Source organism: Zeus faber (assembly GCF_960531495.2).
Source record: "Zeus faber genome assembly, chromosome: 14".
NCBI lineage: Eukaryota > Metazoa > Chordata > Actinopteri > Zeiformes > Zeidae > Zeus > Zeus faber.
The window spans coordinates 4,131,615-4,275,793 of NC_137200.1; the positions used below are offsets into that span (position 1 = coordinate 4,131,615).

The 144,179-nt window shown below is 42.5% G+C and overlaps 4 protein-coding genes and 1 long non-coding RNA gene across 6 annotated transcripts; 3 read left to right on the plus strand and 2 right to left on the minus strand.

Annotated features, from left to right (window-relative positions):
- Positions 1-39,782: 39,782 nt before the first annotated feature.
- On the plus strand, positions 39,783-49,245 carry shroom1 (shroom family member 1; the record flags this gene model as incomplete). The annotated part of the gene is made up of 8 exons (XM_080014196.1): positions 39,783-42,481; positions 42,597-42,777; positions 43,209-43,261; positions 43,739-44,401; positions 44,600-45,199; positions 45,821-45,929; positions 46,895-47,167; positions 48,988-49,245. 8 exons carry the CDS (start codon positions 39,783-39,785, stop codon positions 49,243-49,245), a joined length of 4,836 nt encoding a protein of 1,611 aa, XP_079870322.1.
- A 6,195-nt stretch (positions 49,246-55,440) lies between these two features.
- On the minus strand, positions 55,441-57,204 carry sowahaa (sosondowah ankyrin repeat domain family member Aa). Its single transcript, XM_080014197.1, has one exon. The coding sequence runs from the start codon at positions 57,165-57,167 to the stop codon at positions 55,791-55,793; it is 1,377 nt and encodes a 458-aa protein (XP_079870323.1). The 5' UTR covers positions 57,168-57,204; the 3' UTR covers positions 55,441-55,790.
- A 2,530-nt stretch (positions 57,205-59,734) lies between these two features.
- Positions 59,735-100,642, plus strand: septin8a (septin 8a). Its single transcript, XM_080013831.1, has 10 exons — positions 59,735-59,839; positions 76,388-76,502; positions 76,813-77,008; positions 80,355-80,541; positions 89,976-90,137; positions 93,509-93,605; positions 97,019-97,187; positions 98,004-98,136; positions 98,809-98,978; positions 99,660-100,642. Exons 1-10 carry the CDS (start codon positions 59,810-59,812, stop codon positions 99,661-99,663), a joined length of 1,263 nt encoding a protein of 420 aa, XP_079869957.1. The 5' UTR covers positions 59,735-59,809; the 3' UTR covers positions 99,664-100,642.
- A 2,619-nt stretch (positions 100,643-103,261) lies between these two features.
- Positions 103,262-113,653, minus strand: ccni2 (cyclin I family, member 2; the record flags this gene model as incomplete). Its single annotated transcript, XM_080014198.1, has 8 exons — positions 113,437-113,653; positions 112,630-112,676; positions 111,952-112,052; positions 108,368-108,502; positions 107,623-107,697; positions 107,301-107,441; positions 103,833-104,135; positions 103,262-103,597 (listed from the first exon to the last, which is right to left on the minus strand). The coding sequence occupies exons 2-8, from the start codon at positions 112,640-112,642 to the stop codon at positions 103,262-103,264; spliced, it is 1,104 nt and encodes a 367-aa protein (XP_079870324.1). The 5' UTR covers positions 112,643-112,676; positions 113,437-113,653.
- Positions 113,654-113,945: 292 nt separating this feature from the next.
- On the plus strand, positions 113,946-115,683 carry LOC307240309. Of its 2 annotated transcripts, none has more exons than XR_013844505.1 (3): positions 113,946-114,135; positions 115,022-115,099; positions 115,497-115,683. It is a non-coding gene; the product is annotated as an uncharacterized lncRNA (long non-coding RNA). The 2 variants fall into 2 exon arrangements; XR_013844506.1 differs by lacking the exon at positions 113,946-114,135 and adding an exon at positions 114,199-114,324.
- The last annotated feature ends 28,496 nt before the right edge of the window (positions 115,684-144,179 follow it).

A 144,179-nucleotide genomic window follows, 5' to 3' on the forward strand; every position in this document is an offset into this window, starting at 1 on the left:
AGACGCTGGGAGCGTGTCCCCTGAAAAGGCTGAAACCACGCCCAATCGCTTTTACCGTGTAATAATATATAAACGTTTACATTGGAGTAACTTCCATGTTTATATGTTCTGCTGAACCCAGTCCTGTGTCTAGTTGTTCACCTCAAAGCGCCGCTGTCTGGCTGTGGGACTCCCCGCTCTCCGCTGCCCCGTGCTGGCTCCTCCGCAGGCCAGGTCGGTGCTCCACGGCCTGCTAGCATGCAGCTAACGCAACCAAACCCTGGCCGGTCAAACCAACGGGAGGGTTCATTTTTGTACCGGCCGTCCGTGGCATGAGTTCAGTCTCCCCGAAGACACCTTTTACTCCAGGTGTTTATTCCCAAAACAGCCTTTTATCCCACACTCCGGGCTGATAACTTTGCTTATGACCACTGATGCTTTGTTTCAGACCTGGTGTTTATATCGTGTTAGGGGCGGGGCCATGCAAAGTATGACCGCTCCACATCATCAAGTCATGATTTAGCCCCGCCCAAAAAATCCAGACCACAAAAATGGTGATAAACCGTTCAAGGGTCTAACTCCACAATTAAGTACTACATCGTTCAGTCTTTTCACATGTTTTCAGCAGTTCCTTCCTAACATGTTTAATGTGTTCAGAAACAAATCACTGAATTCACTTTCCAGGGACTTTACTGGCTTCTCTGTGATAGCAGCTCGTAGCAGTGGGATGGGATTGCACTTTATCCTCCCCCTCGGGATGTAAAGGCGGCAGGGCAGAGCGGGAAGGCGCAAAAGGAAAGGTCCAAGCATCGTCTGTGTGAACCACGTCTTTATTGCTTTCAAATTTTAAAACTCACCCCGTGGCACTCGAAGTGAGTTCAAGCGTACTTTAACAGATATTTGCAAATATTTGACCCGGGCCTGAGTATTTTCTTTTTCTTTATTTCCCATCATTGGCTCCCTGGCCTTTTTTGCAGTGGGGGATACTGTTATTTCCTCTTGCACTTGAAATAGTTGAAGTCAGAGGATGTATTATTTTAATCTATGCAGGATTTGTACAAAAAATGGATCTGTTTCTATCCTCCGTATTTAATTTTTACGCTTGGGATTCTTCCCTTTACATTTTTTTCCCTTCTCAGAAAGAAGCCTTTTCCACTCAAGTGTATAATGCCTTTAGCTTTTGCAATTTGTGTGTGTGTGTGTGTGTGTGTGTGTGTGTGTGTGTGTGTGTGTGTGTGTGTGTGTGTGTGTGTGTGTGTGTGTGTGTGTGTGTGTGTGTGTGTGTGTGTGTGTGTGTGTGTGTGTGTGTGTGTGAGATTTTTCTAAGTAAATGCAGATGGCTTTGGCCATTTTATACTTTAAAACTGGAGGCCACTTTTCTCATAGGAATTTCTCTGGGTTTTGCCAGCCCACCCACTTAACGTCTCCATACACTGGTACACTTTGGAAGTAAAGGTCGCCAGATGATGTTGTATACACTATCAAATAGTCAAAAGTACAAGGTAATTTCACTATTCATATTTTTAATTTATTGATCTGCCCCTCTGCTATTTTTTCCTCTTTCCTTTAGGCTTTTTACAGAATACCTTTTTGCGTGGGATGGGGGGGGGGGGGGGGGGTTTAGATGTTTTGGGGTTGTTCATCATGAGATTTCAGTGCAAGTGGTAATTATGAATTTTAACTTGAAAGAATCCAGGGTAAGATGAATTCTTTTTTCTGACATTCAGTAGAAAGATGATGACACTTGCATGTTTCTATTTAAACAAAATGTATAAATTGTAAATAGAACATTTCTTTAAGGGTGAATTTCTAATACGGTTTGACATTTTTATTGAAATTTAAAAATGTTGTAAATTTGTGAAATACTATATGCACATTTTTTTCCCCTCCTCTCGCGCAGTTTAGATGACGTTCTCATCTCTTAACATTGTATATTTAATTGTATCTGTGCTTGTACGCTGTCTTCTGTTTCTCTGTCAATATCAGTTGCCACATTATCAGCAATGTCGCTCTAGATCCAAGTTGTACGATTTCTCCTGCTCTGTATTTAATACAGAGGTGTGTAAATCCATAAAATGTATTTTTGTTGATCTCATGGGATGGATGCGTGGATGCCTTGAGCGAGGTGTGTATTATCAGCGAGTCTGTAACCCAACACTTTTCTTCCTGGTGAGAAAGACGGATTTTACTCTGCGTCCATTTTAAACAATTGAATTGAGATGTCTTTTCAAACGGAGGAATTTCTCTAAACGTCAACAAAAAGAAGAGTTGCCGGAGTTTATACAGTATACTGTACGGTCTTTTTTCTAAAGATTGTCTCAGGTGAGACAAACAAAGTACAGTTGTCTGAATTGGCTTAGTTTTAAGAGAATGGAAAATAGAGATACTATATATTATGGATGCAATATGATCAAGTAAAGGTACTCAGTGAGTTTGGTCTTCAAACTTGGATTATGTAATTTAAAAACATTCTTGTGAAGTGAGTATTAATTGTTACTAATGGGAGTTTGTCCTAAATATTCTTTGTATTTTGCTGTATTGAGAATAAAATATATATGGTTATGTTTAGTCAAGCAATGCTGTCTTTTATTTAGAGCTTTGATAATTCTCCTGGGTAAACACAATTGTCAAATATACAGTACGCTGAAAATAGTCATTGTAACTTTTAGATTTGATTATATTGAAATATCAAGTTTTGCGGCAAAAACACTCAATCAATGAAGCTGGCAAGTAATAGATATTACAACCAGTATCAACCATAAATCAAAAATATGTTTTAAAACAAGTTAAATTCATAGTAGTGTATTAATATAATTCAACTGTTTTGAGAGGAAACAAGACATCAAATTGTAAATCAAATAGCTTTTCCTTTTAACTATTTAAGTGAAACCTTTAAGTGTTTTGCATGTTTGTTTAACCAGGGTGCATCAGGATTGAGGATTCAACCTAATATAATAAAATATGCACGTTCTCTGAGGTCCCTGAACTGTGACGGTAAATCTTGTCCGAGCTGAACTGCCACCCTGTGGTGATTGAGTAGTACTGCTGAAGTAATGATCGTTGATCATCATAAATATATTTAAGACATTATTGAAATATATAATTGGACCAATAATTGCAAAATCATCAGATTTGACAAAAAAACCCCAGTATTTGACAGTGCTACGTTTGAAGATTGTGGGAATTCCTGCACAATGTTTAGTCCGTGTGACTGACCATTAAGAAACGGTAACAATTCATTATTTCCCTTGTTTGATAAGCAACACGCGAAGTAACTCCCTTTATCTGCACGCAAGGAGTTCAAATAATAGTATTGATTAATTTAGTCGACTAATTAAAATTATTAGGACAGAACTGCTGTCATGTTTTATTACCCTGTGATTTTTTTTTTTAATACAAATTTGTTCTCATTATTGCCAGCGTGTATCGCAAAGGATTAAGTAAAACTTCATTTTGTTTTTAATGCGTTGTTATTATTATTATCATTACTTTTTGTCCGTGTGTTTGTTTGTGACTTGTCGGTATGAGGGCTTAAATCTAGTTGCGGGGTGTTGTCAAACTACAATTTGAATGCGAGTCTACAAAGAGGGACAAAAAACGTGTTAATAATGAATACAATTAAGTTCATGCACCTTAAACGACAACGACTAGAGTCGGTAGTTGGAACCCTGTCGGATTATTCGGAGTTTCGAGAAAATGACCAGACGATTTACCGACTCGGATGTTGACTCGCGGTCTCCCAAGCGTCAAGTCGTGAACGCACCATTAGTTAGTAAACTCACTGGCTAATGTAGTTCATTAAAGTATAACATCAGCGTTGCAAGTTTATACTGTCATGGTTCAAAACTCACAAAAAAAACCCCCAATAATCTATGATCTAAGATTTTTGCTTTACATTCAATAAGAACAAATAATAAATAAAAAAAAATACAAATCAATGCGGTGAAATAGATGGAAGGCACAGCTAATGCTGCTACCTTCCTTTGACAATCGGTCATTCCGCGTCGATAGTTTGTGTCCCCAGTGTAGCTCTGACGTCAGGTCTGATCATCTCTGCAAACTATCGATCCCGTAGGTTCGACTTGGAATTCGTAAATCGATAACTCGCCTGTTCCTTTGCGCCTTTCCAAGTCGGCGAGGAGTTGCACTTCTTCCGAGTCCCGCCGTGCGTTGGAACGCAGCACGGACGTCCCGGCGTTAGCCTACAAAGTGACGTCGCCGCCCCCCCCCCCCCCCCCCCCCCCAGCCCGTTTATAAAGGGCCGCTCCGCCGCAGCTCTCCGTGGTTCTCCGCCTCCTCCCACCTTCACCCCGGGGAGAGCCGCGCTGCTCGCCCAGAGCCCTCGTACCTGCTGCCGCCCGTGACATTACCAGGACCGGCAGAGCCGCGGGATGGGACTAGAATCCACCCGCTGATGTCCGGGAAGACGGCCGGGTGGAGGAGCGGGCGTGAGGAAGCAGGTGAGTCCCGGGAGGTGTGGGGGCTGCAGGTGGATTGTTGTGGCCGCGTGTGATTGGCAGCAGTTACTTTACTGGACCCACTGTTATTATGGCGACTAAAACAAAAAAACACAGAACTGGATGAATGTATTAGGGTACAGTAGGTATAATGGGTATCTAACTGAAATTATTGGTAAACCAAAGATGAGTTTGTTTTGTTGTGTTTATTTTAGACATTTTTTTTTTTACTTAGAATAAGTTTTATTTAACCGGGGTTCATTACATTGAGCTGTATGCACACTGTTGTGTAACTGTTAGTGTTAAACTAAAACTTTCCTCAAATATCACCGACATCTATATTGCGAGAAAAAAAGTCATTTCTTCTTCCAAAAATAATAAATTTACACCGTGACATCACGATACTTTTTTGTTTTTTTTAACTTTTCTTTTATTTTTAACTGTTTTTTTTTATTTTTTATAAACAACTCGGCTGATGAATTTGGAATAAGAGTTCAATATCATTTCCTGAAATTTACCAAAGGTAACAGGTGTTTTTTTGGGAGGGGGGCTGATCAAATCCCTCTCACTGTCTGGTCTTGATTTCCACCCTGTTTGTTTACCTAATATGGATTAATTGTGCCCCGAAATGTTTTCCTCCGTCTAATTAAATGCAGCCCCAACTACCCCCAATTGGCACCTCCACGCCATAGCAATATCTGCCGTAATAACTTCATGTAAAACTTGTGGTGCTGTTTGATGTGGACTGTTACCAGGATGTGAGTAGCTGGTTTCTCTAAAGTTGACAATTGTACTGTTTACACTATGAACTGGCGTTCCAGTGAGAACAACCTTGCTGAAGCTCATTTCCTTTCTTTAAAAAAAAAAAAAAAAAGACACGCACTTGTTCCTAAATAATGCAGGAGGGGCCTTTCTGCCTAATGACCAAAGTATGTTTTATTTAAAGGGGGAACAAAAGGTGCTAGCGTTTCAGAAAGGGGGTGTTGCAGGGGGGAAACCAGACACTAGTTGTTTTGTGCTTTGGCCAAAACTGAAGCACTCATGCGGTACACTGGTCAGATGCGGTGGGAGCAGGCAGGAATACACTACCGGCTCTGTTTGCCGCGTGCTGGCGAGCAGACCCAACGGACGGACGCCCGGGGGCCTGCAGAGCCCCAGACGGCTCCCCAACACCCACTAGAAATCTGACCCTGCTCCCCATCGCCCACTAGAGGTCTGACCCTGTTCCCCCTCTCCCAGTAGAGATCTGATCCTGTTCCCCATCACCCACTAGAGGTCTGGCCCTGCTCCCCAACACAGGTCTGACCGTGCTCCCCATCGCCCACTAGAGGTCTGACCCTGCTCCCCCTCTCCCAGTAGAGGTGTGATCCTGTTCCTCTTCGCCCACTAGAGGTCTGAACCCGGGCTAGTGACTGACTTCGTACAGAGGCCCCTACATAGATGCAAGTCTTATGACACACACATTTTTGGACACAAACAGAACATTGATGCACAAACATTTTGACCCCTTCACCCCTTCTGATTGTTTTGATTGTAAGCTGCGCGTTATGTAGTGAAGCATTGAATGGATGGACGGTTTGACCTGACTAATTGCATACAAATCCATTGAAGTTTTGAAACACAACTGTAGTGCTCTGCTTATAATGCAAAACATTCAAACTAGGGATCTTAACAATTAATCGACTATCGATTAATTGTTAATAAGAATTTAATCGAGTTAACATTTTGTCTTATTGATAAGAACTGAACAGTCTGCGGTCTTCTTGTTTTTGTATCAACGGGAGTCTCTGTGGTGCAGGGCCCAGCCAGGAAGTAGTAGTACTCACCGGAACGACAGGGGGCAGTCCAGAAAAAAATATGCAAGCGGAGCAAGACGTAGAAGTAGATGGAGGCTTCTGGAAGAACGATGAATGACGAACAACAAACATGGCTGTGCATGCGTCGATGGCGAAGATGAAACTATGTTTATTGCTCCTCAACAACCGATGCTGCATTCAGATGGAACACGGTCGACAGGAACGGGATAACGGCTCTAGGATAATGACATGAGGAGAAACGTCATTAGCTTTTATGTTATCAATTAATCGATAATTGTTTGTTAAGGTTAACGACTATCGATTAAGGAAACTGTGTCCGTGTGTGTCCGTGTCCAAATAAGGTAAACTTATCTTAGGAGGTGAAACTTGAAGGTAACAGTCTTCCTTTCTCTCTGTCTGTGTCAGTTCAGTATTCACCATGCATTCACAAATGGAATCTTGTCATTCTGACTTCACAATATCACACATGAATTTTGACACACGCCCGCTTAGCGGGGGGCGTGTCTACTGGTGGGGTGGGCGTTGCCCAGCCAGAGGAATCATCTGCACATCCAATGAAAACTCACTATTACATGCCTGTCATGCCAACCCTCCTGTTTTTCCCGGGATTCTCCCACATTTTACCCTTCTCTCCCGTTGTCCCTTAAATATTTTCCCATAAATCTCAGTTTTTAACCTTTCTACAAAATAAAAATAAAAAGGTTGGCGATCAGAACGCTCCGCGAAAACAGTTTCTCCAAACAAAAGAAATAAATACAATGTTTTTTTTTATTGAAATGTTACAGAACAGATGAATTGAAAGAAACAAAAAAAATTCCCAGTCACTCTCTGCGGCAAGTAGGTCTAAATAAATAATAACGTTTGTGGTGTTGTCTATCTTCGTTGGGACGTCCTGTCGATATATCTTCCACCATGAATATTTACCGTCTGCTTTGGGTCGGAACTTAAATATGTGTGTGTGTGTGTGTGTGTGTGTGTGTGTGTGTGTGTGTGTGTGTGTGTGTGTGTGTGTGTGTGTGTGTGTGTGTGTGTGTGTGTGTGTGTGTGTGTGTGTGTGTGTGTGTGTGTGTGTGTGTGTGTGTGTGTGTGTGTGTGCCAGCAAGCTGTCCACGAGGGAGGGGGCGGGGCTTAGTTATATATCGACAAATGTGATTGGTCAGAGGGGAAGCTTTCAGATCAGCTTTAGATCTGAAAGCTGATTGGCTTCCCGTTGCAACTTGCCGAGCGCGAAAATGAACAGATCTGCGGATCTTTTTTATCAAAATGATCCACCCAGCACTAATTCAATTGTTTGGAGGGAATTATTTTCACCGGACATTATGACCGGAGAGATTTAAATATGTCACACTTCAACAGATTTTCCCCGTCAAAAACCAGCAATTACTGGATAACGGAAACGCTGGTTTACATACCCTATTTAGGAAAAGCAACATTTCTGTTGTTGCCTACCCAAATAATCCAAATGACCACCCAAAGACGACATCCTAGTAATACCTCTGTTAGATACCCATACCCAGTAAGTTACCCACAACAAGGCAGCAGGGCTGAACTAGACGTGGTGTGTTGTACTGTGACATTGTAGGAAAAGTCATGTTTTAAAGATCAAATCACATTTTTACAGTGTTTGATTAAAATATATCTATATATATGCTTGTTACACTAGCCAAAAGCCCTACAACCACCTACATATAGAAATTAAGCATTGTGGCTCATTGCGCAACTTGCTGAGATGCCAATTGATTTAAATGGGCTGAAATCTGAGATATCTTGAGTTAATGTCATTGAAATGTTGTTTAATTGAAAGAGGGGAAAAAAACAAGCAATTAGTAAGTCATAGCCAGGCGTCGTATTACACATCAGTAAACAACACGATGTTTCCTGCTCTTTCTACGAGGTGCATTGTTTACATCCCACAATGCTCCCAGTTATCTTGTTGTTGTTATTGTTGTTATTCCACCTCCTTCTCTGTTTCCACTGAGCGGTGAAACTTTAAACGGTATCGTTGGTCTAAAGTGGCAAGTCCAGGAAATCTGGCTGTGTAATGTGTCACTTATTTCAAGAAAAGGGGGAATTCAAGGGTTTGGTTTTACAACAATAGTCTTTTTTATCTGAGACCGGTCATTGTAATAAAGGCACAGATAAGGAAAGGAGTTTTTGCTGACTGAAGTCCACTACGCAAGCATTAGGCATTATCAGGCTTCAATAGGTCACAGATTTAAGTAATCTGCATCGGGTTGCTCTGACATGGTGATAAAAACGATGGGACTGTTGGATCATGCCAAAAGTTTTTGGATTTCTGAAATTGTTATTGGTGGTGGAAACGTACAGCTTCAGATCGCAAAGATGCAAAGTAACTGGCAGCATTGACCATCAGGAACTACTGATAAGGTCAATGAATACACTTGGCGTGTGCACATAAGTGTTAAGTCAAGGTATTGCGTAAGTTGCATAATATCGTCATAAAAACCCCCATAAGTGGCTTTAAGATGATTGAGGTGATCTAAGTTTCTGTGTGAGATAGACATGTGAAGCCTAGCCAGTACCTCAGGGTGGTACTGATTAATGCAATGAGAGCTTTTTTTTTTTCTACAAGACTACTCCCAGGAATGTGGGCAATCCTCATAACTGAAACACGAGACACAGAAAACACACATTGTGCCATGTCCAGGTTTAGGGAAGTGAATTATCGGCCATTCTGGTTCTCCCTGTTCATAAGATTTCATAAGGGTCCTGTGAAAATTCCATAACTAGGAAGGTGCAAACTACCGACAACTTAGTTGAATGGAAATGCAGCCCTGGTAAACATTCAGCTTGATAGCCACAATGCAAATGGTGGTTAATAAGTAATACCGTCCTCAGGTGTGGTGATACTGCGCAAGTGGAAACCATTAATACTGATGTCAGTAGAGCAGAATTAGCATTTTATGTTTATTATTGACCAGTTGAGTTGCTGTGTGACAAGCTGTCAGGTTGCCCAGTCAGTTTGCTGCAAAGCTAAAGATGTATCCATCTGAAATTATGGATTGGTATTATACTGATTGTGTCCTAAAATGTTGGTGTTGTTGGCATGACCTGATCTGAACCAGAGCAAAACGTTTAAATGAGCAGGAGTTGTAGATAAAGGCAAACGGTGCCATTCAAGTTTAGTATGATGCAATTTATTTTTTGTTTTACTGTTTTTAGGTGGCCATTCATGGCCCAAAGCAGTGTAGATTGGCTTTCACTATCGACACTCAAGATTCTGTACTTTTTTGAATTGGAAGCTGTGCCAGTGCATCTCCACTCACAGTGCCACACTGAGAGACAGGTTTGATTCCCAGCTCGGTTGACCTTGACTGTCTAGAGTAGAGGATATTCTTCATTCCCTTCTCACCTTGAATAGAAATACATTGGAAAATAGATAAATAATTAAACCCAACTTGCAGTGTATCACATCACTGGCATTCTTCTGGCTGCACTCTCTTGGTTACTGCACTGTTTTGTTAGCTAATCATTATAAAAGCATTGTAGCAGGTTTTTTTTTTTTTTTTTAAGAGTATGGTACACATATGACACCAGATGTGGTTTATTGTTATGATCCGCACAGTGGAGACCTCAACAATTTATGGAGATATTTTCATCCACTTGCTTGTGTATATGCACTTTTTTTTCTTTGACATGGAATTTCAACTTAAAAATATTCTACTCAAAATGTGAGACTTTCTAAGAGATTTCAATAGGCACAGTTGAACAAAATGTCAATAGTTTAGTCCTGTGTTCCACAATGGAAGATGAAACGGTGTGTGAAAGTCACACACTGGAGGAAGACACTCTTTGTGACTCTGTCGCGGAGCCCTGAAGCCCCGCCCCCTGGCTCGCTGTTTATTGAAACTTTTTTAATATTACGCACATCCAAATTGCACCAAATTCAACACTGCCTGTGCTTGGGTCCCCAGCAATACACTCGCTAAGTCTGAAGTAGATTGGATGAACGGTTGTCGAGATAATCAAAGGGCACAGACTGACAGACAGATATTCCTTAATTTATAGTTAGATTAGATATGAAGGGAAATGTGGCTGAATGACAATTTTATCCGTCAGTTTATACAAAAAGCAAAAACTGTTAGAACATGTTAACCAGAAACAATAAGCAAGTGTATATCTTAGCTTCATACATTGTGGTGCAATTACTTTTTCAAGTGTCAATTTTGATTAAAACTAAATGGATGACACTTGTAGAAACAAATGTTCTATTTTAGAACTTTGCCATTGTAACTGGTGGAGGTTGTCAGTAGTTGAGCTATTCAGAGCTGCTTCTTTTGTAAGGCGAAACAGAAAGGCCTGTTGAGCCACTGTGGAACAGGTGGACACCGGGAAGACAAATAGTTGACAGAGGTTATCAGTGTATAATATGAGACGTGGGTGTGGAGCTGTGTGTGTGAGTGCCTGTCTGTCTTTAAATGATTATCTGTCACAACCACACCCACCCTATTGAAGGGCCCCGAAAGGAAGGTAGGTAGGTAGGTAGGTAGGTAGGTGTGTGTGTGTGTGTGTGTGTGTGTGTGTGTGTGTGTGTGTGTGTGTGTGTGTGTGTGTGTGTGTGTGTGTGTGTGTGTGTGTGTGTGTGTGTGTGTGTGTGTGTGTGTGTGTGTGTGTGTGTGTGTGTGATGTTTAAAAATGCATCCTGCGTTCTTCTTTCCTTTCAGATAAAAAGGTGTTATTTAGGTGCTATTTTCCTTCCATACTACCGTTTTATTGTTAATCTAATCAATTCACACGCTGCTCCAGTCGTCCGGTTAGGCCGACAAAGTTTGCATGAAAATCTGAACAAGAAGTGTTAATCCTGTAACTGTGAGAGGGGAAATAAAGGTGGGGTGGACATTGCTGTTTTTTCACCAGAACTGGGACTACAAAGAGCATCAATCCCTGCCTTTGTTTGTGTGCATGAAAGTGAAAGAGCGAGGTAGAGATGTAGTGTGCGTCTTTGTAAGAGATATATACTGTACACTCACTGAGCACTCTTATTAGGAACACTATACTGATATTGGGTAGGGGCTCCTTTGCACTCAAAACGGCCACAGTTCTTCTCCCCTGGCATGGATTCCACAAGATGCTGGAAACATTCCTTTGAGATTCTGGTCCATGTTGACATGATTGCATCATGTAATTCCTACAGATTTGTCAGCTGTACATTCATGCTGCGAATCTCCCATTCTGTCACATCCCAAAGGTGTTCTATTGGATTCAGATCCGGTGACTGGGAAGGTCACTGAAGAACTTGAACTCATTGTCATGGTCATTAAACCAGTTTGAGACGACTTTTGCTTTGTGACACGGGGCATTATCATACTGGAAGTAAAAAGTCCCCACACCATTATACCACTGCCACCAGCCTGGACTGTTGACACTAGCCTTGGGCGACAATTATGATTAACTTGTCTATCAGCAATTGACTCCGTCGATTGGCATTGATGAGAGAGGTTGTTTTTCTTTTTGTTTTGTTTTTTAACAAAAAGTGAATAAAATGAAATCTGAGCAGTGAAATGGTGTAAGTGCAGTTTACCGTGTTCTGAGACTTGAGTGGAGAGGGAGAGAGGGGGGCGGAGGCTCTCGCCCTCTGCTCAGAGCTGTCGAGTAACTACTGGTGATGAAATCTCACTTACCCGCTCTACAGGCCTGTGCAGAAGCGTTAAAATGGGCAGGTGCTCAATGGGCAGGTGCTCCGTTCGCCCGCCCTAGGCGAGTGGAGCAGCATGGTGGAGCGCGGATCACGGGCGCATCATAGGATAGTGCGCATCCAGATGCCCATCTGTGACAGGCAGGTGCGCCAAGGACACGTTCTTATAAATCTATCTTGCCCAGACAATCCCCTAGATGCCCATTTTTGCTGAAGGGAGAAAAAAAACAAAAAAAACCTGCCCCTGATAAAAAGAGCAACCCTAACCCTAACCCTAACCCCCGCATGTGCCTGCCGCTCAATATGCAAATCTTGTGATTATAATCTAATCTCACAGAGAAAGATTTATCTTATTTTATTAGTTTCTTACTTGCATGGAAAATGTAAACCTAACTCAGAGAACTGAAGTGGAGTTGTTTTTTTTGGGGGTTTTTTCCCCTTCTGTCAGCGGAACACAACGGCTCCCGTACCTGTCTTTTTATTTTACATCTATTTATTTTTGTTTGTTTACTCCATGTATGAAACTTTTTTTTTTACAACACAACGGAGGTAAGGGACTGTCCCGTTTTGTCCCCTTCAACGAAAAAAACGGTGAATTTCCACGGTCAGGACACATCTCCCTGTTGCTTTTGGTTGCTATGAGAATTAATTTAGTAAAAACTTAATGTTTTTGAGAGAGAGAGAATCCAATGCACCTGTCCAAGCAAGTGAACAGTCAGTTCTTGAAGTTGATGTCATGTCTTGGTCAGAGCATCTCCAAAACAACAGGTCTTGTCGGGTGTAGGGGATGGTAGCTCAGGCGGTAGAGCAGGTGGTCTAGTGATCACCGGTTGGTCCAAGGAAGGACAACCGGTGAACCGGCGTTCACCGTTCACGGGTCATTGGCGCCCGAGGCTCATTGATGTGTGTGGGAGCTGAAGTCTAGTCCGTCTGGTCTATACGCAGCTTACTTGGTCTATACGCAGCCCCATACACAGCTTGCTGCGGTCAGAGTAGCCATGCTGACTCCTGTCCACCGTCGAAAGCGCCTACAATGGGCACGTGAGTGTCAGAGCTGGACCACGGAGCAATGGAAGAAGGTGGCCTGGTCTGATGAATAGGGATAGGCCGGTTATTTCATAATTTGGCGGTTGACGGTCATTGACAAACACGCAAAAAAACGTCATAATCGCAAGTTGTTAATGTTTTTCTAAATGTATAAAATAGTTGAAAAATCTGAAAAATATACATAAATAATTTCATGTACGCTTAAACACCCCACGATCCCTATAAAACAAAGCTGACATTACATCTCTCTGCGCTGTCTCTGAAGTGCGCTTTGGAGTTCACTGTGGCAATAGCAATGTTTTGAATCTCCATTTTGCAGTAGACTTAATAATAATAATAATAATAATAATAATAACAAAAAAGAACACTAATTTGGACTCAACCGATAAGGACGTGTTCAGAGCGTGATCATGAATATTCATAACTTGCCAAGAAAATAAATTTGCTCCATGCTCATCGTCGGGACTTTCTCTTCAACTTTTTCCTAATGGCTAAATTAAGTCATTTATTCTGGAATATGACGCATTAGAACACGATAGTTGCCACGTTATTGTCCTGCTCTGATTATTAAACACTTATGTCCGGAAAGAAGTTATTGTCTTCTTTCTCCTACCAAAACATGGGTATTATTTGGGCTGATATTATTGAATTTTATCTAAAGTTGACAATTGATATTCGGGTTTTGGGAAAAAAACGAATAAAAACAAAAATAAATACCTGCTCCGCTCTCAACTGAACAGGGGTCTGTCGGCTTGGTGACCCCTCTTTAAGTCGATATACAGTAGGCTTGGGCGATCGTGCAAAATTCCCATTGCCAATCGCTGGAGGGCAGCGATCGGTGCTGTACGAGTTTATCAGGACCGGCGCACGCGCACGGGGAGTACACTCACATAGATCGTAACGTAACATAATGTGGCAAATGCGGTCTCCCGTTCCAGAAGTGCAGGATTTATTATTTACAAGTAAATTATTTACACAAAAACATCCAGTTTTTACTAAAGTAAGTCCCAAAGCAACAGGGAGACGTGTGTCCCCACTAACCCGACAGTGGGGAAACACGGGATTTTCGTAATAGTATGGAGTGGGACAGTTCCTTAACTCAGTTGTGTTTTTAAAAATTGTATTTCATACATGTAGGAAACAAACAAAAATGAATAGATGTAAAATAAAAAGACAGGTATGGCAGCCGGCACGCACCGCTGTTAGGAGCAGAGACAAAAAAACTCCCAATTCTCTGGCTTATGTTCACGTTTTTCATTTTCCATATAAGTAAGAAATTAAGGAAATAAAATAAATCAAAATCTATAGATCTAATCTATGAGATTATATCTTATTGCTGTATTATAATCACACTATTTCCATATTGAGCGGCAGGTATGTGCAGGGGTGCGGGGCGCCTGAGCACCTGCCCCGTGGACCCCATGGTGCCCTGCTTATGAGACACGCATTTTTTTTTTTTTTAAGTGTGAATGGGGATTGAGGTAGCAGATTGTTCGGGCAACATATATTCAGACCCGAGACCCGATCACCAGTGGTTACTCGACAGCTCTGAGAGGAGAGGGGGAGAGCCTCCGCCCCCTCTCTCCCTCTCGCCTCTCCTCCGATCTCTCTCTCTCCGCTCCAATCGCAAAACACAATAAACTGTACTGACACCAATTCAATGCTCTGAGTTTTCCTGGTGGATAAAAAACATAAGAAAAACATGTCATCAATGTCAACCACGATCGATGGAGTCGATTGCCCATAGATGGAGTTGATGGCCGATAGACGATTTAATCGTAAATCTGCCTAAGCCTAATATACAGTATAATACAGTTGTTCTGTTTCCAATTAAAGCTCAATGCACATTCATGAACATCAACCATCCCTGCCAGATGAGACAATAAAACCAATCGATTTGATTATTGGGTGATGATCGATCGGCAGAAAAGATTTCATGACTGGCCCAGCCCTACTCATGAATCACGTTTTCTTCTACATCATGTGGATGGCTGGGGTTAGGGTCCGATGGACCATCTGTGGGATGTACTGGAACAACAAATTCGATCCATGGGGCTCCACCTCAAAACTTACAGGACTTAAAGGATCTGCTGCTAATGTCTTGGTGCCAGACACCACAGGACACCTTCAGAGGTCTTGTGGAGTCCATGCCTCGATGGGTCAGAGCTGTTTTGGCGGCACGAGGGGGAGGTACACAATATTAGTGGTTATTGTGTGTGTGTGTGTGTATGTGTGTCATACCACCATGCACACTGTGCCAACAGGTCTGCCAGAAGGCGGTCTAAGGTTTCATAGCAGCTGATGAAAAGGTGAGGCCCAAATGGTTGTCACTGAGGCGGGCCGGGGATGCACCAATATGGGTGTCACATAAGCTCATAAAAAGAGTAATTTACAGTTGTCTGACATTGAAAGAGAGCTGGAGGCGCTGGAGTTTGGTGTGTCTGTGTATGCATGCACTTGTGTGATGGTGGCACAAGAAGGATTGGTGACTTGGTAAAGCACTCAAATGTTTAAAAAGTTTGAGATGCCTTGTATCGTGGGTTTAATGGTTTTAATTGTATTATTGGCTACATTATGGGTGACACATATTTCCATGGTATTAAAGTTACTTGTTTTTGTATGAAAAAGCCAGACCTCTTCACCCCTTCTACGTAGTCCACAAAGTCCCGCAAGGGCTGGAAGCACTGAGCTCTGGGTGTAGTGTAATATCTCTTAACCTTGGCAACAGTTAAACAGTGGTGGCCATTATGACGGCAGGCTCCCCGAAATCAACCGCTGTGGCAGACCTGGCACAAGGGAGCTAACTTGGCTGGAGATCACTTGAGGGTAGAATCCTGATCAGCACAACCATTACCACAGTGGCAAACAAGCTATTCTGTGAAATTGAAAAGCAAGACCATTTAGAGCAACTTACCTCACAGTGTGGCAGTGACTTTCGAAGCAATGATCCAATGGGAGACTGCAAAGTAATTCTTCTTGGCAAGTTAGTCTACAGCCTGAGGTGTAGCTGGAGCTGGAGGTGTAATTATCGAGGCATTTACCCCACATTTGCTCTTTCTATAGTCCCCATCACATCCCAATCTTTTTAATTTAAAGAGCTGCTGGAACTGGAAGAGCAAACAGATAAAAAAATGTGTGTTAAACTGAACTACTCCTTTTATAATGAATGACCCGACGGTGCGGAAACTGTCTCATTCCTCCCTCTTACAGAGACCTGCATACGACCCATATCCACCTTTCTGACATGGTTTGCATTTAAGTCCAGTGAAGGTAAAAGTCTCCATAGAACTACCTGGTTCGAAATTCTGGCGTTTCCTTGACTGATAGGTGGTTTAAGTCAATTGTCTTGTAATCAATTGGAGAGCATGTAAAATGGCTTCATAACTAAAACATTGGGCGGAAGAGCACGGTACCACTAACTTTGAAGCCAAATGGGACACAGACCATGTTCCCAGTTCTGAGGGCCATGCAGTAGCTATGTGGTAACCCTGTCAACAGGTCAGAGGTAACTCAGTTTAATTGGGGATTCTAGAGTTCTTGGTGTGCTTTCCCTCTGAGCTTTTGGCAAGCATTCACAAATGTATCAGAGGTGAGGGGGGGGGATCATTTTTATATATTTACTCCCAAAGATGAACCAACATTTGAATAAAGTATGTTGTAGGACAGTGGTTCTCCAACTTTTTTTGAAGTAGTGTACTAAGATCTTTTTTCAACTGAGAACCCCCGTCAAAAAAAAAGAAAATTAACATAAATAATGTACAGTCGGTAGAGCATTAGACTGTTAATCTCAGGGTCGTGGGTTTGTGCCCCACATTGGGCGTCCATCTCCTTTATATGGGGATGGTAGCTCAGGAGGCTCCTCCTGCTAGCATGCTGTAGTGTCCTTGAGCAAGACATATAACCCCTAATTGCTTCTGATGGCTGCATCCGTCGGTGTTTGAATAATTGTAAGTCGCTTTGGATAAAAGCGTCTGCTAAATGTAATGTAAAATTTTCAGAGTACCCCTAAGGGTATGAGTACCCTCCTTTTGAGAAACACTGTTGTATGATATAAGCATGCACTCTTTCTGTCCTATGAAGATATACTGTACTTCATAATGCGATCGATAATTTTGTCATTTATCGTCAATCTTTACGATTTTTAAATTATGATACACTTTTTAAAAAATCCCTTATATATATATATCCTATCTTTACTGAGCTGGCACTTCATAAGAAACAAAAAAGGAATAGCTATTCCTTTTTTGTCTTTTTATTTAAACAAATACATTAAATGAATCAAAACCTGCTTATTGTATCCATTGGCGAAGAAGATGTCTAAACTGGTTGATTTGTCTCTATGCTTCTTTAACAATACCTGTTGTTTGAGAAGTACTTCATTTAGAATAGATTTCATCAATCCTAAAGACACTAAGCAAGACCGCTAATGCTGTGAAAACAGTCGTTTAACCAACACTTTAGAGCTTGGCTTCTGAAAAAACTAGGCTAACTGACAGAGGAATTCTCAGGAAATTCCCCTAGAATATATTTCATCTAGATTGCAGAAAGGGAGTCTGACAGGGAGTCCAACGATAGGTTTAAAAAATAAAGAATTTTATTTCCTCAGGAAAACAGCCTTGGCTCCATTAAACTCTTTAAAAAAAAAAAAAAAAAAAAAAAAAAAAAAAAATCAGTGTCTGGTAAGAATGAGTGGGAGGTAGAGGAGAGGAGATAAGGGAGAATGGGATTGAGTAGGATTTGATCCTTGGATTTCACGATTGGGAAAAAAAATCTTTCACGTACTTGTCAACTTTGGTTCGATGTATGAATACAATAAGGCTCTATAGTCTATTTTCTCGATCAAATCCATGAAGACTCTTCCAACTACCTTAATTGAAAATAGTTTATTAAAACTGCCTTCACTCATCCTGGGGTTAAAGGGGGAGGTGGATGTGAACAACTCTCCCTCACACAGCCTCTCTGTCTGGCTGGCAGATTCTTTTGCAATTCAAATCTCTTTTGCCGCACAAAGCAAATGATTCCCTGTTGCTCTTTGCAGGCCATCGTGTCAGGTGTCTGACTGTCCTTTTCATGGTTGCAAAGCATGATATGGAGTATACTGTAAAGGGAGAGATTATCCACATTCTGTTCTCTTCCTCTGGCATCTTTCATCATTCCATATTAAGGAGTGGAAAGTGACCTAGATTTTCTCACTTTTCTCTTATTTTTTCTCCTACAAATCCCCTTTCCTTCTGCTTCACCTTACTTTGACCAGACATGATGTCATCGTGTGTGTGTGTGTGTGTGTGTGGGTGTGTGTGTGTGTACTATGAAGTCATGCGCACAGGTATTCATATTAACCGGGACATAAGAGAGATCTGTTAGTCTTCAAATTATTACTGATAAGGATCACAGGGACACGCTGACCAACAGCCAGACATGCACAATGATAAATTAAACCCTTGTATGTTTTAACATAAGCATTATTTTTCTGACAATATCGCCCCCAAAGAACGTGACTACGATTTCCCCATTGTGTGTCAGTTGGCTGAAGCCATTCACTCGACTTAATCAAGAAATTATCGAAAGCTTAAGGTTTTGGTTAAATACCAGAGTTTTCCTTTAATTTGCCTACTTCTTAGCTTTTTGTAGCAGGAAGTCTGAAAGCTCACTTTAAAAGGTACAATGTTATACAATATTCAAATCCTTAAAACAAAATATTTTTGTATTTTTATATGAAGCATTGAATTGTAATTTATGACTGTAACCTGATGTTTTTTTTCCACTGTTAAGACTTGCAGCATGCTTTTGTCGAAAGGCGTTCATCCATCGCTGGGCCAGGGAAATGTAAAATGAGTGTAGGAGTTGACGGAATGGGGGGAACACCCAGTTTTAATTATCCTGGTTCGAATGTCACAAAGTGAATGAAGGAGAGACATTGTGAGGATTTGCGGATAGATGAAGGTGAGGTTTTTTTTGTGTGTGTCCTGTGAAGGGGTCATTTTGTAATCACTGAGTAGCCAGAGGCCACAGACATAGTCCTTCCAGGACAGGCATTTGTTAGTGGGTAACTTGAGAAATAATGGTCCGATGGAGGCCTTCCCAAGTCGGAACAAGGACCGTTAAAGCCACAGGTTATTCTGTGTCACTGAGAGCTATGGAAAAATGTTTTTAGCAATGTGTTTGTGCTGGGTAGTAAATCATCTCAGCAAAGTCGCCTGTTGGCAACTCATTAAGTTGACACCTCTTCTCTCGCATATTGCACGTAGCAAAACGCTATCTAAATGATATCTAATGTTTTCATGAAGTGGTATTGGAAAATAAAATAAATTCTTGAAGTAGAAAATGACAATATTGTGTTATGGAACATGGTGTACCAGGTGGAGTAATGGCATTGGCATATATGCATCTCTTTGCTATGGACTATTAAAAAAAATCAAAAATCAAAGCAGATTCCCGGAATTGGACAGACATGGTTTCATTTTAAAATATGACACAAGTATCCATACTCGTAACACAGAAGAAAAACTTAAACAACAAGGGGCAAGACCCTTGTTTATAACCAATGACATAGAAATTAATTATAATATGCATATAATATACACAAACTTTGTGAAACTAACTTTGTATGAAACAGGGAAATGAATGCTGATGTCAGATATTGATGAACATCCTGATCAGTGGATAGGAACAATGTTTTTTTTGTATTCAGATAGCCTCTTTTATTATGTGTGAAAGTCCTGTGAGGTCACATGGCTGTAATTGCTGTGCCAATACCGGAGTGGATCTTGGCAGCCCCATCATCAAAGATTTTAACACTTCTTACATAACCGTCTTAGAAACATGCAGATTGGGGAGAAATTTGAATAATCCTTTAATTACCACCATGTGAATGCGCATCAGGGTTATGACTTTATTTATTCGCCGGTCTGAATACTGCGTGCACGAGGACCTGTTTGCTTTACCTGCACTCCATGTGCTTTCTGCATATCATGCACATTCCTCTCAATAAGTCCCTGCCAGGCACATGATCCACCTAACTCTCACTGATAAGGCATTGGGAATGAGAGTGCCCTGCTGGCACAAAGCACCATTTAATATACTGCTGGGTGTATGACCTGATATCAGATATGGCCACTGGGCCAAGCAGATCGAGATGGCTCAGCTATAGCTTTTTTTAATAGCATTGTTATAACTGTTTATCTCTTACGCATAGGGCTTCCATGATCATTCAATTCGAGTTGACTATTTATTGTCACACAATAATCGCGATTAACAATTAATTGCATAATACTGTAATAATACACATACTGAGAGCCATTTATTTTTATTGACACAATGTAAAAATGGAACGTAAAAAATCTGGTCATTTTACTCAACTCAGCTGAAGCCGCCAAATGTTCATTCTATTCATTGCAATATTTCTCACATTGGCTTAAAAGTCCCCTTAAATTAGGATGGAAACTTATAATTGAACAATTTTACAAAATTATTGCGATTAGCTCAAATTACTGATCAGGCAACTATGTAACAATTGTGACTGCTCCACTTGGCGTTGTCTTGCTCTCTGGAAGATCACTTTGTCTGCTTTCCCGTTCCGATTGAATGGAGGGAGATGTAATCCTGAACTTGACAGGATGGCAAAATGAGTGCACTATGGCCGAACACGTACAGTATACAGGATTTTCATTCAGGTGCATTTTGTCAGACGTTATCAGATTTTGATTAATGCGTCACTCTGGCTCAAGTGGTCTCCGTCCTTGCGGTCTTAATGGCAAAGAATCAGTGCCACCGTTCTGCCAATGGCTGCGGCACTGATGGTAAGTTCCAACTTACAAAACTTAACAAAAACTATACATTTACATTATAGGATGTGGAAATCATTGGAAACAATGTCTTTCTTTTAAATAATGAATAGTAGAATTTGTATACAAACAATCTCAAGGAGTGGGGACAGGCAGAAACAATAATATCATGAAAAGTCTTTCTCTTATGTTATCACCTTTGCTTGTACGAAGTGTGATAAATATTTAACAATGACACACACTGCTGGACTTAACCTTATATCCCATGAATAGCCCAATTCACTGAATACTTGTGGACAGATGTATAGAAACTTGCTGTGGTACAAAGCCTCCATTGTTCTCTGGCCCATTAATTTGCTGTGGTCTTTTTTAATGAGCTTTTATCCCCTTGGACTAACATTTCATGAAAGGCACGTTGATGCTCACATTGTAATGTAATCAGTATTAGAAAGATCTGTTGTTAATTAATATGAATATCACTCTAACTAGTTTGCCATTCTTGCATATGTTGCAGTCACTAGTTTAGCTGGTTTTACCACTTGTTGTGGTACAAGCTTGTCAATATTGTGCCTCGGCATGAGAGGTTACCACAGGATTTAGGTAATGATTGAACATGTCACAGAAACAATACAAATGCAACATCATACCCTGTCAGGAAGGCCTTTGGGAGCTTGTTTGTTACAGAGAAACAAACCAGAAACCCTCTTGCTTTCCTGGTGAAGTCAATGTGTCGGAGCCAATACAATACTCGCTCTGGGGGCTGACGTGGGTCAACTTCTCGGAGTTTTCGTTTATATACAGTCAGATGTGCACTGTGGATTATGTAATTGGACGGGGGTGTAGGGTTGTCTACTACAACCGGGCAGAACAGGGGGACCTGCAGGCGAAAGATGACTCACTCAGCTGAGAAAACGCTGCTTGCCGTCTTATACAAAGTAGAGATGGTTACCTCGACTGGGTACGTGGTGGGATACCGTATGAGCTCAACATGAGAATAGATTTTAAAATTTCAAAATGGGAGCAACACGATGCGTACATTGGGCACATGCACGCATCGTGTTGCTCCCATTTTGAAATTTTAAAATCTATTCTCATGTTGAATTTTGTACATTTGGATTTGGTCTTCATTATGAACCATAGACTGGATACAAAATGGATGTAGCTTCACCTGTGGGTTTGTGAAGAGACAATTTGGAGCCTGAAGTTTACCTCAGTCGCACAGCATTTCTCTTTTTTTGCACGAGAGGTCTATTTTAATTTTTTCAACTGCGCACAGCTATGCAATAGAAACACGAGATAAAACTACATAGTAATGTTTTTGTAATGAGTGCAATCAATCATGGTGTCCAGTCGGAAAATAACCCCTGGGATGGGCCATGTCCCTCTTTATTCTCCACTCGCACCAGGTAGTGTCGGATCGTTCGCGAAAGATCCGGCTCTTTTGAATGGACGACTCTTTTGTATGAATAAAGGGAACCGGGCGACGAGCCGTTATTTCTTTGTCAAGGTTAACAGTTTTATGTCGTGTTTTTTGTTTATTTTCACGTCACATGCGTCTGGAAAATGTTTCCCGCTCTATGTAAAAGAGCCTCTGCTCCTCCCTCGCCAGGAGGTGCTCTGGCTGAAAAGGAGCGCACCCACTGTCATGTCAGGTGACCTCACGACTGTGGGGTTTTATTTTACTATTATTATTTATGTGTGAAAAATACTGTTTATACCTGTTCTACACAAAAATAAATAACCATAGTTATTTATTTTATTTGTTTATTGTAATTTTAAAATATCTTACAGTTTAAATAAATATTAATGAAAATTTATATTTTAATTATCCGCTATCCTGGACACCTCCAATCAGATAAACTTAGGCAAGTTATAACAACTCACCAATAAACTTGAACCCCTGTGTCCCCCCTCCCCCCACAGCCATACACACAGAGAATTGCACTAGTTATTTATGGCGGACTACTATAAAAACATTTTTTACATCTTTTTACTTAAAAAAAAAAAAAAAGTTCTTAAATAAAAAGAAACTGTACCTTTACCGTGGCCCCAAAACTGTGACACGTAACGAACCATGAGCTCAATGTACCATCCCAAATACACACCCATTAACCCATGATATGCCTGTCATTTTCCTATAATTGCCCTACTCCCCAGCACCACCTGAAAGAGTCAAATAAAACTCACTCATGAAAAGCTCTGCAGACTAGCTAACGACGGTTAGCCAGAGAGACTAGCATCTAGTTTGTTGGAAGCCGCCGGCGGGCTGCACACCATGTCACCTTATGACGAAGCCCGAATCCCTGCAGACGGGAGGACGAGCACCAGGGGCCGGCGTAGACGGTCAACTTGTAGCTGTTGACTTGTCCCGGGCTCCGGACCTGAGCACTATCAACTTCCTGTCAAGCTGCATGGTAGCAGGCTGCGGCGCCACGACCTGTCCTGCGGCAGAAGACCGAGCAGCGGGCACCGGAGAGCGGAGAGTCCCGCAGCCAGATACCGGCACTTTGAGCGTTATCTGTACCCACGCTCCAACCATGACACCCAAACTGAAAGTAGAGGACTGCGTCAGTCACAAAGGATTTTTCATGATATTGTTTTTTTATTGTTTTTATCATGTGTTAAAGTATGTGATGAGATGTGTCACTTAATAATAATAATAATAATAATAATAATAATAATAATAATAATAATACAATTCAGCTGCAGGCAACAGTACACGGGGGTCTAGTTTATTAGTTTTAGATACGTATTACAGTTTCTTGGTTTTTGTAGAGTGCATCACAAGTTTCAAACATCGTGGAGTTACTGCCATAGCACTTTTTTATTTTTGAATATTATGACTGACCTTGAGGACTGGATTATTGGACAATGGCTTCTTTATTGTCTGTGTGTAGATTTTTGGCTATTTTTCATCATCTGGAACAATAACAAAAACAAACTTTGTAATTGCTTCTCCTAACAATAATAATAAATGCATTTTATTTTATAAATATAATAAGTAAATGTTCTGTTAACAATCTACAATTTGAAAATTCAGTTGAATAGATGACTTACCTATATTGTAATGCAGACAACATTTATGGAACTGTATCATTAATTTGACATTAGAATTTTTATGGAAGAACTTATAATTAACACTTTCTGCCTTTTCATTGAAATCTACGAGGTTTAGCTGTAGGAAACTGTTTATACATGACATTTCTTTAAAACAGCCATTTCTTTTTTACTTTAAACCAAACCTTGTCATTGTTATAACTTACCTTGTTCTATGTAATTGAGACTATATGTGGGGAAGTTTGGAGCGGACCGAGGGACTCTTTCTGACCGTGTCAGAACAGACATCACTGAAAATCGCTGATTCTTTCTTTAATTGCTCTCCTATTGCGGGAGTTGTGCCGGACTCTGGTTGGGAGGAGGGCGAGTTCAAGTTGTTGTTGTTTGAGGAAGATCCGGCGCATCTATAATAACATAATAACTATAATAGCTGTTGAATAATAACAATACAGACTTTCCAGTCACTATTGTTATTGCCCTATGGGCTGGACTGCTAATAGTAATGTTTTTGTCATTTTTGGCATACACATTAAGTGCAATGTTGCACTTTGTGATATTTTTACATTTAATAGTGCCTCTACAAGTAGGCTATGTGCCCTGTTTATTTAAAATTGAGAAGGCAAAGCACCTACAGGTTGTCAAAGCTAAGAAGAACTTTTAATTTTAATGTTTACCTGCCCTTAATGTCACAGAGACAGAAACAAGGCCTAGTCAGTCATGCTGCTATTTTCCTGAATGGAAACTTTTCTTTGTCTTTATGCAAAATAAAGAGTTCATTGTTTAAAGGGTGATGTGGTTTTAATTTTTCTTAAATATAAAGATACCAAAACTGTACTGTTACCGTGGCCAAAAAAACATGATCCATTCAAACTGATTTTATTTCCTCGTCTTGGTAATTCATTCAGCAGCAACCCAAACATTTTGAGTAACTCTTGATGGAGACTTCCTCAATGTTTACCAACACAACATAATGACAACGCCTAATCCATGAGGTGTAACAATCCCTGGAGCAGTGGATCCCTACTTAGAGCCTACTGCACGAAATAACCTACATTCTGGTAATTGATCACAAAAATCTTAAATTATGTAGCCTTTTGACTCACTTTTAGTCCATTGTTTTCTGGAGCAGCGTCCAGTAACCATTGGCTGAACTGCAGTTAAAATCACTTCGACTTGGGTTTTAACACCCAGCCTTAATAGTTGCTGCTTGTTATGAACACACCACAGGGAGTTAACAAAGGGATATATAAACCAAGGGATGCCAGTAGGCACATGATAGAGATTTGTAACATTGCTAGTTAGTGATTTGAACCACATATTTACCCAGAATGCTGATGGATTGTCTGTATTTGCAAACTGCCAGTGACTTGGTCACTATTTGCAACACCAGTTCCAGGATCATGTTTACTACATCAGAATGCAATATTCCTTGACACAACGTGAACACGGTTGACTGATAGTGAGAGCTGTAGGTTTAGTTTATGTTTATTGTCATATGTACACACACTGTGTGGCTTAAATGTACTTATTTTCCTGGAACCTATTTGTGTTTCGCAAGTTTGAGAAGTAAATTCGTTTTGCTAAACATAGCAAAATTAACAATAATTTTTAACGTTTCAACCAATCAAATGGTTCTTGATACACTGATAATTTCTTTAGTAATTCATGTTTAAGTCCTCTGCTATTGGATTCCTTGGTCCTTGGTATTTTTCATGTATTTTTGGTGCAGGTGGACAAATGTTTGCTAGTATAGCTGTTTGACTTGGGCAGGGAAATGAGAGAACAATCTCATTGGCGGTCAGCAGTCGCAGCAGCCTGTGTATCATCACATCTGGTTTACATCAGTTTATTTTAGTTGGCAGCTCCATTGAAAGTGAGTGGATTTCTGCTGAGTAATGACTGATGAACACCAAGTTTCAAGGGAAAATCGAGTGCATGTTAAAAGAAGAAAAATAAATCAAGTGGAAAGGTTCGATCTACCATGTTCAAACGGATTTGCCAAAGTCTCCTCCTTGCTCTTGTCTTTTTTATAACAAGATTAAATTTAATGATGGGCAATATTATACCCTGGGGATCAGATACTAGTTCATAAAAAGTGTGTATAGTTGTTTTTTTTTAATCAATATTCAATGTAGAAAGAGAGAAGCAAGTTCAACTAGATATGTCAGTAGGTTATTTTTGTATGTTTCTATCTTTTCGTTTGTCTAACATCATCCTTCTCTCATATGTTTTGTCATCTTTCCATATCCTTTTCAGGGTTTGGCTGGTGGCCATGATTTACTTGTCAGTTGTGTCACTTTACCCCCCTGAGAAAGGGAGGCTCCTACTTTGTAGTGAAGCATCAAGATGATGGGAGTCTTTAGCCCCTGAGGTTGAGCGGGTCTCATAATTGAGTAAGTGGGCAAAATCCAGATGAACCGTTAAAATTATTATATTATATGACGCATTAATCAATATGATATTCCCAGTTTAGCAAAATTTGGTATGAATGATGTTGAATCAATATTTCCCCACATAAATAAAAATTCAAACGCAGGAGGTAAACCAAAGACAAAATATTGTAAATGAACACAAACTTTCTGTTACAAAAACAAATTGCACTGCATATACTTATATGCATAGGTAAATACATACAGTATAGTAGACACAGCCAGTCTATTGAATTCCTTTTAGGCAAGTTATAGTTACACTTTTGTTACTGGCTGTCACATTGTTTGCCACAGAACATCATTTTTAAAATGAAAATGTGAGTAACACAACTTAATTTGAATAATATGCTGTTGATCGGTTGTTTTTCTATCAATTTCACCAAGCCCTGGTTCTCATGTGTGAAAGACTTCTGCTATTTCTACAATTCCAGCCGTATCCACTCTATTATATTGTAAACTCTATTGCAAACTCTCTCTTTTTTTTAAGTAATTGTCTTCTCGAGAGCTATTTGAAAGAATGTCCATCATGTGCTGAAGCCAGCTCCACACTGCCTGTCTCGTACGATCTTCATTAATTGTTGACCTGAGAGACAACAGAATGCTTCAAGATTCAAGAGGTTTATTCGTCACATACATATACATACTTTCATACATATATGCAGGGAAATGTAATGCAACGCTCCCGGTGATTACACACAATATGACCTAGGAAAATTTCTTTCTACTAGACCAACTAACTGATTCCTGAAACGTAATACAGTAAGTGGAATACTTATAGAATAAAGTAAAAATATATAGAATAAAATTAAATGGAATAGATAAAGGGAATAGGTTTACGTATATGGGATGGACTTATGTATATGGGATAGGCAATTATGTATATACAGATATGTGCATTAAAGTGGCCCGTGCAGCAATACGGTGACACCGAACAACCCAGAACAGTGACACAGTATGCGGTACAGTATGCTACATACAGTACAGTGAGGTAGTGGAGCCTATGTGTGTGGCTCAGTGAGGACCCCTGGTGAGGTCAGCATTGACAGTTCTTATGACTTGCGGGAAGAAACTCTGTCTCAGTCTCTCTGTTCTCGCTGTGTGACTGCGGAGGCGCTTGCCTGACCGCAGCAGCTGGAACAGTCCGTTGTTGGGGTGCTGAGGATCCTTCATGATCCTGCGGGCTCTGCTACTACACCTCCTGGTGTATAACTCCTGCAAGGGGGGAGGGTAGTTCCAGTGGGTTCCAGTGCGTTCAGCTGAACGCACCACCCTCTGGAGGGAACGCCTGTCCTGAGCAGTTCCCAAACCAGGCAGTGATGTTGCCTGTCAGGATGCTCTCCACTGCTCCACAGTAGAAGGACTGGAGGATCCTCAGACCCGGAATTTCCTCAGCTGCCTGAGGTGGTAAAGACGCTGCCTCGCCTTTCTCACCAGAGTGTCTGTTTGTATAGTCCATGTTAAGTCCTCTGTGATGTGGACTCCCAGGTACTTGAAGCTGCTCCCCCTGTCAACAGAAGTCTCATTAATCACCAAGGGTGTGTGCGTCCTCGATTGTAATCCTCGCCTAAAGTCCACAATCAGCTTCTTAGATTTGCTGACGTTCAGGTAGCGGCTGTTGTCCTGGCACCAGAGTGACAGGTCAGCCACCTCCTCACGGTAGCCCTCTCATCGCTGTCGGTGATCAGGCCCACGACAACGGTGTTGTCAGCAAACTTGATGATGGTGTTGGAGCTGGACCTGGCCACACAGTCATGTGTGTACAGGGAGTACAGTAGGGGGCTGAGGACGCAACCCTGGGGGGATCCTGTATACAGGGTGAGGGGGGGTGTGGGGACTATGGTGTTAAAAGCTGAACTGTAATCAATGAACAGCATTCTCACATAGGCCCCCTTCGGCCATCCAGGTGCGTGAGCGTGGTGTGCAGTACCTGGGAGACCGCGTCATCCGTGGATCTGTTCTGCCGGTACGCAAACTGCAACGGGTCCAAGGTGTGGGGGAGGGAGGCGCAGATATAATCCTTAATCAGCCTCTCGAAACACTTCATGACCACCGAGGTGAGGGCCACCTCACCTGAAGGTAGTCATTCAGGCAGGCTGGAGAGGCGATCTTCGGGACAGGAACGACTGTGGACTTCTTGAAGCAGGATGGGACCACTGATTCAGCCAGGGAGATGTTGAATATTGTAGTGAACACCGGAGCTAGCTGGTTAGCACAGGTCTTCAGTACTCGCCCAGATATGCCGTCTGGGCCCGCAGCTTTCCTGGTGTTCACCCGCCTCAGAGCCTTCCTGACCTCCTGCACGGACACTGAGAGTGCGCGCTCATCCCCAGCGGTGTAACCGGTGTAACCCAATTAGCCGGTGAGCTAGCGGTGCTGTTGCCAGACTCAAACCGCACATAAAAGGAGTTCAGTTCGTTGGCGAGGGAGGTGTCCACACTCTTGGCTGGGGAGGAGCTGCTTTTGTAGTTTGTTATCGTCCGCAACCCCTGCCACAGGCGTCTTGTGTCCCCCTGCTCCATCTGTAGCCGCTTTGTAATTGGCGATATTTCCTGATACAAGACCGTCATCGTGAGCGGCCGTGTGAGCATTCAGAGCGCAGCGGATGGATTTATCAACCCACGGTTTCTGGTTTGTAAATATCCAAACTTTCACCGTGGGAACGATGCTATCTGCTACTGTAGCCACAAAGCTCACTGCTACGTCCGTAAACTCGCTGACGTCACTTGAACTTGATTGGAACATGTCCCAGTCTACGCAGCCTCTGATTGGTCCGTCCACCGCTTCACTTCCCTCGTCACCACCAGTTCTCGCGCGATCAGAGGCCTGTAAACGGGAACCAGCGAGATCGTGGCGTGGTCAGATTTCCCGAAAGCAGGGAGCGAGACAATCTTGTATCCGTTTTTGTAAGGTGTGTAGCAATGGTCCAAAGTTCTATCTCCCCTGGTGGCACACGTGATGTGTTGGTGGAAATTAGGCAGAACTTTTTTAAGGTTCGCCCTGTTAAAGTCCCCAGTCACCACCGCAGCCGCGTCGGGATGTTTGTTTTGAAATCACACATCATACAGGTCCCACAGTGCTGTGTCGGTATCCGCTTGTGGCTGTAATGATGACTGTGCTGAATTCCCGGGGGAGATAAAATGGACGGCATAGGATGTTCAGCTGTTCCAGGTTTGGCGAGCAGGAGCGGGAGAGAGACGTGGTGTTGTTGGGGTTACACCAGCAGTTGTTTACCATTAGGCAGACACCTCCACCTTTGGATTTCCCCGACTCCCCCGATCTGTCGCTGCGGAACACTGAGAAGTACTTGGCTGGACGGATGGCTTCATACGGCACCAGTGGGTTCAACCATGTTTCCGTCAGGCAGAGGACGCAACAGTTCCTCGTGTCTCGTTGGAATTTAATCTCCGTGGGCCCGCTCGTGAAACAGCGGCTCCATTTTTGTTGTTGTTGTTGTTGAGCGTCTTCCTGCATAGAATTTCAGCCGGCCACTCTGCTTCCACGGATAAAAAGTCCCAAAGTTGTTCGTTTAGGGACGTTTTTATGTCCATGAGTGCATCGCGGCCGTAAGAGGTAACTGCCGATGCTTTTTTGGCGGACATTATGATAAAAAAATAGAAAAAATACTAAAATGTGCAAAAGTCGGCGCGGGCCACCACAAGGGGCGGTGCCACTATCGCTTAACAGAATACTGGAGCTTTTCCATAGTTTATATAATGTCCCAATGTTTCTACCTCTGTCCAAATTAACTTGTCAAGTCTTGTTTTCAATTGCCGAGTTTTTACCTTTCTTCGGTTTTCAATTTCAGACAGGTTTTGAATTTTTGTTTGTCTGCCTTTACTTCTGTTGAATTGACTCTACATGTTAATTCAAAGTATAAATTAACCTTCTAAATTCACATCCAATTGAGTCTCGGGGAGGCCGTATCAATATAAATCCACTGAGAGCAATTAAAATATTTTCATGGCCTGACAATTGCATTTACAATTTCTATGGTGTTGATGTCAACTACATCTTAAACTGTTGGAGATTTAAAACATAGTGCATGTATTCCACATCCCAAATATTGTCAAATGTGTAGTTAGCCCAAATCAGGCCTGGAATGCAGAGATTATTAGAGTGTGACAGCTTGTCTTGGTCACCAGAGAGATCTAAGACACTGGATTGAACACACACACACACACACACACACACACACACACACACACGTATATCCCTTTTTTGGCTTCTCCCCCTTTAATTTTCTTCAACGCTTACTTGGGAGCACCAAGTTCTCTCTTTCTCCCTCCCTCTCACACACAGTATCTGCACCGCTCAACGACATCTTTCCCTTGTTTTTACCCCTTCGCTAGATACTCTGCTGTGTTCATGCAAACCCTCGGCCCCCTTCAGCTCTCCAGAAAGGGCTTCCTCTCCCATGTGTTCAATCAGGGACAATGGGGACTGTTGTTTTTCAGGTCCTATAGGGGCGACTTGAGTCGAGAAGTGGAGTCATGGTCAACCATGGGTGCATTTCGACCCCCACTTTGCCGTCAGCTCAAATGCTTTATAATTCAGCACAAATGTATACAGTACATGTAATGAACTTTTTGTTTTCACACTAGCTGTTTTTTTCTGGATTGTCAATCCTCAATCTGTATCGTATAGATTTCCTGCACACCGCTGTCCTTTTTGACTTTTCAGTATTAAATGGGGAATGCACTTCTAAACTGACTTGTTAACAGCATCACAATGTACGTATTATTGTCTCGAGGTCGTTGATTTTTGCGGTGGATTCTGTACCCTGTACTCTCCTGTTACTTATCTATGTCTAAAACCTGAGATTGCAGTCAAGTATTGTCTCAATTGCACTTCAGTTTCACCATCTATTCGTGAAATGGATTGGGCGTCTTGGTGCGTCTCTGTTTCTTTAGGGTTGTGGACCAGAGAGCAGAAAACAGAGGCCTGAGGTATTCCCTGGACATTCTTCAAAAAGAAAGTTGTCTCCAGGGAGTATAAAAGGCACATGATACCTCAAGTTCCCTGATGAGATTGATTTTTTCTATATGACATTGCTCTGCAAATGGTTGTCCAAGGAGAGGAATGGACATTTGATCGAAGCCTAATCTACACAAACCCTATAGAGGAGGTTTTGTACATTTACTCTAGATAATTTCCCATTGGAAGTTGGAGTTTATCTACCAAATATCTACCTCATATTATATCCAACATTTACTTAAATGTAACATTTACTAACATTTCACTGTTTGCACTCAGATTAAACTCGATTACACGATTAAATCGTGACTTAAACGTGATGGTGTCATGATAATGGTTTGTGCTTTATGCGTCTGCATCCGTCTAAAACCTGTTTTAAGACAGGTTGTATTATGCATGTGTGTACATTTTTGTATGACTTTATTGATTTGCATATGTCACAATTGCCTTGGGACTTTGAAACTTATCAGGGTAATAAAACCTTTCCTCTAAATGTAAAAGAATCAACTAGTTGGGGGGAAAAAATGTGAGGATATTCCACAAAAAATGTCAAAACGCTGTTTCAAGTTAAGTGGTTGTATCTAGTTGCCGGTGTGAGAGAACTGATATCTCTGTACACTTACCTCACTGCCGATGTGTGAGACTCAACAGAATACGTACGTGTTGAATCTGTATTCACAGAGAGGACACAAAGTTACAAAGGCCAGGGCCCATGTTGTCCCAATTCGGGGTGCAATGGTAGAACGAGAGTCAACCAAAACCAAACCTTACATGAGATTTGTTAGTTGTTGTTGTTGTTGTCGCTTCCAGTAACTGGCCTGTCCTGACCCTAAGCTCTAGTTCTTTGAGGACACCAATCCATTTAGCTCCTTTGTCAGAGAATGAGAGGTCCTTTAAATCATCATCATACTCTTCGGCGGGCCCTGTGTGGGGCTCATGAGCTTATTGTGCTGGTTGACTAGATGGTTGGTTGCCATGATCTAAGTCTCTGAGGTCACTGGAATTTTGCTATTTTTTTACATTTCGGTCTACCCTTTTTGTGCTGTTTTCTTTTTTTCTCTTCTAGACTTAATCTGTCTCCTGCATCTGTCTACTGCTTTATCACTCCACCCTCTTCTGGATGTTGTTGGTGGTCCAGACCTGTGGCTGGAGAATCAAGGTCACACTGAAATATATGAGCACCTGAGAGACTTTGTAACGGGAAAAAAAGACTGGAGGAATTCATAGGCAGGGTCCTCTGAATTCATTCTCGCTTGCCCTCTCTCAATCTCTCGTTCTTTCACCTCATTCACTGGTCTTAAAATTCCAATCTCCTTAAAGAAATTCCTAATCCTTGCCCAACAACTCGCCTGACCGTACCGGATGACGAGAACCATGACTTTAAGTTCTTATGGGTCTTATGTTTTTTTTTTCTCTCTCCATCATAGGGTACATTTGAGGACTGTTGCCAAGTGGAAAAGCGGTCATTGCATTTTTATTAAGCCCAGTGTCCTTGTTTGCATATATTTACCTAAATGTTGATGGATGGCATGGGGCTTGACAAAACATAAACATAGTCAGATGACAACATGTATTTGACAAAAGATAATTAGCAAAAACATAAACAGCAATTATGGCCCTGTTACCCCCTCTTCCTGTAATAGTTGTAGCAGAAAAGGAGAAGGACGTAATCCGGAGGGTGTTCAGGGGTGCTGTTCTGCCGGTGTGTCTGCCACGTGGCCCGGCTCCAGGCCTGTGGTCTGTGCTTGGCGCCTGCAGTCTGGGTTCTGCGCTTATGCCTGCGCATCGAGGTGGGTTGTATGTGTGCGCTTCAGGGGTGCACGGTCATTTTGTGCTCTCTGGGACTGATTTGTGCACCTCAGGCTCGAGTGTGGGTGTTGCTCAGCGGGTTCTTGGCTTCTCTGTGGGTTGGGGGTTCTGTGGCTGTTGTGCAGTGTGCGCGGAGTGTTCTTGCGGTCTTGGAGTGTCTGTATGGCTGCTGGGCTTGTGGGTGACTGCGAGGCCTTTTTCGATACTTGGAGGCACTACTATATAATTCTGACCTGACAACAGAGCTAATTAGGACCAATCCTGTGCGCTCACGGGTGGACTGATCACACACACACACATACATGCACACACACACATAATAAAGAGTGGCTTTGCAGGGGGGAATTCCAACTCTACTTGCAGATGAATTCTATCTTGGATGCAATAGATACAAATACCCTATATTGTATGCCCATCCTGCTGACAGCACAGTTAATGATAAATAATATAACAATATATAAATGATAAAGACTGTCCTTTGATTATCTTGACAACCGTTCATCTGATCTACTTCATACTTGGCGAGTGTATTGCTGTGAGGGCTGAACAATTAATAAAATTCAACGTGCAGTTTAATAGAACCCAATTTTCAAAACATAAAGGCTGCGATTATTAAAAAAAATACAATAAGTGTTTTCATTTAAAACATTTTTTAGCTTTTTGGAATTTAATGAGCATAAAGCTCTCCCTGAGCACATGGAGCGGCGATCTGCATATGTGGACGTATGCGCGCAATATTTTTAGAAAAAATGTGTTTCTGCTGAAACACTGCATATTTTTTGAATGTCAAAGTTTATATACTGACTGTATCCGTTTTTGTGTTGGTCATACAAAGATTTATTATTTGTGTTTAGTGAAGTATTAAAGATAAACTTTAATAAAATAATTGCATACTAAATTGCAATATTGGTCTTAAAAAATTGCAGTTCCATTATTTTACCAAATCGTTCAGCCCTAATTGCTGGGAATCCAAGGATGTGCTGTTTCGAATTTGGTGCAATTTGGACACGCGACACGTGTAATATTAATGAACTTTCAATAAACGGAGGCTGGGCAGTTTGTGATCTGATTCATTTACCTATTAAAAAATAATTTGAAAAGAGCTTTACTTTTAAATGGCATAAACAATATTTGCACATTCGCTGTATGTCCTCATCTCCCATGTTTCTGTCTATATCGTATCTGTCTTATTCTCTTGAACAAACTCAAGGGCTCTCTCTCTCTCTCTCTCTCATCCCTACAAGAATTTGCTGGGGGTCTGCCTGTTGTCTCGTCAGGTGGAGGTGGCAGCCAGTCACAGGTGACAGTTACAGCAGTGATCACACACTGACGGCAAACCTCAAATGCTTCCCAATGCTGGCACGATATCACTGTTTGGTAACAACAGCGAAGGTGACAATGGACTTTGTCTGGCTCTAGACGCTTCCACAGAAGTTTAAAAAGCTCACTATGACAACTGAAACCTGCCTTGTAAACAAGCCCCATCAGGGCTAAATTACAGTATGCAAAAACGGAATGAGTGAATTTTTTTTAATTTGCAAACCACAAGGACTTCCTATTGACAATGTTACTTTTTTGTTTATGCAATTGTAAAGAGAATGCACAATATTTGTTGGAATCATGTCAAATTTGACATGTTTCCAGCAAATATTGAGTGTATACAACAAATATATTACTCATTAAAATCAAGCACCTACATTTTAATTTTATATTAAATGTTACTCATTAAAATGTAGTACCTACATTTTAATGAGTAATAACACCTTCCATATCACCTTTATGTAACAGTTCTATTTTATGGTTCAGGTAATTAATGGCCGTACAGTTTCACCCTTATATAACAGATTTATGACCTCATCCATTCCGTTCATCCGTTTTGAAGCAGCCTGTGCCTCCCTAATCAACAAAACATGCATATGACAATAAAGTGTTGATTCCATGAAAATCTTGGTATTCATCATTTGGCATTTATCTGAATTTACGATCAAAATGAATGCATGGTTGGACACACATTTATATTCCGCAAGGAAGTACGCTCATACAGTAGGCTAATTATGATTGTAGTTATTATATTATTATAGTTAATTTAATATATTTTAGTTTATATTACTATTTATTATGACTTACTTGTATTGTTATTTTATTATGAAATTGTTTATCACAATAATTTTGCTTAATCTTTTAGATTCCATAGTTACATGTTGTCATCCAAAATGGCAAGCTGAATTTCAAGTCAATTTGAGAAATGTTGCAACAAATAGAATTAAAATGTAGTGTGCGTCCATCAGCTAAGTTGCCGAAAATACCAAAATAAAATTGTCTACGCCATATATTTTATGTTTGAGTACAATGCCAATAAATGTCCCTTGTGTATCATGGCACTATTATAAGCTCATACTATACTATGATAGTAGCATAAAATAAGAAAAAAGGGACCATCAAATTGTAAACCACAATTATTTGTAAGACTGCTAAAATGGCATGGTTGTGACAGGCCTAATATAGCCATTACCAAAGTTTGCTCAAAGTGATTATACAACAATGTGTAAAGCACAATGTCGAACCTGACGGTTATAGTGTAAGTAAGTATTTGCTGTTATCGGAGCACTAAGCTCTCGAAGAGATGTACTAGATCTTCAGGGACCATGCAGATATATTGGCTGAGAATGACCTTCCTCTCTTCTTTGGTCTTGTTTTTGTCGTGCCTTATTTGCCCACCACCCTTCAGTCTGCATGTTCTTTACAGTGTTGACGTCCACTTATGCAAATCAACATGGACAAGCACACACATCTAGTTTAGGAAAAATTGGCGAAGTCATCTGGTTCACCTGAAGCAGATCAGAACCAGCTTTGCTTTTATCAGGGCACCTACAAGATCAAGGGACTCTGCATGTCTCATGAATCCCACGTTTCCCAGTATATGTACGTTTCTTTAACCTTTTTTAAGAAAGGTTTTGTGAACAATGGCCATTGTAAATATTGACTTGAGAGTCTATGTGGTGATTTGTACAATTCTCAAAAATAAATCAGGGTAATGAAGTGAATCAATATTACTTTTTTTTCTCTCATCCCTAGTGGGGAGACGAAAGGTGTTAGGAAATAGAGGGAGGGGAACTGTGTTTGGGGGTCTAGGGAGCGAGGCAGGGGGGTGTATTATTCTTTGTCTGTTTTTGGGTAGAGGCCGGGAGGTCAGCCACCCACCCACCCTCCCAACCTACCAACGACTCCACCACCCCCAGTCTCCCCCTTTCCCTCCTCCCTGCTTTGGCCGGTCTCCATGTGCCGGGCCTGGGGCCTTGGGAATGAATGGCGCCCGGGCGCTGCTCGGTCTTTGAAGCCAGCCAGGAATGCAAGGCCCTCTGTCTCTCTCTCACTCTCTCTGTCTTTCTGTTGTTCGGGCATCCAACAGCGCTAGCTGCTATCCGCAGCGGTGAGACATTCCCTCTGCTGCGTTCATTGTGCATCTGAGAACTGGACGTCAACTGGCTGACCAATCAGGGGCTTCTGTCGGGGCTGCCCGGACTCTGTGGGGGGAGGAAGGGACTCACTATAGAAGTCTTCTCTGTAATCTCTAGCTTGTTCTGGTTACTTGCGCTGGTCCCACTACGCTCTGGAGGAAGGAAGGGGGCGAAGGGATGTTCTACATGAGAAAGGGGAATTAAGTTGTGCATCCATGATTGCTATTAGAATTTGGCTGCGACACTGTTTCGCAGATTGGAAGTTGGATTTTTGTCTAAGTCATCAATTTCTGTCCAAGAATCTGGTGAGTTTTTCTCACGTTTGTTTCATTCTTTCTCATTCAGCCAGCTATGTCAAATCAGGCTATTTTACTGCTCTGTGCACAGACTTTTGGATGGTCCATTCTACTCTACTCCTGCTGTTTCCCTCGTTTCTTGTTATTGTGCGTGTGAGGGTATTTGTCTGGTCTAGTCTCTCTTCCCTCTCCTCTCTGTACATTTTGTAACTGCCTGTCCCCTAAATCACTTCCACTTCAAGACCCACCCCCCGCCCCGCCGTTTTGGAGCCCCCATCACTGTTCACACTCTGGAGAGAGAGCTGCACCGAAAAAACACACACATGCAAATCCGGATCAAAAGGGGCCCTCCAGAAACATGTGGAATCCCCTTTTTTTGTACTGTACTTGAAAGTTGCCTGGAGGATTTGTTTTTGTGTGTGTACAAAAGCAACGCGTGTGTGTGTGTGTGTGTGTGTGTGTGTGTGTGTGTGTGTGTGTGTGTGTGTGTGTGTGGGGAGGGGAGGAGGGTGTGTGGGTGTGTGTGTGTGTGTGTGTCATTAGATATTTGTAGTACTCTTTCAATTGTGTTTTATTTTGCTGTTGTTTTGTTTGGTTATATTTGAAACAAACTGGGGGAAACATGGGGAAGCGGGACTAAAAAATGTTGTGCCTAATGAAATGTCTTTGGAATTATTTTTTTTGTTTAGATTTCACAATTCATAATTTAAACAATGATATCCTTTGTATGTGTTCCCTGGGTTACAATGTCCTCTCTGTGTACTGATATGTTGATTTAACATCAGTGCTGTGAACATATACATGGACAGACACTTTGCCTCAGTGTTTGGCTTGTTTGACTCTTATGTGAGTTAAAGTTGATGGTTTGCTAGCACTTTTTCACAAGATAAAAGTTTCAGTGACTTATATTCATGACCTACCCCCACACACACACACACACACACACACACACACACACACACACACACACACACTTAGACAAAATACCTGATTTAATCATGCACAGCACTAAAAGTTATAACTACTCTAGTATAATTTAAGATTGAATTTGCATATCTAATTTATATTGAGTATTTTGTTTATTACAATATATATTTATATTGAGCATATGTAGCATACCATGCTATAAATAATATTTTCATCTGCTTACTTCAGACATACCACTTTTTTAATGAAGTGTCTGTCTGACCTAGCTTTTCATCTTACACTCCACATCAGCCTTTGAGTTTTTACCCCACAATAGATTCAACTAATATTCTTGTGCCCCCAGAGTGGTCACATACATTGCTAAAAGGCTTGGGTGGGGGGGACTTGCAAAGAAATATTCTCAGAGAACGGAATTCTCAACTTTCTGAGTCACAGTAATGTTTAATCCATTTTAACAACTGTCACATGACTTAATCCTCCAATACCTCTGCCAGGTCGATATGGAATTCCTGACATTTTTTAGTGTGTTTTCAACGTTTCATCGTGCACCGGCAATCTCAAGGTTTTTAATAAGAGGCCTTGGAGAGGTGCATACCGGGACATAGATGTGCATAGATGAGTTCCTTCAACAAGTGGTTAACTATCCAACTCTACAAAGTCAAGCCACACTTGCTCTGTTATCAGATAAAACTGAGGAATATAAGAATATTATGTCCCGTCCTTCTATAGTCATAAACCCAAATCTATAAAAGGTATTTTGCAGGTGTATACTACTAACGTGATGTGTTTATATTCCTAGATAGTATATATAATAAATCATCATATAGCACTTTAATTATGAGATTATATAGTAAATTGTCCAAAAGAAGTATCTGTTAACAGGGTCAACCACAAGCAAATAGGCTCTTTACCGAGAATCAAACCAAATAAGTTGAGATGGATTGGTAAAGGTTAAACTGCTTTTGGAGCCCGTTTCAACAAAGTTGAAATGTTTCCCTTGGTTTTGCCATCTATCAACCCCTCTTCTAAGCTGATTGGCTAGTAGCAGTATTTCAGTGTTGCGTAAAAGTCCTGCCTTGGAGTAAGAGAAGAGGACCAACTAGCCTGTCCATCATATTGTCAGAGGAACACAGAGGAAGCATTTTTTAGTTATGTATATCAAGTTAGTTTTCTAAATCCGAGCTTTCATTTTTTGGACATTTTGAAGTCATGTGATCTAAAAATAACACTTACACAATACTCACTTAATACTTTTCCTGCAGGGTTGTGGTGCATTTATTGTAGCAGAAATGGTGAACATGTTGCAATTATTTCCATGAAAATGTATACTGGCAACAAGGGCGTAATGTCCCCATTATGCACGTTTTTTGTTTTGCTCCATAGGGAGAAATAAAATAACATAGAATCCCAATCGTCAGTACCGTCGGAGAGGGAGACAGGTGCGTAAAATGCGTCTCTATCACTTCCTCTCTGCGCCCCGATGCAAGCGCATAGTATATTATATGGGGGGGCAACTTTCTGTTTTTCCCAGCAAGGGTGATTTCCGCCCCTGATTGGCAAGCACAGTAGATGAGCCTTGACGATGTTTCACTTAGTGGTCCTGTTGCTGTGAGTGCTGGCTCTCTGGTGTCAGTTTTGACATTTTTCTTTCCTTCTTTTGCACTCAACGGTACACAATACTCACACACACACACACACACACACACACACACACACACACACATACACATGCAATGGATAATTTCCCCAGAGTTTCTATTGGTGCTAAGTTTCTATGGCTATTTAGTCGATAGAGCTCTTTCCTTCTCGGCTCACAGTTATAAGTGTACCGGAGGCTGACTCTTGGCTCAATTTTTCTGTGTTCTTTTTGTTTTTCTCCAGGAGCTACTGAGCTGAGAGCTGACCATTTGAAGAGGATTTGAATGAGACACAAGGAGGGTAAAAAAAATGACCTGACCTAAGGGAGTGGCCAAAAACCTGGTGCAAATGTGTTGGTGATTATCTCCATTTCACCTTCACAGCATTTGCACCTGCACACAAACACACATACACCAAAACTACCCTTCACATTCTGCCTTTCAACCAGTCCTCCATGGAATCCTTCAGCTTTCACTTTGAGAGAATGAACAACCTGGACCTGCACCCCCTCAGTCTGCCTATTAGCCGGCTCTCTCCAGCCAAGTCCAACAGCAGCATTGTCGAACAGCTCGCCCACCATCAGCACGGCAAGGGAGACTCTGCCTACAGCTCCTTTTCTGGTGGTTCTACTGCTCAAGACTACCCTTCTCCATTTATTCCAGATGACCTTCAGCCTAGCTCCCTCAGTCATTATGCTGATATTAAGTATGTGAGGGCCATATACCAACCTAGCCAGGTTCTCCAGTCGCACTCAAAGACCATGGACCAGCTCTGTCTCTCTGTGGAGGCAATCTCACAGCAATATCACCACAATAACAACAACATAAATGACCACAGGCAAAATGGCCACAATAAATATCTTACTAACAAAAAAAAGTCATTTCAGGAAGATGTGGCTCCGACCCAATTTCCCCCTCCTCCCATCCGTCCTCCTCCACCCCCAGCACGACTGGATAGTTTTGTTGCCACAAGGAACCTGGAGAACAGCTGGGGCCACCATCAAGGTACTGAACTCAAACCCCAACAGGCCCAAACACAGAAGCAGCAAATGCCCTATAAGCTTCACCCTCAGGCCCAGCGTCAGAGTGCTCTCAAACCACAGACGGCTAATCTAGACCCTGGCACCTCTGGTCTGAGATCTGAATTAGTCTATGGAGGTTGGTGTGATCCACAAGAACCACCACAGACTCTACAGCCACTTAGCTACCGCCCCCATCTCCAGCACACTGACCGAACCAGCAACTCCCTGAACCCAGAACACCTTTTCACAACTAATAACAAAGAAGCCTGTGAGCAGCAGCAGCAGCAGAAGTTGGGTAATATGTTAAGCAGATCACCTCCTCAAGTTATGAGCCAAACTGAGCATCAGAAACATAAACCACCTGCTAGCATTGGTGGAGGTAATGGCAGCAGCCATTTTGAGGGAAAACACAAAAGGGCACATTCCACCCACGGTTGTCTTGGTCCAGAGCTGAACAGGGTTGCTAGTCCTTGGAATGTTGGTCCGAACTTGATCAATAGCAGCATCCAGCACAAGGGCCACTTCTATTTCATCACAGGGATGTGTAAACCAACTGAATCTGGTGTGAGGATGCATTCTCCTTGTGTGTCTGAGGCTGGAAGTGAGACTTCCACTGTGGTGGAGACATACAGGCTGAAGGAGAAAGATAGATGTCACAGCACAATGGAACATTTTTTTAGGCCACCCCAACATAGGTCTTACAAATCCAATGACATGATCCCAAATGAGAATCAAGTTACCACTCAAGACTCCTTCATTTCCAGCAGCCACGATGAGAACCACAACACAATGTCCAAAGGGCCCTCTCCAGTGCTGATACAATCCTCTCATAGTTTTGATTCATTAGAACAAATTGACTTGACACAAAGTCAAGAAATGGCCAGACACACCTCCAACCACCCTATCTTCTACTGTGGTCCTCAGGAAAATTGTCCACCACAAGCAAACCGACAAATACAAGAGGTCATCCCAATTCCAAGAAATGAACAGCTCAGCCTTGGCAAGACAGAGGAGCAGTCAAAGAGAGGGAGAAAGCAACAATTGGGGGATGTAGCCAGTAAAAAAATTAACAAGGAAACAACTCCACTTCTCTACCACCTTACTGGGGCCAGCAGGGTGGCACTAAAGCCCAAAAATGACTTTGATTTAAATGTGAAAGGCAAAGAAGCAATCTTCAACAAAACGGGTCGCAAGGAATTTACGATCAATAACAAGGGGAGATCGCCACAGGGTGAAAGTGTTAAGGAGGACCAGGGTGAGGTTTTCTCACATGCTTGCAACACGCTGGATGACTCCTTTAAAAAATACTACAAGGAGAGGCTGAAGGATGCCCAGTCTAAAGTACTAAGGGAGACTTCATTTAAACGCAGGGACCTACAGCTGTCATGGCCCCATCGGATCAAACAACAAAAACCCGAGCAGAGGCCTTCAGTCATTCATTCTTTCTCACCTTCACAGGACTCTGAGACGTCAACGAATACGCTCACACCCTCTGTAACGTCTGTGGAAACTGAGATGGGGAGTGTAAAGGAAGAAGTTAGGGAGAAAGAGAAGGAAAAAGACAGTGAAAGGGAAAATACGAGACCGGTGAATATGGCCCAGCCCCAAGTTGCACGCATTGGTGGAAGAAAGCGCCTCACTCCAGAGCAGAAGAAGATGTGCTATTCGGAACCTGAGAAACTTAACCAGCTAGGTGATGCCCCCAGCCACTCCACTTGTCGCTCCCTTGGCAATGAAGCTGAAAATGTTTTTCAGATGCACTGTAAAAGAGATGAAGCAGCGCAGCATGGAGAGCAACCAATGGGATTGGTTGCAGCGAGGAGGAAGATGTTTGAGACAAGAGGCCGGGCCTTGTCAGCTTCTAGCCTCTCAAAGACTAATCTAAAGCACCTTCAGCACAAGGCTCTGGTGGAGTATATAGAACGCAAGACAGGCCAGAAAGTTGCTGAACCCCAGCAGCCAGGGCCTCAATTACCACCACCCTCCAGACAGAGGCACTCTATTGGAGAGAAGCCATTTGACTGGAGTGCCAAAGTCCAAGCTGCAAGTACAGGAAGTAAAGGCCCCAAGAATAAACTAAATAGGCCCCATTCTGCAGGCCGCATCCTCGACTCATCCACCAGCTCCATCAGGTATAAAAGTGAAGGGGGGAAATGGTATGAGGGAATTTTTAATTTGCATTTAATCTTATGGGCATAAAACAGACTCTGTAGATTTAAGGTTTTTATTTCAATTTTCACCAAACAGATATGCTCAGTTCTTCTCAGCCCCGTTTGGGTCAGTCCAAAGCAGTGGTCAACCTATCTGGAAGGAAAACAAGGGTCCATCTCAGGGGAAGTCCGCCTCAGCAGAGAATCTATTGGAGCAGCCAGAACCAGTTCCTGAGTTCCTCAGGAACAGATCCACATCCACACCACATGCATTTCAGGTAAGTACTCTTCAGATGGTAGTTTGTTAGTTTAATTTGCTGTACTACACAGCATTGCATTGGGCATTTCTGTACAAAGATTGACCAAAAGGTTATGTAGCCTTTCAATGAGAAATGTGATGGTCTGAAAGCTGGATTTGTTTGAAAGTACAGGATAAATACGTTCTTTCTAATAACATTTTTGTCATTGTCTTAGCTTTCCAATATACCTAATGTTTTTCCATGTGGCAAAACTCTTCCCATCTGTAACTTGGAGTAAGATAAAATGGCCAACAATAATTTACATTTTACCTCGTTGAGAATGTTGTATTTCTACTGTTATGCATGCAAGTAGCAACACAGTAACAGTAATTGTAACACTATTAATTGCAAAAATGTGAAAGCAATCCAAATGATTGAATTGTCTCTTGATTTGTCTCCTTTCTCTGCAGGCACACAGCCATGAGAAGGAGCCATCAGTAGCTGATGCTATAGAAACCCACAGGTACTGTATGCACCAGTGCAACAAAGTGAGATATTTCCATCTGTTTAGGTCATTGAGGAATTGTGTCACTGATTTATGCCATGACACAGACTACAAATCTCTGGATTCATTGTCTTGTTGAAAAATTAAAACCCTAAATGCTCTAGCAAGCCAACACTCCTCTTCACTCTTCTTAGTATTTAAGCAATTACCATAAAGGAGCAATTGTTAACTGAAACAAATATTATTTGGAATAGGCACATTTCACAGTCTGGTATTGTAATGGAATCACTGTTGTACTATCTTTTTTTCAGTTGAAACAAAATGTAGAAGTATTTTTTTATGATGCACAAGTTGCTTTCACAAAAATATATATTTCAACACAGTCTACAGTTCGTAGTGTACAGTTATGCTAGAACATAATTGTAGGTGATACATTATACATGAACGACACTGCTTTGACCGCAGAATCACTTTTATTTTATATATTATTTTCAGTCCGCAGGAGACTACTGAGGAAGAGTGTCTAGCCAGGCCCACTCCTGAAGGCCAGCAGCGTATTCTTATTAATGCCCAGAGGGGGAAGTCCATGGAAGAGCTTGGATCATCAAGGTTCACAAGAACCTTGGCACTGAGTAAGAGTTCTGAGCAGTTGGACCAGCTACAGAGTCATCCTAGGGGACCAGAAAAGGAGAGTAACAGAGTCTTGTTCTGTGGCAGTGGGCAAGGAGAGACAGACTTGAACCAGAAAATGGGAAGAAAACAGCAATTGGGTTTGGAGCAAGCAGGGCTGGGTCTCGAGAATATTGGCCGGGGGAAGACTAGGGCTCCTGGAAAGGTCGAAAACCAGGCCATAAAAAATCCCCTATCAAAGCGGGACTTGACATCACTGCTGGGCAGTGGGGAGGGGGCTGAGCCTCCTGTAAGCACCAAGGATTCCCCAATCATCATCAACTCTTCTCAGGCCATGGTTCACTCCAGTTTCCCTGGATCTAATGGATCTGCCACAGATGAGCTCGGGGTTGGACCGTGTAGTGACACTTCCAACCCACCGTCCCCAAAAGGTCAAGACACCAGTGAGAAAGAAATCAAATCCACCTCATCCACTCCATCCTTGCCCAACCAGACGGAGGTTCCGAAAGAGAGCAAGCTGAGCTCTAGGTAAGATTTACTAGTGAATAATTTACAGCAAAAGCAATTTAAAGCAATAGGAAATTGACAAATGTAAATTCCTCAAGCATTTTTTTACTTTGTCATATTTATTGAATGTTGGTTCATAGTTCTGGATCTGAGAGTCCATTCATTTTTATATGAATTTTAATTGCAAATACTACTTGTTATTTTCTCATCCATTTTTAGTTTCACCTCTGACGGAGACCAAACGTCCCAATCTGTGACATCAATGCAAGAGGTTGAAGCCATAGGTGCAACCCCGCCTCTTGATTCCAACCAGGAAGTGTCTCTAAGTTGTGGAGTTACAACGGATCCCTTGCTGTGGATACTTGCTGCTGATCAAGAAACTGAGGAGGAAAGCCAGAGCCCACCTCTAACTGACAACGTATTTGAGGTTGAGCCCACAAGTTCAGCCTCTCTCATGCAGAAAACTGAAGCTCCTTTGTCTCTCTCCACCTCGGCCTCTGATGTTAACATTAGCCACGCTGTGAAAGGTGAGAAAATTCCAGAGACGATGGATGAGAAATCAGAAGAAGACCATGTGCTAGGGGAAAGTGGAACTCCAGAAGGAGAGACGGAGAGCTCAAAAGAGCCTGATGACAAGCCTCAGTGGGAGGAGCTTGTGGAAGCGGTGGTCAAGGTGGACCAATCGCTGACTAGAGTGTTGTACCCACTCACCAATCGTAAGACTGCCTTGATGCTGATGGAGCAGCTGCTGTCTGAGGACACCCTACTGATGGAAGAGCACTACAAGAAGAAACAGGAGCAGAGAGGAGCCACTGAAATGTAATTTTTCTGACCCTCACATCCAATCAAAATCCAATAATAGTTATTATGAAATCATGTACCAAAAAAGTAAGAGAAGCAATTTTGCAATTTTTTTAAGTACAGTACATAGTACATTACGTATTTGACGCGGAAAACTGGTGGTGGGACCGATTTTGAAGGGCTAATGACATGGTAGCATTTTTTGGCATTATGTCTTTAAACAGTAAAACGTATAACAGACTACGGTAACTTGAGGAGAACAGGAGTCCAGGATACTTAATACAGTGTACTAGATGTCATGGAACCAAACTCGATCAGTGCCGTGTTTCCTTGTATTACGTCGCGAGCCTGGGCGGCAGCAAGCTGCATGCACTTGGGTTTCAGATGGCTCAAGTATACTTAGTTATTAGGATGTATTGTAGCTCAAGAATCTGCAATTGTATATCCATATTTCATTATCTTGCTCTGTAAATTACACATAATCCTCTGATGGTATCACACTTTTAGGAAGTACAGCTTCACATGATTCAGCAGTGAAATTTGAAACAGATTGTATTATGTCAGTAAAGCGCGTTGGTTGTAAGTTGTATGGCCACACAGAAGTACATTTAGGTCTGATTTAGACTTTTTTGTTTCCAGTGCTGATTCTCTGGAGAATGTCGAGTCTCTCCCTGCACTCCCTGCTTCAGATGACCACACTGCTCCATGTTCAGAGCCACACAGTGAGGCTGACATCACAGAAAAGAAGGTGAATATCAAATTGTTCTTGTGTGAACGGGTTATATTGAAAGTGCTGCGCAGGACCTTACATAGACACATAGTTTGTTTTCGTCTCAGTTGCACCAGAACTGAAGGATTAGAGCCTTGCCACTCAAAGGCCGGACTCGGGCCCACATCTGGACCAAAACCCAAATCAATCCAGACCCAGGTTCCAGGACCTAGTGTTAAGATTCATAAGTGCACCTTTAACAATTAAAAAAAAAAGGTGGATTATATTTATGTTGATGTAGAATTTGAATAGGTTTGACGTTATCTCCTTTCTTGTTCCCCATAGCAAATTAGACAATTTGCGACATCACTTCCTTTCTCATGTGACCTACCATCGGAGGTGACCTTAGTTTCTGGCAAATTGCCTGACCCATCACCTGTCCTGACTGACTCATTGCCTCGTAATCCCCAATTTAAATCAAAACATGCATTTGAAATTCACTTGCTCCTCATTTCAGGCACTCGGCTCATCCCATCACTAGCTAAAATAGGCATCATAGTATTTATGGAGAAAATGGCTTTTTTTGGATAGAACCACGGAGGAACATGTCCCTGAACACAAACTTGATACAAAGTCTATTAATATCAATACAGGGAGGAAATTAACTGACAAAGGAAGTTGAACTCTGCCCCGGACCGATTAACCGTGATGCAACCAACCATGTGATATTCAGACCAGTTGCTGACAGGGAGAGGTCTGTTAACTGTTTGCGATACCTAAACCCAATACCAAGGTAGCATGAGGTACCTGCAGTTCATGTTTCCCATTTTCCATTTCCATTCATTTAAAGAAAGCAGTAAATAAAATCAAATACTGAAAAAAATAAATAGCAGGGTCTTGGCTCTCACTATTTTTGTAATTATAGCGATATTATATGTGTCGCAGTGTGAAGGACATTTTATCCCCCTCACACTCACACACACCTTTTCCCTCTCAAACCACAGCACTTATTGGTTGCCTACATTGAAGAGCGTCTGCTCGCGATGCACGAGATGCGCCACGCCCTTCAGACGGAGATCCAGGAGAACGCGGTGCGTGGTGAGGCCATGCTGGGGCTGGTGCGTGACCGCTGCCCGCCCGTGGAGGTGGAGCGCTACGGTCTCTTCATCGGGGACCTGGAGAGGGTGGTCAGCCTGCTGCTGTGTCTCTCCGCGAGGCTGGCCCGGGTGCAGAACGCCCTCAGCACTGTGGATCAGCACACCGACGCCGAGGAGAAGGTGAGGGCAGAACGCAAACGTGAAGCTAATGACAAAAGCTAGTGTGGAGTGACATTCTGTCTTCATCAAACGGCATCGGACTGGATTACACTTGGAGCAGCGGCAGAAGTGGAAAATAGAGGACAGTACAGGGTGTAAAGCTAAAGGCGACATCCAAGCATTAACAGTGTAAACAAAATAGAGGATTAAGCGTGTCCTTAAAATTCAATGGAAGCCAGAGAGGTTCCCTTTCCCCTGCAGCCCGTCAGTGTGGATCTGCCTCCCTTGGCCATCACATGGCACAGACCCAGTGCAGACTGTGAAATGGTACAAGCTTTTGGGGGCTTACCCATGTTGGGAAGGTGGTGTCTTAATCGATTGATTGTGTGGCAATGTTTTCATGCCGTTTTCCCTTTAGAACATTTGTTTATATAATTTGTATTTCCTTTGCTAATTTTACCGTAACTTTTAATCGTCATGATCTGCACGTAAAAGAGTTTTCATTCCCATTTTTGAAGCTTAATGATTTTAGGTTTGCAGACCTTTTTTGACAATCATTGCATATTCTTGGACCACACTTGATAGGACCCTAACCCTAACCATATGCACTCTGAGTATGGCAGTTCTGGCTAAAGCACAACTTTTTATTTCATAAGGAACCAAGGTGGACATAAAAATTTTGGTCAAGCTGGAAATGACACATGAACTTTTTTTTTTTGTACATGTGGCATCACTAAATAGATGATTTGTCTCCTGGAACGTACCTGAATTTAGCTTATATTCTGATTGTGAGTCGATTGAGACATCTCTCAACACCCTCTCTCCTGAAGTCATTTACACTAAAATCTCCCAATATGAGCAAAAGGCGTTCTCCCATCCTATGCCCTCGAGGCGTGAGGCTGCAGATCTCCTGATGATCCGCGGCTCGTCCACGCAGCTCCAGGTGGGACCAAGATGCCGTGGCTGCTCGCGGCGCTGCGCTGCTCCGCTCCCATGGAGTACAGCCGGGGGGGCTGTACTCCCTGTCTGTTTACTCTGGAACAGCAAACATGCCATTTGAAGGGCGACTTATCCAGAGTCAAGGTTTCTCACCGTTGGGAGTCTCTAAAAGAATGCCTATGGCTTTTATCTGTGTTTAATAGCCAATATTTATCCGAACATATTGATTTAATGGTCATTTAGGGATTTCTTTTTCTGATACTCTGCGTGCACACGAGTAGCCCTTCAAATTCTGATGAAATCACTTCGGAAAATGAAGATAATTTTTCCGATGAGAGATGTCTCATCACGTATCGTGACATTTTCCCCGACACCACTGTAGTTTACTCCTGAGCATAAGTGGAAGTTTTTACACCCTCAGTAAATCCAAGTGTGGCGTTAGAGAATAAGAAATTGGGAGCTTTTTCGGCTTCCCCGTTGCACCCTTTGCACCCATCACACTGTGTGTTGTTCCTGGCTGAACGTGCTGCATGCTGAGGGCTCGGTAGCAGCTCATTTGTTTTCTTGCTGTTATCAGCAACACCAGTGTTTACACTGACTCACCGAAACTCTGGCTGGGTTTCGATGGGTTTTGTATCTAATCTACCCCCTGTTGTCAAAATGCAGTACTGCACCGTGTTTCCTGTGGAAACAAAAAGGCCTGAAACATGATCACAGAGCACTCTTTGTTTTAACCTCTTTTATTATTATACCTTAAAAGAGGAATTTTCATATATGTGAACATGTGGGATATTTTTTGCTTAACCGCTGATTATAAACGTTATCTGGTGGAAAATATCTTGAACTTGAACTATATCTTATTTTTCTTTCTTGGTTTTTTTTTCTCTCTCCTCTGCCCTCAGCAATCCCTGGACAGCCGCCACCGCCTGCTGTGCAAGCAGAGGGACGATGCCAAAGACCTGAAGGACAACCTGGACCGGCGGGAGAGCCTGGTCTCCACCTTCCTGTCACGCCAGCTCTCCGAGCGGCAGCTGCAGGACTACCGCTGCTTCGTGCAGACCCAGGCCTCGCTGCTCATCCGGCAGAAGGACCTGGAGGAGAGGCAGCGGCTGGGGGAGGAGCAGCTGGAGGCCCTGCGGAGCAGCCTGCCTCCGCCGTGAAGAGGAGGAGGGCCGAGAGGCTTGGAAGACGGAGGACAGAAGCTGTGGATCTCTCCCTCTCCATCGGCATTGGACTTGCGCTCTTTGGCCCCAGTCTGGATGTCTCTGCTCTGAGAAAACAGGTGAAAATGTAGCATTGGGCTTTGACTGTGCACATCGATGAAGTTGCAGCACCAGCACAGAGAAGTGGGTTGGAAACTGTCGTTCTGCACCATCGTCTCCTCATATCCCACCATTACAGGACAACGTCTAAAATGTCTTATTTCAGATCTCCGCTCGCTGACCCAGCTCCACCATGGACGTTGTTTTGCGTGTTAGATGAAATGGATGAGGATGCCAGGCCTTCCTCCCATTGTGCAGCTGCCTCGTTGTGTGTCGTTGTCATTAATAACCACACCCACCCGTCTCCATACGTGGCTACTTGCGTTAACCCTCGGGACGACCTGAGCACTTCCTTACATAATCCAGGAAGTACAAAGGACTCTAAGGACATTGGTCTGATACTTTTATCATCACAATATTTCTGCGTGCCTTCAGGACGTCACTACTGTGTGGAAAAGAAAAACCTTGAATCTCACTGTTAGCAGCAGTTGTCTTTTTAACTTTTTAATGATGTTACAGTATGGCCCCGGGTCTGCAACTGTGGAAATAAAAAGAAGTAAAAAAAAAAAAAAAATTACAAGCTTTAAGAATGTATTGAGACCCGGAAGAAGCTGTCGATAAAAGAGACAAGCCCGTCCCAGGGTGCTGTGCTGTGTGATTTCAGTTAAGGGGTGTACGTTAAAGTTTAGAGTCCCTCTTTTTTAATGTCCTTTCTCTTTTCTTTTTTTTTCTTTTTTTTTTCAAGATGTTGTGATTCGGGGCACTATAGGTATAAAAACCAAAAAAAAAAAAGTGAATGGAAAAAAAGCACTTTGTAACGATACATAAAATGCACATTTCTTCAAATCGAATTTGTTTTCAAAACACTATTTCAATTTTGAAGTCAAAAGCCTTACTCCATCCATTTTCTTTCCATTCTGCTGTTTTTCTTGTTGAAAATGATGGGGTTGGTATAGTAGCAAAGTCAACCACAAGGATTAGGAATTTTGTTGTTTTATTTTTATTTTTTGCAAGAAATCTCATTCTTCAACTTGTGTTTTGATGATTTGTATGATCACACAGGCGGAAAACTTTGTGATCGCGGGTTATTTCTTCCCCGGTGTCCTTTGGGTTCTAAAAAGTGATGCGTGAGATACTTGAATACATACATTTTTGTCTTTTTGGTCAAATTTGTACAAGAGCCACAACTTTCACAACTTTCAAGAATGAAGCCCCTTCACACATGTAACTCAACACGTTTAATATTCCGTAAATCCTCCATGTGAGCGTTGTGTGAGTGAGAGCAGGAGTCAATTTTGCTGTCCAATCTTTTTTTTTTTTTTTTTTACGGGTCAAAACCTGATTTAAGTTCCTGAACTCTCTCTTATGGCTGTAACGTGAATTAGGAAAAAAAAAGCCCAGAGAGTCTTTGAGTGAAGGATCTTGAAGGTTGTGTCAATATTATGTACAGCGGCAGATTTGAGTGTAAACCCAAGCATTTCTATGAAAATGTGTAAAAGAAAATTGGACCAACTCTGAGAAAAAGGAACTTCTATCAGGCCAGAGGACTGATTCTTGTCTAATCAATCACGTGAGGCGAGTGTCATTGAAACTCTATAGACGGATGATCTATATGTGAGCGCAAAAAAACGACCCCCGACCCGGCAACAATGCACGTTCTCTGTGAAAGGGGCTTTGTACTCGTTTTTTTTAATACACTACCTCCACCACGTAGGCCCCTTAAATAACCCTTTTTTCTGTAAGCATTTCTATTAGTTTTGTGTTGTAAATCTGTCGTTGAAAAAATAAGCTCTTTGACCCTATATTGAATTACAGAAAATGAATCTACCCGCTTAAAATGGAAGAGCGTCACATTCTGCCCCCTCGAGGTATTTTCATCTTTTTGAGTCTTCTTTGTGTTACATTTTCAGCAAGAAACAAAATAATGTTGAAGAATGATCTGCGCTGCTGTGTGTGTGTGTGTGTGTGTGTGTGTGTGTGTGTGTGTGTGTGTGTGTGTGTGTGTGTGTGTGTGTGTGTGTGTGTGTGTGTTTCTGATTTAAGTTACAATTTAAGCACTATATATATATCATATATATATCTTTTGTACCTGATGAAATAACAGATCGGTATGACTGGAAGTTTTATCAAACAACTTGGATCGTGTGTGTGTATAACATGATATATATTTATGGAATGGCATAGCCATCATTCAGGCAGAGCAACAGACAATGGAAACAATCCCCTTCCTCAATAATCAAAGAACTGGATGGACACCATTCCATTTGGAAACTTAAACAAAGCGTGTGCGCGCGCACACACACACACACACACACACACACACGGCACCTGAAATAACTATTTTTAGTGTTTTTCCGTTAAACAGTTTCACCACCACCCCTAAACATCTCTCTGGAGGTTTACTTCCTTGTCCATTTCAGTTTGCTAAACAAATGAGTGTTTGTTTTGGCCTTCACTCGGCTCAGGGCTCCTCGGCTGGAAAGGCAGGCGGAAGGAAAAATGGAAGGAGGGATGGAATGAAGGATGGAAGGCCAGATCTCTGGACGTCAGAGAGAGGGAAAGGGACAGGAGAGAGCAGAAGGTTGATTCGGGGAAGCAAAGAAAAATTAAAAAAAAACACCTCCTGACAAGAATTGGTTCTTTTCTTTATTTCTGTCTCCGTGTGCACGTCGATCAGGCTTCAGTCAAACTTCCCAAACATGGCTGACGTTGTGTCTCCCGTTTAGTCACAACAGTGTTTGGTTAAAAGTCAAATAGGAACGGGGCGGAATCGAAGTAGGATTGAGGTGTTTGTTTAGCGGGGTGTTTCATCTCAAATAGTCACGGTTAAAGTGACATTTGACACAAACAGAAACTGCCCGACAGCTAAAGAGAGCAAAGATATTGTCATCCTGTTTTTTTTGTTTGGTTTTTGGTTTGGTTTTTTTTAGTTTTTTAGTTTTTTGTTTTTTTCCCCGTTGATGGATTATCCATTTATTTACACACACTGGGCGTCTGAATTCCGTTTGAGTTTCTCTTTTGTGCTCGTTTGGCGTCGTGAATACCGTGCTGTTTGTAATGTCGTTAATAAATTAAGCTCCTTCCTTTTTCAAGTGTTTTGTTTTTTCCTAAATCATACTGGTCTGAAGAGGGAAAACACACAGGAAGAATAATTGAAATTTTCCTAGTGTATTAAAAAAACCAAAAAAACAGACAACAGAGGTTTATCATTGGATGTCATGGAGTTCAAACTGGTGCTACAGGATGGGCAGTTGGGGGATTTAGTTCCTGCGACCTGGGAGCTCTTATGTCTGATTTGTGTCTTTATTTCAGTTCTCTTTCTGCCCTCTACTGGCTCATGTGGGCCTCTGTTTTAGACCACAGTAGATCACTGGATGTTAGCTCCATCCCCTGTGGATTCCACTTCTCCTTCTTAACCAAGTGCATTCTTTCTCACCGCGTACCCTAAACAAACCCTCTGACCGCGTGGAGCTGTATGGAAGGTTCCTATGGCCGTGGACTCCTTATATGGGGCCACTGCCACACCAGTCCGATGGAAACGAGGGACCCTCCCCAGAGTATCCAAGAATGTGTTCTGTGGTGCAGTTTTTTGGTCACTCCAGACTGTCCCTGCTAATAGGCATTCCACATAGAGTGAACGGGTCGCTGTTTTTAAACCTGTTGACTGCATTTGATCTGTGAACCGGATGTGAAGCTCAACACAGCTATGAATATTGAGGCATTCCTGGCACGCTCTGTGGCCAAAACTGGTTCAATTTTAATCACAAAATCCTGGCGAAATAATCATGTCCCGGCCTCTGAAGCCAGCTCCTCTCTCTCTCTCTCTCTCTCTCTCTCTCTCTCTCTCTCTCTCTCTCTCTCTCTCTCTCTCTCTCTCTCTCTTCATGCGCTCCCATAAGCGTCATCCGTTAGCAGGCCTGGTGTTGGAATCACTCCCAGTTTGTTTGTGAGCTAAAACAAATGCCTATTATTACGGCACAGAGTATCCGAGAGCCAGATAGAGGAAAAAAAATAATGGGATTTTATGTTGGCGTGTGAGTAAAGGAATTCCAGGGCGAACAAGAGAGAGAGAGAGATAGGCCTGGAGATATTATCATACAGTAAGGACCACATTCTTCAGGCAGGGATAAGTGGGCATATTCTAAGTTACTAGTATCTATATTAAACAAAATGGAGCTAGTAATTGCGTCATAATTGGGTTTAGTCTTAATAGGGAGGCACCTCAGCGTACAGGGCCGCTGTAATAAGACTAAATTATGAAGACTAATGCATAAACAACAATGCGGGGGTTCATGACCCAGCTCTCGGGGAAAGAACGTCAAGGCGGAGCAGCACTGCCACGGTGCCCAGAAGTCACACTGCGTAATGAGAAGCAGCGCTGCAGATGATCTCCCATGCATGGGACTGGCTGTCCCTTCCTTCCTCAATGGAGATGTGGTGCTAAATCCTTGTGAGAGACAAAGATAAAATGGACTTTGTGCACTCTAATCATCCTTTAGCTGGAACCCCCCTCGACTCCGGTGCCTGCGTGGGGAGCAACGGTGGAACCAAGGCCCTCGGTAGCTCAGGGGGTCCCAACCTCCTAAATGAATCCTGATTAAATCTGAGACCCCTTATTTAAGAGACGCCGTCCTTTGTCTGAAATGGTTCTATTTTTGTGGTGGAGAGAGCAAAGTTTCTCATGTGGATTTCTTTGAACCAATATTTGACTCAAATCCACCCCCCCAAAAAGGAACCGTTTGTCACTCTCCATAACTTCACTCGGTAACTGCGTTTTCTCTGACCTTGTGAAGAAGAAGAAGAACAACAACCACAACCACCACAGCCCCAAGAGAGAGATGCACACTGGCTTCATTAGGGCTACGGGGGCTGCGAGATGAGAATGAGCTGGATGCAAAGACAACACAGGCTGCTGGGGAAGTGACATCATGAGAAAGGACAGAAAGAAAGTGCATGAGAGGGGGGAGAAGAGAGAGAGAGAGGAGGGGGGGGGGGGTGATCTACTTTTGGATGCATTCCATTCCTCTCTTCCCGCTTATTCCTTCCTCCCAACTCGCACAGTTGTCTTTTATTTATTTATTTTTATTTCTCAATGTTGGATATATATTTACTGACTTGTGGGCCTGATGACACAGCGCTGGCTATGTCCAATGTGTTGGGGGGGCCACAGGAAATGAGAAAGAATGGGGTATTTTGGTTCAGACGCATGAAGCCGCACTCTCCTTCTCCTTTAATTAGCGCTTGTGTTGCCTGCCTGCAGGGGCCAGTGACATCACACACACACACACACGAACCGTCGTGAGGGGGGTGGGGGGTAGGGGGGTGGTTAGGACGATTCTAAGCTCCTGTGACTGACAGGAGTCCTAAAAATGATTAGTCATTCAGCTGTCTCAACAAGCCGCACAGCTGGGAAACGGATCCCAGACACATTTCGGGGGTTGGGGGGGTTCACAGAGCACCTGCACAGGTCTAAAATAAGTCTTTTCATCATTTTCAACTGGAATTTATTGTTTTTCAGTCAGACTCAGTGTTTGTTTCTCAAAGCACAGTGCTAACCAGCCTGTGAAGACCAGACATGACGTGTGTGTGTGTGCCAGTGCTTGACTGGGATCAACAATTCATCTGTAATAGCTCAAATTCATATGAATCCACTACACAGTAAAAATCATTTCATTTTTTTCCCCTTCTATCCCGCCACTACTGTAAGCTACAATTCTGCTTTAATATTACAATATATTCTCAGAAAAAAGAATACATTTCAGCCCAACAGGCTCTGCTCCTAATCTCAATGATTTACATCCCGGATAAATTGCGGGTCCTTAATCCTCTGCTGACATCATCAACAGGGAGATTTATTTTTTCTTTACAGATTCCATAAAAATGGAAGAATAACAACACGAAGCATTGGTACTGATTCATTCAACATAAAAAACAGGACAAAGAGTAGTAGCCATTGACACAAGTGAGTGTTAACACAATAAAAATAATATTAAATTAGACTTATTGTTACAAATAAAATTCAACTAAATTATAAATTCCTCACGTATAATTAAAAGTCTAAGAAAATAAATACATGGCAACTTAAACTGGTAAATTTCCACTTCAGTGTCAAATAAACCTAACGGGCTTCGAGTAGTGGTATAAAATACCCCATTTCAGTATGAATTCAGGTAGTCTTCTTCTTCTTCTTCTTCTTTGTTTCTTCAACAAAATTGGAGAAAAAGGTCCAAAGCCAATTTGGCAACAAATAAACATACAAATACACAAAGGTATTTCCTATGAGACATGATAAAAAGGATGGTGGTTAATTCAAAAGGTAAAAATAAACCCACATCTGATGGATCTGATGAAACTATTTGTGACTGCAGTGGATGTTGAGATGAGTGGTGGGGTTCAAGTTCGCCTTGTTGTTCCGATAGATGACCGAGGGAGGAGATCTGCGATTACATCAAAGCGTCGGAGGCAGCCCTGTGCTTGAGCCTGCTCTCCTCCCGCTCCTCACCGGGGTCCTCGGTTAAAGAGCCAAACTCGGACCGGTGCTTGTGCTTTTTCTTGTGGCCGCTCACGTGCGGCTGGAAGAGGCGGCTGATGGTGTGCAGGCCCTTGGCGAGGTCTGGCAAGGGCTCCTGCTCCTCCCCCTGGGCCTTGGGCTCCCCCAGGAGCTGCCTCACCCCCTGCGACACCCCTGTGTGGAGGTAGTGATAGGCCTTCTTCCCGCAGTTGTCCCTAACGTTGGTGTCCACTCCGTACTCGCTCACCAGCATCGCCAGGATCATCTCCTGGTCGTGCAGCGCCGCGATGTGCAACGGGGTGTAGCCCCCGTGTGTTTTGGCGTTTATGTCGACGTCCACCCCTCCGTCCCTGGATATTTGGATCATCTTGGCCAGCATGTCTCCGTTCCCCCACTTGGCGGCCCAGTGGAGAGCGGTGAACCCCGACATGAAATCTCTCTTCTCCACCAGCTGGTTGTCCCTCAGCAGCAGGCCGTAGACCTGGCCCCAGTAGCCGGCGGCCGACTTGACCAGCCACTCGTGCTCCGATGGCTCCAGGGGCGCCGCGGATGTAAACCGGGGCTCCTTGGGCTCCTCGGAAGGCTTGGTGTTCTTCGGCGCTCCGGTCGGGGGAGGCGAGTCGGCGGCGAGGCGGTGGCGGCCGACGCCCTCCGACGAAGGCCTTCCCTGGTTGGCATCTGGAAGCGTTGGGAGTTTTCCGGGGGCGCGTTCAGGGCCGCCTTTCAGTTTATGGGTCTCGACCCTCGGGCCGCTCGGGGGCATCCTCAGGGGCAAGGCGTAGGGTTTGCTGTGGGCGCGGGTGGAATGGCTTTTATTCACATCATACCCTGTTGGACCATCGCCGCTCGCATCTGGGTCTGAGCTGTTGTGAGCGATTTTAAAATTCTTAGCCCCGAGTCTGACATCAACAGAGGTGCTCCTCTGCAGCGCCAGCTCTACGACTGTGAGTGCTGGTTCAGGGGACCGTGGGGTCGCTTCATCACACTGACCTGAGGTGGACCGTCCCTGAGAAGCGCCTCCTCCCGGACTCTCCCCCTCCTCACCCCCGCTCCCCTCCTCCACGGACGGCTGGTGACCCGCCAGCAAACGGTGAAACTTCTTCCGCAGGACAATGCATTTGGCGCCGTCGATTTCTTTGACCACCGCGAGGTCGTTGACGAGGCCCTTGAACAGATCCCGGTTGAGCTTCTTCTCCGCCGGGTCGGGGCAGTTCAGACAGGACCTGAAGCTTCCCAGCAGGTCCGAGTTCCTCACCTTGCCCTCCCCTTCCACCAGCAGCTCCAGGATCGCCTCCCGTGTCACCTCCATTACGGGGCGTCTTGGAAAAGGGCGTCGACTCGTTACGTCCCGGTTCAACGCGCGGAGCGCTGGTCTACCTGACCGCACCTGTAGACTCCTTCCCTCGCACCTGGCGCTGAGTGAGCGACGCGAGACGCGCGGAGCATTCGATCGTACCGAACGCATCTTTAAAACGACTCAGGAGACGGGAGTCGCTGCTGCGAATGAGTGGATGTTTGACTCACAAGCTAAAAAGAATTAATGAGCACTCAGTTAATGTTCAAATCAGAAAAGGGGCAAAGCCATTTGGCAGAATTCATATTGAATTGAACTGTTTTACACTGACTCCACCAAAATAAGGCTAAAATACTTTTGAAATCCGCACTTGGCATTCTTCCGCCTAAATAAATAATTTTGACAATATGATGTGTTTGTTTTTTTACTTATTTTCCTTTTTTTAATGCGAGAGTTCCGTGTCCGACAGCGCCAACGGACTCTTCTGACTGAATGGAATGAGAATCGAACGAATCGGTTGTTTTTTTTTAACCGAGTGACCGGTCAAGAATCGAATCTCCAAAAAAGAGTCGAACCTTTCATCGCTGCCTATCAGTGTCCGGAGAAGCTGCTCACGTGGAAAATATGTCAGTAATATATGCGGCATCTTTTTTCTTTTTTTCCTTTTTTTACTGCAAAAAGGTGATAAATGTGTCTTGTCGGTACCACAGGGTTGAATAGAGCGGAGATCCCTGCTGAGCAAGTTGCTGGGTTACAACACCCCGTAATTACCAAATCAAACCATTAACATCATAGATATGCCTTTTACGATTTGGAAAAGTACAAGGGAAATGTATAATATTCATGAAATGTTTGGAATATAGCTGTACTAATATAGAATAATATACACCGGACCGTAAAGTTATAAAGAGGCACATTCTTCATATTCCAGATATGTCCTGAAAGATAAATAGCGGATTTAAGAGCATTAAACATACAATTTAAAGAGATCGAGTTTACTAAATGACATTGAGTTTGGAAACTTTTTTAACTTTGTTAAACGGGCTTCCAGAAACTTAACTCAAACGCGTGTATGTTTGTTTCCAATTAATAGTCCAGTAGTAGAATAAATAAAATATTTCAAAATGCCTCTGACGATAAATTACTTTCTTTCCTTTTATGTATTTTTTATTTGTTATTTAGTTAAATGTTATTTATACATTATTTATCTCTGTATTTATTTATGTATTTATGTATTTATTATGATAATAGGATATTTCCTACCACAATCGAATGGTTTTCTTGTAAACGGAAGCGATCCGTACGCTGTTCTATTCGCTTGCTGATTGTCATTCTACTTGTATTTCAATAAATTAAAAAAGGAAAATGACATTTGAACGGATTATTTAATCATTCTTCTTTAGTAAAAAAAAAAAAACCAAAGGCTTTAAAACAAAACGACAACAAAAAAATAACAACTTCTAACAAAAATGTTTTAATATTTTTTGTGAATTTTAATATTGATTTACGCCGCTTGAAGCCGCTTATTCCATTATGATCAGATCAGACCGCGGTGGGGATTTTTACCGTAACGTTTCGGGAGGGTGACCGGAAGCAGCCGGTCAAATCCGAACTACATGTCCCGGCAGGCAGCGCGCGGGGGACGAAAGCTCTCACTGATCGCGCTCAGGCGCGTGCACGGCTCCTCCACCGCCACATTGCAAGCGGCTGGTGCCACGGGCACGACTTTCCTACGTCTCCTGACACTTCAGTTGTTGTTTTGTTCGCAGTATTAATATAAATGAAGGGTATATGAGAATATATATATATATATATATATATATGTATGTATATATATATATATATATATATATATATATATATATATATATATATATATATGTATGTATGTATGTATGTAGATCACTTGATACAAGTTATTTTGAATTGTACTAACAAAAAGGCTATGAAGTGGATCAACATGTGTAAATGGTACTATATATATTTATGTTCGCTTATTGTTGTGTCTCCGACTTCTAATCAAACCAATAAAATAAAAATGGGAGTTTCCAGGAAGTAGCCATATTGGAAAGTATCGACGCCGCGTTCCATTATATGTTGGAACTCGGGACATTCCGGCTCCATATTTCCGAGATTACTGGTTCTCTGTTCAGAAGTTAAACGTGGACAAGTAAACAAGTAGTTGTCTGCTTGTCTCTTTGGCACGCTTGTTAATTATACATGCTCCAAAACGTATGTTAATATATATATATATATATTCAAATTGTAATACTCCAAAATAGAATACTGTATTTCAAATTCAAGTAAGCCATGTTTTCAAATAAAGGCCCATGCAAAGCGATCCCTTTGCATGGGCTTGTAGTGGCATGTCACTGGGCATGTCACTGGGCATGTCACTGTGAAGTCAGGTCTTTTTTCTCGCCGAACTCGGGCCAATCTGCCCCGAAATTTCTAAATGAAAATTCCGATTTGATGGCCGTTGGATTTTTCCGAGTTCCAATATCTGTGGAACGCAGCATAAACCCGCCCGCCTGCTTGGCTGCCCAATCTCTCCCTCTCTCGCCCCCCCCCCCCCTCTCTGTCAGATTAGCAGTTAGTCTACGGAGAGAGTGAGACCAGGGCTGCTCCTTCCTTCCTCCACACTTACATTCCGCACCATGGCCGCCACGGACGTTGACATATTTTCAGTAAGTAAACAGATATGGCCCCTTTTTTCCCTCTGAAGGGCGTATCGCCCCTTAATTGAACGGCAAACATAATACTTGGTGGTGTTTGATAAAAGTGTGGGAGGTGGCGTCGCTGAGCCACCCCCGCCGGGGTGGTGGTGTGTGTTAATGGTGGAGGAGGTGGTTCTGGTGGAAAGCCTTTCCTCCAGTGTTGACATTTCGAGTTATTTTATGATGGATTCGTTATGTGTATTGCAACACGAGCATATAACGCATACTATGGTTTGTATCCGTTTGCGTTGTAGATCGCGTGAATCGAACGTTTGACCACACTGCACATGTTGACGTTGTTGCCTTGGGTCTGTTTTTAGATATTAAATGCATGATTGTGCAATCTTGCATAACACTACTACTACTACTACTACTACTGCTAATGATGATAGTAATTATAATAATGAGAAGCACATACATTGAAATTGGACAGTGTGTTGAGACATTGTGATGGCATGTGGTGAGAAATCCACCACACTTGTTCACTTGCAATACAGTGCTTTCAGTGTAGCCACCATCATTACTAAAAGACTACAATGAGAATCTAAGTGATTCTTAACCTTTTTTTCCATGTCCAAGACCCACAATTTGATACACATTGGGCCACGGACCCATTTGATAAGGTGTTTGCCTCTGGGATCCCAATGGTTTTTTATTTATTTTTTTATTGTTAGACATGATTTAGTCCAAACTTCACTACCCCTCTATACTGTAGTTGTCAATGGTGAAGTTGTTGTCATTTTGAGGGGCGCCCCCTGCAACTTCTTGAAGGACCACTGATCTGGGGATTCTAGTCTGTAAAGCAGGACTAGAGCCAAGCTTGAACCTTATACACTCCCTACTGTATCTTTCCATGGTCTTTAATGGTCCACCATTAGGATAGATGGGATGTTCTTGGACAAATAATGCATATAAGCTCAAACAAAGCAAACATTACTATGCATGTTTTTAAATGTATGTGTCAAACTAATGCTAACAATTCTAATACTGAACATATCCAATTACAATGATGCATATCATTCCATATTTAAAAAAAAAAGTTTGTTAAAGTACAATTTGTGATTTTGATCCAAATGCACTCAATGAGATAACACTTTTTTTCATTCCTGGGAGGAAATTCTACAACAAGGTACAAGAACAAGAGGGCATTTACGCCATATCCTTAAGGAGATCTGTAGGTTGTTGTTTTGAGGAGTGAGTTGTGTGGTTAAAGAGATTACGTGCACACTCCTGCCATTTATTGCCACACATCATGTTTCCCAGGCTAGAGTGTGATCCAAAGAAAGTGCTGAGTTACCCTGCAGATCGACCTTTTGTTAAATTAGGATTGTATCCAACAATGTTTGGGGGATATTGCAGTGCAGCTAACAGTCGTGTATTTGAATACACAATTAGGTAATCAGTTGTTAAGAGCAATGCTGGAAATGCAGTGAAACAGGCTGAAGGGAATACCCTGTGCCTGTCTGCCTGGATGTCTGACTTTCAGGTCTAACTAACTAATGAAGACCCACATTGAACAAACAAATCTGTTTGGCGAGCAGTTTGCTTTAAGGGCACTGTCGTAATTATATCTAGCTATCAATGAGGATGTGTGGTTGGTTGAGTTTTTAGCCTCCATCAATTTGATTCAGCCATGATTGGAGTCAGCCCAGCTAGGGGCTACATTTTTAGGTCAGGGACAAGTTGATCAATGTAGTCACTACCCAGCAACTTCTATTGTTTTCTCTCTCTCTGAGAGAGAGAGAGAGAGAGAGAGAGAGAGAGAGAGAGAGAGAGAGAGAGAGAGAGAGAGAGAGAGAGAGAGAGAGAGAGAGAGAGAGAGAGAGAGAGAGAGAGAGAGAGAGAGAGAGAGAGAGAGAGAGAGAGAGAGAGAGAGAGAGAGAGAATTATTTTATTGTCACAATTATGTAATAACAAGGCCTGTGGCATCTTTAGTCTGTAGAATGGTTACTGACCCCTAAGAGATCGCCTCTTCTACCATAAGGCCTGCATGCATTAAACAAAATTAGGTTTCTAAACTGCCCAAAGACACAAGATAAAATATGGAAGGGAGAGATTGTTGGGACATTTATCTTGATATATAGTTCTTACTGCAGGTCTTTGTTTGTTTGTTATTTATTGTTTATTCAGTTGTCCATTGTATCTTGACTAATCTGTAAGGTCCCATTGTTCTGTGCCGCTGCTGATTCACCCCAATTTCCCTTCTGAGATGAATGAAATACCTTGTGGGTACTGTGGCACAGTGCAGCGCACTGCTGCCTCACGGCAAGAAGGTCCTCGGTTATCTCCCGATCAGGGGCCTTTCACATGCTCATGTGGGGTTTCCTCCGTGTAACACAGAACATCGTCGTCTGACTAGTGATGGACACTTGTAATTAGTGCCCCGGTGCGTCACTGTTTGCTGCCCCTCAGAGGAAGGACAAGCTAGAATGGGATATAAGCAGAGAATTCATTTCACCAGCCACCATTTGAAGCGTGTGTGTTGGTCGCCATCGCCGCATGTGTTGTGGTGTGTGTGTGAGACAAATAAAGAATCTTCTTCTTGTACTTTGATTCAATAACATTACATAATGTATTTAAGTCTAATCTAGTTTATGTGTATATGTTTATACATACCAGAATGTGACTGTAGTTGTTAGCTGTAGCTAAAACTGACCCAAGGAGAGCCTGTCATATTCAGTATTGTGAACATGAGTGATGAGCGCTGAGCTACAGTCTGCATGGAGATGAGTCAAGATTCATATATAGAAAAGGCCAAGGTTTTGAGGAGGCTCTGTTGTAAATCTAAAACAGCATGACAAACTTTAATATGATTAACACGGTTCCTTGGATAATTCTGGACATGTTTTGATGTAATTTTATATCGAGTTCCTTGTTCAGTGGTATTTGTTTAGGATGAAATTCTGAAGTTGTTATCAAAAATCAATATAGATAGGAATATACAATAAATAACTCCTCTCCATGTAAACAAGAAGTAGTTTTGAGAATTTCTAGTAATTCCAATGGATTAATAAAGTTGGTAACCTTGGGATTCATGTAGTTAACAACAATGACACGCACAATAATACACTCATTCCATGGGTCGTACCTCATCTGCTGTGGTGGTCTCATTGTAGTGTGCTGAAGTTATTATGCTAAGTCTTTCTGCCATCCTCAATTCTGTAGTTTTAAGGAAATGATACTTTTAACAGGCAGATTTGCTTCTGGAAAGAAAAGGATTCCTGGATTCTTGGTCCTAGATGAGCGATTACACCGTGTGTGTGTGTGTGTGTGTGTGTGTGCGTGCGCTTGTGTGTGAGACAGAGAGATCAGTACAGTAGTCAGTACAGTGGTATGGTCATGAACAGAGGAAAACTGTTTTTTATCTCTTCTCTGGGATGACTGTGACTGAATTTCTACCACGCAGGGTTAAATTTGTAGCCGATGAAAAGGAAATGTGATTTGCTGTTTGTTTTGATGTGATATTTTTTGGACAGCCAAAAAAGCAACTTTCTGAGTCAAACTTTTTTTTTTTTTTAAGTTCTTTAGAATTCCTTTCTATGCCACTGTCTGTTTGCACGAGAATGCACCAAACTTACCATGATAAATTCCTTGTACATGTCAATGTGGTTGGCCTAGGGATGGAAATTTAAAGGAATTTCCTTAATCGATAGTTGTTAACCTTAAACAATTGTCGATTAATGGATAACATAAAAGCTAATGACGTCACCAGCAGAGTTTCCGTTATCTGGTAATTACCGGTTTTTCACCGGGAAAATCTGTTGAAGTCCAACATGTTTAAATGTCTCTGGTCATAATCTCCAGTGAAAGTAATTCCCTCTAAGCACAATTTTAATTAGTGCTTGGCGATAAAACAATAACTGTAATTAGCGCAATATTTGTTTTCCACTATATGTCCAAAAAAATTAGGCTATGATTTAAATGAAAATAAAATCCGCAGATCTGTACATTTCCATGTTTCGCAAGTTGCAACAGAAAGCCAATTAGTTTGGACAATCTAAAGCTGACCTTTATCAGGTTTGTCGATATAGAAATAAGCTCCGCCCGCAGGCTGCTTTTGTAAACATAGTTAACACAGAGCTGAGACAGAGCACAGCATCCAAAACTCGGAGGAGAAGCAGGAAAATGATTTAATAGATAATTTATTTTTAAAATAGCTCAACTGACGGGACTTATTTTATTTAGAATAATCAATTAAAAAAATTATAAATCTACATGCCTCATGATTGAATTCTTTATATAGCCTGCTAGGGGATGCCACGGTGAGGAATTTTTCCCACCGGTTAATAAAGTCATGAGAACATCGGTGTTACCAGTAACACCAGATATTTTACGGTAGGGGTGGCGGCGCAGAACGCACAGTGTCCCCATTATGCACTGGCATTAATTACAGATGGAGGAAGTCAGGTCCTGATCTAGACCTGATCTAAGGTCTCCTATAGACCATCCCCCCAGTGATAAGCAGACTGTGCTGCTTTTTCTAACGGAAATTCTGGTCACCAGGGAGTGGTGCCATGGCGTGTGGGGACCTATGCAATGTCCCACTCCTCCGAGATTTTGTGGCTTGGTGCGAGGAGCGTTTCTCCTCATTTCACTTCATAATGGAGAAGTTCGGGGCAAGACTCGCTGAGCTGGTTCTTGCATACAGGAATATTCACGACCTGAATATTTTTACTTTTGCTGTCCTCCCTGACGGAATGAGATGGATGTTATGGAGCAGATCAAGTCTAGTGCAGATGTGGACGAGATTTATTATTAAATTAAATTATTAAACATTACTATAATTCTTATCAATTATATCAGACACAGAATCATTTAGTTTCATATTTTATTGGAGTAATAAAATATACCATAATACCATGATAAAATATTGCTTATTTTGTTTTGCCGTCGTACCTCTCCCTTGCTCCGGGTTTTTTTCCTCTCCCGTGCCGTTCAAAAAGTTCCGTTATTCCGTTCCCGTCTACCGTGTTCCATCTGAAGGCAGCATTAAGGTGGAGGTACACTTTCTGACCAAAAAGACATGTTCAGAACAAGATAACAACAAATTTATGGCAGAGGACGGACTTCAACCTCCCTTTCCGGGTCATTTAACCTCCTCCTTTTCCCAGGTCAACAAGCTTGTTCTTTCCGGAGCCGTAACATTCGGAGCGTGTTTTATATATACTGTATCTCTTCAACTAGAAACCGGTAAACAAGGCTGAATCTGAGTCAGTGTGTGTGTGTGTGTTTTTTCTCTGCGGTTCACGGAGTAATTATAAAGCACCTAGAAAACAAAATGGAAAAAATTGACCGAAACAGCTAAAGTAAACTAGCTGCACCTGATGCTTCTGTTAAAATTAGAATCCTTCGGAAATGCCCCGGCAAATTTCTGCTACATTGGCGTTGACAGTAGCAGCTGTGTGTTGCAGTTTATCAGGTGGCTGCTGTCGGCGTGGCAAAGGGCTCACTGACACAAGATGTCAAGATGGAAAACGGTGAAGAGAAGGAGTGATGCCATGTGAGGAGAGGAAAAGAGGGGAGAGAGATTGCCAGTCAAGGGTGGGTTTGGTGGAGTGCATCGAGGGATGATAGGAAGGGTGGTGGTGGTGGTGTTAATGCAATTGACAAAGTCAAATATTACAGTATCTTTGACCAATTAATCTATATTGATAATCTGACAATAGTTTAGGGCCTTTTGATAAACAGGTAGAGGCATTGATAAGAAAGCAATTGCATGCATTGTCATGCTCATTTAACTATCACAATATTATGATAACTGAAATCAAAGACGATATACATAGTCACAATAGTCACACAATATTGATATTATATCAATACATTATCCAGCCCTAGTTCTTTTTTGTTTTCACTCTGTAGATCAAATCAAATATATGAAGCCATCATTCAAACCACCAGTGTTGATGGGTGAGTGGTTGTCAGTGGGCGGCTGGGGGAGCGAGGCTGACATAAGATATATTTTGCTGTGGGATCATGACAGGCTTGGTTCATGTTAAACACTTAAATTGTCTGTGCTTTTATTGTGAGTCGTAGTCGATGGCAAAATTCGCGGTGAACGCACCAGTTTTCTGCCTTCGGGTTATATATAGTATAATAGGCAGAGTTATACATATGGCTTTTGATGTGACAGATGATGATGATGATGATGAGAGTGGATGGTTCTGTCTTTGAGTTGGGCTGTCGGCCTGTTAACAGCGTCAGTTATAGCTGTTATAGCTAGTTTTTGTTTTTAACCTGTGCTGTCAGCATGCTTTGCATACAACACAGTGTATTTGTGTGCCATTGCATTTAGGACAGAGTTAGTCTGTAAGTGGAGTTTAACTTCTCAACCTGCAATGCCACTCTTTATTCATTCTTTAATCATCAAGAACTGCTTGCAGCAACTCTGTCCTGTAGACGACCTGTGGAATGACAAGAGCACAGCTTTTTGTTACTTGTCCCAATTAATTCTGGTGTATGAGGTCAGAATTATATCGTAGGTCCCACATCGACAGACCGACACCCTGCCAGAACCGCCATGCCCAACAACTCGCCACACAAAGGCGAGGCCCGCCATACCGCTCCCGGCCAGTGTCAACCCACGTAGCCGAGCGCGCTTGGCTCAGGACACGTGGAAGAACTATGAAATGAATAAGATTAAGATATTCGTCCAAGAAGCATTTTTGCTATTATCAGAGGAGACATTTCTCTCTCTCTCTCTCTCTCTCTCTCTCTCTCTCTCTCTCTCTCTCTCTCTCTCCGTCTCTCTCTCTCTCCCTCTCTGTCTCTCTCTCTCACAGGCTTCATCGCCTGACTCGAAATATGTGCGAAGGGGGCGGGGCCAGCTCCCTCTGCCTGGCTCTCTCACACGCACTAGGAGATGAGGGCGCAGATATAACCCTCCTCTCCATGCGTAATGTGCTGAAAATAAATCAGTGTTAATTCTGCTCTTAGTTTGTCTGCGTCGGCAAATATACTTCCTTTACGTACTTTGGGTTGCCGGTTGCGTCCAGTTTAAAACCAAAATAATCCCATATAGCAGGGGTGCCCAATAGGTCGACAGGCACTACCATCGCGATCGACCGGTTGGTCGCGATGGCAGTGCGGGTAGATAGCGTGCCAATCAAATAAATTATTTTAGATGTTAGCCTATCACCTATCCTCCATTTGGCATTTGCCACTTGATTGACGTACAGGGCGGCCAGTCTAATGTTGCTTAAAACTTTGTTCATTGGGTTACTATCACAACTACTTAGATCTCCTCTCTTCTAACACACGGGTCACCACGAAGAAAGAAAACACGTGAGCTACTGCAAAACTTTAGCAAGCTAAGTGACCAAGTTAGCCTTCCAATTTATACTACTTCTACGAAAGGAGGGATATAAAAAATGAGTGGGGGAGCTGGACCAAGTAAGAAACAAAAAGCTTACCACTTCCATGAGGAAAGGGAGGAGGACTTTTTTTCCCACCATGTTATACTCAAAGTGTGTTTGTCTGATCTGTCAATCTACTGTTGCTATTCCGAAAAAGGGAAATGTGGAAAGGCACTTTCGAACTGTTCATAAAAAATACGACACTGATGTCCCTACGAAAATCGAGCTGAGAAAGAGAAAGGTGACTGAACTGAAATCGCAGTTAATCGGACAGCAGTCACAGCTGAATCCAAAAGCAAAGGCAGCCACCGAAGCATCATTCTGGGTGAGTCCTGCCATCATTAAGCGTAAGAAGTCATTCCAAGATGGAGAGATGGTAAAAGAGGCCTTTGTTGAGGCAGCTGACTTGTTATTTAAGGACTTAAATAAACCAGAAATATTATCTTCAATCAAAGCTCTCCAGCTATCAAGAAGTACAGTTACACGGTGCTGTGAAGTAATGGGCGATGATTTGACACAGCAGCTTTGGAAGGACAGCGTAGACTGTGAGTGTTTCTCATTGCAAGTAGACGAGTCTACGGACATAAGTGATACAGCACAGTTGTGCATTTTTATTCGGATGGTGTTTACAGATATGACTGCAAAAGAGGAGCTGTTAACAATGCTGCCAATGAAAGAACACACGCAGGGAGAGGACATTTTTCAATCTTTCAAAAACTTTATCGACATAACCCAGCTCCCATTGTGTAAATTGATGTCAATCACCATGGACGGTGCGCCCGCAACGGTGGGCCACTTGAATGGATTTATCACGAAGTGCAGGGAGGATGATGCTTTCCTCGACTTCTTTAACTACCACTGCATAATACACCAACAAGCATTATCTGCAAAAATGCTAAACATGAAAGAGATAACGGATGTGGCAACGAAAATCGCCTGTTCTGTTCGAGCGAGATCTCTTCAAAGACGGCTGTTCCGAGCACATCTGGAGGAGGCTGACTGCAACTACTCTGACCTCTTGCTACACACTGACATGAGATGGCTTAGTAGGGGCAAATTCCTGCAGAGAGTACTGAACTGATCATGTTGACCACAAAGCAGTGGTCAACATGATCATTTCAGTTAATGCCTTCAAACGAAGAATTGAAAACTGTCTGTCAGACTTTGACAAACAGTTTCAAGACTTTGCTCTACTTGAGCCAATCGCTACATGTATGTGCTACCCATTTAGAGAAGATGTTGAGGTTGATTTACTGGCATCAAAAATTGCAACACTGTTTCACCTGAACTCGTCTGCAGTGGAGGATGAGATGTTGACACTACAGGCTGACATTGAGCTGAAGGCCAGGGCTCATGGACAGTTTTGGAACTTACTCACGGAGGAAAAGTACCCAAACATGAGGGAATGTACTACCTCCTTGACTGCATTATTCGGCTCTACTTATATATGCGAGTCAGCCTTTTCCCACATGAAGATTATAAAGTCCAAATACCGTTCCACCATGACGGATGATCATTTGGAAGCCTGCCTGAGAAACAACCTTGTGGATACAACAGGTCAAAAAGCAGGCATCCCAGAGATCTCTGGATGCCCTGAACACACCAGCATGATTTTGCACCAAATCCAGACTGCAAAGAATGAGAAGTGTGATCTCCATGTAATTTTCCTTGACCTTGCCACCGCAAGGATCTGTCCCCCACAGTTCACTCTGAGCAGCCTAAGACTTCTTCAGGATACCAGAGACCATCACAATCATTGTCAAGGCCTATTTCCAAAACCTACAGCTCTGTTTCACCACGCCAGACTTTACCACCACATTGCACCGCATGGAGATTGGCATAATGGCAGGGTGTACCATCTCCCCATTGGCCTTTATTATGGCTATGGAAGTCATCATAAGGACCTCCAAGTGGGTAGTGGGTGGCTACCGGCTGAAGTCTGGAGTTGTCTACCACCCATCAGGGCTTACATGGATGACATGCAACTATGTCAACAGCACCAGGCGCCTTCTAGGGAAGCACCAAGTGAACATCACTGGGGCCAGAATGAAATTCAAGCCATCCAAATGAAGAAGCATCTCTATAATCAAAGGCAAACTGACAGAACAAATGTTCTTACGATAAAGATAAAGGCCTATCCCAACTGTGTCAGCCAATAAAAAGTCTACGATGATGGTAAGACCCAAAACTGGAGGACACTGATCAGGCACACAAGCCTTTGGTAATTGGGCCCAGGACCAGGGTGGCTGTATGCCTGTTGCTCGTTAAACCAATCAACGAGCAACAGGTAAAACCCCCATACCCCCACACACACAGGAGATGAGCCCTTGTCATGACATGTTTTATATCTGCTCCAGACTTGTTCTACCTTGCCTACTCCAGCTGCCTCTCTCTAGCCTCACAGAGGGGTTCAAATGCACTAAAGTGATACTAGAGATTACCCTGGCAGAGTCTAGGGCAGGGGTCTCAAACTCAACTTACCTGGGGGCCACTGGAGGTCTGGGTGAGGCTGGGCCACATCAAGTATTCCACAAAAAAAGGGTTTCAAGTATTCAAAAAAAAAAAAGAACAACTGATCCAATCTTCTCAATCTTTATTCATAACAGTTCAGAACATGAACTGTTCTTCAGAACATAGGCTTCTCTTACCTACTCCTTGCTGCCAGAGACCTGGCAGTGCTTCCTCTTACACAGCTGAGCCACATTTGGCTTGAGGGAGGAAGCAATTGAGACCCTCAGTATAGCTTGAAGATGCTCATCAGTAAGTTTGGACCTGTACTTTGACTTATTAAAGTTCATGGTGGAGAAGAGCTTTTCACACAGATATGTCCATGTTACTCGACCTGTCTTAATTCTTAACATCAAGTGCTTTGTCTAATGTTTTATATCTTTTATTTTCTTGCTCTTTTTGATTAAATTGTTCTTGGTAAATTTGTTTTCTTTTGCGATCACACATCTGTCCTTTTTCCTTCTCTTTATTTCTCTTGTAATAATAATTTATAACTTCTTCTTTATAATATTAAGGTTCTAACCACCATTTGGCTTTTGTCCTTGCCGCCCATCTCATGCTATTTGCTATCCATGTAATTCTTTTCTCTTTCCTATTGCAACACTATGCTGTCTTTATTAGGTCGCTGATTGCTCTTGTTGAGTCTGCCCACTTCCTGAGTCCTCTGTACCTTGACAGGATATATTTTCCTTCCACTTGGTGTCACTCCGGAATCACGTTTCAACCAAGTGACTAACGTTGCTAATTCGCGTTGGCTAACTTGTCAACAAACACCACTGGAAGCTGTCACGAGCCTGAGCTATGGTAGCCCATAAGTGATAAAAATAAATTAAACGCCCAGGGCAACGACTCGTAAAAAGGTGCATGTGAGAAAAACGCGCGGGCCGCACTAACACTAAACTTTGATGTCAAGTAGGGGACCACAAAATATTGTCGCGCGGGCCGCGAGTTTGAGACCCATGGTCTAGGGACACTGTAATCCGAGCTGCTGCCCCAAGCCTGGCAGCAGGAAAGAAGTGGACTGCTAAGAATGTGCCACAGCAGGCAAAATCTGCTCTCCACCATGGCGACATTGTGAGGCAAGTCCAAAATGGAAGATGTGGCTTGAGGCTTGGCGAAAAACGACCTTGCTGGAACAAGGTATCCTCAGAAGAGCAGCGAAAGTTTGTTCATGGCGGAAGTCCCCCAACAGGAGGAGTCAAATAGGTGTCGCCAAGGCTGTGTCGCAAGCTAAATAGGGCCAGTGGATGAGATGGGAAAGTGTAGAAAAACGGATTATCAGCTGGTAGGACAAGCAGCATAGGTGACCTAATTTGAACAATCTTAGATCCTCCTTTATAGTAGGCTTGGGCCGATTTACGATTTAATAGTCTATCAGTGATCGACCCCGTCATCATCGATCGCTGAGAGGGAGAGGGGGGAAGAGGGAGGGAAAGAGGGGGTGGAGGGGCGGAGGGTCTCACCCTCTCCGCTCAGACCTGCCCAGTAACCACTGGTGATCGGGTCTCAATTTCCCTCTACAGTCCCGTACAGACTTTGAGATGCAGGTGCTCAAAACAAAAAGAAAAGGCACAAAGACCCCCAGCTCTGGTTCAAGGCATTTTGTGGCTCTGGGCAAATGGAGCAGGCCAGCGGCAAGTGCGCTGTGCACACATCGCAGGTGCGCCGAGGTGCAGAAGTTGCTCCTCATGAATAAATCTTGCCCACACAATCCACTATCTCGACACCCATTCATTAAAATAATAATAATAATAATGATAATAATAATAATAATAATAAAAACAGTGCGCCTGAAAAGCAGGGCACCGTGGTGCAGAGGGACAGGTGCTCGGACACCCCCCCCCCCCCCACACACACACACCTGTCGCTCAATATGCCAATCTTGTGATTATAATATTGCAATATATAATATAATATAATCCCCCGATAAAATTGTATATCGCCAATCGCTGGGGGGCAGCGATTGGAATTTAGCACGATTGCCCAAGCCTACTTTCTACCTCTATAAATCTTAACTAATGGCTGGGCGAAGGTCCATCATGCGCCCTGTGTTCAACACGAGCAACAATTGGACACATCCTCACTGGGTGTAAAGTGAGGCTCTCCCAAGGACAGTACACCTGGAGACACAATCAAGTGCTCAAATGCCTGGCAAAGTAGGAGAACAACCAATAATTCCTTGCCGCCCAGAACAACCAACCCAGGTTAGCCAATTGCCTTTGTGCGGGAAGGGGAACATAAGACAACAGAATATTCTACCAACGACCAGGTTTGGACAGCTGGAGGCAGCTCGGGACTGGCAGATGCTGGTGGACGTGGGCCAATGGCTTACGGTTCCATCAGAAATGGACATCACCAACTTGAGGCCTGGTCCTGTGGTCCAACACTCAGCACATGGTGTATTTTGTGGAACTTACCAGTCCCTGAGGAGGATGCTATCCATGAAGTCTTCGAGAGAAAGAAACTGCGATACATAGAGCTTGCAGCACAGGTAGAACAGCGGGGCTGGAGAGCAAAGGTCTGCCCATTAGAAGTTGGATGTCGGGGCTTCATGGCAACATCAACTGTAAGGCTGCTGCCCTCAACAGCCTTACAGTTGACCTGGGGATCAGCGGACAAACCCGACACCAGACCATCAAGGAAGCATCAGGTATGGTAGAGCAGTGTAGCCAGTGGCTCTCGCTGAAGAGGAAGGACCCCAGCTGGTCTCCCAAATAAGTCGGTTACACAGATGCAGAGGGGGGTGGTCCTGGGATGCCAGAATACACCGCTGAGCCTCCTGGAGATGTGGGCCCAGTCAGTGAAACGCTGGTGAAAGTAGGAGTCCACTTAACAACCCCAATTTCACATCTGCCCAGCCTTTATCAACATTGGAGTAGGGTAGGTCAGTGCTTAAACCTTCCATCACCACCAGGAGCATGGGAGAATAAGCACTTTGGATTTTTAACATCACGTCCTGTGTATTTGAAAACATATATTCTCACAATGTGTTAATTCAAAATCCCTAGTTAAAGAATTAAACTTGCATTCATCATACTGAACTAAGTTTAAGTACTTAAACTCTAGTTTTTCAAAGAAAACTCCTCACTATATGCTATTTTTTAAGTCATATTCCCTTAACATCATTCATTTAGACATTTCCTTATGTTGCACATCACCTCAGACACCTGGACACAGACACTAGTTGTGAGCGAATGGAATGTTTCTCAGTACACGACCCGCATTTCTTCTGCATTTCCTTTCACTCCCATGATACGCTGGTTTCTGAGCTGTGGAGGGATTACCAAGAAGCCTTTCACTCCCCTCATACAGTATGTAACTGTTCTAACCAACACTGCTTGATCATAATATCCACATTAGTGGTGATTGTTTTTCAGGTATTTATTGTGTGGAAATATCTTATGAATGCACACATAGTGGTCGAGGTCGGAAAAATGTTTGTTTGTTTTTTGTCAATATCATCCACCCCTCTTGCCCTTGGACTACTTCATACTATATACATATTTGTATATACAGTATTTGTGTGCATAGTCATGCAGAGAACACGCAAACACAAGGACAGGCAGAGTCAGCCATAGGGATCTTGGTTCAGCGGCAGTTTGTGTCCACGTCTGCAGTTCTGTCTGATCCTTAAAGATAACATGGCCAGACAGGCTGGGTCTGCACAGCCTTTTGGAGCCCTGCTCACTCATAGGCCTGCCTGTCTGTTCTGACTCTTCACACACACACACACACACACACACACACACACACAGATGCGTTTCTGCCTCCTTGCTGCATGCACAGCTTTCATTGTTTGTAATTGGGAAACTGGGATATTGTGTTTGAATGTTAAAGGTAGATCCATGGAGATCAGGGTCAAATAACTTGAATGACTCCAAGTTCCCCCTTTTCCCCAAATCTTCAGGGGCGTATTGAACTGCACAAGTAGTATCGCAAATGCCGACCAGAAGGTTACTGGTTCCAATTCCCATATTAGTTGGTGAAATTTAGATGTGGACTTAAAATCTGGAAATCAGAAATCTGGGATCTTAACTCTTCTTGCAATTATGACTTTGCATGTGCCCTAACTACCCAAGGTTTAGACCCCATCTGCTCTGCTGGTTTCAACAGTAACACACTGGGTTACACTGGGCAGCAGCCAGCATGTGTAAATATGGAATGTGAATGACTGTGAAGGATGATGAAGTAAGCGTGCATGCTGGCTAAGTAAGTCTTCTTTGTTTTAAAGAAAAGCTTTAATGAATTAGGAAGGATGTTGGTGAGGAATCTAGAAGGGAAAGCAAGTGTTCCTTCCATTCTCCACATCCACGGTCCACCTGAGGCTTCATTGTAAAGTATTCGGGGTACCAAATTTATCCAGTTATGTCAAAGTTGTAGGTCAAGGTGGGCTTTTGGCTTAAGTTTTTGCCAATAACCTGCTAGTTATGCTTAGACAGGTGAGCTACACATGAACCTTTACAATGGACTGTGTGTTGATATGTAGGTTGATTTGGCCAAAAGTGGCAGGTATATAACTAATATTAGCTTAATTGTATTGATATCAGCACATAAAATAGATTGTAGCTTAAATTTGCTCAACCTTGCCTATTTTTAGGCTAGTTGAGCAAAAAGGGATTGGAGTTTTTTTAGATTTATTGATTGATAGTTATTTGCAATTTAGGTCCAATTTAATAAATTCAAGTTTTTTTTATTCTAGTCTTTGATCTTTTATTTGTTCCTCTGGTGACTTTTTTTTGTATTTTATTGGTGGAATGGAGTGGAATTGGGCTTGCTCACAACTCTAGGTCCACTCAGCACTGCGTTGCTCTCAGGCTGCCTGTGTTTAGTGACATCAGCCTCCAAGTATGCAGCACTCTTACTGGGAATGACTGAACCAGACATCCTACAGTGGCCCTATTTCTCCATTTCTCTCAAGGTGCTCCCTCCTCCTCTCCCTTTTCATACTTCTGCCCCTAATACCCCTTTCCCAAAAACACAAAAAACCCACCAACATCCGCCTACATCTGGATATTGTCTTTAGTGGGAAAGGTTACAATCGGCATTCATTCCCGGGACAAATGACTCTGCAGTTGTCATGGGTATTTATCGGCGCCAGTTCCAATCGGCAGTAATGGAAACTTGACACCCGGGTCGACATGCCAATTTTCTTGCCTTTTCCATCGCGGTGCTATGACGCATGTTGAAGTTCCTGATGTTTGCGCGTAAATAGACAGGAATGTCTGTGTATCATTCGATCATTTCATATCCGATTAAGAATCCAAAATCAAAAGCAGAAGTTATTGACTTTTTTTCCCACATGCGGGACCATGAAATATTTTGAGTGTTCTCCAAACGTTTGGCGAACCCCACGCTCCCTGCTGGGCTCCGAGCCACCCCAACACCGCCCCAAGCCGGCCTCCGAACTCGAAGAGCGACTCTGCTCCGCCACCGAAGGACCCGGCCCAATGTGCCGAGAGCCTGCCTGCTCAGCAGCCGGCTACCCAGCAGCACGCTGCTGGTGTTTGCATGGATACTCCATGCTGCTTTCTACTGTTTTTTTCACAATCGCACTGGAAACATGACACGCCCCTTTTCCGGTGTGTTTGTGATGTCGAACGTGACTCACCAGGAAAAAAATAAATAATGGTATACTCATCTACTTCTACTACTAAAGAGAAAGGAGTCAATCGCTGATTTCTAGTGGATTTTACCTGCGTTTAAAAAAATACAGCAGGTGATGTCTGGATCATTCACAGCGAGCGAGTGGGCATGTTCGTGTCGATGACTCTACTATCACGCACCACTTAGTTACCTTCTTGTGGATCTTCGTGCATGAAGCGTAGCTGCTGCATACTCCTTTCAGCTTTCTTTATTATTACTTTGCACCCTCTCAACGCAAAAAAAAGCCCAATTACTGACAAGTCGTAGCCTCATCCGCCATCTTTGGTGTGCTGTAAAACTGCAGCGTCATTGCATCACGTCCTGCCTCCTGCATGCTCTACCCAGGCCCCACCCCTCGTCTAAACAAATTATTACCGGATTATTTCCAGGTAGTGTAAACGTGTCTGACCCGGGCAATCTCCTGTTGTGTGTTGCATGTGTGAAATGGCAACTCTGGACAATGTCCAGATAAGATCATTGAAATAAACCCTCTGAAAATTATTTTGTAATAATTTTTAAATGGCAAAGCTAACAACACTTATAGTATACATTTTTAAAATAATGATTTGTTTCCAACAAAAGTCACTATATATTAATCATGTAGTTTGACCATAAAAGGCGTTTACATTTTAGTTTGTAGGATTAACTATTACAGGCTGGAGCAATTATATTTAAAAATTTAGCGATCTACACGAATAAAATAAAAGTAGTGAACACACAAAGTAAAATCCAATCTTTTCTCAGTGTGAAAATATCCTCTGGCGTCGTCTTGTGAAGGATTAATCTGGAAGCCCTTTCTCCCTCCAGGCCCTCATTACTTAACTCACGTTAGGCAGATGGGGTCTACATCTGCTGGATGTGTGAGAGCACTTTGATGTTCATTTGCATAGGAATGCCAAAGCTTCCGCATCTTTCTATTGAATTTTGAATTGGCACGTAGCATGCAGACATATTATTGCAGGTTAATTTGTTCTTTAACACATTAAACGGTTGTCTGTTTCATTGATTCACCCAGAATGAAGAGAAGCGTAACCTCAACTTGGGCGGCCATGTTGGATTTGACAGCCTGCCTGATCAGCTGGTCAGTAAATCGGTCACACAGGGTTTCTGCTTTAATATCCTCTGCGTAGGTAAGTGCCGTGAAAAAAAACGAAGCTTTTTTTTTTTTTTTTTACACAAATGTGTGTGTTTGAATGTTGCTTGTATAGCCAATTAATTTCAGTATTTCATTTTAATTCCCTTGAAAGTCAATTTGATGTATTTTCAGTCCTCAGAGCTCCTTGATTAACCCACACAGCAAATGCACAAACAAGTCCCCCATGGTTTTTCAGCATCAAACACATTTGTCTAGAAATTGATGAATTACACCCATGTGACTTCTGGCTGTCTTTCTCCCTGTCTTTCCCTACACTACCCTACCCTACTCTAACCTACCCGTAGGAGAAACGGGTATCGGCAAATCAACATTAATGAACACACTCTTTAACACCATGTTCGAGAACGAGGAGGCAAGCCACTACCAGAACAGCGTCTACCTGCGGCCGCGAACTTACGACCTGCAGGAGAGCAACGTCCGCCTTAAACTGACCATCGTCGACACGGTGGGCTTCGGGGACCAAATCAACAAAGAGGACAGGTGAGGCCAATGGATTGATTGCACATACAAAATATAAAGCCACGCTACTCAAAGTCCGTACTTCAGTCCAGATCCGGACGACAATACAACAACACCACACAACAACAATACCGTACATGTATTGGGTATTTAAACGACATCCCTCAGATTGGACCAGATGCTACGACATGTGGTTCTGTAAGCCCTCCCTCTCCTCTCACTCAACGTCCACTGATACCGAGCGCAGTGAGCAGTACTTTATTATCCACCCAGGTGTAACGCTGCATTTTGATTTAAGATGGGAAGTGGGAGATTTATAATAAAGCACCAAATTGTGACAGTAATGTTAACATATAAAACTTGAGGTGCACAGATCAATTGGCCGGTTTTCAGTTTGATCGACCATGACCGTTGACCGGCCGATCAGTGTCAGATATATTTTCAAATTCTGTGCCGGTCGAACTTACACGCCTGATACTGTGCTCATGTACTGTACTTGTAAAAATACTCCAGTACTCAAACCCCATACAACGTAATGTAGTTGTGTAGTTGACGCTCAAAAAAAGGGAGCGAAAGAAAGAAAATGTCGGCTGTCTGGAGGTTCTTCAAGGTAAATTAATAAGATTAGATCAATAATTTATCTATCGCTTGACAATATTCTAACATTATGCAGACTGCATAGCTATCACTGTCACAGCGGAGCTCTACTGGTGATTAAAAGTTTGACTATTTTTTGAGACTTGACGAGTCACTTCGTAAAACGAGTCGTTGGATTTGATTCACGGTGAAGGAAGGAGGACTTCCAGTGAACGAAAGTGAGAAGAATCGGCCATTTATTTCATTTATTTATTTTTTTGTATTGATTGCAATTTATTCTCGAATGGCAATTACCATATAAATATAATACAAATGTAAATTTGCACTTAAAAGTGAAAGAGACTTTCATTTGAAGTTTGAACTGGACATTTCCATGTTAGTTATATTTTGGGTCCTACTAAAACTCAGTGAGAGTTACAGGTTGTACATTATACTGAAACTTTGTGACCATCACATATTCACTTTTACTCAGTGAAAATCACTGACTGTTCCATGTTGTATTCTATTTTATTGGAACTCAGGGACAGTTTCATGTTCTATTATTGTTCCACAGTGAATAATAAACAATAATAAACAGTGTCTAAATCGGCGATCTCACTATTGTGGTAACTGAAAATTGCAGTGGTAGTTTGTATGTGCAGCTGGTATATCACGTGAGGGTGATCAGATCACGGGATGTATTTGTCGTTGACGTACAGCAGATCAGAAATCTAGTCGGTAATCATGTTCGGTAACTTTACGAGGTGATGCATTTCAAGGGATATATATCTGAATTAGATAAATTACTATATTTTCTTAGCCGTAGTAGGTAGTACGGTGTGAATGACTGATTGTGTCATTTAGCTGCAGTAACAAACACCACAAAGACTCCTTGTTACACTATTGTGGTACTCAGAATATTTTCCCATGGTTGGCAGGTCTGCCATATTACTTTCAAATTCCATGATTGCTCCGATAAATGCTTAACAATCGTTTCAGGACAGGCGGTTTTGCCCAACTCTGGTGGGCAAAAGGCATTATTAGTTCTTATTCAATCCCCAGCCACTTACTGGAAATTATCAGGCAACCTGGCCACCAGTTTTCCTTAACAAGCCCTCTGCAGTTGAGTTGTACGGATGAAAACAACAGACAAAAGCCAAGACATCAGTGCAGAAGGATGTCGATGATGTAGATGGAAATAGTTGAATGCTTGGTTTGAACTTGAGCTCTATGGAGTCAGGACTGATTACTCTCTTTTGTCCAGCTTGTAGGGGGGAGGGCTCACTCTCTCACTCTCTCACGCCCTCCGATCCCTGCTCATCCCCAGAGCAAGGCCAAGCAGGCCATGTTTTTCATTATGCTGAAGGACAAACTCTGCTACCAAGTGTGGATTCATCCTGAATGGCCTCCGAAAGGTCACAGCAGAGGCATTCCTTGGCCAAAGATTGCACATGGGTGCTAAGGGAAGGACTGGACAACTGTAAACATGAAGACAGAAATGTGGTAGCAGTAAGGAGCTCTTAACTTATGGTTTGCCACTCTAAGCTGTGATGTGCTTTACAAGAAATCTATCCAAAAATAGTTACAAAATAAATGTTATATACGGTGTATATATATGGTTGAGATGTCATTTTTTTGCGTTGTGTAGGCTCTCTTTTTTAGGTCTCTTTTTAGTGAGTCAGAGCTACCTAGATTTAGAGTTCACGGTGGAACATCTCTCAGGACTTTATTCAGGAATTCAGAATTTTATATATTTTCTTTATATATTACTTTATTTTTTCAATGAAAGGCTTTACAGGGAAAAAATTCTGTGTTCAAACGTATTGCTGAAGTAATTCTATCTCGCTGTGATCAAATGGAACAAGTTGACAGTCTGAAATGTTGTTTTATGTGAGCAGCTGTCTGCCTTTGGAATGCAGGTTGCACATAGTGTCGAAACGTCCCAGCTCTCTGGGTAGTTCACTTAAAAGAGTATGTTGAAAAAGTCTCTCCACAAAAATCGAAACACACAGATCCAGAATTGGACTGAAATTTGAGCCTCACTTTTAACCCACATACTTTGCTGGAAAGGAAGTCTTGGGAAAGTTTTGCATTTTTTATAGATTCCTAATGTACGTGATTTGATTTGTCAGTGACACTGTCTGCCACAAAGGCCATTAGCAGCACAGCTTCAGAAAAGAACATACTAAACTGTTTAGAGTGACTTTGTTACTGAATATAAATGTTAGACTGTATAACAGTGATCTTCAACCTTATTCTTATTAAGGACCCTCAATTTGTTATGTGTTTTCCCACTGAGAAGATTTCCATTGTTAAATATGATTTAGTCTATACCACCATACCTGTCTATACTATATTTTTGGAGATAATAGTGAAACTATGATCAAAACAGTCAGTATTATATATTCTCCAATGGTGCTAACGTCTTGTAAATCAAATAATGGTGACGTTTCACTGTTAATCATTTTGCTGTTGACCCCCGGGACTAACTTGAAGAACCCCTGGGGGTCCCCGCATCCCACGTTTAGAACCACTGTTGCAAAATGTGCTATAATAAGCTATCTTGCTTTGAAATCAAAGCAATCAGAATCTGCTATTTTAAATCATATCTCTCAGTCTTTCTGTTTCTCTGATTTCACTCCTCACTGCCAAGAATTTTGCATGGGCTACAAGGAGGCGAAAAAATAGTCCAAAATAGTTGGGTCAATTCATGTAAATATAGTTTAACTTGATTTTCGGCTTGAAACATACTGTGTTCTCCTACTTACGCACCTCCTGACTCTCTCCTCAGCTACAAGCCCATCGTCGACTACATCGATACCCAATTTGAGAACTATCTCCAGGAGGAGCTGAAAATCAAGCGCTCCCTGTTTAACTACCACGACACCCGGATCCACATCTGCCTCTACTTTATAGCTCCCACGGGACACTCGCTCAAGTCCTTGGACCTGGTGACCATGAAAAAACTAGACAGCAAGGTAGGTTTATACACACAATAGTAACTCCACTCAAGCATAGATATTCTGAAAATTAAATTCCTTGCACCCCCTTTTTGCGTTGTCTGAGACTGACTTTTAATGCCGCTGGAATTCTACCTCTCCTTTCACTGCCACTGGTGTGTGTTACGCTCGGGCCTTGAGGTCCTTGATCTTTTTGCCAGGGTGTGGACTCCTGTTTGTCCCAAAATAATAAAAGGAGACAATAAACAGCAAAAAATAGAAGAATACTGGAATGTGCCAGCTTCCATTTCCCTGTGTTGGGTTTCAGGTGCAACCCAATCGACACTCAAATTGTATTGGCTGTTCTCCTGAATAGGCGTTGAAAGTTTACTTTTTGGGGAGACTGACTGACTTGTCATCAATATGGATGTGCAATGAATAAGAAATATTTATGATGCACGATAATCAAACGAAGAGATGTGTTTGTGTGAAGGCCATTTGAGTAGGAAGCAAACAGGTTGTTCAGGTCTCAGCAACTGACAAGGCTCTTTAAAGTTTTGAAACTAAATGATGGCAAAGCTGAAGGACATCAAGTGAAAGTTGAAGAAAGCAGAAATAATGGGTGTGTTGTCTGAGCACATAGGTGTCAAAAAGTGTTTCTGCTTCCTGCTTTTTTTTATTGACTGTGATGTGTGTGAAATGTCACTGCATTTCATCCGCTCTCCACTTGCCATCTATGAGCACTTAACAATGGCTTAATAGAGATAGCAAATAATAGTATAGTGCCCTATAGTGCATATAAACATGGATGCAGGTTTATTCAGCTATTTAGTCTCAACACTTCCAGGTCCACTCATCTAATCAGTTATTATTTTATTGTCTTGAGTTACGGCGTTGACAACCTGTTTTGTGGCATCAAGGGAACATTTTTCCAGGAAACTATTCACCACTCGCCACAAATCCGCTGTCTGAGCTGAACAGTGACAGCCCCAAGCCCTGTTTGTACCTGATGACACCATGATGACACATTCGGAACAAAACAGATGGTCAGAATGTGAAGGAAAACATGGTGCCTTCCCTCAGCCAACTATCAAAGCGTGACTGCCTACCTTTCCCAACTGTCTCCTGTTAGCAGCCAACATAACCGTTGTTGTTGCCATTCTCACCTATCTCCAAAGAGCACACTTCACTCTTTTATTTTACTGTTCTCTTTTTTGTCATTAAATCAATTCATTTTTTAAGGCCACCATTGAATTATTTTTTATTTTTCATTGCATTCGGTTACATGAATGTCATGATTAATGTAACAATACATGGATGTTAATTTTAAAGGTTTTAGTTCATCAGAAACGTCTGCTCTTATCTAGCCTCAGTGTGGTCAATGTGCGATAACTGTCATCTTACCCTTTGCATGGCTATTTCCTGTTTTGAACCATTATGTACTATGATTAAGTATTTTCATAGTAATGCATATACTGATGCAGTCCCTTTATTGCAGGATAATAAAGAACATTTTTCCATTCCCCTTGTATATTTCAAAACACTAGGCAATTCCCTCAGGCAATTATCCTGTTATGAAACAAAAGACACATTGTGTACTTCCGTCTCCATGTCTCACCATCGTTGTCTCCCCCTTTGGCAGGGATTCAGACTCTCTTACGTCCTACATTTTCTTTTTCTTCTTCTTCCTAAATCGTCTTTAATTGTCAAATATTGCATTATAATGACCATCGATAGATCTGATGTAATCTTGTGCTCTCGGCTTCAGCTTGGGAGCTGTAAAACACTTTGAATGCAGGGCTTTTATATCCTAAACAAACTGTAGCCTTGTGAACGCAACATAATGTGGTCATTTTTAGAGCGAGTGGGTGGCCGCAGTGAAAACCAAACTTGAACCTAACCTTAGCATGGCTACCGCAACACTCAACTACGTGAATGGCAATCTCTGTGTTACCTGAAAGCCGGCCAGTGTTGAATGCAGCGAGACCAAATGTGATACTGTTTTGTAATACAAGCTGGTTTAAAATCACTGCTTTTATTCATAGGTCGTACATCTAGCTTCCAAAGTCTGGGAGGCCCTTTGTACACCAAACTGTTGCATTGTTGTCTCAGCAGTGCACAAATTAGTCATCAATTCTAACGATGCTGTCCATAATTAAACCATGTAGATTAACATGGGAACCATTTTTATGTGCAAGTAGTGATCAAAATAGACACGTGGTTGTTAAACAATTTTCTCAGGCAGGCACTGGAACAAATTGCAAATAATACCTAATGTTTGTTGCTGAAGTTAATTAACTTATTTTGGAATTTAACACGTTGTGGATCTATTTTTTTTTTTTTTAATTTTTTTTCTGCTGGCCAAGGAACCCTGGACTATCTGCCAGTTCATCAGGAAACACATGGCTGTAGACTGGAAGCCTGCACATATTTCAGCCTGTGTATCCCTGACAGTGTATCTGTCACGGCTAGACAATGGTGTTTTTCTTCGAAACAGGGTACTCTCCACTCCTTCAATAGGGGGAATGAGGGTTTTCTAAGGGTGTTTAGTGAGGGAAGGGAATGAATGTTTCAGTGCAGTGTGGTGTGGTTGGCGGCTGGCGAGGTGGCTGGAGGCAGGAAGAGAGATAGGAGGCCAAGAAGGAGGTTTCTTTTGTTATGATTGTCAAGAAAAATACCAGTCTGCTTCACACGGAAAAGGAAATAATCACCAGACGTTCATCCTGCGATATCCCTCAGATTTGTGGAACACAGGATGCTTAAGAGCTAATATTTAACAGAAAAAGATTTTATGATGACGTTTGTTTGTATGTGTTGAGTGGTTTGCAAGGTTTTGTTTTTTTTCCAACTGGAGTTGTTTTCAGGTATTATATTTCAGCAAGAAGGTTCAAGCTTCATAATCCTTGCAAATAATTTTTTACAATAACACTTTGCATCAGACTGCTTTGAATACTGGATCCAAGTGCTGTAGGACACTACAATGACATGATTAAGCTTCAGTGCATAAAAAAAATATACATTTTTTTGATCCTTAACTGTCTAACTTGTTGTTTAACACCAGCAACCTGCTGGACCCAAGCAAACACTAAGAATCAGAAATACTGTTTGACTTTGCTCTTTGCATCTCCTTTCAAGTGTGCGCAACTCTAATACTATTAGAAGATTAAGACCCCTTGAACTGTGCCCCATACGGTTAAGGGTACTAAAGGACTAAGGAGATGTGTTTTGACTGGAAGAAGTTCCAATATTTTGACCTATACCTCCATTTATATGTGTATACCTCCTTTATTGCAAATATCAAATTGTCAAATTGTCAAAGTGTCAAAGAGACAGCTCTGCCTATATCTTCAATGAAGCTCTCAACTCCCAATTGCCCGTGGTTCGTGGGTTAGTTTTAAGCATTTCCCTGGCGTAAATACGTAAGTACGTGCTGAAATGTGATATTGGCCACCCTGCTGCCAAATAACGATCTAGAAAAGTCTGATGAGGCTGTAATTTGACCCCTTTCTCAGAGGTGCGGGGCAGGATTGATGAGTGAATCTGGGAATCCTCTTCGCTCTTTCAGTTAGTCCCATCGAACCCAGGGAGATGAACACGGAGAAATTAGTGTGTATATTTTTCCAGATTTGCTGCTGATTGGAAACTGAGCCCACTTTCTTTCAAAATTGCCGTTTGTCTTGAATGTATCTGTCTGGGGAATGACTGCACTGATTTACCACATCCACTGCCCATGGCCTCACTTGCCTCCTCAGTCATAATAAGTTTTATTTATTTGTCTACTGGATTAAGTTATCGTATTGTTACTGTTTATCAATGCGCTAAAAATATGTTTGCTACCCTTATTCTTTAAATGTGTAGTTGGCTCCTTATGTTGCATCTGGCATCAATTTGAGGGAATTATTCAGAGCTATATTGTGTACAAATTCTGCAGTGATGGGAGAGAGTTTGGAAGTGACCAAGATGTAGCGCTGTACAAGGGAGGGCTTTTGTCTGGAGGGAATGTCGACATAAATAATCACAGTAGGGTGCAGACAGGTGGGCAGATGGTATCTCACAGTTCCTTCACATATCACTGTAATTTCATCAGAATTTAATTTAAACATCACCTATTATGCAAATAGTTAATTAACTATAAGCATAATTAATATAGGTCCCAAAAACAATTTCTTGCTGAAAATACCACTCAGATTATGCATTCTAGCCATTCTAAAGTGCCTCTATACCAGGGGTAGGAAAACTTTTTGGCTCGAGGGCCACATTTAGTTTTTAAAACTGACCGGCAGGCCAGACCATTAGTAGATGAGGTGAAAAATGAGCAAGCATAAAGTGTAAAATCTATGTGAAATTGATTTCTTCTTATCCCATTTTTAAATGAATAAAATTCATTTTTAAATTAAAAATACAACCACTTACCATTGATGGATTTAATGAGAACAGTGTTGCTGGTCACCCTTTTTTGCCAGCGCATCAAAATCTGGTGCCATTTTTCGTTGTGGAAATTTGCAGGACAGCGCTCAGGTGTTGATCAGTAAGCTGGGCTCTGTGTCGGGTTTTGTTTATGTTCATCCCACGGAACGTCTGGTCGCACACGTAGGTAGAGCCAAATAACACCAGCATCTTCTGTGCCAACTGTGGGATGTTTGAAACCGCTGTCTCATTCAGCGAAGCATGAAACGTATCCAGTTTGACGGAGTTGAACTTCTCCTTTAGGACAGAGTCAGACTGGAGATCAATCAGCTCCGACTGTAATTAATGCGGTGCTGCCTCATAATCCAATGACAGGGGACATGACACCAGCTGAAGTGACTTCTCAAACCTTTCAAAATCAGAGAATTGACGACAGAATTCTCTGTGCAGGTCGAACAGCGATTAACTATTTGCTGGCGTGTTGGGGGGCTTCTTTCAGCGGAGCTAGCGTGGGGGAAATGCGCAAATGAATTGTTAGTCATTTGTTTAGAGAACAAAGTCAATTTTATCTTGAAGGCTTTCACATTTGAATACATGTCGTATACAAACTGATCTTTCCCTTGTTGCTTCACGTTCAGCTCAGAGTACTACAAATTTAAATATATTATAGGATTGTTGTGAATGTAAATGGCTTGCGGGCCCACCCCTGCTCTACACCATACTGTTCAAAAACTGGCTGTTTTTTGTGGGGGGAGCCACCATCCTGAGGCCCCTAGCTCTGTGAGCCAATGGGGTTTAAGCTTTTCTCCACATTCCGTTATATTAAGTCTGTAAACTTTCACTGATTTCATCTCATCAGTTCACCAAAATCTGTTTCTAAACAAATTTGAGGCAAGAAATGAGCAATCCAGTTGCTGACTCTTCACTTATATTAGATCTACAAGGACTCATTTAAAGGTTTTTCCCCACTTTTGTTGCCATTCTCCAAGCTTGTGGGAGACATGGACACAGCACCGGAACACTGCATGCAGGGATTTTTTTTTTTTTAAATGTAAACATTGGAATATAGATTAAAAAAATAATAAAATGAATATATCCACAATAAAAACACGATATTTTTATTGGTTTTGTTTGGAGAAACGCACCGCGGATTGCGCGCTACAGTCTATCTACTGCACACTTTTTTTTTTTTTTTTTTTTTTTGAAAGAAACACACAGCAGGATTATTATTATGTGAAGAATGTTTAAATGTAAGAATTATTATTCTTACATTTCCATCGTGCAGTTTCTTCACGGACAGCTGGTATTAATACCTCTTTATTTTAAGAGATTTCTTCGTTTGTTGAGTTACCCAGATGGGGGGCGGTTCCAATTCTACTGAAGCCCAACATGATGTAGTGTTGGGGTGCAAATGTGAACGGGTTTTAGGACATGCTTTCTGAACTGACAGCTCACAAAAAACTGACTGGCGGGTTGTCTTACTTCACAGTTTGTGTGTTAATAGGCCCATCATAGACACAATTGTATGTGCACAAGCACTAAAGAAGTGAGGTTTTCCTAAAAGGTCCCCTTTAATACACCTTTGATTTTAGTCCAGGAAAACAATGTAAATATAGCTGACAACCATTAACCATGATGTCAGGGCGGTTGTCAGCAATTCTGGGCTCCGTTAAAAAAAAAATATATATGATACTTGCGTTTTAAAAAGGAAATGTGTCATTAATTGTGTCACATTTTGTCATTGTTATCTACATTTCTGAGTACCAGATTTACTTTTCTGAGGTGATTTGATGACAGAAGTTAACTAACTAGATGTATTTACAGTACTTACTTCACACAACTGTCAGATCTCGACTCCTCCCAGGTCGCCTTCGAACGCAGTGAACCGTTTAATTAATGGTCACAGATTTTGTTAACTATTGTGTTTTTATTTTTTGTTTGTTTGTTTTTTTTCAAGTGATGCATCAGGCTGGCTTATGGAAACACCTCAATTGCCATATTGACATATTGGGCCCCTATGCGGCCTTGGGACTCCCTGACTCATTTCCACTTTTCATCACTTAATGACGGTTTGTAGGTCTCCATTGAAAAAATTACCATTTCACCAGCCGATTTCCGTGAACTCCCAAGCAAGAGAGTGGTTCATGTTTGGGCAGAATTAATCCGACAGCTTCTGGGACCCAAGAGCACCTGGTTGGGAAGAATTGGATATCAGCCAAACTAAACTAAGCCAGACCAGACAAAAATATAACGTATAATAATATAAGAATTTTGACAGATGCCTCCATCATTAATGCAGAGCTTCTCAATTAATTCTGTTACGCCCCCCCTCGGAAGAAGTTAACATTTCGCGCCCCCCCCAACTCTCTGCCGCGACTGCAACTCTCTTTATTTGTCTATAAAATTGTTATAAGTCACCTCTGCATAACATTGTATCCTTATTAACATTAAAGAAAAGAAAAAAGAAAGAAATATGGATCAACTTACAACAAAGACTAACTTTATTAACATTGTTTTTGAGTCTGTAACAGACAGAAAAGACTTAAAGTGCATACATTTCCCTGAAATTAAAAAAAAATCTCAATCCCTTATTTAAACTGTAAACATTTTTTGACCATTTGATACTGAAAAATAAATTCAATACAATCAATAAATGATAATAAATTCTAATTGATCAGCAGCATTAACTCAGGAGCACAAAATATAAAACACGTTGACCTATAAAACAAAAATGAATAAAACAATTTGTACTGATTTTTTTTTTTTTTATCAAAATGAGGAAGTCAGGATTAATGGCTACAATGAGCACGTTTTGCAGTGCACAGCTTTTCAAAGCGGGGTTTGAAGCATGATACTGCAACTCTCTGCAACTGCAGCTCCTGCTCAATGTTTAGCTGGGACCTGTACTTGGTGTTCAGTGCAGCAACAGCAGAGAAGCCAGTCTCACAAAGATAAGATGTTGCAAAAGGAAGAAGAATGCCCATGGCCCTCTGCCCTAAGAGTGGATACTGCCTCGCTACACTCAGTGTCTGTGATGTGAACCTCAGTCTCATTGTGGAGTCAGACGTCATATCAATGAACTGGTCCTCCTCTGCAGAGCTGAAACCAGTTGGATCTGGTGCATTGAAAGGATCTCTCGCCAGGTCATATTGGGAACTGTTTTCAGGGAAGTACTTTTTAAAGAATCCCATCAATGAGGAAATATGCTCCTTAATATATGGAATCACTGAGGTGGCATCATAGTCAGTAGTGTCAACAAATTCATGCAGGTTCTCGAATGAATCAGTATTTCCTTCATCAAGTCGCCTGCCCCACACTGCAAGCTTTCGAGTGAAAGAGCTGATTTTGTCTGTGACCTGAGGGAGGTGTTTATCTTTCCCTTGAAGCTGTAGATTTAGTTCATTTAGCTTTCCAAATATCAGTCACTCAGGTAGGCCAGTTTTGCCAGGAAGTTCTCATCACTACATTTTTCTGCGAGGTCATACTTGTGCTCCTGCTCCAAAAACATTCTTATCTGCTCTCTGAGCTCAAAGACTCGGGACAAGACTTTTCCTGGTGACAGCCACCTTGCTTCACTGTGAAACAGCACAGCTTGATGTTCAGCTCCCATCTCCCCACAGATAGCTGAGAAGACTCTTGTTTTTAGTGGTCTGGTCTTTATAAAATTAACTACACCTACAATGTCAGTCATAACCTCACTTCATTCAGGGGAAAGGTGCCTTGATGCCAGTGCTTCTCTGTGTATAACACAGTGTGTCTTCTTGATGAGTGCCCCAAGTCCTTTTCTCATCCCTGCCATTTCTCACTTTAGCCCATTCTCAGTCAGAAAGCAGTCCAGCATTTTGAACAGCTCTTCAGCTGTAGCTCTATCGCTGACATATTTACAAAAAAGTAGATCCTCACAAAGGGAGTTTGTCATGTCAAAACGTACATAAGCGATAAACAAACAGTCTTTGTTGCTGTCAGTTGCTTCATCGAACTGTAAGGCAAAACGTTTGTCTTTGAGTTTATCTACCAGCTGTTCTTTAAGATCGTTAGCAATGTCATTTATACGTCTGGCGACAGTGTCATTGGACAGAGGGATAGTTTTTATTTTTACAGCACTTGCGTCATCCAGCATGACAGAGACCATGTCTAATGCTGCAGGCGGTACCAGCTCCTCTGCTATGGAGTGGGGTTTTTTGCACTGAGCAATTTGGTACGCCACCTTACATGATGCTAACAGTGCTCGTTGGTTGACTGAAGTAGCATTCACAAAGCAGGACGATTGTTGGCAATATTCGGCACGTTTTCGCTGAAAAAACTCAAACGGCTTATCAGCGTGAGTGGGGTGTAATGTCTTTAAGTGACGCCTTAATTTATTTGGCTTCATGCTGTCTGCTGCCAACTTTTTTAGACACCGTAAACATACTGTTCTTTCCTCATCCCCCACTGTAGTCACAGTGAAGCCAAGCGCTACATACACTTCGTCATATTTCCTCGTCTTAGCTTTCGGGAGACTTACGTTTGTCTCATTATCTCCGTCTCTCTCCGCCTTTCTTTTCATCCCTGTTAAATATTTTCCATGGTGTCTCTTAAGGGTTTGTTATCTGCACTTCGTATCTCCTGCTCTCCAGCTGTGGTCTTGTTGGGTGCAAAAAAAACCCTACCTGCGGCAAAAAAAAGCATGTTCCCCGGGGTCACAGCGCCCCCCCTGGCACCGCACCGTGCCCCCCCAGGGGGGCGCGCCCCACTATTTGAGAAACACTGATCTAATGTGACTGCACCACTATGACTGCATACATTTTTGCAATAAGTTCACAACATTGAAACCAACCGTTAATCCCCTGATTGTTAATGGTATACTTTCAAAAGAAGAAATCATTTTATGGACACTATTAACCTGTTATATTGCTGATCTGTCTTCCATGCTGTCTATCTCTATCTTGTTTCTCCCCTTTCTCACTCTCAAGATTCAAGATTCAAGATTCAAGATTTTTATTTGTCACATACATATACATACTTTCATACATATATGCGGTGAAATGTAATGTAACTCTGCGCCTCCATTCTTTCTCCACCAACAGGTCAACATAATTCCCATCATCGCCAAAGCAGACACGATCTCCAAGAGCGAGCTCCACAAGTTCAAGATAAAGATCATGAGCGAGCTGGTGAGCAACGGCGTCCAGATCTACCAGTTCCCGACAGACGACGAGACGGTCACTGAGATCAATGCCTCCATGAACGTGAGTTTCGATGCGTTCTGCTGTCATAATCCCTCAAAGTTAGAACTCCCATGACAAAACCTTTGTCGTTTTTGATAAGACTGTCTTTCTGTCTGCGTCAGTACAAGCAGAGGATAAGCTTGTATCTTGCTATGAATATAGTCAATGGTTGAGTTGCTTCTTATTGTGCACATTAACATGGAAATGACAGCTCTTCTGGCGTCGTACTTTAATGATAAAATCAACACATTTTTGTCTGGCAAAGCCTTTGTACGGGTTGTAGAAACCATGCTAGCACATTACTGTTTGTATGGGTTGAAAATAAATACAATACAAGTTAGACTTAATTAGACTTAGTTAATATCCAGTGGTGGGAGACTCTAACCACAGATACAGGTTCAGGGATGGAGACAGAGACCTTCGAGCAGTGAGGTGCCGACATGAATACTCTCCCTGGCGGGTCGGCCCAATCAGTGCCAATGGGACTGATTGGGCCGACCCGGTACAACTGTGCCGACACATGACAAAGTCAGCACTGTCACCTGCAGACCATGGATTAACCACTCATTCTCGTCTGCCACACCAGTTATTTAAGAATGCACTCTGTATTAGATTAGTACAGTATGACAATATGTAACGCTTTCTTTGTGTTATTCTTACATGACAAGTGTATAAATGTCTGCTTGACATTGTTTAGTTTACCACATATGATGCTGAATTGTCTGTCAGTGTTTGTCAGCAAGCATGTGTTTACATGAACACAGTGGTCAGCTTTGGTCAGATGGCGCAGCAGGCGGTCTGCAATTTATATTTGCGTTCAAATTTTTGTTTGCTTGGTATATTCAGACTTAGACTTAAAACAAATTGATCACAGGGAGAAGATGACTTAAGAAGCTGCATTTACATGGAAATTGGAAATTATGGAAATATGGACACATGACCCACAAGAAGCCCATGTATTGAAATCTTCATGCAAGTGCTCTCCTTTGCAGCCTGTTCCTAAGGTCTGTTTTCACCTACCAAAAGTTAAGAATTGTGTTTATTTAGTAAATTCATAGAATTAAGGATAATCGTAATTTAAAGTGACTCTGATAGCAGTGGTCCTCGCATCACGTCAAGAGTTTCCCAGTCAACGACACAGAGGTTCAGGGCTCCAAATTCACTTTTTTCCACCATCCACCAATTTTAACCGTCCCCAATTGAATGTGAAGTGTCCCAAAATTTCCAGTTTCTTTACTCTATAGTTGTTAGTTCCATAATAAAAAACGCCATTAAATTTTTTTAGGGAATAACTTATTATAATTATTTTGCTCTATTCAAAGAAATATGATAAGAACTTTTTTTTTTTCTTTATTATTATTATTATTTTTTTTAGAGAAATTATTTTTAAAAGATAAATATAACAAGTCTATAACGTGACAACGAGGTACAAGTTTCTTTTTTTTCTTGGCCCTAGCAGTGAACAGCAGAATGCTGTCGTAAACATTCACAATAATTAAAAGTTTTAACATTAATGAAAACAATGTTCTTCTAGAGGTTGTGCACTTGTTCAAAAGTCTCTGAAATGTAACACATTCACGTCTCTACTTTCATAAAAATATTAGATATTATTGTACGGTGGTATCAGATATTTACTTGTGTTTTATATCAAATTATCAGATTTTAAATGAGAAAATAATAATAATATTAAAATAAATTATTTGTCATCTCTCAATACAATTTATAGCGGGCGTGTGTGCGAACTGGCTGTGGGAGAGTAGAGAAAATGAGCCGGGTGCAGCTGGTACCGGATAATAAATGGCTGTTTGGCGTCATTTTTGGTGTTAAATAAAGATTTATTTTTATTTTTTTGGCCTGGAGGGGGTTCTCGTTGGCCTGGCAGCCCGCCAGGCCTGTACAATTATAGGGGAAACACTGCCTTTTATACATAATTGGAACGCTTTCTGTTTGATTCCCCCCCTCAATCCCCAATCTCTCATTCTCTCCATGACACAGGAATTCATGGCCTTGATAACTATATGTATGTTTTATAGAAATCCCCCAATGAATTTCTACATATTTTTCCAGAGCTTGGGCCCCCTGCCTATAAAACGTGACTATAAAAGTGTTCAGAGTATCAAAGCTCACCCTCCTACAGTCACATTGAAACAGAATGGTTTTAGTCACGTTTATTTGTGTCGCATCACCTAACACGCACTCAGATCTTTACAAACTCATATTTATAACACAATGACACCTCCCTCAGCCCTCAGATGAGGAGGAGGAGAACATCAAAAACCAAAAAAACCCAAAGGTGATGTGGACGAAACCACAATGAGACAGAACAAGGGAGATCCCCCATCCAACGCGATTAAGCGTGCAAAAGATGGCATGGCAATAAATAATAATAACAGTCAGCGTAATGATAACATTCATTAATCCATAAGAATTTAGTTGTAAAGTGAGATTGGTGTTACTCCCAGGCAGCGGGCATGGACAAATTAACATAGTAACCCCACAAATTCCTACTCCTGGAGGATGGCGGTGGCCAGCACTCGTGTTTACCACCTCAGTCCTCTTGCTGCAGTCTCCAGCTGGTTTCAACTCACCACCTCATTTTTGAGGTTCCATGTCAAGGGCGTTTTACTTGTGATGCTTCAGCCAATAAGGAAGTGTTTCCCATATTATCCCTTATTACTTATCCCTTATTACAACACCAACACAATGGACTTCTAAGCCCTGCCGGAGCTGCATGTTGAGCTTTAGACATGCAGCATGGGCGCAGCTAATGTGTCAACAGGGTTTAGCCTCAGTCTAATGTGGTCTCAGTGAGAAAGACAAGTAAGAACACCCTCCACAGTGAAACTTGTTTTATTTGAAACCAAACATTTGCCTTTTTTTCTAGTTGTCTCCCCTTGACATGGTTTTAGCTAGTTAAAGCTAACTTCTGGAACATGTTCTAGACATGCTATATAGGGGGTCTACCCTGTGTTCGTAGGCCCCAATGTTCCCAAAACAACAAAATAGATAATAATATTTAAAAAAATAATGTCCTTCCCTCAATATCAGAAATGTATAATCTCAGAGTTCTTGTTTGGTGAAATCTGAAATATCTGAAATGGTGTTTATGGAGAAGCTGCTTCCAAAAATGAGGGTTTTTACATTTTACGTTTTATTTGAACACTGCAGCAATCCATTATAATATAATTATGCTGATTGTTTGAGGAGACACATTAAAAATGCAGCATTAACAACCTTAGTTCCCCAATTAAAATGACATTGAGGGAACATAGGGGCCAGGGAACATAGATTGCGGCGTCGTAACCAGGAGAAGGAGCTACGGGACTTCTATCCAGGCCAAGAATGGGGCTCCTCTTACACCTGTAACCTCTTGACCTTTGACCTCTGCACAGGCCCATCTGCCGTTTGCTGTGGTGGGTAGCGTGGAAGAGGTGAAAGTTGGGAACAAGACGGTGAGGGCCAGGCAGTATCCCTGGGGTGTTGTGCAAGGTGAGTATCCCACAAGGGACTATTTGTTGTGTGTAATATATTGTTTTCCAAAGGGAAAGGGGAGTATGCCAAAGCTTTTCTGGGCCAGTCCATGAATTGAACATTCGTCGTCGTATGGTGGCACGATAGTGGAACAGTTCAAGGTGCCTCGAGTTCTCGATTTGATTTGTGTCTCGGGTCAGCGTGGAGTTTGCATGGATTTCCCCTTGGTGCTACAACTTGCTGTTACCTGTGTCATTCAAAGACATGTGAGTTAATCTAATTGGAGACTGGAGATTGTTAAACGCCTGCAGGGGTGAGTGGTGTAGACACGCGATGCTGCAATGTGCATTTTTGTAGTTGTCTCAGTCTGATGAACGCTCCTCCTTGAGGGAGGGAGGGGGTGAGGGAGTGAGTGAGTGTGCACGTTGAACTCTCCTCCTTAAAGGAAGGTTCGGGGATCATTTTGTTTGTCAATCAGTCTAGGCAGTGCAACTTCATCATGTAGAGCTCTGCCGGGAGTTACTATTAGGCAATCTCTCTCCCTCCCTCTCTCTTTTCCGCTCTCTCTCTCTCCCTCCCTCTCTTACCATTGAGCACGCCTCCTCCTGAACCCTCAGAGGACACTGCATAGTTATTTATGAACCCGCTGTTTCTCCTTGGGGACCATTCCATTGGACTGCATCAGCCAATGTGGATTTACAGTCCACTCGCACACACGTCTCTGGTGTCTTCCAAAGCCATCTTCATTTTTAGATTATTTGTTGCCGTCTATGTCTAATGGATAGGAAACATTGTAATATGCAGACATAAACTTCCCAAATCGCACACATAAAAATTGCCATTTTACGTGTTTCAATGGCACTTTTTTTCACAATTGTTGAAATGCTGTCCTCAGATTGTGTTGAGATAATGTTTGTTTGAAAATCATCATGTTGGCTGACTCTTATTCTATCAAACAGGTTTTATTTGACATGCCTTTATTGACGTTTGTTATTGTCTTGCTATTTTGCCGTTGATTTAACAGGATTATTCTTAATGACTGTCAATTTCATTCATTATTTAAAAAAATGACCAATCCTGGAACATGCATCTCTACTCTGAACTCATGGTATGGTCATCATAATAAATGGTTTGCATTTCTGACTCCAGCCTAGTAGGAAAGCAGCAATTCACCATACATAGAGAAGGGCTTTGTCATTCCGTCTGGAGGAGAGAGCCGGGGGGTGGGCAGAGGAGAAGAATGTCTCCATAGTAGATTACGCATAGCCTGTTGATGGCTCTGTGGCTGTGGTAAATGAAACAGTTTGGAGATGTCAGATGTCATATGGATGCGTTATGCTAACCCCTAAACTGCCCTGTGAAAATCTACCATGGCCTTCCAGAGGGACAGAGGAAGTATTGTCTGCAGACATAAAGACCGCTTGGAGACGGATGTGTATGAACATGGGTCCTTCTGTCAGCTCTCTGCTTGGGGCAGAACAGTCCACTGCATTCCAGATGAAGACACAATTTTTATTGCCTGGATCCAGTCATATAACTGTTCCTGTTGCTATTGTACCTGCTTCTCTCACTAACAGTGTCCAAAAATGTATATTATATTTACATATATATATTCATAATACATATATACACAATACTATAATGATGATCTGCTCCCAAACAGAGCTACAAATGGGCCATACAAAATACTCATGAATATCATTATACACACATTACACAAGACTTTTATTAAATTCATTAGTGCGCTATTTTTTACAATGTGAGGTGTTGTTTATTCCCTTGGCAGTGCAGTGTGCGTCGCCATTGTTGTTAGCCTCTGGCTGTGTCATGTTGATTTTTGTTAAGTAATTTCCTCATGTGCTAAACTGTGCTTTCCCTTTTCCCCCGATGGAAACCTAAACCACAGCCTAATTGGCTCTAATATAGACGGCCATTACCACCGTCTCCGCATCATCAAAGCTCTCCGGCGGTGGTGGCATTTGGAGAGGGCTCATGGTGGATCATGTGCTTGGCCGCTGCTCCCCCGGGTTCAGCGGCATATGCCGCTCCAGAACGGCCATGTGCCTCACCTCTGCATATGCCATTGGCCTTGTGGCGCGGCCAGGTCAGATGGGAGATGGTGAAGAGAATTATTTCCTTATACCAGAAATTGGTTCAGAATGAGTCATATTGCGGTCATATGCTGCTTTAAAATGAACAAACTCTTCATAGCTTAAAAAAAGAATATCTTAACAAGTCCCTTAACAAACATATTTGGTCTTACTGTAAGAAAAAGTGGTTTCAAGAGATTTCACCATTTCAACACCATTTTGGTGTTGAAATTTGCTTTGAATCCCACAGAAACACCTCAGTTTGAATGTTAAGTAGGTTATAACAATGTTGTCAAAATAGAGACAAACTTTAACTGATCACATATATTTGATACTGCGTATAAAAATGGATTTTGAGAACGTGTCTCTCAGGCAGAAAAGCTTTTCTGGCTTTTTCCCATGATGCACCAATTGAACCGTGAGCATTGCTCAGACAGAAATCTAAACCCAAAGCATGAGATGAAACCTCAAAATAGCAGCAGATCTCAATTTTTATATTTTATTTTTGGAATTTTTGCCAAATATGATTCACTCAAACATACTTTCACATATATACATGACACATTCCTTCCTGTACAGCACTGTGATAAGACTTCCTGCTTTTGGGAGAAAGCTGGAGAGAAAGGGAGGACAACTGGGAGACAAATTGTGAGGGGGTGGGGGTTAAAGAAAAGTAGCCAAAGTATTTAACTGAACTGAGTTTTTAACAGCAAAGTTTACGATGTCAGGATGAATCACGGCAGCTTCAGGATCAGATCCAAAATGTGACAAAACCAATTCTAGAGACTTTCAAGCGCATTTAAGGATGACAAAGGATGGCTAAAGTGCTTGACAGGAGGAAAAGAAAACACACGGAAACACACACACACACACACACACACATACACATACATACACATATGTATATATATATACACACACACACACACACACAATCACACGGTACATTGAAACCAATGAAATGAATAATAATGATAATGGCACCATACCTTGTAGCGAGTACAGCTTTACAGGACAGTGACTGGGTCATTCCATGGCTCCATCTCGTTGACCTATTACTTGCCGAATAGAAGAGCCCAAGTGATCCTTAAATCAGCCTTTGCTTTTATTCCTCTGCTTTTTTTAGTGTTAGGGTGCTTTAGTTTTTAATTTTTTGCCTTGTAAATTCCATAGACCGAGAGCTGGAACCTGTGCTTGTGCGTCTACGATTGTAGGTTCAACTGTGTTTCTATTGCTAGTGCAGCCCTTTGTGAACTTTGCCCCCTTTAACTAGTTGTTGTGTAACCGTCATAACCAGTCCCTTGTATCGCACTAACCCCGTCACCATCTGTCTCCCCGCAGTGGAGAACGAGAGCCACTGTGACTTTGTGAAGCTGCGGGAGATGCTGATCCGGGTGAACATGGAGGATCTGAGGGAGCAGACGCATGCTCGCCACTACGAGCTGTACCGCCGCTGCAAGCTGGAGGAGATGGGCTTCAAAGACACTGACCCCGACAGCCAGCCCTTCAGGTGGGAGGGAGGGAGAGGGAGGGAGAGGGAGAGGGAGATCGAGATCTATGGAACCCATCAGTCACTGGTATAAATAGTTTTACCCCATGGCTGCTTTATTAGTTTCTTATATTGGGTGGGGCAGTCAGAATATATTCATTTATATACCTCTTCTGCTGCACCACACACACATATAGAGAAATCTAGGGGGTGAGGGAATATTTCCCTTAAGTGTTGCAATTTTTTATTTGCCACAGATTCCTGCATCTCTACAGGGTTCTTACTGGGTCCTTGAGGTGCTTGAATTTTTTCCTCAGACTGTTTAAGTGCTGGAATACCTTGAAAAAAGCTTTGTTTGTGCTGAAGGACTTTGAATGGTCCTTGAAAAAAATGTGGCTATCATTGAAAAGCTGTGATATTCCCCCTGGTTTTGTTACTAAAATCATAACGTGATAAAAATGTTGATTATGTACATTCAATGTTCCAACCATGCTGTAATCCAGCATGGTTGGAAATAAATGAATAAAACAATGAGATGAATAATATATATAGATGTACTGATATAAATAGTATACAATGCTTGAGATTAGATTTATGTATTATATAATTGTTTTTAATCACATTAAAAATGTGTTATTTGTTTTATGTGAAGCCCTTGAAAATGCTGAAATTGAGCTTAAAGTCCTTAAAAGATTTGTAATTCCTGAATGAACCCTGATGTATCTGGTGTTTGTTTACATGTCAGCCACACCCATATTTATTTCTGGGACGTTGCTGGCTTGTCTTATGATCTGCATTATCTCAAGAACCTGAACATGATTCCTTTTCTGTTTTCAGTCTCCAGGAGACGTACGAGGCCAAGAGGAAGGAGTTCATGGGCGACCTGCAGCGCAAGGAGGAGGAGATGAGGCAGATGTTTGTCAACAAGGTCAAGGAGACGGAGTCTGAGCTGAAAGACAAGGAGCGAGAGGTGAGTCCTGGTCGGACAGACACCTGGCGGGAGACTCCAGCAACCTTAAAAAGTATATACATTTTGTTTTTGGTTGCCTTCGATTTAACCTTCTGGGAGCACCAGAAAGATGGAGTTTACTGGACCAGAGGGAGTTACTTCTAAATTCAGGGTTTTTACCAGGTCCTTGATGTGCTTGAAGTGCTTGAACCTCGTCCTCGCAAATCAAAGTACTGGAATACCTAAACAATAGCTAGCCCCTGAAGTAGGCTGAAGTGCGATCATTGAAAACATATTCTCCCTGGTTTTGTTATTCAGATTGCAACGTAATCAAATAAATCCAGAAATTCCTGAAATTAATAGATGTTTTAATTAAGATTATATTGTATTTTAATGAATAAAGATCACATTGAAAATGTATTATTTTGTGTGAAGTCCTTGAAAATGAAAAAATTGTGCTTAAGGAAGTACTTGAAATCCTTGACTTTCATTTTGCGATGCCAGAATTAACCCTGGGAACCTGTCATTGAGGTGCTTTTTAGCAAGGCACTCCTCCTTGACAGGGTCTTGTTCTGAATTTCACTATGGAACTGGGCTCCTTTGGGTAAAGGATCAGTGCTGCCTTCCATCTTTTCTTTCTTCCCTTGTCTCTGTTCACCTCTCCCTCTCTCCCCCCCCCCCTCCACCTCTTAGCTGCATGAGAAGTTTGAGCAGCTGAAGCGCATGCACCAGGAGGAGAAGAGGAAGGTGGAGGAGAAGAGGAGAGACCTAGAGGAGGAGATGAACGCCTTCAACAGGAGGAAGGTGGCGGCGGAGACGCTCTCCCTATCCCAGCCGCTAAAGAAGGACAAGGATAAGAAAAAGTAAGTTCTTTCCTTTCTCTTTTTTTCCCCCATCGTTGTATATTTATCAAAAAATTGGTTAAAAATCCCCAAAAATTGACAATGCATCGAGATCCATCGCAGTTTCAATTTCAAGAGTCCTGTCTCCAGAGCAGCATTATATTTAGTTACAAGGCCCACTAGCGCCACCATGTGGATGCTATGTGCATTTATTTGGCACCGGAGCCTCGGAAACTGCTCATCCATTTTGTGGTTTTGTGAGGAAGGTTCCATAGAGTAGAAAGAAACATTAAAGGGTATTTATTTATTTGTTGTTTTTGTTAGATGTCATTGCAGTGATGTAAGTGTTATGAAACAAAGACGTCTGGGTTACTGCTGGGAAAGGATATGTGTTTGAAGAGGAAAGATGGTTTAGAAAAGACGCGCTCCACTGCACGGCGGCTCATGGTCACTTTGTTCCGCCGTTAAAAACATTTGCTCGTGCTTCACGCTGCAGCGCTTCTTTGCTTCAGTCCAGCAAATCTCTTTTTCATGATCTTTCAAATGTCCATTTTTGTGATTCCTCTGTTGGAATGTGAATGTCTATTGTGCGTTTTTTAAGTTCCTCAGTAAGTTCGCTATGTTTTTTAAATCATTCTTCATTGTTTACTCATTCGATTTATTTGGTTGTCATTGTTTCTTTTTTTGTTTGTTTTTTTACAGTTAATTTATGGGCTCTCCACACGACCATGGATATGTCTTCCACCACCATAGCACCAATGTTTGTTTATTTGTGGTTTTTTTTGTTTTGTTTTTGGACATTCCATCATGACATTATGCACATGGACCAAAGACTGAGGATGAGGATGAAGCCGCGAGAGGAAAATCTAGAACGAAAGCTAGAAAGATGAAAGTGCTAACTCGCCAATAGTGGCCATCTCATTTATTCAGGATCATGTCGTTCTTAGACTTTTTATACTTATGTTTGTAGCTACAGTTGTTTTATGTTCTATAGTTGTGACTTGTTTTTCTGTTGTTTTGTTTTAACCATTCACTCATTACTGTTGACACCGAGGTTCAAACTCATGGGTTGGTATTCAGAGCTCGCGGGCCCTTGGTACTATGGTGCGACACGCCCGGGACGGACCATTTCTAACGGTCCATTTTTGGGGGAGTTCTTGATTTCTAACTGGGCTGACATTAATACAACTTAAAAACTATGCAAAAGTCAGTGAGATCAAGTCCCCCACCCCACCCCAAATAATGGTGTGTGTGTGATGTCTGAGCCAAAAATAAGGCGACACCGCAGCATTAATAACAGCTAAACAAATTCCACTGCGTATAAATATATTCCTCAGTGAGAAACTATGAGTTTAATAAGTAGCGAGTACAACTAATAAACTTATACTGTTTCTTATACATTGAGTAAACCCTGTATGTGAATAATTTTCAGGGCATACTCGGCATTATCATTTTACCAATATGCAAATTAGCCTGTTTCTAAATACGTCGATGTTACAAAGAAAAGCATAGTTGATACTAAGTGTGTCCATTAGTGATGTACCTGATAGTAACTATTGTTAACCATGATGGAGTGTGTGAGGCTTGTCAATAACTCTGGCAAGATATTATTGCCCCAGGTAATTAAGAGGTTGAAAAGAGAGCAGCTGTATCTATCATTTGGAAAATAAATGCCAAAAAAAAACTTTAAACTTGACATTGACGTCTCAACGCTTATCATTTATGTGAATGATATTCAAGTGAGATGGATGAATGGATAAAGCCACAAGATGAATGTGTCTCTCTCTCACTCACTCACACTCATGTGCACCGATCATCCCGATTCACTTGTACACTCACTAATACATGCGCGCTGCATCCGGAATGGCATCCTGAATACCTGCATTGTGGGATACGACGATATTTCACCAGATGTTGTATGATGTCATCCTGGTACCTTTCGCATAGTATTTGATGCATACTGTGGTTTTGAACTTAGAAAACACGCACTACGCAGAGATTGTATCTCATGGGACTGTGCATAGTAGGAATAATTATTAGTTATTATTATGCCTATTAGTCATGTGTCCGGCTCTATTGGCCCGTAACTGTACCTATAACAGCCTTGTTTTTTCCCCATGGCTCATGTTCCCGGACAGGTGAGTGAGCTCATCTAGTGATCATTATAGTCAACATAGCGTGTGCATCTGAAGGAGATTTTTTGACGGGAAAACCTGAAGCGCGTTTGTTTGCATAAGGAGGATCGGAAGAGTGTGAGCAACACAACGGAGGCCTGCGAGCAGACGCCTTCTGTCGTTCCGTTTGAGTAGCTGCCACAAATCCAAAAGGCAGAAAGAATCCAACTGGAGAATAATCACTTCCCCTCGGCCCCGCTCACAGTTCAGATCCAGCCTCCTATTGGGCTGTAAGCTCAAGGGGCGGTTTCCCCGACGGGGTTTAATCTAAATTAGGACAAAGATAGTCTTACTTACATAATCCAGAATTTAAAAATGCCTCTGTGACGCCGCTCAATTTAAGATGGAATTAGTTCTAGACTAATTATAATCTATCTATCTATCTATCTATCTATCTATCTATCTAGAGATAGAGATATATAGAGATAGATATATAGAGAGATAGATATATAGATAGACAACACTATTTCCATTACCATTTCTTCCGGTTTTGTTCTCACAAATTGTATTGCCACCTTTCCAACTGCGTTTCCTTGAGGATGATTTATCTTCAGATTTAGGGCTGCAGTTATAAAACATGTTTTTAATTTAATCTAATATTAATAGTTAATATTAATGCAACATGCATGAACAAGAGCAATCAATTTTCCCAAATAGGCTTGGCTCACAGTCATAGCTTTATTTTGGTGGTCGACAAAATAATATAGCTGCCTCATTCTCTGAAACGACAACTGGAAATAAAAAATCTGTACAACGGCTGCTGGTGATCACAGAAACAGAAAAGTCAGAGCTGACGTGGAATGGCAAAACAGACAGACAAGATGGTTGAAGTAGGAAGTTGTTGACTGACGCTTTGTGGATCGTCCCCAAATACATCAATTCAAAGAATTAACATGAGAGTCTGACAATGACTTTAAATGGTTGAAAGGGATTTAACTTGAATTGCCAATCCAGCACAAATCCCACCTTGGTGCCTTCATTTCCCGTCTGGTAAATTCCAGCCCTTACTGTGTTTTGCCTTTTGGGGCACAGACGTTTTAAAAATAAATCTCATAAAAAAGGTGTAAGGGATGGAACCGTGCAGACAAATCAGCTGCAGCACCAAGTAATTTGAATGAAAGCATTTTGTTTCTTAAGCATCCATTGTAAAATAAATGGAAAGTCAACTCGTTAACACATTTTAGTACAAAAACAAAACAAAACTTAAAATGTTAAAATAAACAAAATGCATTATGTAAAACAACAAAAAAAAGCTTATACGATTATCAAAGTGCCGAATACCTCTGGGGTGACAGTACCAAGATACCTCAGAGCGAAACAAAACAAGGATTCATTCTTAAACAAAAAATTCATGTTTTCTTGTTCAAAACCAGACTATTAAAAAACAAACATTCGGACTGGACACTTCACCCCTCATCTTCATCTCACCAACAAAACAACAACCTTCACAGGGGGATCTATAGAAATGGAACGGGGTGAGGAGAACATGGCAGTCACTGTCAAATGAGAACTCAAAATACAAAAATAAATAAAAAAAACCGCCAGTGACGCACGGTTTATCAAAAGAAAACTAATTCAAAATGATCGTCCTGGTCCCCATTCTCAAACCACTTTTCTGTAAATTCATCCAAAACGAGGGATTAACGTTAACTCGTTTGATCCTCACGACACAAAGTACTCGGGCAGGTGCACATAAAAACAATAACCAATCATGAAAATTGCTATAGATAAATTCTGTGTCTTGTTGACGTTTTGAGAAATGTTTTTTTGCTTTTCTTCCTTTGAATCATCAGCGGTTTTTAGACCAGCTGACACGTGGCTTGAAGGCAGAACATAAAGCAGCCTTAAGAATAAATAAATGAAGAGACGCGTAACAGGGCTCTAAATGTAATTTAAGTAATGTGATAACTAATTTTAAGTAAGAGTTAAAAAAAAGTTAATGAGTTTGTCAGGGTGTGTGGGGGGGGGGGGGGGGGTGTTGTGAAATGAATGGTATATAAATAAAATGCTTGTTACGCCCGAAGGTTGAACACCTTTAATTCTAAAACTAACTCTTAAATAGGAAAATAACAGAACAGTTGTCCACTAGGGGGCACCCTTCACGAACAGAGCGGGCGGAGGTGTGCGTTTCTAGTTCCCTGGCGGCTGCAGGGGGGGGCAGGGCGACTGGCCTTTCTGTCGGGAGTCGGCCGGAGGAGACCCGCCCCGCCCGCCGCCTGCCTCCGAGGTCATCTCCTCGCTGTACAAACACTTGAAACCGTCGTAGTACTCGTCGTTCGGGTCTGCCGACCCGCCGCTGCCTGCCCCTCGAGAGCTCCGGACCCCCCTCTGTCCGGCCTCCCCGCCCTCCCCCTGGAGCCCCGCGCCATCAAAGATGTAGACGGCGTTGGCCGGCAGGGAGAACTCTAGGCTGCTCAGGTACTCGTCCACCATCTCTTTGCAGTGGATGAACTCAGTGCTCTCAACCTGAGGGGGCATTGGGAGGAAAATAAATAGAAATAAATAATAATTCTGTAATTCTTGTGCAAACAACAAGAAACAATTGATGTTCTTTTCTTGCATTGGTATAAGTCTTGCCGAGCCCAATAGCAACTAACCCCATACTTCTACAGTGGGAAACAAAACAAAGAAGATCACGCCAATATTTGCAGTGGTGAGTATTTGTGTAATGCCCCCTCCGGCCTGCGGGTGTCCACCTCACCTGTGCTTTCTTCAATAGGTCGGTGAAGACAGAGAACCAGTCTGGGGTGAGCGCCTCCAGCTCCAAGGTGATGATGGCCAAAGCCAACGTGGAGCCTCTGAACTGCCACAGCTGGTGGCAGGCCATACAGTGCTGTACCTGCCTGGTCCACAGCGCCGCCTGGAGGCCCGGAGGTCTCTTCTGACGGCCTGGGCCGTCGGGGAGCAACGCCGCCGGGTTCGACCCCTGGCCCCAGCTAACGCCGGAACTGTGACCGATCGATGGGATGAGGTGGGGGTGGCCGGAGACGAGCAGGGCGTGGAACTGGAGGGGTAGAGAGGAATGAATACAAAAATTTAATAAATGTTTTGTGACGCCATGATATCCCATCAACCATCCCAGCCCATCCTCTTCCTTTGGCTTCAATATTCAGCTCACGAGTCCGTTTTTACAAACTTAATTCCTATCCACATCTGATTTAAAAAACAAGAACAGGTGATTCATGGATGGACAGACACAAGACATTGGTAACATTCCTCTCTTGTTTATCTCCATTAGAAATCACTTTGTCACCCAACACGTACTTTAGTTGACAGGTTTTTTCTGAACATTGGGTTTGTGTGCGTAGCCTGTTACCCATGTCCAGCGCCTATATTATGATGTTTAGAATGTGAGGGAAGAAAAACAAAATAGGTTCCGTTTTAGTTTAAAAACTCCCTCCCACTGCCGTTTCTCTGAGCTTGCAGAAGGTCGAACGGTATGTGCAGTGATTTTCTCGTGTCAAACTGTATGTTGTGAAACCAACAGGGAACAAAATGTTTAAGAGGATAACATGCTGTTTAGTTAATCGAGACTTTCGACAAAAATGTCCGATAAGAAGTGCTGGTGGAACTCAAAAGTCATCAAGGGACAACAGGAGAGTGGGTGTCTAAATTATTCATCCTATTCATTCATTTATTTTGAAAACCCTTTTCCAATGGTTGTCTGTTTTCCTATGTAGCAAAAACAAAACCCATGGTTTTCAACAAAGCTGAATGGAGTTTCTTGGTTGGTAAGATTCAACCGTGTGGTCCAAACCTATTATCTTACCCCATTGATTTTTATTTTTTATTTTTTTTAAATGACATAACCTCTCAAAAGCCCCCCTCCAGCCTAAGGAAGGTGTCTTGGGGGTAAAGTAGAAAATGAAAGATGGAGCGGGTTGTGGAGGTGTCTCAGGTTTTTTGGGTTCGTGTTCATTTTGGGGTTTTCACACCGGAGCCAATTCTGCCTTTCAAAAAGTTGGTTACTGAAACATATCGAGTGGAAAAAGAGATGACCGGACATCTTTGTAAATCCACTAAATTATACATATCAGTGTGTCATAATGGAGTGACGACCGAAAATAGGACAATTTATGCAGATAAGGTGATGCAGAGAAGTAATTTTTTTCCAGGGCTGGTAAATGTTATGAGAACTCACGGAATAGTTGAAAAGAGAGAGAGATTTAGAGAAAGATCTTTATTTTAGCAGAATATTTAAAATGAGTTATAAGTCTTATTTAAAATATTTTTTTGTAATGCTTGTAGGGAAGAGATTTGACAAACGGCACAAACGTCTCCTCGGATTGAGGGGTATAACCCAGCGCGGTTTAAATCTGGGATCCCATTTATCAGTCAAAACTCAAAACATGTGAACAGTAGAAGTGCAAAGTGCCAAGTTGAGTATTGGGAGCAATACTGAACCGCATGGATGCCAGCCCCTCCAACGACTTCCATGATGCCAAATGTTGTGGTGGCTATCATGCCTGTATTATTTATTTTAATATTAATGATGGATTGTTTTTTGTTGTTTGTTTTGTTTCCCCCTCAATTATCGACCTAAGCTTCCGACATGGGACAGCCGCACCAATCTCACTATATTGTAATGTCTGAAGGGAATATAAGGTGGTCTGTCTGTGAGTCTTGGATGAGATGGTTCCATGCATGATTCAATATCACTTATGGGGGGGGGCACATATATGGTGGATTGTCAGGACTGGTTTGAAGGTTTGTCTTCTGATGCAAGTCTGCGTGAGAATAATGTTGTTTCTAACTTTAGGTTCAAGTCACTAAAACATACACACACACCTGCATATACGTGCGTTTATACAGAGAGAAAGACAGACACACGACTGCAATTATTTGAGCTCTAATCGCCATAATTTTGTTCAAGTCATTAAATTCTACAATCATTTGTTTGCGTCCAACCTTCATGGGGATTTTGAGCAAATGTTAGAAATGTTGTAATAAACATAACTTTTCCATCAGCTGGTTCGAGACTACCCAAATTTCTATATTCAAATATTGCTGGCTTACCTTCCTGAGGTGGATGTGTATAATTACACTACTGTAGTGGCATTAAATGGAAAAAATATATATATTTTCTTTTTAGTCAGCCCTATTTGTGACAGCCCTAGACATATTTGCATTGACAGAATATATGAAATATATACACAGCATCAGGCATTTGCAAGACAGACCTAAGATCAGTCCCCATACATGTAACGGGCATTAGATCACAGCCTTTGAATAGATGGGAAAAGGAGATAATATATTGTTTTGTCGGCAATCACTGTTTGATGGCAAGGCAGTCGGGCATTCATTTCATGAGGGTTTACAGAATACACTACAGTGTACAGTATCACATTGTCTAGACCTATGGTGCCAAACCATGATCAACAGCAAGGGACTTTGAAAATAATAAGTGCAATTTCACATTAAAACGGCAAAACAGATCACACCTGGAAAACACAGCAGCAATCCAAATAGTCACGGCTTTCTGTGTGGTTTGTTAGGGATAGACTTAGCCTAAATTTCCTTTCTAAAGCCCCCTCCACCTTCGCAGGAGAATTTGTCTCAGCTGTAGCACTGGGGCAAAGAAATAGTCAGAAAAGTGCCTGAGTTTTTTGTTGGTTTGATGAGGTGGGACAAAAGCCCAATAACACCAGAGGGGACCATTTTCTAGGAAATGAGGGACAAAGTTACAGTACAAATCTTAAACTAAATCGGGATCATAGTTTCATCTCCCCCCCCCCCCCAACGTTTCCAAGGGATGTGAAAGGGAGTAGGGATACTGGGGACACACACACACACACAGTTTTTAAAAAGCCACCATTAAATTTGTGCTTTTGTGTTATAAAAAGGATTCCTATCATTTCCTCAAAGGGAATTTCCTTAAAGTGACATCTAATCTTATCAGGGCCAGCGAGAACAAAGCGTCTCATAGATATGTCTGCTTCAAAGACCCAACTGGATCATACACCTACTCCGAATAAGTCACAGGATTTGCTTTAAACCCTATTCATATTAGCTGGTGTTGTGTCTAGGTTTCCAACCACAGCAGGTATAAGGAAACACTATCTGACCTTTGTCTGTTGACCTTTGTTGCATTCTCGCTATGAAATGCTTTGACCAATCAGGTCCATTAAAAAGAGAATCTTTCTCGTCTGTGTGTTAAATCCTAACTTACGATGTGAATGAAGTCCACTGGCGTTGCGGTGTACAAATCCCAGTGCAGCTTGTCTAGAATGATCCTTTCCATGCGGAGAATTTCTGCCGTGGAAAAGTGGCACCCACTCTGTGCGACCAGGTCCTTGATGGAACCAATGACCTGTCGCAACAAATGGAAGCACAAGTGTTTTGAAATACACTTCATCTGTGGTCACATACACAAAATAAGGAACTAGATGTTCATCCACTGCAGTCGGGGTAAAGAAAGAAAAAATTGTCTTTATTTTCCTTCTTCTTTTAAACCAAATAGGTAGCACAAACTTTTCCAAGACGTGACTCACCTCATCCTCCTCATTGATTTTGGCAGCAAGGATCAGAGAGGTGAAGGCGATGCACTTCAGGTACTTTGGCTGAGCCTAAAAGAAAGGGGGACACTTCATATTTAATATGGGAAGTGGAAATACAACGGTTCCTCATTTGAAAGGAAGAACTGCATTTATAAATACGAGTTAAGGTGTACGATCATTTGATTGCCGGTGGAAGGTTTTTGATTTGCCGCAACAACTTAAGCCTTAATGCACTCACAGCTCAAGTTAAATTGCAGCTGTGCTTCAAAAATGTTTCAAATTAAACTTAAAAAAATAAATAAATAATGGAAATTAGCTTTTGTCATACAAGATCAAGAGTGCTGCAGCAGAACAAGGCTCAGTGAAACGACAGATTAGAATTTTCAATCCTTTGTTAATTTCATTCAGTTGGTTTGATGCATGGTGTGCGAGGGAAGACTTCCAATGAACAAAGAATGAGAGTTAATTATTTTCAGTTGTGAATTGAAGATTCACTCCCTCGCCCACCCTTTTGTCGGAGTGGCTCCCGTCTCCCAAGTCATTTAAAAAGAGTTGTTCGCTACGAATGAATGGTTTGCGAGTCGTGCATAGTCATGAGTAGGTTGAATAATAAGCACAATTAAACATGCTTCTGACCTTTTTAGTGGTTAACGGGACAGTGGTTTGTTGTGGCATTATGTCATTGTAAAATGTGACAAAAAAAGGCTGAGAACCACTGCTTCACGGTAATGACGCCCACCTTGACTGTGGACAGCAGTCGGTTGAGAACGCACACACCCAAAGCGAACGTCTCAGGAAGAAACTGGAAGCGACGACTCATGTCCCCGAGCCACAGGACCACATCCTGATGCTGTGAAAGGCAGATGTCAGTTCCCTGACCGGACAACAAAGACATCAGTTAACAGGAGGATCCAAACACAACTTTCATACCTAAGCTATGAAAAACCTGTGTAGGGGGGCAAAATTAACTCATTGTTAATTTTCACCATCACTTTATCAGACATTCTTTAGATTTCATTATTTAAGCATAAAAAAATACTGCATTGGTTTAAAAAAAAAAAAAAAAAAAAAAAAAATTATGGCTGGATATACCGTATTTTCACGACCATAAGGCGCACCGTACTAAAAGGCGCAGTCTCAGTTATGTGTGCCATTACTGTATTTAACACACACATAAGGCGCACCGGATTATAGGGCGCGGGTTTTATATACCGGTACATATCCTCTACTACGTTTAAATACCTCTACTGCGTATTTAAAAATAGAGCGGGAGCAAAACTGAGTATGTTTGTGCTTTATTCATGTATTTATTACAAAGTATTAATCAAACCCATCGAAGTCATCATCCTCTGTTTCTGAATGAAACAGCTGCGCTAAATCAGACATGCCAGTTTCCCCTTCTTCGCTGTCAGAGTCACTTTCCGTGCCGTGCGGCTCCTCGGAAATGATGCCGGCTTTTGCGAAAGCTCGAACAACAGTGCCAGCAGACACGTTAGCCCAAGCATCGACAATCCATCCGCAAACTGTGGCGTAACTTGCCCGGCGCTGCCTTCCACTTTTCGTGAAACTGTGGTCTCCGTCGGTCATCCATCGCTCCCACGCCGCTCGCAGCCTTACTTTGAACGGCCGGTTCACACCGATGTCGAGCGGTTGAAGTTCCTTTGTCAGACCTCCCGGAATAACAGCAAGCACAGCATTCATTTGTTTCACCTTGTTTTTCACATCGGCTGTGAGATGGGCACGCATGGAGTCACAGATTAACAGCGATGGTGATGCGTGGAAAAAAACACCTGGTCTCCTTACATACACTTCCCTCAGCCACTCTTTCATCATCTCCTCATCCATCCAGCCCTTTTCATTTGCCTTAATAACGACTCCAGCTGGAAAAGTCTCTTTAGGCAAAGTCTTTCTCTTAAAAATCACCACAGGCGGCAGTTTCTGTCCATTTGCGTGGCAGCCAAGCACAACAGTAAACGACGCCTTTTCATACCCCGTTGTGCGTATCGCTACCGTGCTGGTCCCCTTCTTCTCCACCGTGTGATTCACCGGGATGTCGAAAGTGAGCGGCACCTCGTCCATGTTGGTGATGTGGCTTGGCTGGATGCGTTTGTCGGCGATGTGTTTGCTGCAGTAGGAGTGGAAGCTCGCCAGCTTTTCATTATAATCCGCCGGACGTTGCTGCGCTACTGTAGTCCTGGTCCGGATGGAAAAATGGCACCGTTTCATAAAACGAAAGCACCACGACGGACCTCCTTGAAAATGTTCAATTTTAATTTCTTCCGCTAGCGTTACTGCTTTTAGTCGAACAGTGACCGTCGAAACGCTCGCCCCACTCGTTCTTTGCTCGATGATCCACCGCTCGAGTCTCTCCTCCAAGTCGGGCCACCTCGCCTTATGTCCGCGGAACACACATAGGGCGCACCGCACTATAGGGCGCGCCGCACATTTTGAGGAAAAAAATAGACGTTTATATGCGCCTTATAGTCGCGAAAATACGGTAATCTAGAAACTGGCTAGTTTATAAACCACAAGTATCATATCGTCATGAGTTAAGTATGACATTTTTTTTTAAATTACTATAGTTCAATGCAAAATGGGATTACAAATGTATTAAATCAACACTGTAACATACAGACATGGACAAATGTTGGTACCGTTACAGCTCATTGAAACAATGCTTCTTTCCTCCTGAAAAGTGATGAAATTAAAAGCAATTTTCTCATGTATACCTGCAAGCCTTTGGTATGTCATAGAGTAAAGCAAAGAAACTGTGAAAAGAGATAAATTACTGCTAAAGAGATCAATTATATTCTAAAATGGCCTGCACAGATTTGTTGGTACCCCTATAATTGGATTATAGTGATATTTCAAACTAACTGTTTTCTTTAATTGATATCATACATGTCTTTAACCTTATAATCAGTCATTCAGCCTATTTAAATGGAGAAAAGTAGTCACTCTGCTGTTTGGTATCATCGGGTGCACCACACTGAACATGGACCAGAGGAAGCAAAGGACAGAGTTGTCTGAGGACATCAGAAAGAAAATTATAGACAAGCTTGTTAAAGGTAACGGCTATAAAACCATCTCCAAGCAGCTTGATGTTCCTGTGACTACTGTGGCAAATATTATTAAGAAGTTTAAGGTCCATGGGACTGTAGCCAACCTCCCTGGACACGGCCGCAAGAGGAAAATGGACCCCAGAGTGAACAGAAGGATAGTGCGAATGGTAGAAAAAGAGCCAAGGACAACTTCCAAAGAGGTACAAGCTGAACTCCAAGGTCAAGGTACATCAGTGTCTGATCACACCATCCCTTGCTTTTTGAGTGACCGTGGGCTCCATGGAAGAAGACCCAGGAGGACTCCACTTTTGAAAGAAAAACATAAAAAAGAATGACTGGAATTAGCTAAAATGCATATTGACAAACCACAATGCTTCTGGGAGAATGTCCTTTGGACAGGTGAGTCAAAACCAGAGCTTTTTGGCAAGTCACATCGTATGTTCACAGAGAAAAAAATTTAAGCTTTCAAAGAAAAGAACACCACACTCACTGTGAAACAGAGGCTCAGTTATGTTTTGGGGCTGCTTTGCTGCATCTAGCATGGGGTGCCTTGAATTTTGTGCAGGGCACAATGAAATCTCCAGACTATCAAGGCATTCCGGAGCGAAACGTACTGCCCAGTGTCAGAAAGCTCTGTCTCAGTCGCAGGTCATGGGTCCTCAAACAGGATAATGACCCAAAACACACAGCTAAAAGCATCCAAGAATCGATAAGAACAAAACATTGGACTATTCTGAAGTGGTCTTCTATGAGCCCTGATCTGAATCCTATCGAACATCTATGGAAAGAGCTGAAACATGCAGTCTGGAGAAGGCACCTTCAAACCTGAGACAGCTGGAGAAGTTTGCTCAGGAAGAGTGGGCCATACTACCTGTTGACAGGTGCAGAAGTCTAATTGAGAGCCACTGAAATCGCTTGATTGCAGTGATTGCCTCTTAAGGTTGTGCAAAAAAATATTAGGTTAAGGGTCCCATCATTTTTTGTCCAGGCCGTTTCAGAATCGAATTGATCTGTTAAGCAATCATTTATCTCTTTTCACAGTTTCTTTGCTTTACTCTATGACATAACAGCATGCAGGTATACATGAGAAAATTGCTTTTAATGTCATCACTTTTCAGGAAGAATGAAGCATTGTTTCAATGAGTTGTAAGGGTACCAACAAATTTGTCCATGCCTGTATATGGTTGCCCTAATTCCCTGACTATTGTGACCATGCATGTGGAGAGAGAAACACATCCTGATATGGGCACCACCCCCTCACCTGGATGCATCCGTTTTTGAAGGCTGGGACTTTCCAGTGATGCGCCTCCCTGGCCAGAGCATCTTCCAGGAGCACCACCAACCGCCGGCTCTCCACTGAGCCTGTCGAGTTCAATCACGTTCATATAAAATGCCCTTCCCTTTCATTTTTTGTGAAGGAACAAGTAGTGGCAGGGATAAACCAAAAGTTTCACTTTCAGAAGACAGCATTGGATGGATGTTTAAAGACCTCCCGTCCCAGTAGTGCCCAGACTGTAGGAGCTGGGACGTAAGATAATATTAAGCCAAGCTGATATTATCGCTACAGCCCAAATCCGCTCAGAGACTGACCAGAAAAGTTTCTGACCCTCTCAAATTAAAAGACTGCCGGTGACGGGACGTGCACTTAACGACTCCTAAGACAAGAAGATTTCCTCCTGGTTGTCTTAAGGCCTTGAGAAGTTGTCTGGGACTCGAAAAGTCAAAGCGAAAGTCCTTTGGTGTGCGGGTGCAAAGAAGGTGCCCATTGATATGTCTAGTTTGCAGAGCGAGAAAATGGATCATCAATTATCATTGGAAAGTTCACTAGAACACAAAAGGTGATGGACATCCATGTCATGAGGTAAACAAAATTGATTATCTATCTTCCTGTCTGCAAGAGGCCACAATTGTATAAAAAAAAAAATAATATATCACCTACCTGGGTACTTCATGGATTCCCCCCCACAGGCCAGACTTCACACACACCTGCAGAGCGTGGAAATCGAACAGATGCTGAAGGCGGCAAGGCAAGTAGAGCGGCGAAGGGACACGATCAACAACATAAAACAATCTCCAACCGTGATTTAGCTGGTCATCATTATGAAAACCTGAGTAGGTTTAAAACTTGTGTAAACAAAACAACTTCCGTGCAGTTGCAACAATTTTCAAAGACATCACATTAGAAAGGAAAACAGCGGCATAGATTTCATAATTTCCCCAACAAAATGAAAACAAATAAAACATTGCATTTCACTGCATATATGTATGAAAGTATGTATATGTATGTGACAAATAAAAAAATAAAAAAAAATCTTGAAATAAAATAGAAGATTTAACGTTGCAAACAGTTCTGTTGTTGCTTGTTGTGAGGGCCATTAGAGCACAACCCCGTTAGTTATGACAATACACATAAAATATACCTAAGAAAATAGAAGACATTGGTAATATGCAATAAACACGGTTTACGGAGTTTAGTAAACAACGGCGCCATTTTTTTTGCAAGCTGCGCGGGACTGTTTGTTTATTTGAGATCATTTGATGCAAAATGCAAAGCTGTGAGGACTGCAAACGTTATTTTGTAAGAAACATAATGCGTTTCCTGTATAGCACAGGCTCCGGGCGGGATAATGGGCGGCAGCTGCTGCAGCTTCTTTTATAAGACTGGAATATATAAAAAAAATAATAATAATAATTCTAATTTCCCCCCTTTCCCTCCCATCGGTGTGTTCACATCTTGTTGACTCACCTCTTCGGTTTCCAGGGAGAAATATCCGAGCATCCGCGGGCGCATTTATACGGCTTTGGAGGTTTCCACGTCCATGTAAACAGCGAAACAAAGAAGTGACACTAAAATCCTGTCGGAGGGACAATGTTGGCAGATTTTGTGTTTTGCCGTGATGGACGCATGCTGGTGCACAGCAACCAGACGAGCAGCTACGTTGAAAAGCGAAGCGCAGTCCCAGTAAAAGTGATTGTAGCAGGAACCTGAATGGAAGGATTATAGTGTTTTGAACAGGAGGCCCCGCCCCTTCCCACCGCTGCTGCATTCAAATCAGGTCCGACATCGGAAATCTCCCACCTCACACTTGGAAAAGTGCACAGGGACGTTTAAGTCGCCATTTTGGGTCCAGATCGCCCAGGTCCGATCTTCCCGATGCAGCCGACCCGATGTCACGGCAAAATGGCGACACGCACTTTTAACGGTTAACAAAGTTGCCCTTTCGTTGCGGTTTTTTTTTTTTTTTTTTTTTTTTTAAACACGTCTTTGTTCTAAACTACGTTGTAGTTTCATGCTTTGTTAACATACGTTTTGTAGCTTGTCGAATTCACAACCTTCGCCGAACACTGAGTTGCTGTGGGCGTCCAGGCTTTTCCCGAGGGGAGGGAATGGAACGTAGCGGTCTCCGAAGTGGGGACTATCGCCTGGCAATGACCAATTTCCGAGGTCGGCTTGAACGCAGCGCAAAACAAATGTGTTAGTGGGTCGGACATCCGGGACACTGTGGACAAAATGGTTGAGCGTTCCGAAAATGGCAGATTTTATCGTAGAAAAATATATCCCTGCACGTACAAGAGACAGCATCTCTGTAAATGGTGTGCCAATCTTTTGTCAGTCTGAGACTGATTTATGAGGGTGAGATAAAGTGTTTATCACAATAATCCTGGGAGGTTGGGGGAGGTGTGTGGGGGGTGTGGGGGGGGGGGGGGTCACCCTACTAGGATTTTTAACCCTATTGTAATTTAATGTTGTAATCCGTTATATCTTGTTAAAAAAAAAAATAAATTGTTCAAATCCACAAATGTATTTGTGCTCCTTAAAGGTGCGGTGTGTAGAATTTAGTGGCATCTAGCGGCGAGGTTTCAGATCGCAACCAACCGAATACCCCTCCCCATGGCGGCACGACATGGCGCCCTCTCTGGAGCCAGTGTTGGGTTCGTCCGTTGTGGGCTACTTTAGAAACATGCCAGTGCAACTTCGCAGCCTCCATGAAGCGTACCCGCTCCCTATGGAGATAAAAAATGGCTCATTCTAAGGGAACAAAAACACATTCTTATTTCCATGGGATTATACACTAATCAAAACACAGTATTCCACTTCTGCCAAGTCAGTTGCGTAGATTCTACACACTGCACCTTTAATATGGCGAAGTGCACACCACTGATGGATTCTTTTAATTTAGAAATGGGTAAAGAGACTTTTTAGTGGATAAGCGTAAGGAATTCAACTAATTTGTAATCTTAGAGAAATTAAAGTCCCTTGTTAAGATCAACCAAAAACCTGCTGGTGTTCACCCTCAAGTAATGTAGACATGTTTTTTTTCAATCCACAGTTATTTGTGAGGGCTGACCCGGCCTAACAGATGACCAACCCTCGATGCCGTCTCATTCTTCTGGTGTGGAAAGAACAAGCAAGTGATCAAATATTTACCCTGTCAATCTCTGCACCGCGCACACCGTTCCCTATTGGCGTTAAGCCTGGCTTTTGCACTTACCTTGAGCCACAGATCCAATCATTGAAATCAGCTGGTGTTGGTGGTAGGAATGAACACCTGTTTAGGGCGGTTTCACCAGAATGCCATTTTGAGACGTGTGCATCGACAGGAGGCAAAAACACGAAGCAGTATTGCAAAAAAAGACGAGAGGTCATGAAACAAACTATAATCACAAAGTTGATGTGTGGATAGTGTTAACTACATGAAGAAGAAAGCACCGGAGCTGTCTTTTTTTTTTTTTTTTACATATCATAATGTGCAATGAAAGACCACATTAGGATTGGGAAAGTAAATTTATTGTTTTTTTTTCCAGCATGTTACAGCATTTCTAAACGTTGGAAACAGCCGTACATCTTCTTCATGATGTCGCCAACCAGATCAGTGATTCTAAAAGTCTTTGAACCAAATACCACGCTGATCACACCAAAGTGTGAAAGTACCACCTGCAAGCCTCCATCCCACAATGACGACAACAACAACAACAACAACAACAACCAATTTCAGCTCTCAAACAATCTCACCTGTCCAACATACATCTGACAGGAAAAATAAAAATCCAAATTCAGCTTAATTTTGGCCTTCCCTCTTTCTCTTTCTCTCACTCTCCCTGTCTCCTACACACAAACAAATAACCCTTCTTTCAGCCATGATATAATGCTGGATTTCTGAACAACACAACACAATCTGATTTCTGAAATGAAATCGGATTGTGGCCATTGTGGACTGTGGTTGAATAAGTGTAATCGCAGCGCAGATTGTCAATTTCAAAATTGACAATTTTGTTTTCCTTTGTTAGTTTGATAATAATGGTCAACAGTTAACTAGCCCCCAATTTCTCAGTATATGCTATAATGGTGCTCATATGAATTGAGACCAGTTCTTCCATCTGACAAATTAGGTTTCAGAGGTTATGGTAGAGGTTATGTATATCAAACTTTTACATTTGATGGATCTATGGCCGAAATTGTATGCAGTCCAGCTGAGTTTCTGAAATCGTAGGAGGTATTAATGACACTTGGATAAGGAATGAAGTTTCTTTGATTAGTATTGGGAGAATAAAGAGGTGCTCTAAGTTCTTCATTTTTATTTTTTTTAATTATTTGCAGATCAAGCAACAGTGACATAGAACCCTGCGGTTTTAGTTTCCTTTCCTGCGTTTTTCTTCAGACAGTTTCCTGTGTGCTAACTCGCAAAGCAGTTGTTTCAGAAGTTCACGCTCGGCCTTGGTCTGATATGTTTATTAAATCCGGCTGAACTTTTACGAAAAAGCCCACAGAAGGTTCCCTATCACCTGCAGGGCTGGTTTGCGTGAGACTGCATTTCCCTACAAAGCGCCACACCCAACTCATAAAGAACAAAGATTGTCAGGGCTGGAATGTGGATGAGAGGAGGCAGCCCAGCAAGTGAGCCTCTCCTCCTGGAGCCGTGACAAACTGGACCATCTCAGTTCTTGACCCGAGAACGATCCGTTTTTCTGAGCTTGTGGCAAAGCATGAACACACAAAAAGTGTGTCACCCACTTTCAATCTACCACACACACACAAGGGGTGGAAAGCAGTGGTGTAAAGTAATAGTTACTGCACTTAAGTATTTTTTGGAAGTATCTGTATGTGGCGGACAAAGGGGCGTTGTCAAGCAACAGCTGCGGACGACAGCACGGTTCCCTTTTCCGCGGCCACCAAGCTGCCTTGAGTTTTCTTAATGTTTTGTTTGTCTTACAGAGGAGATTGGCGCTGAGGCTCGTGAGCAGCCCAGCAGAGGAACGCCATTCCTCCAGCGCCCGAGAGTGCCATTATTATCCACGATTATTATAATGCTCCTCAGTGATATATATAATTGTGGCCTGCGTGCCGCAGATTGAAATGAACAATAAAGCTCCCGTCATGTTGGCGTACCACGGCCAGAAAGACTCCACCTCCCTCCCTAAACCCTTACCTGAGGGAGGAGACCCCCACACTGTACTTTACCTGAGTTACTATATTTCTGTCGACTTTTAATTTTTCTCAGTTCCATTTAGCCCCAAAAAATTGAACTTTTACTCCCATGCTTTTCCCCTGAACACCTTTGGTACTCGCTCCAAATAAAATGGGAGGAAAACTTGTAGCCAATGATGTTAGTGAAGCCAGTCATCACCAGGTTCATGTTGTGAATCAAGGGTCATATCAAAGTTCAAAGTGTTTTATTTGTCAAGTACAGTACCACACAAGGTCAATCGGTACAGTGAAATTCTTGGGACATGACAGGCAACAACTGTGTAGTGGGCAAAAAAAGATACAATAACAAGGCAACTATAAGGAGGAAATACATTTTTTTTTATAAAAAAAGAGAAAAAATAGTAAGAGTCGTAAAAAAAAAAGATTAAGAGTCTAATAAAAAAAGAGTAAGAGTCAATAAAAACAAGAGTAAGAGTCGATGTTACAAATAGGGCAAGTGGTCACAGTGTATGTACATAAAATGAAAATAAAAAAAATAATCCTAAAACGGAAACTAAAATATTTGGAACATTGTAGCAGTCTCAACAGAAATAGGTCAGTCTATTGCACAAGATATGGATATAAATATAAAGTGAAGGGGTGCCGGTGGATATGTACATGTAGTTGTGGTGATGTACATTTAATTGACATAGGTGACTACAGATGTTGCAGGTTGAGAAGCCTGATGGCCTGAGGGTAAAAACTGTTTGTGAGTCTGGTAGTCCGTGCCCGGATGCTCCGGTTATGTTTCCCAGACAGCAGCAGCGTGAACAGTCCGTAGCCTGGGTGGCTGTAGTCCTTTATGATTTTCCGTGCTTTCCTAAGGCATCGTGTGCGGTAGATGCCTTGCACGGAGGGGAGGTGGCAACCAACGTGCGCTCCGCTGTCTTCACCACCCTCTGGAGCGCCTTGCGATCAGCAGTGGAGCAGCTGCCGTACCAGGCGGTGATGCTGCCAGTTAGAGTGCTCTCAATGGTGCATCGGTAGAAGCTGGTGAGAGTCCTGACAGACATGCCAAACTTTTTAAGTCTCCTCAGGAAGAATAGGAGCTTTTGGGCAGTTTTTATTGCCGCGTCCGATTGCCTGGACCAGGAGAGGTCATCACTGATGGACACGCCAAGGAACTTGAAGCAGGACTCTCGCCACTTCAGCTCCGTCGATGTGGATTAAACCCCCTCCCTGCTGTCATTTCCTGTAGTCCACGATCATCTCTTTAGTCTTGCAGACGTTGAGAGAGAGGTTGTTATCCTGGCACCATGTTGCCAAGACGCTGACCTCCTCTCTGTAGGAGGACTTATCGTTGTTGGAGATGAGACCTAGGATGGTGTAGTCTGCAAACTTCAGGATGGTGCTGGTGCTGCGCGTGGACACACAGTCATGTGTGAACAAGAGCGTACAAGAGGGGACTGAGTACGCAGCCCTGCGGGGCTCCAGTGCTCAGGGTCAGCCGTCTTGAGTGTAAACAAACACTCTGGAGCCCGTGCTCAGAGTTGCCAGGTCTGTGGTTTTCCCATGGAATTGGGCTACTTTTTAAGTGTTGAAGCAGGTTTTGTTTTTTTTGTTTGTTTTTTGTTTTTTTCCATTTGTCATGGAGACCTGGGAACCCTGCACATGTTACGCTTTGTGTTTGCGGCGTTGCTACTGAACAAGCACGGGCATGTTAAGTAACAAATAAACAAAGTACTTTGTTACTGTACTTAAGTACCTTTTTAAAGTATCTTTACTCAACTATGTTCAGCTTTGGAACTTTCGTAACGTAATTATATTTTTTAATTTATATATCTTTGTAATTGGCTGACACCACCTACACTATTTATTCCTAAATTGTAATCAGGATCTACTTGAACACTCATCTGCAAAAATTAAGAGACAGTAGCGCTTCATGAAGCATCATAGCCTCTGTTATATCAGGGCTTTGGATATGATGAGTATGTTTAATTTTAATACTGGAAGTAGATTGAAGAACACGTACCCGTATACTTCTTGCTTCTTGATATGCTTTCCTTATCTCTTCTTTGTTCTTTCTTTCTCGGGGCACTGTTTGTCCCATCCTTATCACTTCTCTTATCATTCTGACGCTCTCGTTTTGGGGGTGAGTTTACATTCAGTGGGAGACAAACTGTCTTCCCATACAGTAACGACGTGCACTTCATAACCAGTTTATCTCAGGTTTTACAGGAGCAGCAGTATTTAACACTAATGCCGACAGTAATTGTTATTGTCTTTTTTATTTTTATTTTTTTCTATTTTATAGTCATTTCAGTCCAAAAAATACTTAGTCATGATGCACTGTATTTTCAGATCCTAATGTTTTTTCCACACGGTTCAATTGCTCATGGTCAAGGTCTGTTATTCCCTAAAGTTGTGCAAAATCTCTGCCATTTCCTTTCCAAATCAATTTTTTTGTATCAGGGTGTAAATTTGCAATCAAGCTGTTGTACTGTGACATATGAAAATAGCATTCTCTCTGAAGAAAGTCTTTCTCTGGAAAAAATAAAGAAGAGACTTCCACTCTCAACCAACAGCTTTTTTTCTTCCTTTTGTGAATTTCCCCTTTTTGAACGTCACAAGAGAACGTGCCGTGTTGTTCTCACCCTACAACACATGATGTTTTTGTCGAGTAGAGAACGTAGATAGATATGGAGTCACCTAGTCTAACAAGAGATAAGAGCAAAATCACAGACGGTGACTGGAAAACATCTCTTAAAAACATCTCAATGATGGGTAAAGCGGGGCCTTGTTTCATCAGCTTGCCAAAAACTGAGGACCTCCATGTTTCGGCCCTGTCTGCTCCCGTCGCTAAAGAATCCCATCACCAAGCTGTAAATCAGTGTCAGTGTAAAAAAAAAACCCAACTTCTCCCGTCAGTGAAGCTTTGTGCGCTTCAATGAGCACATTATCCTTCAGTTTCATATCCGTCTTTGAACGTGGCCTGCTGGGCCCGCGTGACGTTTCCTCTCCTATCTTTGTCCTTTGAGCCCCATTTCAAGCACTGGCGGCTTCTTGGACTGGTATAGCTGCTGTCAAAATGTATTTGTTTTCTTTAACTTAACCTACTTTACTTCTTGTTTAGGGTTGCAGATGTGGTTGAGCCTATTGCAGTTCTCTATAGGTGTGAGTTAGTGACAAGGACCCCGCCCAATATGTATCAATCCTTAATTGACATGTTTATATTTGGTCTCATTATCCCTAAACTAAACATTATTTTACGGCGAAACCCTGAAGTGACCTTTACTGATCCAGTAGGCACTTGCAGTTTCAGAACCGCGCCTTCTGGTGGTGGAATCCACTCAACGCTCAATGGAGGTTTTTGGTTTTTTTTGTTTGTTTTTTTTCCACTGCAGGATGATCTATCCTAGGGACTCCCAAACTACCTCATACCCCCATAGATCCCCATAATACACAATTGCCTTGCTACAGTATAGGGCCACCTACCAACAAAACAGGGGCTATCGTAATAAATTAGTTTCAGATAGAGAGACAACATTAATTTTAAATATAACAGGGCATGTTATTTAAAAAAAAAAAAAGTCAAAAAAGTAAAAATATAGCAGCAGAAAGCAATGCACATAGCCCTGGTTAGTCGCAGCAATTACCCCAATGTGAAAAAAAGCCAGAAAACGTAAATAAACGATAACCAACAAACGACTAGACAATGTATCGTGGAAACCCCCCATTAACCACAAACAATATGTTAACTTACTCAAACTCTTGTGAACACTATGCAGCTTCACCAGTGATTACTTGCTGGCTGCTTGCAAAAATATTGCATACTTATCAGACGAAAAGACGACCCCATTGTGAAAATCTTCACGGGAAGTTTGCAGGCAAAATTAGAAAACATATATTTGGGTTTTCTTCGAAATCTTGATGAGGGTGATACTGTGCAAAAAGACTGCAACAGTATCATCGTCTTAATATTTCTTGGCCGCACTCGCCATTTCTCCTGACTTGGAAACTGTTCTTCTGGCCAAGTACCAGGGGCCATTTTAATGTAATTTATTGTCAGTTGGTGCATATTCCTCACATAGAGCACCATCACAAAGGACAACATCACAATGGACAATGGACATCAGAGGGTTCCTGGTTCCCCCGTTCCTCCTGGCGGCACGTCGAAGTGTCCTTGAGCAAGACACTGAACCCTAAAGTGCTCTTGATGAGCTGCTGTGCACCTTGCATGGTTGTCGCTGCCATCTGTGTGTTTGAATGGGTGAATGTGTGAATGTGAGGCATATATTGTAAAGTGCTTTGTGTGGTCGCAAGACTGGAAAAGCACTACATAAAATGCAGTCCATTTAACACTGCAACTGACATCATCCATGTCCTTTGCAGATGACATCATCTTCTCGATGTTGAACTGATGCAGTTCAATATGTCATCTGTGCTCAAGTTCAAGAGATTATGTCACATACAGTCATACACAGCAGTGATCTCCATCATACAAGTGAACTGCATACAGAAATGTGCTTCATATATTTCAATTTATAGTTGATATTTAGCTTTACTTAAAATTAAGGATAACGCTTAATTGATTGCAAATGGCACAAATATCGAACGCTGTTCTCTATGGTGCCCCCCTAATTCATGGAAACAGCCATCATGGACAAATATGAATTCCAATACTGTCATGGTAGCTGAGCTCAACGTCAGCGCAATTTATGGTAAGATCTTTGTTGTATAGATGCATGTGACATTTTCTGTAGTTGCTTCTTTTACCTATTGAGAATATCTGCATTGCTGCAGAACATTGTGAACACAACATGCATTAAATATGTTCATTCAAATCGCCTATGATTATTTAACCTCCATAAAATGTATCCAGGTAGTCTCCCAAAGACATTACCTTTTAACGGAAAGAATCAAGTTTGTATGAAGGTGATCTATACGGAACTGCCACAGTTGCTTTCAGAGCTGCTACACTGAACATTAGGCATGGACCTATTATGCAAAACTCACTTTTTCACTGCTTGTGCACATCCATTTGGGTCTCTGATGGGCCTACTAACACACAAACTGTGAAATAAAATAACCCAGTCAGTTTTTTGTGAGCTGTCTGTTTCAGAAAACATGTCCTGAAACGAGCCATTCAGCATTGCTGCCCTGATATACGTCACTGAGGGAGTCGTTCTAATTTGAACTGCCCTCCACCTGAGTAACTCCACCCCCAGTTGGAGCGCGACCGGAGCCGCAAACATCGAAGCTAAGAGTTAATCATGGGAAGTGCTCCGTTGTTGTTGGCTGCAGAGACCAGCACAAATCTTTACAAGAAAGAGGAAGTAATACCAACTTTCTATGACAAAACTGCAGACGATGGAAATGTAAGTATCTGGATTACTTATTTCTCGCCTCAAATTTGTTCAGAAAGAGATTTTAGTGTACTGAAAAGGTGAAATCCGTGAAACGGAATCCGGAGTAAAGCTCAAACCCCATTGGCTCACAGAACTAGGGGCCTCGGGAGGGTGGCTCTACCCACTTAAACATAGCATCAGGAAGATGATGGATTTAAAGGTATGTTAGAATGGCTAGAATGAATAATGTGGGTTTTTCTTCAGCAAAAAAATTCAAAAACAAAAAAGTTTTGGGGGCCTCGGAGACCTATATAGACTTGTGTCAAAAGGAGCATAATTATGTCATCTTTAACAAACGGTGAAGCAATGACATGTATTTCTAGATCAATTTTGGCGAAATGTATTTCTAGATCAAAAGCTGCTGCTGTTTCAGTTCAGCAAACATAGGCTCACTGTCATCATATGAAACACATTTAGCTTTGCTGGAGAACCCTGGCAGATGAATTTGCTCTTGAGAGTGCTCTAGTGTTAACCACGTTTCTGTTACATAAATGATATCTGATTCCATGAACCGTTTATTGTGTTCTGCATGAGGCACCAGTCCTTGAACATTGTGCAAAATAACTTTGTATGAGGAGTTAGTTGGCTCTTTCAATGGTTCCCTAAATGGAAGCATCTGTCGTAGTTAGAATTTTCATTCGTGTCTTTAAATTTGAGAGGCTGATGGTGGCCATTTTGTTTATATGCACTAAATTTATAAGGGGAGTTGTGAAAAAACACGTTTCGGACAAAATTCAAAATGGCGAAGAAATCTTGAAACCTGAATGAATCATGAAACCATTGAAAGTTATATGATTGCCACAGCGCCATCCTATTGACCAAAGTACATCAGATTTCACAGTGCCTCAGACTCATATCCCACACATATCTACCAAAGTGGATGATAATAGCACAATGTGTTGATGAGTTATGGCAGATTATGTAAAATACACCCCGCCTAGACAACTTTGAAAATGAATTGTGGCCAAACTATGGGGCGTAGCAAATGTCCATTGAATAAATTGTTTTGGCGTAGGCCAGACATATGCTGTGGTCCAGGTTTGGTGAACATTGGACTAAATTTATAGGAAAAAAGTGTCTTGGACAAAATTGTAAATGCTGGAAAATCTATCATGACGCAAATGGGTGGTGTTATAGAATCTGCGTAACCCAAGGAATCCATGGATTCCTACGACCAGCGATTCAGAAGTTATTAGAAAAAGCTTAAAAGTGGTTGTTATGGTGCCACCATCTGACCGATGAATGCCCTTTTTTGCATTTCCTAGTTTGGGTCGAACCTATCTTCCAAGCTTGGTGTCCGTGGATCACTTCAGTGGATAATAATAATAATAATAATAATAATAATAATAATAATAATGAAAATCATAGCAAAAACAATTGGGTTTCCGCACTTTCCGCACCATTCACCCATTCAGTACTGGACTCCTAATAATCCTTATTTTATATTATTAATAATTATTAATAATTGCAGTATTTTTCAAGAAACTCCCCCCATGTCACTAATATAGCTCATCTCCCTCGTTACATCTTAGCGCTATAGCTGCCGTCTTCCATTGTGGGGAGCCAAAGTCCACATAACAATGAAAGGAGTCAGTTCCCCACCATCCATATTGAACTGCTCGAGCATCTCAAAGTGTTGCGTATATTTCCCTTTTTATAGACGCATGCTCTTCTTTGTTATTGTTAATCCGCAGCTTAGGGTTCCTATTATGGCATGCTTTCAAAAGACGATTGGATTCAGGCTTCTCGACATGCCTGGGAGGATACAGGAGATTCAGCTCTTTAAGGGGTTAGAGGGGTTTGACAATAAATGAGGTGAAGGGGATAGTCGGATGAAGGAAGGATCTGCCTGAAGCAATCCACCATCATTAGGGGGTTTGATTATTTATTCCTTTTCATCTTATGTTTTGGTCATGAGGACACCGAAAGGAAACAATTCAGGATCAAAATTCTGAATCACACAGTGGAGGAAAAAGTACTCGCAGGCTGTACTCGAGTATGAGAATGAATGAAATGTTCCCAAATGTTTCCAAATACCTCCAAACAGGATGTTAGTGTCAAGTGCAGTACTTTATTTAAAGGGCTCCCTTATTGTATGTTCCATCCCCAGAATCGTAAGTTATTTGGAATATAGTACAGCAGTTTGTGAATATAAGGGTTAAATGATGATAAAATACATCAAAATGGCAGAATGGCCAGAGTCTTGAATTCTTTGAAATTTACAATTTGTTGAATGCAGATACATAAATTCAGTATATATTCAGGTAGATTCTCATATACAATATAGGCATGCATTGTACAATCATGTGAATGTGTAAGAAAGTGTGTACAGTTGAGTATAATTCGGCACAGGGGACAGTGTCATGAGTGTTTTTGCATCTTGCATGTTGCCTGTGAGTTTTTCAATGTTTGGGTACTTTGAATTCTTCTGAACCTCAAAGACAGTCAAATTAGACTAAATGTGAAATTCTCATCTGCTTTCTCATGTGTCTCTTTTGCATCACTTTTGTGACAGGAAAGTGTAATATAGAAACTCATTTTAGGCAATGATACATAAAAAAATAAAAAATAAAAATCAATGTAACAATAGTTTACAGCACAACTCCACAACAATGTCTAAACTCATTGAAAATAACTCCAAATAACTTTATATACTAATATAAACGATCCTTCAGTTTCACTTTTCCATAAGAACCATGACTTTACTAATCATATGTACAGACTCTTTATCTCATATGTAGACCTACAGAGTTTAGTCATTGGCCTTATTAAAGTGGTAATCCGTAAGATTATTTTGTTAAAAATCACCATATATCCTCTATATGCTGCTTCCGTTGTTTGTGGCGTGATCCGCCTTGCCCGGCAAGAATGCACTGATCAGGGACTTGCAAGAAGTCAATGCGTCCGTGGGGATTTGATAAAGCAGCATAGCTTGTCATGGTCGGTAAACTGTCGATATGGACGATCATTCAGAGAAAAGAACAGCCTGTGATGAAAAGATATTTGAAAAAAAAAAGAGAAAACCTTGCAGTTTCCAGTGGAATTCTGGGATTTGTCGTCCTGTAATTCTGGGTCTGTGGGAATGTTGGGTTGTGTAATCCGCCCAACACAGTCTCCTGGTTTTCCACTTTAAAGACTGTTTTGAACAAGGAAATACATTAAACGTACGGCATGCTGTTCCAGCATTGTTTGGTCGTCTGTTGAACTCCTGTGCCAGTGTGATGCATGGTACCTTTTTTTGTCAGAGGATGGCAGTATTGTGACGTTGCATTGGTGCTGTGTTCATGGCTCTCCACATTGAAATGCAAAAGGAAGAAAGCGTTACATAATAAAATCACACTGGATCCAGGAGAGTAGTCGCTGAAATATTCTGGAAACTCAATAGCTTTCATTATCTCGGTAACTTTTTTTTTTTCTTTCTCCATCCTGATTTTCATATTGAATGCAGGTCTGTCTTGCCGCTGCTGTTCACTTCCAAACCACCTGCAGTGAAAATAAACCCTTTGAGTTTTGTCTGTGCTCCGCACATGTCTCTGGCCTTTTGATGCTGTAATTGGCCCATTAGGCCTTGGACTCTTTTAACATTGTTTGTCTGTAACCTTTACCAAATAGCCTTAATAGAAAGTGCATCTGATGCAACAGGCTTTCATTTGAAACTTTGATTCTTATCTGACTTCACTTCTCCCTTGCTTTAAAATTCAAGATTTTAAATTCAAGTTGGGGTGAATGGAATTTTACCTGGTGAAACACCAAGTTACAATGCCTTTTTATTATAGGTAAATGCTGTTTCAACAGGTTGACCTTGATGGTGTATTTGACTCTGGTTTCTATATTGGATAACTTTAGTTAATGCCTTTTTCAGAGCCTTAATGCCCTTTGTCAGCCTCCCACTGGATGTTGTTGGTATATCTGTCAGGAAGTAAAATCTGGTGGAAAGTCTGCTCGGCATCTGTGGACGATCTTTCACAGTGAACCCAGTTGTTATCTGAGGTGATTGAGCAGATATTATAAATGGTGTTTTTGCAGCTTTTGCCTACAAATTAGATCTGGCATTCTGGCAAAAAACATTGTTATTCTTTCTTTATTCATGAACTTACACAGGATGGGCAAGGCAAAAATGTATCCACCTACATTAATTCAATGTGGGGAAGAAAAAAAATCCAACAGGCAACTCAAAGTCTGGTTTCTGCATTTCCACTTAGCAACATTTGGCGATGCCATCTATTCCTGGGTGGAGTCTCTGCAAGGTCCACGGGTAAAACGGGTGGGTAAAAAGGGGTTGACATGTGAGAGGGCCACGCCACATCGGGACCTAGCTGTCACCCTGCTGAGAACAAGGAGCCAAAAATAATGGGAATGCAAACTTTTGAATTGCAGCGAAACAAGGCTGGCTGCCAGGAAAAAAACATGAACACGTTGTCTCGTATTTACACATTTTAATTAGACTCGCAGTGCGTTTATCATTTCTCTTCCGTGTGTGAAGTTCTCATCATAACGACCTGCCTGGAAGGTGCTCATTAATAAAGTGATGGACACACACACACACACACACACACACACACACACACACACACACACACACACACACACACACACACACACACACACCTGGGAGCCCCTTCCACTTTAATTAGACCGTTGGGTCATATAAAGTTTCCTGCTTTTAACGAGTGCCGTTTTGAACAGTTTTCAGCGATGCCGGGCCCCTGCGTTCAGTGTGCAACAGCAACGAGATATGGATCCAGAGCGACGAGAAGGGTCCATCATCATCTAATGAGCCAAACATGTGGGCTCCTCGTTTATCGATTCTGGTGTGGAATTTGGTGAGGCATAATTGTTTCTAGAAATGCTTCAAATGTACTTTACCGTAAAGACAATATTAAACTATATATAATATCACAATATAACGATAAGACAAAGCTGCTCTATTTGCAGCCATTACATTCATGAAAGATTTGCCCGTGAGGCTGTGTTCAAGTTCAAGAGATTATTTGTCACATACATACACATACGGTCGTACTTACATGCAGTGAAATGTCATGACATGACATTGGTATTTTGACGATGTATGGCCTGGCCCTATGCTATGCATCTTTAACCTGGATAATTGTCATTGCGGTTGATTATTATTGGCCTTGAGAATACATCCGACCCCCCCGGATCGCATTGTGTAACTGCAGAATGATTCCACACCACTTCTGGGTTTCCAATGTGATTAGAGCAACTGACCACACACAGGTCGCAAGAAAAACACCAGCATTTAATTTATTTTGTTAAAAGAAAAGGTTACCACGAAATGAATGTGCAGATTTGCTCGGTGTTATTGCCAATAAGCTGGAGCACTGGACCGTAACCTTTATCTCTGATTCTGAATTATAATTGTTTTTTTTCCTTTTTTTCCTCTCCTTTTTTAATTTAATTTGATTTTTTTCCCACTCACCCAGTATCGCACTTCAGACATGGTAGAAACAGCCATCCGCCTGGAGAACCGGCTACGGGAGCGCCGGCGCGGGAGGGAGGGGGCGAGACTCCAGCCTGTGCCTCCCGCCTGGGCGGCCACGCCCCGGTCTCCAGCACCCACTACTTTCTGGTGCCTCCGAAAGTCCCTCGACTTTCTCCGATGCTGAGCCCATGCAACTTGGTCGCTCCAGGTTCTCCCCCGAGGAGCAAGCCCGCCGCATACTGAGCGGCGCCTGTCTGTATTGCGGCCGGTTGGGACACCTCCGAGCCAACTTCCCGGTCCGGCCGGGAGAGGGCGACTTCTCGTTAGGGTTACGTTCCGGTCACTCCAGCTCCAAGCCTCTTACCCGTCCTCTGCTCCCAGCTACCCTCTCGTGGGGGGGTATAACACTCTATTCCCCCGCTTTCATAGATTCTGGGGGGGATGCGAGCTTCCTCGACCTGGGACTAGCACGCCAGCTAGGGCTGACACCCGTCCCTCTCCCCACACCGCTCGAGGTCAAGGGGCTGACCGAGTCACTTCTGACCCGGATTACCCACCAGGCGGCCCCCCTCGAGCTGCTACTCTTCGGCAACCACCGTGGGTTCTTGAGGTTCTTCCTCATCCATTCCCCCCTGAACCCCCTGGTCCTGGGGTACCCCTGGCTCCGGATCCACAACCCTCGGATGGACTGGCACTCGGGTAGCGTGAGCGCTTGGAGCACACACTGCCATGCCCACTGCCTCCGCTCGGCCTCTACCCCGCCGCCAGACGCGCCGCCGGGGGACCCCAAGAGCCCCGATCTGTCCTCGGTTCCTTCACAATATCTGGACCTGGCCCCTGTTTTCAGCAAGCAGGGTGCGCTATCCCTACCACCTCATCGCCCCTACGACTGCGCAATCAACCTCCGCCCAGGCGCCCCCTTCCCCTGCAGTTGCCTGTATAATGTCTCCCGGCCCAAACAGGAGGCCATGGAGACCTACATCCGCGACTCTCTCGCTGCCAGGATCATTCGCCCCTCGTCGTCTCCGCTGGGTGCAGGGTTCTTCTTCGTCGCCAAGAAGAACAAGACCCTCCGTCCCTGCATTGACTTCAGGGGACTCAACGACATCACAATCAAAAACAAGTACCCCTTGCCCCTGATGGACTCAGTCTTTGTCCCCATCCGGGGTGCCACCCACTTCTCCAAACTCGACCTCCGCAACGCTTACCACCTGGTCCGCATCCGCGAAGGGGACGAATGGAAGACCGCATTCAACACCCCGCTCGGACACTTTGAGTATCTGGTAATGCCTTTTGGTCTGTCAAATGCCCCAGCGGTCTTCCAGGCCCTAATTAACGATGTCCTCCGGGACATGCTCAACTCGTTTGTCTTTGTTGTCTTTGTACCTCGACGACATCTTGATTTTTTTCAAATCCCTCTCCGACCACGTAAAACACGTACGCCTGGTGCTGCCTGGTCCATCCCCAGACTCCCTCGGCCATCATTGGCCGAGGGAGTCTGGGGATGGACCTCAAGAAGGTGGCCGCTGTGATGGAGTGGCCAACCCCAGCCAATAGGAAGCATCTCCAACGCTTCCTCGGGTTTGCAAACTTCTACCGGTGCTTCATCCGAAACTTCAGCCGTATCGCCGCTCCCCTCTCAGCCCTTACCTCCACCGCAGTGGGCTGCAAGTGGACCCCCGTGGCCGAGGCCGCATTCCTCGACCTCTGAAGCCGCTTTTCGTCAGCCCCAGTCTTTGCCCAGCCCCACGACAACCTCCAGTTCGTGGTAGAGGTGGACTCTTCGGACACGGGGATAGGAGCGGTACTGTCTCAGCGTTCTCCAACCGACGGTAAGCTCCAACCCTGTGCCTTTCTCTCCGGCAGGCTCACTCCACCCAAGTGCAATTATGACGTGGGCAACCGGGAACTCCTAGCCGTCAAACTAGCCCTGGAGGAGTGGCGCCACTGGCTTGAGGGAGCAAACCACCCCTTCGTCGTCTGGACCGATCATAAGAACCTGGCCAATATCCGGACGGCGAAGCGGCTCAACTCCAGGCAGGCCAGGTGGGCGTTGTTCTTCGGCCGGTTTAACTTCTCTCTATCCTACCGCCCAGGCACCAAGAATACCAAGCCTGACGCCCTGTCCTGTGTGTTCGTGCCAGAGGAGAAGACAGGGGATCCAGAACCCATCCTTCCCCCCCCCGTGCCTTGCTGCCACGCTCACCTGGATGATCGAGCCCCTTGTCACCCAAGCACAGGAACACCAGCTCGACCCAGGTACCGGACCCCCTAACCGCCTGTTCGTCCCTGACTCCGCACGCTCCCAGGTTCTGCAGTGGGCCCATGCCTCCCGCCTCAGCTGCCATCCCGGGATCACCCGCACCCTGGCCCTGGCCGTCGTCCGCCGGGTGTCAGGGAGCAAGGTCAGCCACCAGAAGGTGGCCGACCCTGCTCCCTGACACCCGGTCCTTCGTCTCTGCCTGTCCCACCTGTGCCTGGTCCAAGACCTCCACCCGACCCCGCTCCGGCCTCCTCCGCCCGTTACCCATCCTGACTCGTCCTTGGTCCCACATCGCCCTGGACTTTGTCACCGGTCTCCCACCATCCCGGGACAACACTACCATCCTCACGGTGGTGGACCATTTTCTAAGGCGGCCCACTTTCTGCCCAAACTACCATCAGCAAGGGAGACCGCGGACCTGCTGGTGGCCGAGGTGTTCACCGCCATGGCATCCTGGCAGACGTGGTGTCGGACAGAGGTCCCCAGTTCACCTCCCAGGTCTGGCGCGCCTTCTGCTCCGCCCTGGGGGCACAGGTCAGTCTCTCCTCCGGTTTCCACCCCCAGACCAACGGCCAGACGGAGCGGGCAAACCAGGAGGTGGAGGCCATGCTTCGCTGCCTGACAACCACCAGCCCCATCTCCTGGAGCGACCAGCTGCCGTGGGCCGAATACGCCCACAACACCCTGGTCAACGCCTCCTCTGGCCTGTCGCCCTTCCAATGCTCTCTGGGCCGTACCCTCCATCCAGGCCCACATCCATCGCTGCTGGAGGACGTGGAGGAGGGCCCGCTCTGCCCTACTCCAGGCCTCAGCCAGGTCCCAGCGGCAGGCGAACCGGCACCGTGCGCCTGCACCCACATACGTCCCCGGACAGATGGTATGGCTCTCCACAAAGGACTTGCCCCTCAAGGTGGACTCCCGAAAACTCGCTCCCTGGTATGTTGGTCCCTTCCCCATTGTGTCAATCATCAACCCCTGTGCCGTACGCCTCCGTCTCCCTCCCTCCCTCCCTCCGTGTCCACCCCCCCGCACCATCGACGGTCACCCGGCCTACACAGTGCGGTGCCTGCTGGACGTGCGGCGCCGGGTGAGGGGCCTCCAGTACCTCGTGGACTGGGAGGGGTATGGTCTTGAGGAACGCTCCTGGGTCCCCCAGAGACAGATCCTAAATGCCTCCCTCATCCGTGATTTCAATCGAACTCACCCTTCCGGTTCCAGATGTCCGCCAAGGGGCGTCCGTAGAGGGGGGGGGGGGTACTGTTAAGCCCACGGCCTCCCAGCACCACTAGAGGCCGCTCTTGCCCCATCTGCAGCTCCCCCCTTCAGCCAATTGCACACACCTGGGATAAATTACCTGCATCACTCCACACAGTATTTAGTCTCCAGCTTCCCAGTCATTCATTGCCAGACCGTCAACTAGCTTACCCGAGTTGTGCAGCTACTGGCTCCGTTGCTAGCTCCTAGTGCTTGTTTCATGTCCCTAGTTTATGTCTCTTTGTTTCGTCTTCCCCTTACCTGCTTGTCTCCTCTCGTCGACCCAGTCTGTTCATCCCTCTCCAGCCAGCCTGGTTTACCTGCTTGTCTCCGCTCGTCTCCGCTCATCGACCAAGGCTGTCCGTCCCTCTCCATCCAGCCCGGTTCCCCATCTCTCCACCCAGATCCTGGACCCCTCCTCCCAGTCATCGTCATCCCTGCCCAGCCCTGCTCCATCCCTACCTGACCCGATCCCCCTGGCCAGCTCCACCTTGTGGGCTAATAAACATCCTTCGTCTGCCTCCCGTCTCCCTGTGTCGTGCGTTTGGGTCTCTCCTAGCCCTGGTCGTGACACCATCTTTTACTCATTTTCACATTCTCATAGAGCAATCAATGCAAAAGCAACTGACCCATGAAGTGTCAATATGGTAGCATATAAATTGAGTAACAAGAGTCTATCAACTTCAAATTCAAGTCAATAGACACTTAATGGATACCTTCATAACACTACTAACTACTAATAATAATCATCATCATCATAATCATCATGATGATACGTTCACAATACTTTAGAGCTGTGATATCCCCCTTGCCTCAGCTCAATTTCCCCACTTATAGATGACTGAAATACAATCCATTTTTTTTTTCTTGTTCTTCTTCTCTTCACAAAGTACCACACACACACACACACACACGCGCGCGCGCACACACACACACCTTAGACATTTACAGTTTATTACTCTGTCTTGAATCTAATAGCACTGCAGCCATCAACAGACACCCAGGGCTTCCTTGGTATACTGCTTTGAATATTTATTTCGAGCAAGTGCTTAATTCTTTTTATTTGAGATATTTAGTGAATCTACAGTAAAATGTCAGCCGTCAGGTTTTGTTTAAAGGATGTGGATGGAAGGATGTGTAGAATGGCGAAATGTTGGGTTTTACCTCCTCAAATGTTATAATGGAAGCGAGAATAAAAAACAGGATCACTATGAGACCCCAGGTCGATGAGTTTGATCCGTATTCCAGTTAGCTGCGAGCGCTGTGGTCTCTGGGTGCGCCATCCTCGACACCTTGTTGTTTACGGGGTTTTTTTTCTCTTTGGAATTTGTGTTTATGTGCTGAGATGAGGTTCGACTTCCCCCCTGTGCCGGGCTCATTAGTGTTGTGGTGTCGCTGCCAGCTGACCTGTGCGCCTGTTTTTGTGGGAGGTCTCACCGGACGACCCCCCTCATTCAGTGCAAAACCCATTAGCCAGAAGAAAAGACCTCCCATCTGTGGCACCGGGAATTGTGTCCAGCCTCAGTGTTTCCACCTGGACTGCTTTGTCCACAAGCCTCACCGCTTCCAGCTGCTGAAAAAAGGAATGCTACCTTTCATTATGTCATGTGATAAAGTTGTGTGTGTGCGTGTGTGTGCACATGTGTGTGTGTGTGAGAGTGTGTGTTCTACCATGCTTGTGAGGACTGGTCTTTGAATGCACTATTTTTTGGTTTAGAAGTGCACCAGAAACATGGGTCCTCACTTACAGGGCATATTTACTCGGACCACCACTCGTGTGTGTGTGCGCGTGTGCGTTTGCTTAACTATACTTGGGAGGACTGGTCCCCGAATGTACTATTTTTTGGTTTAGACGTAGCACAAGAAACATGGGTCCTTACTTACAGCTATATTTTCTAGGACACACTGGTATCACTTTGATACCAGTACAAGAGTGTGCTTGCGTGCGTGTGTGCGTGTGTGCATCTGCGTGCGTGTGTGTGTGTGTGTTTGAACTGCTCCTGTTTTTTCTAGTTTAATTTTTTGGCATTTCATTTTAACCAAGTCAAATTCCATGCATGAGACGTCATACATAGGAATAGTAAGACATGATTCTGATTCTAAACTGTTACAGTATATAACAAGGGGAGGATAGGTATACGACACCAAAAAAAACAAAACGTCATTTGAAACATGGTTTGAAAAAATGTGCATGCATGCATGTGTGCACACATGAGCAGATTGCAGAGTGATAAAGTGATGAAGTGCTGGCCGCAGACGCAGTCATCCATACTAATGTGATTTAGCCCTGTTTGTCTCTGCTACGAGAGTGACATCCTCGTGCTAAGTGGCCGTGTGTGTGTGTGTGTGTGTGTGTGTGTGTGTGTGTGTGTGTGTGTGTGTGTGTGTGTGCGCTTGTGTTAAAGTGAGAGAGGGAAGAGGAGGGGAGAGGGTGGTTGAACATGGATGTAACATACATGCTTGATTCCCTTACGTGAACTAGCGATTGTGTAAAAGTGTACTATTCCACTCCGCTTTTATAAGTGATGTAGTCTGCATTCACTTTAGAATTAGAATCATCATTAGAGAACCATTGAAGAACCAAATGCAGTTAAGGCGACTACTTATAAATAAAACCATTTACCAATAAAACGGATAAGATTCAACTGTCTTATACTATTTAGGGACTATAGAGACTTTGATTTGATTACATTGCCCTGCTCCTGAGATATTTGCCCATTTCACTAGCTGTTATGTGAAATAGAAAGCAACAATGTGGTGTTTGGTTGTGTTATGCTGTTACATTTTGGAAAAAGTAGCTCATTGGTGGAAAAATGTAGTTACATTTATTTATTTTTCTTTTGCAGTTTTAAGCTATTTTGTGTTTTTCTTTGGCACCCTATAGTGTGATTATTTTTGTTTATTTGTCAGTCACTGCCAGACACTTTTTGGGAAGTGATTTCTAACTTTCAAGCTTTTGTTAAAATGGTACTTGGCAAACAGTTTGTGAGATTGTTTGAATCGATAAGAGACTATCCAATTATCTACGCTGGAATGCCCACTTTTTCGCTGCTCATTCTTTCTCCTTGAGACTGAACAACTGTATTTTTCAGGCGAGTGAGTGAATTCGCTATTCATATCGAAAAATCCTTCCTCAAAACCTCCATTCGACCTTCACCTGTCGCAGCCAGCTACTGCCCAACACTGTTTCTACTGTATCTCCCCGAAGCCACATTCCTCCATATTCCATTCTCTGTTGACAAAACACAACAGTGCTCATACAGCGCATTATTGCAACACTGTGCAACGCGTCAGACTGGGATGAGGTTGACCTTCACGTACACTATTTACATTTTCTTATCATGTGGTAGACCCCATAACCTTTCTGTTGTAGTAATCCACTGTTTGCTGTTTGCTACACACACATATATATATATATATATATATATATATATATATATATATATATATATATATATATATATATATGCTTGTATGAAAAGCAGTATTGCAGAAATGTACATTCTCCCATTGTCGGGAGCAAATCCACGTCAACATGGGGAGAACTTGCAAACTCCACATGAACAGGAAGATAATAGCGTGGAACCATAGCCTCAGAATTCAGAGAGAAGAAATAAATATGGTATAGAGTAAGAGAATTGATGGAGAAGAGCTCCTAGGAGCCGTAGAGAGTTCTGCAAAGCTCCGCAGCAGAGCGTGAGGAACCTGGGCGTCGCAGACACGGCCCATGTTCAGGATGTTCCACAATGTGTAGGTTGAAATTAACCGACTCCCGCATGACTGTTTAATGGACCTGGAGCCGATGAAACATTTAAAATTCTAACTCTACCAAAAGCCATCTGAAATAGAATAAATATTAATGAAGGCACCATCGGCGGCTTCAAGCGTTGGAAAGGCGGTGGTGTTAAAAGGGAGCGCGGACGTCCGCTAGGGGTTCGTTTGATGGTTGGAGCCTAGTGCAACACGAGAGGTGCAGAGGGAGTTAATTTCTCATGAGACCCCGCGCACTCGGGAAACACAGTGAGAGTAGACGGTGCTCCAGGGCGCAAGGTTTGGAAGTACATCTGTTACAGCCCGCCAAATGGTACGCTGGCCTTTATTCTCAAGTCGGGGCGGGGTTTACCCTCTGATGTCAGTCTGGTTATGATTAGATCAATGCTGTTTTCTGGGTGCTATTTAAATTGTTCTTTCAAAATCCCTGTCCATTTATGCCGTTGTGTATGCTTGGGATTTGGGCTTCACAAAAAGCTGATCTGTTATTACTTAAGAGCATTGCAAGTGCTATCTACATCAATAGTGCCACAAGATCCACGCGATCAAGATCCTCTAGATCAACGCGGGGAAAACCAAAGAGCTGGTGGTGGATTTCCGCAGGCGCAGACGCTCCCCCCGACACCGGTGAACATCCAGGGAATGGATATTGACATCATGGAATGTTACAAGTACCTGGGTGTTCACCTGAACAATAAACTGGACTGGACTAATCACATACGTACATGCACTTAAAAAGAAGGCTCAGAGCAGACTCTATCTCTATCTTAGGTCCTTTGGAGTGCAGGGGGCTGAGGACCTTCTTCAACACCGTGGTGGCATCAGCCATCTTTTATGAAATGGTCTGCTGGGGCAACAGCCTCACCACAGCTGATAGGAAGATACCTGACAGACTGCTCAAGAAGGCCAGCTCTGTCCTGGGGCCCCCCCTGGACCCAGTGCAGGTGGTGGGAGAAAGGAGGATGATGGCTAAGCTGTCATCCATGGTGGAGAACGAGTCCCACCCCATGCATAACACTCTGATGGCACTGGAGAGCTCCTTCACCGATAGGCTGATTCATCCAAAGTGTGGGAAGGAGCGCTATCGCAGGTCCTTCCTTCCTGCGGCTGTCAGACTGTATAACCAACAGTGCAGCCAGTAGACCAACCACACACACAGACACGCACAAAGCTGTGAAAAAAAATCCAAGTGCAATTTTTTTATATAAAAAAAAAAAAAAGAAAGTGCAATCCCTGATGTGCAATGTGTCAAGATATGTGCAATAGACGTAGTACTATCTGGTTCCTATTTATGGGGATTTTTTTATTTTTATGTTTCTATATATTTTATATTGTTTATAGTGTGTACTTGATATGCTCTTTATTTTCTGCTGACCCCTTTTTGCTGCTGGAACGATTTTAATTTATAAAAGTTTATCTTATCTTATCTTATCTTATCTTATCTTAGATCATCTCTTAAAAAACCCTCAGCTACAACGAGAGAGGACTGTAAAGATTTGAGGTGTTTATTTCCCCTCGTTACGGGAGAACACTGCAAGCTAAATTCCTTGCACCTGAAAAGAAACCTGGTGAATAGACTCGTGAGACAATTCTACCTTTTCACCGGTATACATGCTGCTTAAAACTCAAGGCTTTATGAATAATTGGTTCATTATTATTAAGATAGGACTTTTATTGAGCCCCTTAGGGAAATTAAGATGTGGCCATTACCAGCCGGCATGAAGGATAAAAGCTCTGAAGGAGCAGCACCGCTCAGACCAAAGGAAGATGGAAAGAAAAGAAAACAGCTGTTAAAGTGAGCTTCATGTGTAACATTCTCTGAAATGCTTCAGTAATGCGAGCTGTCCAGGACATGTCTGTCTGTCTGTCTGTCTCTGTCTGTCGGCATCTCAATAAATTTGTTATCATATAATACATGACTACACATGATTCATACAGTCAATTGATTCACAGTACGGAATATAAACAATTTAACATTAATTTCATCAAACTTTATATCAGGGTTGAGTGTCTTTTGTTACTGCATCTTTTATTGCATCAGTAACACTTTTTGTTCTTTTAAATTACGCTGTGGACGCAGATTTAATTACATTTTGCAGTAATGGCATTACTAGATTGTTCTCCTTAATTAATTATTGGCGTGTAATCCATCAGGAAGAGTACATTTGTAAGACATGTGAATAGACATCTTATCTGCTACCAAATGCAGTTCCCAAGTTGCTTTTACATAATTGAGTGTGTCATTATGGGCTGTGATGCGGGGGGCTTTTCAATGCGTTTTTTAAATTTCCTTTGAAAAAAATATGGAAATCCAGAAACACTGATATTACCATTAAAATTCCTAAGTGTGTATCTACTGTATATATATTACGATTTCAAATTCAGATTTATTATTAATTTGCCTACAAAATGTGGCTGCCATAATAAAAGAATTAGGACATGGATCTGTTCTGTTCTTTTCAACTTCTACCTTTGAAATATGGAGCTTTAAACAGGTTATTGCAATCCACATTACCCTTATTACACACACAAACACACAAAAACACAGTTGTTGCCTCCTTCATTATAGTCACTTCAATTCACAAGATCCCCCAAAACTTTGACTTGCCTCTATTTCCAAAAACGAAAAAACTGTGACTGTCAGTACAGTTAGGGCTGAATGGATGAATGAAGGAATCCCTCTCTCTCTCTCTCTCTCTCCCTCTCTCTCTCTCTCCCTCTCTCCCTCTCATTAAGAGGGTTGATGCTTCTTTGGAGGAAAGTCATCCTGCTGCCTCTGACAGCAGCCAGGCCCTCCCGTCACTCTTTTAACTAGTCCACCCCCATCCTCTACCTTTCCCAAGAAGGCACCAATACACTCTTGTTATTCTATAAAAGTGGGAAGGGGAAGGGTTTGTGCAGAGATGAACTGTAGCAGTAGCAGTAACAGTTTCTTCAAGTTTCTACATTTTTGTAAAGATCCTATGACAACAATATTCAATGTTTCGTTCAGTGTAACCCATTGAAAAAAATATGTTGAGTATTATTTGAAACTTACTTGGACGAGTTCAAGATCATTAATAATAATGTTGAGAAATAATGATTGAAAATCATTCGCTTCCTGAGGAATAATCATTAATTGATGACCCAACTGAGTAAAATATTTACCTATTCTTATTAAATGTATAGAGAGTGTATGATGTTTTATTATAACTATTTGATTGCCTTAAGTTAATGCAAATTCATTATGAATAATAATAATAACAACAATAGTCATTAATAATCATAATAATTAAAATCACTAATAATAAATGGAGTTTTTTTCGTTACATTATACAAAAGTTATGTTTTCGAGTGTATCGGCATTAATGGGGTTCTGTTATATGTGGCACCATTCAGTATGGTTGGCATTGAAAACAACATTCAATTTATTTTATTTTTTCTCCATCTACTTTCCGAACTCAGAACCCGTTTTTGTCATTCAAGGTGGCTGTGTTTTGCCTCTACCCCGGTTGTTTCAATTTTCTGATAGAGCGAGAAGGAAAACAGACAGCAATGAAAGATGACTTGGCAGGTGAGAATACCAGATGAACAAATAAGGAAATAATAATATTGCTGGTAAAAATCATCGACTGCCATCAACACGGCCATCAAGAAGAATAAGAAACCGATTAAAAAGTGAAAAGTGTGGCCGCTCGGCAGAATACCAATTCTAAATATGAAACAATGGAAAATCTCATGGAAAAAACATGAAAAGCTTGTGTGAAACTTGGACAGCGCATTTAAATTTGCGGATGCGAGACATGGTCGAGGGCATTCAAGGCTTAAACTCCCATTATCTTTTATAGCATACAGAGAATATGTTTATTTATTTAGGATTAGGATCATATATTGGGAAATGCTCAATGTGCTTGAGTGAATCTGGGGATAACGCTTTCTCTCCCTTAACATATTCAAACAGTGAATATCTCCATCTGCTGGAGCCAAGAATTGATCTGACCTAACTGAGTTCCACACTCTGATCTGATCCTTTAAGTGTTTTATCACGTGGGGTGTCCGTGAGACTTGAACTGGCAACTTTTAGACCCACACTTGATTTTTAGAAAAGGGAAAAATGGATAATGAATAATGAATGAATAATAACTTGTCACCACATGTAACTCCCTCCCAGTCCCTCACTGATTTTAGGTTATTTAACAAATAATCACACACACACACACACACAAACACACACACACACAGACACACACACACACACACACACACACACACACACACACACACACACACACACACACACACACACACCAGCTAGCCCTTTTAGAAAGCACATGTTGGCACCATAGAGGATCCAAATATCCATTTGTCTATCGTCTCCAAGTTTTCACTAAGCCTGCTGAACAGTGCATATTGTTTGACATACATTATACAAATTCACTTTCCGAGCCGGCATCAACACGAGCAAATGTTTACAATCCTCCAACCAGCTCTATAAGCTTGTGGTCTTTGAACGTTAAATACAGAAATACTCAAAAGAAATACATGGATGGATAGAGTAATGGATGGAGTATTTCAAGTACAAAACGTAATACTGTGCTCAAAAGTATCTCGATGCAAATTGTTGCACTGTATTTGATTAAATATTGGTGACATACAGTATATTGTGGTATTTGATTTAGTCACCCTACACAAACTACAGGATGCTAAGGTTAGATTGTGGTAGATTCTATGTGTTGCTATAAGAGGGAGTTTGTAAACCTTAAATTACCTTAATCTTGAGACAAGCCTCCATCCAAGACAAAATTAATTTTTATTTAACCAAAGAGTCTGGCCAAAAAAATATGTGATTAATTCTCTCTCTTTCTCTATCTCTCTCTCTCTCCCTATCTCTCTCTCTCTCTCTCTCTCTCTCTCTCGCTCTCTCTCTCTCTCGCTCTCTCTCTCTCTCTCGCTCTTGCTCTCTCTCTATGTTTAAACCCCACTTTACCAAACTAGAGAATAAATTACATTAGTAATGAAAGGTAATTGACCATCTTGTAACTTAAACGAAGATAAACGGGCCTGTCAGCCGCACTAGTGCTCATCATTTGACCACATTTAGGTTTTAACTCCTCCATTTGTGCAGTCTGTAAGTCCTCTGTGGGAACGCTGGTGTCTTTAAAGAGCAGACACAGACATGGTGTATGCTTACTTTAAATTTTCGAGCCTTATTGACATTATTGCCATTTACTTATTTATAATTTTAGGTTTATTCTATCTCTTCTATCTGTCTGTCGAAACAACTGCAACGGCATATAATCCTAAAATTATTTCTTTCCATCCAAATTTTGGACTAATTTTAAGTAATTTATGCTTGTGTGATTTCATTGACTCAATCGGCTGCAGTCGCGTGCGGTTGAGGTGTGTGTGCGTGCATGTTTGCGTTTCTTTTTTCCCCTCGAATAGTGTGTGAGGAAAGAAAACAAACAAACGAAAGCGTCAGGTTCTGTCCGTTTGGATTGTGATGAATTCCCTGTGGCCAGACCGGCCTCTGCTCTCTGAAGACAACTTGCGTTAATAGGTTTTGCTAAGCGGCCAGAACAAAGTCGATGAAGGGGAAAGGGAAGAAAGATTGTGGGCAAGGTGGGTGGGTGGGGGGAGAGAGAGAAAAGGGCTGACCCTGAAACAGTGAGAATTGCAAAGAAACGGAGGAGCGTGAAAGAGATGAAGAGACGGAGTGTGAGGTGAGAGGTAAGCCCTCTGGTGATAAATAGTTCTAAACGACCGTGGGATTCACTTAATGAGCCGGTGACCTGGTCAGGGGCGAGAGAGCCAGCATCTGTCTACCGACGGTTAGTGTGTGTGTCACTTTACAAGGGAATGGGTTTGTGTCTAAACTGATGTTTGTGTTTGTGTTTGGGCAGTGTTTGAATTTGTGTGTGGTTTGGTCTCCATCATATGTGTGCGTTACCGTGTTTTTATGTGTGTTGGTTCCTGTGTGTGTGTGTGTGCGTGTGTGTGTGTTTGTAGTACACTGTAAAAAAAAGTGATGCCGTCTGATGATTGGATAGCGAACCTCCACTACTGAGCCTCAATTACTTAAAGGCTCAGTGGTACTTAGAGGCTCGAATTACTTAAATTACTCATTATCCTGTTAAAATGACTTACATTTTGAAATGCCACCGATTTGACACGCCAATCTAAAAATGCGGAAGTGATGAAACTAAATCTTTCAGAAGAGTATTGTTGTACAATGGCAAAGTAGTTGTGGCTTCAAACAAGTGTGGATGAATATGCACCAGAAACCCCCAAAAACATGTTTGAAAAATCTTGCAAGAGCGGGGTAGACTCACCAAAATAGATATATGGAGGGTAATCTTCTCCCACTTCCTGGCAGCGGGGACCTCTTTCAGTCCTTTGTGGATCCGATTTTTGCAGATTAAATTGAATCCCCCACTTCATACATCTCCCAACACTGTGAGGGAGTGATGTCATTTACAGGGGGATTAATGAACTGACTACAAAGCCCATGAGGGGGAAAACGATTACAGGCAAAATGACCGATCTATGAATCTATTATCACTTCACCAAAGGGGCCGGGTGAGGCTCGTTATCGCAAAAATACAATGTTTGCGAGACCGTTCCCCACAACAAACAGGCTTCGACAAATGGGACAGAAAGGGGGGCAGGGGAAAAAAAAGGAGATGCTGAAGTGTCAGGAAATAATTACGGGAAAGAGGAATGTGAAATGCTACTACGTCGATCAAGCCAAAGCAGAAGCGGGAGATATCAGGCTTACATCATTTATCTAATATTCAACTTTTCTCTTCCCCACATATTTCCCCGTGGCCGCTCCAAGGGGCTCCCTCTGTGGCAAACGGATCAGATAACCTTTCTTTGGTCCCTTGGGAGTTCCTCTACGACACGATGCTGGGCGCTCCGAGCACAGATTGCAGATTCCCCGTTTACATGACTTCAGAAAGCCAACACAGACCATCCCCAAATCCCAGAACAAGCCCCAGAATGAAAAATAATTAACAAAGCATCAGTCAAGTTGTTTGTTTTAGGCTGCGTTGACAGCGGGGACGTTCACAAGCATCGGAGGTTGTAATATCACAGAAACATGACCACAGGCAAGTTGGTTCAAGCTATTTAGGTAGGCTCTACAAACAGGGGCAGTGAGAAGAGGCTGACAAAATGAGACTTGCCTCATAAATGTACTCAATTAAAAGTAGACGTAGTAACAACGTCTCAAGAAAGTGCAATTTATTCTCTTCAACAGCTCTGCACGTATCCCTCCATTTATTTTTCAAACATGGTTACTATGGATACCATGTATTGCATGAGTTAGTGCCATAGAAAAAACGACAACATATATGTTCTAGAAGTGGCTTGTCTTTCACTGCGATTGCAATGCACTGTTTTTACCATTTTAAGGGGACCAATTATGCAAAACTCACTTTTCCAGTGCTTGTACCCATAGATTTTTGTCTCTGATGGAGCAACTATCACACAAACTGTCAAATAAGACAACCCAGTCAGTTTTTTGTAGGCTGTCTAATTCAGGAAACATTTCCTGAAACGAGACGTTCAGCCTTGCTGCCCTGTCACATGTTACAAGGGGTATTATTCTAAATAGAACAGCCTTCCATCGGAGTTACTCCACCCACGGTTGGAGCGCCATCAGACCTGCTTGTATCAAGGCTAAGAGCTAATCATGGGAAGTGATCTGTTGGCTGCAGTGACCAGCACAAATCTTTTGAAAGAAAGATGAATGTATATCAATTTTCTGTGACAAAAGCAGACAACGGAAATTTAAGTATTTGCTGTGTGTTTCCTTGTGTGTGTGTGTGTGTGTGTGTGTGTACAGTAGGTTGACTGTAATGTAAGCTGCGGCGTGCGATCCGCTCTGTGTTTTCTCCGAAAAATCCCCAAGCCCTGCTGTATCCCGCAGTACTCCAAGCTCCGCACTGCTCTGGACAGCGCGGGGAAAGTCGGAACGAACTCTTAAATGAGGCCTTGTATCTAATATGAGTGAAGATTCAACAACTGGATTGTTTATTTCTCACCTCAAATTTGTTCTGGTGGACTGATAAGGTGAATTCAATGAAGGTTTACTGAGTAAATACAACAAAACTCAGAAGCCATGCTCACACGCCATTGGCTCTCAGAACCCGGAACTTGAACTCGGGAGGGTGGGACTATCCACTGAAATAGCCCGTTTTCAGATGTTAGAATGGTTCAAATCAGAGTGGTATTTTCAGAGATCTATTTTAACTTGCTGAAAAGGAGCATAATAAAAACTAATAATAACATAATAACTGTTTTCTTTGTGGATTATTTTATTCCATGTGATTGATAAGTCTCTTTGAGCATTGGGAAAAAATATATACAGTATATATGTATATAAATAATTATTACAATATTTATATTATTAAGGGTCCACCCCGCAGCTGAAATAAAAAATGGACTAAAAGTATCTGAAACACGACAACGGCAGAACGCAGAGACATGGTTGAGGTCTCGTTAGACCGGCACATTTCAGACGTCTTGTCATTTGAGTTTGATCAGTATCGATCTTCATTTGGAGCAAAAATACATGGAACTTCTGTTGGAATTTCATCAGTTTCTGAAACTGGCCACTTAATGATATCATCATCCAAAGGTACATAAGGCTTCGTCTCTCGGAAGCCATGCCCGTCCAGCAACTTGTGGCAGCCACTTGGACTGCATAGCGTTCACAGACAACCCACGTAGACAGACAACCTGAGCAGGGCTCGAGACTAACGCCATCTTGTCGTCCCGGGGACGATAGAAAATGTTTTTGGGATGAACAGAGACCTTCCCCGGGATGTCTCTGGGACCAAAGGGATTTTTGAGCCTGCCAGGACTCAAAAAAAAAAGAAAAGAAACGTTTTAACGCCAAATATTACACCAAATATCGATTTATGATCAAGTACCACCTGCCAGTGGCATAATGAGTCAG

Excerpts from the sequence above, each read along its gene's own strand:
- septin8a (XM_080013831.1), top strand. The coding sequence starts at position 59,810 with ATGGCCGCCACGGACGTTGACATATTTTCA. Across the intron at positions 59,840-76,387 it reads CGGACGTTGACATATTTTCA|AATGAAGAGAAGCGTAACCT; the intron begins GTAAGTAAACAG and ends TGATTCACCCAG. Across the intron at positions 90,138-93,508 it reads AGATCAATGCCTCCATGAAC|GCCCATCTGCCGTTTGCTGT; the intron begins GTGAGTTTCGAT and ends ACCTCTGCACAG.
- sowahaa (XM_080014197.1), bottom strand. The coding sequence starts at position 57,167 with ATGGAGGTGACACGGGAGGCGATCCTGGAGCTGCTGGTGGAAGGGGAG.